This window comes from Corvus cornix, chromosome 28 (assembly GCF_000738735.6).
Source record: "Corvus cornix cornix isolate S_Up_H32 chromosome 28, ASM73873v5, whole genome shotgun sequence".
Lineage (NCBI taxonomy): Eukaryota > Metazoa > Chordata > Aves > Passeriformes > Corvidae > Corvus > Corvus cornix.
In genome coordinates this window covers 1,467,555-1,607,010 of record NC_046356.1, presented here as the reverse complement: position 1 = coordinate 1,607,010, position 139,456 = coordinate 1,467,555, and the positions used below count along the sequence as shown (strand labels likewise).

Sequence of the window (139,456 nt, the reverse complement as noted above, 5' to 3'; positions counted from 1 at the left end):
CACATTTTAATACTTGTTTTCATTTGTCCCAACTCTTTCCACATTTCCACTTTTTCTTACAGATGGAAGCACTAAGGACAAAAGTGGTGTTGAGGGAATTGGTGCCTCCTTCTTAAAGCTTGATCTTTTCCATTGTTTTGTATAAATGATTTAAATGCTCATACTTGAGATCAGAGTATTTGATAGGCAGGTGAGACGTGACTCAAGTCATGCTCAGGCACCAAAAAAAGCCTTGATGAATAAAAGTCTTATGAAAAACCTTGTGGGGCAGCACAAAGGCAGCAGAGCAGTGACATCCCCTGTACCACGTGCAGGATACTGGCCATGGCATTTCCCTGGAAGTGTCACTTGGAACAGGCCACTGGAACAAGGCCCAGGCCCAGCACATCCCACACAAGCTCGTTTGATATTGGTATTTCCCAAACATAATATGGTTCAGAATGGGATTAAGCCTTAAAATTTATTCCCACAATTCTCCCTGTTTGTAGCATGCAAAGGTAATTTTTTTTCAGGGCCTTTTGTCTGAATCCCTGGAAGTTTCCTACTGGAGGAAGCTGTTGTCTCTCCTTTTGCTAAGCCTCTCACCCATCCAAACCCCAATTAATCATCTCAATATAATTTTAACATCAGCATTTCCATTCATCTTTAAACAACAGCTGAGATCTGAAACTTCAGCATTCTAGAAAACATTCCCAATGAATCCGTGCTGGGGTGGGAGCTGGAATGGGATAAAGATCTGGCTCAGCTGGCACTCGTAGCCAGGGCTGTTCTGAGGGGAAAGGAGCAGCACATGTTGGCCTCAGTCTCCCAAATGCAGCAGAGAGAGAAGGAAATGGGAAGAATCCAGGAAAGAAAAGGCTTGAGAGGCCAAACCCCTGTATTTTTGTGGGCAGGTCTCATTGAAACTTCTCCAAGTGCATTCTTGGATTTCCTCAAGCTCTGGTGGGCTCTGCAAGAGGGCCCAAGCTTCACTCACACTCTCTTTGCCTCATTAGCAAACTGACAGCCTGATTCCAGCTTTCCTGAAGTTTGAGGTGTTCCAGAAGCACCATTCCACCTTTTTTTCCCTTTTATTTTCAAGTCCCTGTCTCCAAGGAATTGGCAGTCCAGCACCCAAGGGTCAATAAGGTTCCAAACCACCAGAGGCCCATGAAGAGAATTTCAAACAGGGAAGAAAAGTGCAGGTTCGGCTGCCTGATGTGTGGGACACCACAAGAATTCCAGTTTGGTAAAAATAACTCCCAATGCCACAATTTACTTCATGACAGTCCAAAAATTACTGTTCTTCAAAAGCAGTTTAAGCTGAAATTAGCACAGCTCGAGATTTGGAACTCAGTGAGTTGCTCCCTATGTTTGCACAGTGAGGGAATGAGACGGGGTTGATTTAGGGAAAGTTTAGCACTGGACACAGTAAATACAAGTAAACCCCAGCTTGGACTGTTCTTTTGCTTGAGAAATTTCATGGAATAACCTGAGCTGGGACTCACAAAGATCATCAGTCTCGGCCCTGCACAGACATCCCAGTTTCAACAATGGAAGTCTGAGAAAGGTCAAAAGCATAACCAAAACATGGAACATCCCAAAAGCTCCTTAAACTGCAGCTCATGTCCTTGCACAGGACAACACCGGCAAACATCAAGTCCTGCATGTTCAGAGGAGGAGAAAGACACAACCCTGTGCTGGCAATAAACCAGGCCCAGGGCCTGGGTGTATCTCAGAGAGGTTTGTTTGCTCAATGCACAGCACAGGAGATGTTCACAGTTGAACATTTCACAGAATCCTGGAATGGTTTGGGTTGGGAAAGACCTTAAAGCCCATCCAGTGCCACCCCTGCCATGGGCAGGGACACCTCCCACTGTCCCAGGCTGCTCCAAGCCCCAATGTCCAGCCTGGCCTTGGGCACTGCCAGGGATCCAGGGGCAGCCCCAGCTGCTCTGGGCACCCTGTGCCAGGGCCTGCCCACCCTCCCAGGGAACAATTCCTGCCCAATCTCCCATCCAGCCCTGCCCTCTGGCACTGGGAAGCCATTCCCTGGCTCCTGGCCCTCCATGCCTTGTCCCCAGTCCCTCTGCAGCTCTCCTGGAGCCCCTTTAGGCCCTGCAAGGGGCTCTAAGTTGTCCCCAGAGCCTTTTCTTCTCCAGGTGAACACCCCCAGCTCTCCCAGACTGGCTCCATAACCTGGAAGCCTCAGGAATCCTGACTGGTGGGGTTTATCTGCCTGGATTTAGGGTGTAAGGAACTCCCCTGTGAGTCACTGCAGCTCTTTGTGGCTGAAGAAACGAATCACACTCTTGAACTCCTGATTTCTCTTCAGCTCCAAAGTTGCCCAGGCAGGGACACATTGATGGGACAAACATCAAAACACAGCAGTACAAACCCCAAAAAGTGTCTGTTTGCTCCTCTCTCGGGTGGGGTTTTTTTGATTGATTTTAAGTACCTGTCACTTGGTGTGCCCCAATAATCCAACAGCATTTTCTACTTATTTAAACAACTCTAAAAAGCAACAACACCCCCCCAGACATGTTCAGATAATGAATATCCACAACTGTAATAACAATAAAAAGGGCAATCATACCACTCAAGTTTCGACTGTTAATTCTAAAATTTAGAGGTGCAAAAGGTTTTGAGGACACAATTCTCCCACCTGGAAAAAAGGAGAAAAGAAATAAAAAAAAGCACAGTCAGCTCCATTATTTGTTCTAGAAATAACTACTTAATAAATATAACCCAGTACAGAGCCCTAAAGAGCAGCCCTATAAACCTGCCCCTTGTATAGCACTAAAAAAAGAAATAAATCCCTTAATCCTCATTTTGGCAGCCCCAAGAAAGCCAATCTATGATTCCTGCCAGGTGACACCTCAAGGATCACTTTAAAATGAAAGATTTGAAACATTTGGGGAAAGAAAATACATTAATTCTCAGTGGCAATCTAAAGAAATTTCAATTATCTCCTTCCTCCTTGGGATCTTTTATACACAAGCCCCCAAAGCTGTTTTATTTAGAGGCCACTAATCTGCATTTCACGGGTATTTGGGGTCATTCAGCTCAAGGCAGAGCCTGAGCACACTCTGGGAAGAGAAATTAGGTTTTGTCATTGTAAAAGGGTTCTTGAACCAGCCCCACCTTCCCACTGCTCTCAAGCCACCATTAAACAAGTTTGGAAAATGAAAAAGTAAACCAGTTAAATTAAAGAAAACAGCTTAAGTTTGGGAGTTTGATGGTTTGCAGCAGAGCCCAAAAGTCACATTATTTATTTCAGCACAAAGCTGTGCCATGGGAAGCCACAGCTGCTTTGTTCACACCACACATTTTCCTGTCAGAAATTGTTATTTCTGTCATTTCTGCCACAATCAAGTGAAATTGTTATCCCAGTGGTTAAGAGCAAAGAAAAGACACCCAGGGCAATGGAAAGGCCGTGGTGGGGTTAGTGGGTGTGCAGTGAGGCTTCCCAAGGAGCATCCAGTGACAGTGTCCCTGTTTGCATGGAATTGTGGAACCATTAAGGTTGGAAAAGACCTTCAAGATCTTTAAGTCCAGCACCACCACTATGGTAACCACTAAACCCTGTCCCCAAGTGCCACATCCCCAGGTTTTTGAGCACTTGCAGGGATGGAGACTCCAGCATTTCAATACTCAGGAGTTAACACCCAGCACTGAATGGGACAACTCTGAACAGGAGAACCCAGGAAGTGAGTTCTGTATGGAATTACAGCCTGGCCTTCCAAAGCTGTGCCTCTGCAGCCAAGAATCATGGAATGGGCTGGGCTGGAAGGACCATGAAGCTCATCCCTGCCATGGGCAGGGACACCTGCCAGTATCCGAAGGTGCTCCAAGCCCATCCAGCCTAGCCTTGGACTCTGCCAGGGAAGCAGGAAGTTTGGCCTTGGCTGTTGAGTGTTTTGTGGGCTCCCAAAAGAGGGACAGATGGCCCAGCAGCTCCTCCCACCCCAACCCTGCTCCAGAGCCGTCCCAGCAGAAGGGATGCTCCAAGGAGCCAGGCAGGTCTGGGCAGCCATGAAGGTGGGAAGTGGAAATCCCAACTGTGGTGCAGACACTTGGCCCCAAGGCACAGAACAAACCTCCCAGCCCAGCTCTGCCAGCTGGAACTGAGCCCCCCTCCCACCCCAGCTCCCACAGGAATCAGGAAACCAAGGGAAAAACATTTCCAGCCGGATTTACCTTCCTTCATGTTCGCAAAGCGCTCCTTCAGCTGGTGATCCACCTCAGGCCCGAAGGCAAAGTTATTCACAAAAATAACACTGCAAAACAATGACCCAGTTAAAGATTGGGGAGCCAGGAACATCCCACAGGGACCCCCCAGCCACATCACAGCCACTTGGAGCCTTCCCAGCCACTCCAGCCATGGACAAACCTGCTGGTCCCCAACTCTACAGCTCCTGCCACCCAACACATGGAGAGCAACACTCAGCACAACAAACTTTATCCTGTTCCTTCTTGGTGGGGGACTTAAAAGATTACAGCAAAATATCAAAATATATTTCAGAACCCCACAATGGTTTGGGTTGGAAGGGACCTTAAAGCTCACCCAGCCCCACCCCTGCCATGGGCAGGGACACCTCCCACTGCCCCAGGCTGCTCCAAGCCCCAATGTCCAGCCTGGCCTTGGACACTGCCAGGGATCCAGGGGCAGTCCCAGCTGCTCTGGGCACCCTGTTTCTCTTCCAGCTCTAAATTCCCCATAATGCCAGAAGACAGTAACATCTCAGCACATTTTCCCTGTCCTAAACCCAGCACTTCAGCCCTACCCACAAAAAGAGGAATTGTATCTTTCTTTCTGGGTTAGGAAATTCAATTGAGGGAGGGGGTTGCTCCTGGGGGAAAAAAAAAAATCATATGGAAACAAGGAAATCTGCACAGAGGTAAAATCAGAGGTAGAATCCCATAAATGATAAAAGGGTTTGGGAAAGAACCAGAACATTAAAAAATAATTTAATCACAGATTTAAAAAGAAACACCCCTTTAGTTTTAAGGTCTCATCAGCCTGGTCTCATTGTCCCTGGTGCCCATTTACTACCAGGCTGCAACAAGAGTCCTCAACAGCTCTTGGAAGTGGTTGAGCTCCCTGCTGAATGAACTTGTCAGGGGAGGTTTGGGATGGAGCTCAGGGAAAGGTTCTTCCCCCAGAGGCTGCTGGGCACTGCCCAGGCTCCCCAGGGAATGGGCCCAGCCCCGAGGCTGCCAGAGCTGCAGGAGCGTTTGGACAGCGCTCTCAGGGATGCCCAGGCTGGGCTTGTTGGGGTGTCTGTGCAGGGCCAGGGGCTGCACTGATGATCCCTGAGGGTCCCTTCCAGCTCAGGCTATTCCAGGATTCTGTGAGGTGTAAAAGCCATCCTGGCCTATTGTTCCCACATGAAGAACGGATTTCTTTGCTGGAAAACTCCCTTCCCAGTGCCTCCACACATGAAACGTGTTCAACAAGGACATGGAGTTTAAGAGCAGAAGCCAAAGCTATTAAAACCCACGAACGAAAAAAAAATGTTTATACACCAAGAGAAAAAAAAAGTTTATCTTGCTACGCCTTGCTCTTGGAAATTCGGGAAACCCTGCCTGGCAAGTAAAGCTAGCAGGGGTTTCTTCCTCTTCCTTCCCATGTGCCAATAAAAAAAAGGGCCTTGCAATAGAGCCAAACATGTTAATGGAACTAGAAAACATCCAGGAGATCCAGGAGAGGAAGGGGAAAAGCCAGAGCGTGCAGATGTGTGTTTTTATAGTGTTCACTCTGGCACAGAATTCTGCGTGCACATGCAGGGCACAGGAACCCCGAATCCCCCCCCTTGGGCTCAGCCCTCGTTCCAGGAGGTTTTGCCAAGCCACAGGCACAGGGATCCCCTGGAATACACCGGGAACTATGTCCTGGTGCCAGCCTCATCCCTGGCAGTGTCTAAGGCCAGGCTGGACAGGGCTTGGAGCAACCTTGGAGCAAAAGTGGGAGGTGTCCCTGCCCATGGCAGGGGTGGTACTGGATGAGATTTAAGGTCCCTTCCAACCCAAACCATTCCAGAATTCCCTGATCCTGCACCAGAGCGAGGTGGAGCAGCACTGAGACACACAATGAGTGCCATGCCACACAAACCAAACATCTCCCAGCACTTCTGGGTGCAGTCAGAGCTCCTTAAGCCAAAAATTCCTCTAAAATTTAAATTAATTCCGAGGAAAGTTGCCCGGGCAGCGGAGGAGTGTGCACTTGGAATAACAAGCAACAAAGCCAAACCCAAGTGCGCTGCAAGGCTGGGACAAGTCTGCCCACAAATTAAAAGGCACCTCCAGAAGAAAGTGAGGGACAGAATCCTGCAGGAGTCACCAGCCTGGCAGACGCCTCCTCCAGGCTCTCAAAACCAGAGCTTTGGGAGCAATCCAGAAATTGCCACAACTCTGAAGGCTTTCAGAGCCCTCTTTGACAACTGCCTTCCATTCCCCCACATAACAGGGTGGCCCAGAAGGTCATATAAAAATAAAGAGGGTTTTTTCTACCCATAAGGCTGAAAGAATGTAAAGCTTTAAAAATACAGACGATTTTTATTGCTTTTAACAAACTTACTCTCCTTCTGCTCCCTCAGAAAGGAGCCTAACCCTCTGTGCAGTTCCTCACATAAATAAATCTTCAAGACAATTAGTTTAAATGAACTTCCAATTTAAGTTGAAAGAAACTCACTTGGGTCTCTTCCTTTTTATTAGAGGGAAAGTGAGCCTGTGTGCCCCAACAGCCAAGATAAGGAGAGTTTTGCCAGAATCCCTGACATGAACTATAGGGATATGCAAAACAAATGGGAGGTTTGTGCTCCTCTTATAACCAGAATTTATCTTGGATACACCCTTGTATGGAATATCATGGGACATGCACTCAAAGCCATTCTTCTAGTCAGAAGACAGGATCTGAAGAGGCCAGTGTAAGAGTTGGCAGATAGACTTGGGGTATTTGCTATGGAAATTCTATATAAAAAGCTGGCCAGCCTCCCAATTTCCATTATACAAACTCCCAAATATCCAGCTCAGAAAGCAGCATTCATTTGCTGTACTGTACCTTGTGTTTGCAATCCTCTCCCTCCATTCTTCTGAGAGGAAGTCACCTCTTTCCAGCTTAAAACAAGACAAAGAACACAGAAACACAGAGGAGTTAACAGGGTTCCCTCCTGCTCCCTTCAGAGGGACAAACAGGCTGGACCAGCTCCCTGACCCCACAGCAACCAGGGACAAATGAAGCCTTTTGGAAACCCAGAGGTGGAGCAGGGAGAGCTGACCCTGCTCATTCGTCAAATCCCAGAGGTTTCTCCCTCCCTGCTCCCACCCTCGGCCGCTCTCCTGCCTGGGAAGAACAGGGAAGGGTCTCTGGCTGCTCCATGGAGAAGCCAAAAGTGCTGGCATTCATCCCAAAGCTGATCAGCAGATGCCTCCTGAAGCCCCCCAAGGCTGGTGATCTCCCCTCAGCAGAGAGGGCTGAGCATGGATTGGGAAAAGCTCCTGCTGGGAGCCCTGGCTCCCAATCCAGGCTCTTGCTGCACTGCACAAACAAGCATCTGATTTTTGTGGTGCTAAATATAAACCTTGAGCACTTCTAACACTTTCAAGTTGGAAATGAAGTAACAGAAAGGTCTTATTTGAAAATAAATACAGTTCTGACTTCAGTGGCTTGAGGAGCACCTTTCCAATGACACCACATCAAGCGCCAGGTGAACACAGAGCTCTTGCACAGAGGAATGTTTTCTCAGTCGTGTTTTGAAACGAGAGAAGTCCACAGGCCACACTCTTCTGCTGTGCCACAAGTCAGGCAGCAGGAAGGTTGGGGGAGGAAGATAAGAGGAGGAGAGAAAAAATAAGGTGCAACTCTATAATTAATGCTGATGACACCCTTTGAAGATGATGGTTTGTGCCAGAACCTCGGGAACATCAAAGCAACGGCAGCGACTGCTCAGGATCCTTTGTCTGCACCGGTTTCTCTGTATGGGAAGGAGTGAGGATTTCACGTGGCAGCACTAATTCTCATTGAGTGACAACTCCAGAGTGCCAGCACTGCAGTGCAGGCACTGGAACAACTTCCATACCTCAGGGCTGGCTCAGCCTGGGAACAGCCAAAGGGAGCTCCAGGGCCTGGTACGGCTCAGGGACACTGAGGGGGTGACAAACCTGCCTGAGCCACGGGGAAGGACAAAGCCACAGGTGCCAACAGGAATGGGGCTGCTTCCAGGAGGAAAGGAAGGGGAAAACCACCAAAAATGTCCTGCTGCTACACCAGAGGGCTGAGCAAAGGGGACATTCAGGGTTCTCAGGCAAGAGATCAAGAACTTGGTCAAGAGCCTTAAGTACTAGAAACTGAACAGAGCAGGTAAGATTAGCTCAAGTTACTGAGAAATACCTGTTCCACCAGCTGGGCTGAAATCAGATTTAAACCAGAATTACTACCTGTGATCTCCCACCTTTGACATCCCTGCTGCAATAAAAACAAAGGATAAGCTGGAAGCTGAACTCAAAGATCCAACCTAAGGACATCTTGCTGGGTACTGCCAGAATCTGAACCAGAGACTCAAGATCAAAAAAGTTCCAAGAGTTTTTCTCATCTCATATATAAGGAAAGATTTTTTCTGGATGTCTATTTGTGGACACCACCTCTAGATTGATTTGAAGAGATAATTTTGTCTCAGTCTTATCTATTTTTGTAGTGAACAGCTCCATGGTTGAGTAACCAAGGCGAAGTCCAAGAAAACCACATGACAGGCAACTGTGTTTATTTTATAACAATTTTTGCAAGTCAGCTTCTCTATGGCATCCTCCACACCACCGGCTCCCAACGTCTCCTCAGGGTTTTCATACACTAACAGGGCAAGAAAAACATTGGGAAAACCAGGAAGCACAACCCTAATGCCACAGTCTGCAAGAGAACAAAGAACCAGCGTAACATGAAACGATTTTGAAACGCTAAACTTCATAGAGAGGTCTTGAAATCCAACCTAAGTGGCTGTTAGGCTTTACTTGGGTCCAGTTTCACTGTGTGTTTGCCCTGTCTGTGTGGTTAGAAGAGCACTTATAACCAAAATCTCCAGGTTTTAACCTGATATCACCCATGGTGGATGAACACTTTGCAAGCCAGAGCCATTTAACAATTCAAATGAACCACAGCCCAGCTTAAACACATCTATTTTTGTGTGGCACTGCTTCCCCAGCTCATGCTTTGCCAAGAGTCAAGGGAAAAACCTCACCAGGAAAAACACTGGAGTACAGAAATAATCAGATGAGCAACTGTGGCTGGGAGAAAATGGGTTGTTTTTTCCCCTCTGGAAGAAAGGCAGTGATTCCTGGATGCTCCCCTCTAACACGGACTGAGCTGCCTGACCCCTGTAACCACTCCTTACCCACTGTGCTGGGGCAGGGATCAATAAATGATGCCCTAAAAGAAGGAAAGGAGCTCCTTAGTCATCAACTGACACAGAGAATCCAAAAAAATCCCCCCAAAATCCCACTCGGCTTGGTGGTTTGCAGTAATTTTGAGAGTGAAACAAGAACTGGAAAGGAAAGTCCAGCTGATTGATCCCTGCCCCAGGGCAGCAGCAGCAGCTGAACCAGCAGAACGTGGTCCATGCTGGACACTCAGGGAGAAGGGGACACATCCACACGGTGACAGCCACAGGGCCACACTCAATCTCTTCCTCCACTGTCCCCTCCCTCATCCTGCTCCTCCTCTCTCTCAGAAACTTAATCTCCTTAGTGAATAATGAATGGAAGGGACCATCTGTAACACAGATATTTTCATCTGATTAGACAATGCAGGAGATGCTTTATCTAACAGGATAATTAGCTCAGCCAAATCGCCTCCAGAGCTGCTGCCTGCACTGCTTCTAAATTTAGAAGCCATAACAGGTTTTTATTCAGGTTTTTCAAACAGACACTGCAGGAATACTCTCAGCAGCATCTGATTCCTGTAACTCTTCCTGCAACTGGCTGGAAAGCAGCAGGTCCCAGCCTGGGGGGAGGCAGCCAGAGGTGCACAGAGGCTGTGAGTTCATCATGGAGCAGAGCAGGAAGCTGGGAAGGTCAGGGCCCTGTGCTGAGGAGGAGGGCTGGGTTCTCACCCCAGTGCTGGCCAGGGAGGCTCTCTGGTAACGCTGCACAGAACCATAAATTCACAGGCAGATGCCTCATTCCAGCCGCCTCCGTGCAAACACTTGGCTCCCGAAAAGCCGGCATTTCTGCCTGGAAAAGTACACAGGGCTATTTTTAGGTCCTTGTTCTTTTCAAAAATAACCGGAGGCACGAATCCAAACCTCCAAAATGTGGCATCATTTCAAAGCCACAGGGGACGTTTGGAGGGCTTTTCAAATACCAAAGCAGCAAATTTCCCGCTGAAATGGGGCAGTCAAAATGATCAGGAACAAACAGCTGGCTCATCCTTCCCTGAGTGCAGCTCCTGGCGGCAAGGAAGTTTTGAGGTACAGGTGATGTCAGCCACCATCACAAACCAGGTCCTGGGCACTGGAACTCCCACACAACCCCATGCTTCTGCTCAGAACAGGAAAAGCAGGCAGACAGGCAGGCCAGACTTAGGGAAGAGACCTGCAGGCCACAGAGCCAGGCTTGCACTGATTTATGCCCCAAACTCATCCCCAACCCCCAGGGCCGAACCAGCTCCAGCCACCAGAAGCTCCTGGGGTTTCTTGGGAGCAGACAGAGGTGTCCATCCAGCCCAAATCCCACCTTCAGGAATGCTGACCTGCTTCCTGCTCTTGGTTTGATCATCGTTGCCACCTCCTGCTAACACGAGATTTATGGAGCAGGGCAGGAATTCTGTTATAACAACCCTGAGTAAATAAACACAAAACTAATCCTGGTTCTCAGCAGAGTCCAACATGGGACTGCACCAACTCCCAACTGCTCTGAGCTCAGCCAGGGATCCTTCAATTTGTGCTTATTCTGTCTCCAACATTTGGAATTTTGGGACCTCAGGAAGAATTTTGCAGGGACAAAGTTTCCAGAAAGACAAAGATGCCGGGGTTTCCATTCCACATCTTGCTGCGTGCTCCAGCACACCATGAACAAGCCTGCTTCGTGTTTTCTTCTCTCAGGGAAAGGGAACAACAGGTCACAGGCACTGAGAACTCAACAAAAACCAAAAAACACCAAAACCTTTCTTCAAGGGGAGCCCAGGAAGAGAAGCACTTTATGCTACTGAGCAACCTCAGCCTCCTGGCCCAGATACCTGAGATGGCTCCGATTTGGAGGCCACTTGAGGATATTTACAGTCGGAAACCATGAAAACCCATCTGCCTCTTAATTGCCATGCCGGGTTTTAATTTAATGGCTGCACATATGCAGGAATTCCCCAAGAAAGGCTCTCTAATTAGCCAGGTCTAATGACCTTCCAGAACTCTCCTGCTTCCTTCAGACGGGTTTACTTGAAAAGAGTGGGGTAATGTTGGAAACTTCTCAGTTCCATGGGAAGAGAAAGGAGAAGATAAAAGGAGTTGGAACAAAGGGAGGTGTGTTGGAAGTGGGACATTCTAGTCCAAAAAGCTGAAGCAGATGATGATGATGATGAAAAGCTCTAGAGGAGGATCCTTCCCTTGGGATGCAGGAGAGAAGAGCAGCAAAGAATCTGATTTTCCCCTAAATGAGCAGGAACTGCACATTCCCAAGCAGGGCAGAGGGTGTAAATATTCATTTAACAGGATTATGAGACTCAGTGACCAACAACAGCTGGAGATCAGGAGCCTCCCAAGCCAGTGCATGAGGAGCAAATTCCTCCCACTCCTCCCATGCCCCACACGGATCTCCCCCCTCTCCAGCTGCAGGGATGATCCAGCTGTGGCTCTGCAGAGCCTTGGGCATCCAACACCCCCCAGGACACTTTGCCACCTGCAACTGGGGAAGTTTAATGCTCTTTTATCACCAAGTGACTACAGAACAACTGAGGCTGCAATTTTGTGTGGAACCATTGCTCAAGAGGGATTTTTTTTATATAATTGTGGACAAAATAGGGTGGAAATACACCCGAACAATCGGGATTTATTTAAATGCTGTCACTGGGCCTTGCTCTACAGCATTCATGTCCAAGCTCAGAACTTCCAGCAGTAACAAGAACAATCCAGTGGGGAAAACCAGGAGGTGAATTTGAAGGCTGCAGAACAATTTGGTGAGGCAACAGCGACTGCCCTTCTCTCCAAGGCTTTTCAAACACAAGTTTATTGTTTGGAGAGTTTGGGGGGTGGTCATGGGTTTTTTGTTTGTTTACATTCCTAGCAACTTTTCTTTTAATGGTAATCTGAAAAAATCCTGTTGGGAGGATTTGGGGCAAGTTACAAACATCATGAGCTTCTGAGTCTCTTGGACTGCTGCAAAAGGCAGAAAGGACAGAAAATATTTCTCAGAAAGATTGTACCAGGTGGGAAGGCTGGAGATGGTGAAAAGCCACAGAGGTAATAATTTCCCAAGGAAGAAGGAATTGTTGAGATGCACAAACCCAAACAAGCATGGAACCCTCTGCTGAAGTCAACTTCTCAGCAAATCACTTTCCATGGAGAACCCAAAATCCATTTGAACTGGAAATCTCTAACTGTCCTGGGATCCTGGCTGTTAAATTAATCTAAAAACCCAGCACGCCCCTGCAGGCCCAGCTCCAGGATTTACTGCTGCCTTATGCACCACAGTTTTCACTTTTACAACAAGACAGAACCACCCTCCACAAAGTTCAGCCAAAACTGCAGGTGGGATCTGAGATTCTTCCCACTGAACTTCTGCCAAGCTCCCTCCCCTCCTCCAGCACTTGATTCTTCTCAAAACATTGATTTTTCTTATGACTGCCTGTAACACTGGAGTGGAATTCACGAGTTGAGCTCTGCTGATGACAGATTATTTCAATTTGTGCTTATTTTGTCTCCAACATTTGGAATTTTGGGACCTCACGAAGCATTTTGCAGGGACAAAGCTGTTTTCCAGAAACACAAAGATGCCGGGCTTTCCATTCCACGTCTTCCTGTGTCCTCCAGCTGCACTGTGAGCAAGTTTGCCCTGTGTTTAACAGTCACCTATAGCAGGTGCTGCTAAGGAGCTCCTAAAGAAAATAAACTGCCTGGCAAAAGTCTGTTTGATGAATAAAAATCAAATAAAATCTGCCCTGCGTGCCTACAGTAAAAGCCCAAAATCTGTGCCCAAGCATCACTCCAAGGTGACAGGAAACCAACTTTCCTTCAGACAAGAAGTGCTGCAAGTGTTTCACTCTTCCCAAAAAAAGCCCCAGATTGCATATTCAGGGAAATTTTACTCTAAACATTGCAGAAAACAGTTATAAAAGCCAAAGAACCTGGCAAAAATAAGTAGCTTTGTTTCAATATAGCACCAGACTCTGTCACTTGGAATGCTCAATATGGAAATGCTGCCTAAGGCAAGCAATATGCTTCCAATATTTTAGTCCAAGTTCCTCTCCTATTCCTTCAATTACCCAGCTCAGAAGCAGAGTATCCTCAGGAACAATTCCCTTCATGTCATGCCAGCTGGGTGACACAATGGAAAAATGCCATATGGCCACTTCAGGAAAAGTAAAGCATTCCCAGTGCTCCCACAGCAGGAAGGAATTAGCAGCCTGGTATCAATCCTGCTGCAGACCAGCCCCCCAGCAGGCCCAGCATCCCCTGGATGGGAATCCCACTATCCAGAACAGGAATTCCAGGTGGGACCATCACCTTCCCAGCCTGCTTCCCAAAGGGAGAGCTGGAACAGCTTCACTACAAACTGAGAGTGCCAAGGATCCCAGCAGACAAAAAATTGGGAAATAAAGGCTGGGCAGCTCCAACTTGCCATGGATCCCACACTGCTGGGATGCTGAAGCCACGTGGATCACTCCATCCCAGGAACATGGCAAGGAGGGCTCTGCACAGAAGGGAAGGAACAGTTCCCCAACCCTTGCTCACAGCTGGATGCAGGACACGTGTCCAGCTGCAACCTCTGAGCAGTGGCCCAGCTACCCTGGGATATTAGGGAATATCCCTGATCCACGCAGCCTCTTCCCTGACCATAGGAAAGTGGCAGAAGCATAAATAGATGTGTTTTCAAAACTCCCAGTGGGTTCCTATTGTACATCCATTTCCTGGCTGGAAAGTGATTAACCAGGGAGCAGATTTTCTTAATGACAATTACTAAGGGGAAGAAAGGGAAAAGGGAAGGAATGACACTGGACAGTGCATGGATTTGCACATGCCTCACACCATCCCTGGAGTGCAAAACATCCTCAAAGATAAAGAAACATCAGGCGGAAGATAAAGAAATCCCAACACAACCCTTGCCACAGGCAGGAAGATCCCCCACGGTGACCCATTTACCCCCCCTGCTCCAGCTCAACCCTCAGAGCATCCAATTCCAAACCTTTCCAAATCAGAACTAACCACCCACCACCCTCCCCTGAGAGCCATCCAGCTGTTAACTGCTCCTGGAGCATCCTGCTCCAATCTCCATCCATCCAGAACCTCCACCCCTGCCACCCCATCCCCTCCAGAACCACTCCCAGGTGGCCACACCTTCCCCTGCCTGCAGAACCAAAGCTTCAGCTTTTATTTCCAGCAGGAGAGGTCAGAACCCCAAGGAGGAGCTGCCACACCTGGCAAAAACCCCAATCCATGGCGAGAGGGAGGGACAAAGGAAAAGGGGATTTAACACAAACAGAAGACTCATGGCAGCCCCAGTCAGAACAACACTTTAGAAGAATAAATCTTCCAGGAGTTTCTGGAAAGACCTGGAAGTGCTCCCAATAACACCATGCCCCATGTCAGGCAGAGAGAGGGGTCTGGGAGGATATATTGGCAACACCATCCCCAGGAGCAAGATCAGAGCCAGGAATCAGCCGCGGCTCAGCTGCTGGTGGCTGAGGAAGGGCTGGAAGGGACTTCACAAACTCTGCACTGAGTGTGGATCCCGATCTGCAGCTGAGTGTCACTCACTGTGTATTCTGCATGTTTCTTCCCATACCATTTCATCCATTTTCTGAACTCTCTGTCCATCGTCTGCAAGAGGGAGGAAAATCAAAACCAGCTATTAGGACAGCTCATATTTCCAGTTCCATCAAAGCAATGGAGACACGGCTCTGAAACACTCACTGACCCCCAAGAATCCTGTCTGGTTGGAGGCTTTTTGCCATTAACATTCCAAGGCCAGGCAGACACAGAGCTCCTGCTGTTCAGTTTCCTTAAAAAAACCAAACCCCCACTTCCTTAGGGCTGAGGCATCTTCACCCCCCTTTCCATGGAAGTTCCATGTTCTAAGAAAAGCCCTTACAATGCCCAGCACTAAAAATGGCCCAGCCTTAAGTCGTGGTGCATCCTCCCAGAGGGAGGAGGAAGGGGCAGCCCAGCCTAAGCCCAGGGAGCAAAGGGACAACCAGGACAAAGCCAGGTCTGCTGGGGTCACTGAGGAGGCAGAAAGGAGCAGGCAAAGTATCCCAGCAGCAAACAGAGAGAGAATCCTGCTTCCCACAGCAACTGGGAATGCTTCAAACTGCACCCAAATACACGAGGGTGCAGAGGAGGGAGACCTGCTGCTGTTTTCTGTAGTCCAAAGAGGGGAGAAAGGAACAAAATCCAATATCCAGACAGCTCAGTGCCTCCTCACACATCCCCATCACCACATTTCCAGCAGCCTGGTCCCACCTGATCTTTAGGATTTGGCCCAAATTTGGAGGTGAGTCTCCCTCTCTGGGGACATTCCAAACCCACCTGGACACATTCCTGCTCCAGGTGACCCTGCCTTGTACTGGATGATCTCCAGAGGTCCCTTCCAACACCAACTATTCTGTGATTCTGTGAGAGAAGCCCAGCAGCAATTCTGATCCCACTGACAATCCAGAGATGGTAGAAACCTCCATCAGCAGCTCAGCAAAACTCTGTGTGTTGATGGGCATGTTTTAAACCTCTTTATGCTCAAAAGCACTCCAAAGCTGAGCAGGGTAACTCAAAAATCCCCAGCAGTTTCGTGCATGAACTTACATTTTAATTTATTAAGGTAATTACACTAAAGCAAATCCATAACATTCTTCCTCTTCAGGTGAAGCTTTTCAAAATCTATTATCCATCAATTATCTGGGAACTATTATCATGGTACCCAGGGATGTGGTGCCACAGCCAATCTTAACTGGAAACTCAATCCAACTTCTTCCACAAATATTTGAAGGAAAACCCTAACACAGGCACGAGGCAGCTGCACACACACTGACACTGCAGCAGTTCGTTGGCTGGTAAATCTGACAGGATTTAACCAGGGACATAATGCAGAATATTTTGTTCACCCAGTAATCTCATGGAAGACTTGTGAAACTGAAGGTAGCCCAGCAGTGACTACTCCTAGTATTCAATTTGTGGGTCATTCTTTTGTTTGCTGTTTTCACTAAAGCCTTGTGTTTGCACAGTGACAGGAAGGGGGAATAATGAAAGCGAGAATGTCACTTTTCCTTATAATGCTGATCTTTAATGATAAACACAGAGGGGATTCCTGGCCTTGTAAAAGCTCCAAAGTGAAACCAAGATGTTCACACAGAGAGACTGCAGAGCCCTCCTGGTAAAAACTTCCACTGAGTCCTGGCAGGGGAAACAAAGTGGATTTTTAGGTCCTTGTCTGATCCTCCTCACCACTGTGTTTATGCATTTTTGCCCACATCACTGAAAAGCAGGATCAAGGACTTTTATTTATTCCCTCCCTCCATGAGGGATAATTTTCCAGCCTGACCAGGCTGAATCAGTGTGTTTTGACAATTCAGAGGGATCAGTTCCTGTTCAGGCAAACTTCTTGTGGTAAGACATAACTGACCTTCCCTGGGTGCTTGTGGCCTCCCAGGTTTGCCTTGAACTCATCATCTCTGTGTGTCCCGTTGGCACAGGATTAGAAGTGTAAAGAAACCTGACTAAAGCAGCCTGACTAAACATTATCACACAATCATTGAATGGTTTGGGTTGGAAGGGACCTAAAATATCATTTAGTTCCACCCTCTGCCATGAGATACCTTCCACTGTCCCAGGCTGCTCCAAGACCTGTCCAACCTGGCCTTGGACACTTCCAGGGATCCAGGGGCAGCCACAGCTGCTCTGGGCACCCTGTGCCACCCTCACAGCCAAGAATTCCTTCCTAATCTCTGATCCAAATCTCACCTCCTTCAGCTTCAGGCCATTTTATGGTTTTCTTCACTAAGGTGCCTCCTAAGCAGTCACACACCAGACACCCAGCACAGGCCTCAGAGGAGCCTCTGGTGGTTTAATAACTGAAAAAGGGGCATCACCACCACAGGCAGACACATGGCCTTTAAAATATTTAAGAAGTAATAGTTTGGTGAATTTATTCCTGGATTTGCTGCCTGCTGTGGCCTCTGGGAGCTGCATTAGAGCATTGCAGACACAGAATGACTGCAGGTATTTGGGTGAAGCTTGTACTGCACTCCCTTTTGAACAGGCCCTGTCATTATTGTTAAAAGAACTTTCAAGGCCTGAAATCACTCTAGAAAGATGCCAGTGCTCCTTCTGAGCACTCCAGACTGGACACAGCTCTTTCCTCAAGCACATCCTTGCATTGCAGGCTGACATTTCACTGCTCCAGGACTGGCTGATCTGAGAAGCAAAAACCCAGCGGGGCTGAAGTTCTGCTTTTCCTGCACCGCTGAGTTACTGCACCAACACCCTGCACACCCCAGGCTCACCCCAGGCTCACTCACCTCGGCGTATTTGGCTGGAATATCAGCTTTCTCCACTCCGTAGTGATGTTTGCAGTTTGTGGCTGCAGCCACTTGAAGCACCACCTGCCCCACACCTGCAGGGAACAAAAACCCCAGAGCTGAGAGGGCTTCCAGGGAAACCACTGCAAAGGGAGAGAAGCTCTTAGAGCAAAGTGCACGCGAAAAAAGCAGCTGAACTGTGGGACTGGGCTGAGGGCAGTTTCAGCTGCCAGGTGTCTGACATTCCCAGCTGGAAAGCACACTGCAGGCACTGGGCATTCCCAAAGCCATTCCCACTTCCCTGGTGCTGCTCAGCCCCAAGATTAGAGCAAGAAACACCTGATTTATTTCTGGGGGTAGCAGATTCAAGTATCTGCCATGGGCCTGTGACCCAACCAGCAGCACTCCAGGGCCCCAGATAAGATCTTCTTTAACCTTCTTGGACAAACAATTGTGAGAATCTATGGAGATTTTTTTTTCCTCCAGATGGAAAAGAGTTTCTCAGCTCTGATGTCTTTCTAAAGGTCTCATCTGAATATCAGTCCCTGACAGGAAATTTCAGACAGTCCCACTGAGAGAGGAAGAGGAGTAAGAAAATCACTGAAGAGCCTGACTGGAGATGTTTTAAGGTTTGGGGGGATAGTAATCCTACTGTATTTGAATTTAAAATATATTCTAAATATATTTTATATGCTATTTTAATATAATAATTACTTAATATTATTTAATGCAATATTTAATTCTCCTACAATCTACTATTTTATTATGCGTAACATCTATAAATATTAAATATTTATTTATAACTGTTTTATATTTAAAATATAGAGTTTTTTAAAATACATTTTTGCCCAGAAGTCCTGTATCACACCAACAACTAAACCCACGCATACTTGTTTGGGTTTAAATGTGCTAAAACATCAGAACACATCAAGCAAGAGGGGAAATTTTTATTACTCCTTTCCTGTTCTGAACCAGATTATACCAAGAAAAAGAACATCTCCTTACTCAGTATCTCTCTTGCACATGTGCTTGAGTCATACCTGGTTTCCTCACCAACTAGACACATCTATTTCCTTTTAAAACTTGACTTTGTTGCAGCTGTGGGTTAGATTTTGTGGGGTTTCACAACTGTTCAAGCGAACTATTAAAGCTTTTTTGACACACTGACAAGTCAGAGGCAAAACAACCTTCATTTTCAGATTCCACACCAAGTGTTTCACGTGGGAAGGGTCAAGAACTCCCATGTTCAGATACAAAGGGCATAAAGCAAATCCAGTGAAAACAGATGAATCCTTTGGAATGCAACTTTATGGGTCAAACATCATTTTTAACATTGCTTCCCCTTCACAAGTGTATCCAACAATACCAACAGAAACCAAGGGCTTTGTAACAAGGGTTTATTGCACTGCAGGCTGATATTTCACTGCCACCAGAAAAGAGGTCTGGGCTGTTTGTTTGGTCCATTTAATCATTGCATGAAAAGCAGGAGCATCTTTGGGGATTATCTAGAAAAGATGCTTATCCGGCAAGACAATCCCTAGTCCTGGTTTGCTTCCCAAATATGGGGATTTTTAAAGTATAAACAGCAAAGAAAAAGAGAAAAAAGGAGTTATTTGGTCACTTACCACTGCCCAAGTCAACGAACAAATCATCCTCTGTCATTTTAATCTCATCGATCATTTGGGCCACCAAGTCAAAGGAAGTTTCTCCGTAGACCTCAGGGGAGAAGGGCTCGTAGTTGTTGAGTTTCTCAGGGTCTGTGACCGAGTGGTTGTAGACCTGCTGCAGGATGTGCCTCAGGAGCCCGTTGGAGGGACGTGTGTTCAGCTTCATGGGCTGCGTCGTCCCCTTCCACTGCAGGGGGACAGCGGGGACAGGGGTGAACCCACCATGGAGACAAGGAAACAGCACCAAACCCAGCTGAGAAACGAGGGACACTCCCCTCCCAGCCCCTCTCCCCCAGCTTGGGCTGCAGGTGCTCCTTAAAGATAAAAACAGTGACCGGAACTGGAGCCAGGCTGGGAGAGCTGCGGGTGCTGACCTGGAGAGGAGAAGGCTCCAGGGAGAGCTCCGAGCCCCTTGCAGGGCCTAAAGGGGCTCCAGGAGAGCTGCAGAGGGACTGGGGACAAGGGCTGGAGGGCCAGGAGCCAGGGAATGGCTTCCCAGTGCCAGAGGGCAGGGCTGGATGGGATCTTGGGCAGGAATTGTTCCCTGGGAGGGTGGTGAGGCCCTGGCCCAGGGTGCCCAGAGCAGCTGGGGCTGCCCCTGGATCCCTGGCAGTGGCCAAGGCCAGGCTGGACATTGGGGCTTGGAGCAGCCTGGGACAGTGGGAGGTGTCCCTGCCCATGGCAGGGGTGGAATGGGATGGGCTTTAAGGTCCCTCCCAACCCAAACCCTTCTGTGACACTGCAGAAGCTGCACACCAGCAGCTGCCCTGCACTTTGTCACACCTCAGCCAACAGAGAATTTCACAGGCGATAAAGGGGAATTTAAAGAGATGCAAAAACCAGCAGGCAATGTAAAGCTCAACGCTGAATAGAGTTGGGGTGGGTGTAAAGGTTTGTTCACTCCTTTTTTCTTTACTATCCCCACTGAACTGATGCTGGCTGTCACCACAAGAACAGGTTAATTTTGCTTCAGGAGCTGTCCCATGGGAGGGATCAGATGCACTCAAACAGGGAGTGGCAGGAAAGAGATGGAAATCAAGCTTCCTTTCTTCCTCAGAAAAAAACCCCTATCCTAAGCAGAAAAGTTCTTAAAGTTTTAAAAATGTCTACCTCTCCCTTTGATAAAAACAAACCAAAAACGGGCAATTCCAGGACCCCTCCTAAACAATTCCTGTGAGATTCAGATGGGAAGGAAAAAATTAAACCCATCAGGTTTGTCAGTTCAGACAGCAATGGCAAATGCTGAAGAGCTGCTATAATTTAGCTATTAACCAACATACACACGAAGGTGCCGGAATCCAAAAAAAGCACAAGTTTTTAAGGCCCAAAAAATTAAGAAAATCCCAGCAAAAAAGGCTTGTTGCCATAACTGCACACTTCAAATAATTCCATAAGCGCAGCAGAGAAAAAAAATCCACCTATGCTTTGAAATTCAGCAGAATAGTAACATTATTCACTGTTCATGTTCTGCCTCCTCCAGTTCCACCTTTTATGGGGGGTAAGAGAACCAAAAAGCTCATTAAATTGGCCTGAAAAGAGATTACATTCTGCTTTAGCCAGTGATCCCACAGGCCAGAGCAGCTGAACTGTGGCAAGGAAATTCCTAAGCCATGGATCACTTCCACAACACACAGGAGAGTTCATATGGATTATTTAAGTACCCATAAGTCACAGATTTCCCTGTGCAAAAGTTAATCTATATGAGAAATTCCTGGGTTAAACGCAGACAAACCTTTCCTTCTCTGCTGTTTCCAAGTGCTAAAATAACAGTGCCAGAAGTGCAGAAGGAAGAGCAACAGCTCTGAATTTGAGAACAAAAAGTGGTTGATTTCCTTTCTTTCTGTAAGAATATCCCTCCAATACTAACTCCTTGACTGCCCAGGTGTGATCAAGAAAATAAGTTTATTACCAAGCTCAAGCCCCCCCAAAACATGGAAGTGCTGGGTATTGCTGATGCTACAGGAGCAGCAGGTATAACGCAGCACAGAGTCAGTCACCCCTTTCTGCTGCTCTTCACCACCTGAATTCAAACCTGGCACACAAAAATGATGGCAGGGCCCCAGTTCAATACTTACCAACTGGTGGATGCTGTCGATGGCTCGGTTGTACTTGTCACACAGTCTCTGCATGCTCTCAAAGCTGGAGGGAGAACACAGGGGCAGCTCAAAACAGGCAGGTTTGAAGGTAAAACCTTGGGATTTTCCATCCTCTTGCTTAGTAGGTATTTAGGGTTTGTTTCTCTCAGGATATGGAATTACATACACAGATTTAAGACTTTGTTTCCTTTAAATAAAATCCCCAGTAGACCAGGAGTACATGACAAGTAATATTAGTTCCTTTATTGTAAATCATACTGATAAAGTTCTGTATTCTCAGAACCTCTTCTCCATAATTTCAGCTGCACAGAAATTTAAGAGATCTGTACATTTTTCTCCTTTTTGCTGTCATCTCTCCCAATAATCAGCCCTGAGACAAGCAGATGCTTTTCCAGAAACTCACTCTGGGACTGAAAATGCAGCCAGGGCCAGGACACAGCCCAAACTATCACCCACCAGGAAAGCCTGGGGATTGCTCCATGGGCTGGCTGGGATTATGGTCAGCCCAGGCAGATACCTTAATGACACAAACTGAAAGGATTAAATCAATTCATCTCAGGCCAGGAAATAAAGGATATTCCTGGGAACATCAATTGTTACGTAATCAGACCCACAAAGCAGCAGCAAAAACAATACAAGGAGTTACAGGACTGACATCATAAACCATGGGCATTCCCAAAGCTGGGATGGGATGGGGGGACCAGGGGACATCAGAAGGGACACTTCAGTCTCTTGTGATCCTCAAGGTCACTACACTGACCAGGACACCTCTCCCATGAGTTCTGCCCATTCCATTCCAAGCTTCCACCTGCCTGTGCCTGTTTGCACGCTGGGAAAAGCAAGAGGCTGCAGCAGGGTTTGTCTGCGTTTCCATAACCTGCTGCTCTCTCCTTCACATCCTTGGCTCAGCCCATCTGCTGCCAGTGAGTTTTTTGACAATTTTTTTCAAAGGAAGATAAAAGACTGAAAAAAACCCAAAATTCCAGTTCATTACTTCCTTGAAAAGCTGCAGGAAGGTGGTAGGGAGTGACTTTGGGGAACAGAGGGGTTTCACTTTTATTCAGCATTTCTGCCAACCACACCAATGGTCCCCAGTGAAACAAACCCAGTGAGGGTGCCAGAACCACAAAATTACAGCACTGTGAGTAATCCACAAATCCAAACTAATGGATTTTAATGACAAGGGATGCTTGACCCTGATTGCTCCTTTTGAATTTTCCAGGAGAAAGAGAGGGACTAACAAGTCTTGCAATTAAACAACTGAAAATTGAGAGAAGAGGAAGCAATACCTTAAGCAGATCCTGACAGAAGTATCCGGTGCTTGGGAGGTTTAGGTTGGATATTGAGAAGAAGTTCCTGCCCCCAAGGCTGCTGGGCACTGCCCAGGCTCCCCAGGGAATGGGCCCGGCCCCGAGGCTGCCAGAGCTGCAGGAGCGTTTGGACAGCGCTCTCAGGGATGCCCAGGCTGGGCTTGTTGGGGTGTCTGTGCAGGGCCAGGGGCTGCACTGATGATCCCTGTGGGATTCAGCTCAGGATATTCTGTGATTCTACTCAGAGCAATGCAGCTTCATCTGTAAACTTTGTTCTAACAGTTCAATCATTCTGTGGACTTGGATAAATTCAGTATTTCCCATGAAGGCAACTAAGGAGGTTTCTGTAAACTGCAGCTTGAGCATTACCTCTTTTCCCAGTCTCAGTAGAGCCAAGTCCATGCACAGAACCTCAAACCTTCCACAGACACACCACAGGTCAGGATCTGCCTCTCCCAGCCCGGAGGGGAATGTCCCATAACAGACATTCATTTAGAACAGCTCGTGGCTATGAATTCCCATGTAACTGAGGCACCTCAGAACCCCTGTACTGCCCACAACACCCCTGGGAATTTCACCTTTTAATTCAGCCCCCACCCAGCAGGAAGGGGAGGGAGGGGAAGGTGCACTTCCCACTGACAGAGCTCTGTGGTGCCCTGTTGTGAACAGGAGTTCCTGGTTACTACAGGAGCAGAAACCTCTCTGCCATTGAGATTCCCACCCTGGCCGCACTCCAAGGGCGCAGATACCGATCATTGTTTCACAGTGAGTAATTCAACGTACAGCAGAGCTGCACTTGAGCTGTGTGGAGTTTCCAATTATGTCCTTAATCCAACTGCCTTTGCCAATGTTGCTGTTACACATTTCCTACCAAAATAACTCCGGCAGAGCCTGAAGCCAGTTCTGAGAGAAAACTTCGGCTGGTAGTGTCTAAGAATAACCAGTTACACACGGGTTCACTACACCCCGTGCTGGCCTGAACTCCTGCTGGGAACAAAAACATTCCTCTCACCTTTTTGTATCATAGTCAATTAAAACATAGTTTTCCATGGCAAGCTTGAGATCTGGGATTTCTTCACAGACCCACCTGGAAGGAGAGAAGAAATAATGATGAGAGGTATTGCCAATTAAGAGTAATAAGGTCATTTGTCTCAATTCTGGGCTACTTTACATGAAGAGAGGATACTGCAGCAGCCCTGGGAGCTCACAATACTGCCAGGAATAAGGCAGACATCATGGAAAACTGCAACAGTTCACATTTGTACTGAATAAACAGCAAGATGCCTGTAGACACTGGCAGGAGCATAAAGCTTCAAAATGAGGTGATAAATGTATTCCACGTGTCTAAAATACTCAAAGTCATGGCTGATGTTAATCTAACATAAAATGCAGAAGTGCAGCATTTCCAAAGAATTCTGAGGCTGCAGGAAGCTTTGACAAAGCGAAATGTGGAGAAGACATTTCCCACAGCAGCCCAAAAACCCCGTCACCAGCCACTCAGTGCCAGGATATTCTCCTCTGGGGAGTGCCTAAACTGCTCTTAAACCTTACACACCCAACCAAACCCGATTTTTCGAAGTTCTTTTGATAAAAGACCCCTTTGATACTCTGAATGAACACAGCCCTGTATGTTGAGAAAGGGAAAGCATGTGCCCACTTGCAGTGCATCCAACAATGGCAGCTCACAGGAGAGAGCTTCACTTGTGGAATGGAGGAAGATTGATTCCCTTCAAAGGCAATTTAAAAGCCACAGAAGCTCTGCACACACTTTCCTCCACAAATATCAAATTGGAGAGCACTGTCAGCATCAAAAAGCCCCACATCACAGGACGAATTCCAAGAGGAATCGCAGAATTTCTTCCTCATGAACCTTGCTCCATTCTTCACTATTAAAATGGTGGGGAAAAAAATAATAATAATGACTAAAGAGCCAACAGTTCTGTTCCTTCTGGCTGATTCACACATGGTAAATAACGACACTGGCCAGTGAAAACCAGAACTTGGACATGTATGGCTGACTCTCCTTTGGTATCTCTCATCTCCCCTAAAAGCATCAGGGCTCTCCCTGCAAACTTTGTACTCTTAAATCACAGCAACAGGCAGTCAACAGCTGCCTACCAGCAGCTTGATCCCTGTGTCCCTTCCAGCCTGGGATATTCCATGATTCCACTGCCTGATGAGATAAAGGCTTCTTTGCATTCTCTCACCCACCACTTTCACAAGATCACTTTGCACAAGGCAAAGGCAGCACGAGAGCTTCTGACACTGAGTTCACTCCAGTCTTGCCTAAAACACAGTTGTGAAACATTATTTGACCCAACTGCTTCCTAAGACAGTTTCGCTTTGCCTCCAGCACAGAAAGCACCAACAGCTCCAGCCACCCCCTCCAGCCCAAGCTCCCTCTGAACCCCTTGGAAAGGGCCTTCTCCATCCCCACTGACAAATGATGCCACAGGATCCCAGGGCACAGGATCTTATCCCCACCAGTCCAGGCAAGCTGGCAGCAGTGTTTTGTGGCAGGGTTCTGTAGATAGGAAAGAAACTCCTTTAGGAGAAAGATTTTCAGCTCCAGCCCCATTCCACATCCTCAGCCACCCCTGACCATGGGAAATGCCCTGACTTTGTGCATGTGAGTGATGCTATCAAGCACTTGGCTCTCTCACACTCACACTGGGAGCACACAAGGCTCACTGCTACCTTTTCCTTTGCCATATGTGACCAAATTGTGAGCTCAGGGGGTTCTGCAGGTAAAACACCTCGTACCTCACCTGTATCTGCACCAGCCAAGCATTAAAACATGCTGCAGATACAGCCCTGAGCTGAGCCAAGGGCAGCCTGTAAGGATCTAAAGCAGTTAACAAGAACAGCTTTGTAATGGGGATAACTCATCCCTCAGGTGTTTGGGGAATTCGTGTAGCATTTATTAAAAGTTGTTCTTTGGCAAGTCCCCCCCTAATCCTGCTGAAATAACAGCAAGTCACGTCCTGACAGCCCGTGTTGGGAAATCCTCTGACTTCCTGCTCCTCACAGTTGTCTTTCACCTTTATCCTCCCATTTTCCCCACGCTGTTTCAACTCCATCAGCAGGATTAAGAGGAATGCTACAGGGAGATCATTGCCAAACAACCCAAATGCTGCAAGATCACAGCAACAGGGGAAACAGAGAGGGTGGGCAGAGGCAAGATCAGGATGTAACACATCAAGCCAAGGATGTTTCCTTAACCTTGTTTGTCCACAGCTCAAATACGAACTGCCACAAGTGTTAAAGCTGAACACTAGCACTCATTTTTAACTCTGCTCAAAACAGAATGGAACAGGCAAGATAAAACAAAATCTATTTGGCAGGGAGCTCTGTATTGCAACAAATTCAGCTTAGAAAATAACTCAGAGCTGCTAAATGTTAACTGCTGCCCTCCTGCGTGTCCTGGCTCCAGACACCCCTTCCCAGAGCTGCAGTGAGGCACAGGAAGGGTCCCAGCCAGGCTGCACCAGCACTTACCGAATTGTCTCAATAATTTCATGAGCAGCATCGTGGTGTTTGTCCTGAAATAAAATTTTAAAAAAAGACACATCAGGTGCTGTTTGTCAGGAGTGTACAGGAATCACAGTATTTTTAAGGATACAGGTGCCAAGCATACTGGGAAAGGAGTCTTTGAATTCCACCCATTAAAGCCATCAAAATGAGCCCTCTAAGAAAAAACAAGGCTTAAGGAAATAATTTTTTCAAGTGTTTCTGGTTGACATGAAGGAACTGTCGTTCTCCTTATTTCTTTGTCATTCCCTGCAGTCAGGGACTGCGTGGCTGGGGATGATGTGAGCGAAGCCTTTGGGGATTGTTGGGATGCAGCAGGTACTCGACTGCAAGCTCCCAATGAACAGCTGATTCCCTTGGCCCAGCAGCTGGCACAGGCTCCCAGCTCCAGATGGGCAGAGAGATTCTAGCACAGGGAATGGCTTTCTGAAATAAAGCATCCAATAAACAGTGGGAGCGGATGTCAGAGCAGGAAAAACACCCTCAGAGCACACAGAGAAAGGCCAGGATATGCAGCCCTGCTCATGAACAGAAACCCAAAACACACCAAACCTTGAGCATCACACATCCACACCAGGGTGAGACACACAGGTTTGCTGATTCCATTTGGGAGTTTAACTCAGGAGCAACAGAAGCACAAGTGGGTTTAGCAAGTTATTACAAATTCATCCTTAAAAAAGCCCTTGGAGCTGCATTTATATGCACCATTCTACCAAAAAAATTCTATTTTAGGGAAGCCACAGGAGTTCCTTACACACATGGCTGTATCCAGCTTGTGAAGCCTTAGTTACCAGAGTCCATCTGCACAAAGCTGGGGTTATATTTTGACATTTGCTTCTGGAAGTGGCTTTGACCTTTTAATTAGGATTCTCATTTCTAGGGCCTGTCCAGAGTTACAAGTGCAAAGGCTCCCTCAAATCATTTCCCTTGCCTTGTGCTGCAGAAATGTCATTTCTGTAGAGCTATCAGGGGAAATTCTGTAGCAAAGGGCAGGGCCAGGTAACAAAGCAGAGCACTGGGGGCAGGGGAAGGAAGCGAAGAAGGAAACCACTGATGGTTGATGACAGAAAGTGGCTGGATTATCTCATTTTCAAGACATGGAAAGACATGATCTGAGTCAAATGGCAGCATTTTCCATCAGTATCTCAGCTTTCCTATTTTCAGGAGGAAACACATTTTCCCCTTGTATAACCAGTTCATGCACTTGGGATCAGCCAGGCCTGCAAACGTTCTCATTCCAAGAAATTTGTACACAGCCCTTTGGATACCTGGTTAAATATCTCAGGACAGACAGACAGGCAAGAATTTCTGAGGTCTGTCATCCTTCCATTGCCTTAAAGGGGCTTATAAACAGGAGGGAGAAGAAATTTTAATAGGTGGAGTCAGTGACAGGACATGGGAGAATGGCTTCCCAGTGCCAGAAGGCAGGGATGGATGGGATTTTGGGACGGAATTGTTCCCTGGGAGGGTGGGCAGGCCCTGGCACAGGGTGCCCAGAGCAGCTGGGGCTGCCCCTGGATCCCTGGCAGTGCCCAAGGCCAGGCTGGACATTGGGGCTTGGAGCAACCTGGGACGGTGGGAGATGGAACTAAGCAATATTTAAGGTCCTTTCCAACCCAAACCAGTCCAGGATCCTGCACTACAGCTATGAGACACATTATTTTACAAGAAAAAGCTCTTCTTTTCAGATGACAAAAAGTTAACCCCAAATCTAGAAGTCACACGGAAGACTAAGCCAAGAAAACCAAATTATTCCAGTTACAGCATGGAGAAGGAAAACCAGCCAACAACAGTAGCCAGGACACTTGGGATGGAACACACAGAGCCTGGAAACTGAGCATTGCCTTGGCCACATTTAACAACTCGCTGCTGCCACACGAGCACCCCAAACATCACAGAACAGATCTGGGGCTGTTTCCTCCAGTCTCCTGGGCTGGGACAGCCCAAACCCTACAGAAAACAGCAGCATCCATAAACAGTCTCCCAGGAATGTCAGGTAATTTTTCTGCTAAATCTTGGCCTAGAAACCAGGGAAGCAACCAAACTAAAACCTGCTCCTGCCTCTCAGTGCACAAATAAAAGAGAGTGTGTTCTCTCCTCTCTTCTCTGTGCACTGAAAGGAGGGCACAAGCAGGGAGGAAAACTTCTCTTTCTTCTCATTTCTTATCTGCCAAGTGTAAGAATAACCCCGGACAGCAGCTCATCCATAAACATCCCCCAGAAATGTTCACGTTTCACTCCATGCAGAATTATCCCAGCAGAGCTCCCCTGGGCTGATCCAGCTCTCCCAATAAACTGTGTTCCTGCGGAGTCAGAATTTGCTTTATCAACATAAGCACATTATACTGGAAAACTGAATTCAGGCTTATTCTGCCATAACCATTTCCTGGGAGGAAGTTCCATTCCCCACTGCTGGGGCTGGGCACTGGCACTGTGAGCAGAGCACATGAGAGACTCCTTGTCCTACAGGCCTTCGTGGAAACACCCCCATAAGTGACAAAAATTGCCTAATTAACAGATTCTTTTGTCATGGGTTAAAAAGTAAAAAAGTAAATTTAAAAAATAATAATAATAAATCACAATTGACATCTACAACTACAGATCAGCTGATTTAAGTGACTTTGCACAACCTCACGTGGAAACTCCAGGCAGAAGGGGCCTTTGAGCTTAGTTTGTGACATTGACTAGGAATAATGAAATCCAAACCAGTTCCACATCTACTGCTGCTGAACTTCCCATGCTAAAACACTTCCCAAGCTCACTTTGCTCTCTAACAGACTTTGGCTGAGCAGAGAAGCTCCCAAGGTCTCAGTCAAGTCTTGCAAACAAAATCCAGTAAGATCTCATGCATTTCTTCAAAGCAGAGCTGGCTGTGGAAGATTGAGGGAAGCAGGGAAACAGATCTGAAGGGAATACAGAGCAGCTTCCCTTTTCTTAGAGAAACTTCCGGCCCCATTTCATCATTAGGGTTGTATGATTTAATCAGAAAAGACACTGAGCAGCAGCAGGCATCACATCTGTGTTCAGGTTACAGCCCTGATGGGGAGTCTGAGGCAACCAAAAGGCAAATGGAATAGAAATCCCCCAAATCCTCACCCAGCTCCAGCCTCTGCCATGGGCCTTCTAAACCCCCCAGATTCCTGATCCTGCTCCAGCCAACCTCTGCCATCAGCCTTCCAAACTTCCCAGTTTCCTGGCCCTGCTCCAGCCTCTGCCACCAGCATCCCAAGCAGATGCAGTGGTTCAGGTGAGCCACACAGCAGAGCTCGGAGCAGCAGCTTTAACCCGGATCCCTCACAGCCCAGGGGATGAACACTGAATCCAGCAGCTTGGGAGGATGGATGGTGATTCCTGATGGCTCTGCTGCAGCACCAGCAGCCTGACCAACCTCACCCTGCTCAACCAACAGCCAACCCTGCACCCCCAAAGGTGCCCTGAAGCTTCTCCAATTCAGCCATGGCTTTGAGTTTGGGTTTTTTGGCTCAGTTCAGGTGTTTTATATTATTTTTCCCAGCAGCAGTGCCCATGACTCAGGTTGCAGGCAGGCTGTGCTCGTGTGTCGTGCTGGACTGTGACACCCACAGGGCTTTGGCAGTGGCACCTCCTGGGGAAGAGCCTCCCACAGACTCCATCAATCCTGGAATCCCACGTGCAGAAGCCTTTTGGCCGAGGCTCAAGCAGCCTCTGTGTTCTGTTCCCAGTCACAAGATGATGGCACCACGGTGCTCTCTGTCACAAAGAGCAGCTCCATTCACCCTCCTCGTGCTCCAGGCTGCTCTCCCTCCCTCCTCCCTGCGCTGGAGGGGATGGAGCACACTACGTGCTGCTCCTGGCCTGGATGTACTTTCCAATGTTCCTGTATTTATGTCATCTGAGAGGCCCTTGGAATCTTCTGAGCCACATAAATGGAAGCTTTTCACAATCACCCTTATCTCTTTAATGTGGAAAGTATTTAAAGTAAAGAGTTACAGTCTGCAGTAATTTTTGAGACTGCCCAAAGCTCTTCTCAACAAGTTTTAAACAAACCCAACCTAAACACACATTGAGTTGTTGCAGCCAACCCTCTCCAGCTGAACTTTCAGAGTTCTGGTCTTCAACCTAAACGCTGAATTTTAAATTGAAACGTGAGTTCTCAGAGAAAGTTCAATCGTTTTTGCCAAGATATTTCATTGGAAAAAGTAACAGAAAGAAAGCAGACACTTTCTCAAAAGTCACTTCAAAGAGAATCCAACATTCTATGGAAAACAGTGGAGCACAGTTCCAGCCAGCAGGACTCAACAGCTTCATAGTTCTGATTCTTACAACAGGTTTCTTCATCCACATGTTCCTACACCTCTGAGCACAGGAGTTTGGAGCCAGCAACACCCCCACTGCTGTAACTCTGAGCACACCAGTGGCCCCAGCACACACAGCTCCTGTCCCACAAACACAGGGCTGCGTCCTCCTACAGACACCAACTCCTGTCACCCTTCAGGCCATGGAGGTTGGACCACAGAGCAAATTTTAAGAGTTCAATCTTTTCCTTCACCTCCTCATAAAAAAGACCTTCTGTATCTTGCAGATACGAGAAGCCCTAATATGTGATTTAAAAGCCAAATAAGACACTGCCCAAAAGCTCCTTCCAAATATCTATGTTGAAGCAATCATTATCCTTTTCTATAATCACACTCTTTTGTTTGTTAACTCAAATTTAAAAATCACCAATATGAGCAGAATTCAGGTGCTGGGCACTGCCCAGGCTCCCCAGGGAATGGGCCCGGCCCCGAGGCTGCCAGAGCTGCAGGAGCGTTTGGACAGCGCTCTCAGGGATGCCCAGGCTGGGGTTGTTGGGGTGTCTGTGCAGGGCCAGGGGCTGCACTGATAATCCTGGTGGTTCCCTTCCACCTGAGGTTATTCCAGGACTCAGCAGCGCTCACAGCTCTTACTCTGCCACCGGGGTGAGAAAACTAAAGCAGCCCCAATAGCACACATTATAAATACAGAGACCACGGTGTGTATGACAGGATCAGCAGCAGCCGCAGCTCAGTTATCTGTGCACAACTTTGTTCTACAAAGCACCAAATTCCTAATAAAAGCAGCTAAATCAGCCATTTCTACAGAACAGTCTACAAGAGCAAGGTCAGGTATAAATTAGTTTGCAACATTTTTGCCACAAGCTGGCTGTTGGAAAGGTTTGTAATTCCCCCTGAACACAAAGCCCTACACTCCTCCTCCAGGTGTGGCTGCTTTGGTTGCATCAATTTTTCAAGTTAACATCCCTTAACATACTTAAATGGCAAGATTTTGATTAATTCTGTGTTCCAGTACCATATCCCAGACTCCTGGGTGTGTTTGTACAGGACAGTTATCCCTCAGTGCAACAATCCATAGTCTAAAGTGAATCTATAACCTAAAGGAACAGTTTTAAATGTTCTGATTTCCATCCTCAAACGCAAAGAACTTGTTCAGTTAAACTGGGCAGCCAGCACTGCCTGGAGCAAGAAACACCACCCCAGAGCCCTTCCAAATTTGCATCTTTTTTTTATTTGGGTTCTTCTTATGAAACTGTGCTTAGCCTTGAGGTAAGCCTAAGTTGGAGCTTGGGGGTGAACACCGTATTTTTCTAAACTTCATCTCACCACATGTCAAGTTAGGCCTCATCCAGACTGGACAGGGCTTGGAGCAACCTGGGATGGTGGAAGGTGTCCCTGCCCATGGCAGGGGGTGCAACTGGATGAATTTATGGTCCCTTCCAACCCATATCTGGGATTTCATGATCCTATGAAAGTGGGATCTTTGTGAGATCTGATCGTCTACACAGTAAAAAGGTAGCCCAAAAAGCCTGCAGACCTGAGCAGCAAACAAATGGTTTTAAAACCTGGATAAGTTCTTGCAAGAAAAAAAGGAACTACAGCTCAGGCCCCCTCAATCTTTCACTCTCCCAGCACCACACACAAACCTTTACAACCCCTTACCTCCTGTTCATAGGAACATTTCTGGGCATAGCCCAGACTAAACTGTCCCCCACCAAAGCAACCCCTGCCCTTTCAGAGACAGTTCTGACACACCAGGACCACGCTTCCTCCCCCAAAAACAGGCCAGGTGACCAAAGCAGCTCTTCAGAAGTGTGAAAAGCAGCTGTGGTCACGCAGGGGCAGAGCAGGAGGGACAGATCTCCTACAGCTTTCCCCAGTCCAGCAGATGTGTGAAAACCAAAGCTGAAACAAGCCGGTTACAAATAAATCAATGGCAACACTTGTGTACCTTTTAATGACCCTGTCTAGATACATTTCCAGCTCTCCAATGTAACACCAGCTCCTCCCAAGTCCTGAACACGGACACCACTCATGGATTAACAGAAGTCATTTGGATTTGCCAAATTCTGATCTCCATACGACCCGTTTAACTCGCAAAACAAAAGAGGTCAGTCCCACTAGCCCCTGGGTTTAAACAACAGCTTGGTTGCCTGCAGTGGCAGCTCTCTCTCCCCAGGCAGCAGTCCATAAATCCAAAGGAGAGGATGTTACAGCTGCAGACAAGATGGTTAGCAGAGATCAAAAAGATGGATTAGGAAAAGCCAATCAATCTTGCAGAAGGCTGGTGGGACAAGTGCCTCTTTCAAGCCCCTCGCTTCCCTCCATCTGGGAAGGATGATAAGGGTTTCTCTGGACACCAGGAAAGGCAACGTGAGCCACTGCAGCTGCAGCTTCCCTGGCAGCCAGGAAAGAACCAGCATTCTGCGTGGCACACAGATGCCCTCACAAACCAGGGACTTTAGCCTCTCAGAAGCTTGTGCTCCTCCTCCCACAGGGTTAATTTCACTTAGCCCACCTAGAGAGACCCACCAGCACAGTCCCCCTGTCCAGAGCACATCCACAGCCAACACACCTGAACACAGGAGTCACAGGAGTCAGTGAAAAGCCAAAGCCAAAGCACTTCCAGCTGCTGCAGCAGCCAGGAGCTGCTCAATAAAGGGAGGATCTCGGGCTCCATGTCCTGCCAGCTCTGCCTTCCATCACTTTGCATTTTAAGGAGTTTTCCTTGTGTTCAAATGCCAGTTAAACCTTGAGTAAGGGAAAGGGAAAGCCTGCTCCATGCAGTATTCCATACTGGATAGCAAGACTCAGTTTAATATTACCAGATTTTATCCCAAATCAAGACTGTGCCATTTTAGCTTCCATAGCAACAACCAAAGCACAAGTTTTCTTACCAAGAGAGACAAGGACCAAAAGTCTCCTCTGAACCACCCAATTACTGTCATTCCCTTAATCAAGAAAGCACAAGGACATTCACAAGAATACATTTATATTAGAATGTATAAAAAGAGATGTCCTGCAGAGAACACCTTGTGTCCATACTTTTCCTCCCAGTTTCAGAGAAGTAAAGACAAAGGAAGGAAGAGCTCCCAAGACTGCATTTGGAAGTCCATCTCCCACACAGCAGGAGGCAGCTTCAGTAGTTTCTAAGTTACTGCCACACAAAACCAAATGGAAACCATGGTGGTCACTATGGCCTCCTTAACGGCTTCATAAGGACATTTAAACAAAAGAAAAGGTTGGCCCAAGATCCAAAATAAACTAACAAAGGAAATAAGCATTGGAAAAGAAGATCCAAACTGCTCTGGATAATCATTTAGCAACAGGGATTGCACTTCCACTGCCGCTACTTCAGCCACAGTAAGACGGGTTTGCCTTTCCACACAGCAATTCCAACTGTTGCTACGGACACTGCACAGATGCAGGAGGGAATGGTTCCCCTGGTACGTGCGAAGGGGCTGTGTAAATCCATTAACATGCAGTCTGCCTGCAGGAGTGTTACAGGCACACAGGACAGTCACGGCAGGATGAGCTTCCCCAGCTAAGCCAGACAAAAGAAGTAATTCTACTATGCAAAAAAACGCCAGTTAAAAATAATGTTGATGTTTGAATATATCGGGGAATGCAACTACTTTGGTAAAACAGCAATTCACTGGTGTGTCCTTCTGCCCTCCCAGGCGAGTTTTAGGCAGTGACACACCCTGCCCACACCAGGGCAGCTGGAGGCAGTGGGCAGGTGCTGCGGTGATCCCATGCGCACGTGCACAAGAACCCAGGACTGCTTCTTGTGGGACAGAGGGAACTGCTGGGCTTTCACTCCCTGGAGCAGAGGAAGCCAGCCCTGCCACCATTTCACAGACAGTTTAACCCCATCCAGCCACCTGCCCTGTCACCACTTCCCCAAAAGTCACCTCTTGCTTGCACACAGCAAAGGGAGGGGAGGCCTCAGCTAAAACTAAACCCTTGTGGAGTTTTGGCTCAGTTCCCTTCCAACCAGACCAGTTCACAAACACTGTTCCAAGGGTGAGGGCAGCTCAGGCACAAGCGGGCAGAGATGACAAGAGTCATTTCTACCTGCAGATGTTCCAGCTGCAAACCTGCACCTCCCCAGGGACCACGGCCTGTGCTAGCAGGGGAACACCCCACCCGTGCAGGTACAAGGGAGCACAAGACACCTCTGATCACCCACACTGCCAGAAACAAACCTTCACATGGAACCCAAGGGAAGAAATGAACACAGAGTCCCAAAATCCCTGGTGCTGGAAGCAGCCACCGTGTCCTTCTCGAGCCCAGGGTCTTCCCACACCCTCGGTGGGTGCTGGAAGGAAGCTCATGGCACAACCTGAGCCCTGTCTCCTGCAGGGAAAACTGGTGAGACAACAACAGCTTAAAGAACCGCTTTATATTCTGTAAAGACAACTCAGTCTTGGACAGCTCAGAAATTCTGCTCCCATTAAAGACGCATAAATATTCCACATAACAGAAGTCAGCAATAAAACCTTGTACTTGTTCTGAAGCCCACTGGGCTCCTAAAGAAAGGTGCTTTCTTAGGTACAAAAAAACCCCAATAGATATGGGTTTTCCTTCAGAAGCTTCAACTTGTGGAGCAGAGCAGTTGTTCAGTGGAGGTTCTGAACAGCAGACATCAACTTCCAGGCACCAACCATTTCCACGAGCTTTTAAAGACTTTTAAATGACCCTACAATATTACAATGTATTCTTCACAGAATACAGAATTACAAATGACTGTTTGCTGTTGTGAGCAGGGATAGAAGCCAAGGTAAGATCCACAAAGACTCCAAGCCCAACTCCAGAGGGTCAAGAGGCCACCCTGAGCCAGTACCTGATCTCCCAGGTCTTGTTGCCAACAGATACGGGAACCAGAGGGAACCACCTGCAACCCAGTGGGAATCCAGCTGAGGAATGGAAGAGAAGCCTCAAAAGCTCACAGTTGTTAAAATTTTACAAGTGTCAAAATTAATAATATTGCTGAGCTCCAAGAAGTAAATGACACATTAATGCCAAAACCTCAGGAAACTGCCCTTTACAGTACACAGAAAATAACAAAGAAACAGTATTAAAACCCATCAAATTTTTACTAAGAAACTTATTCAGAACTTTCTGTAATGTTTGGTTTGGCTAAGTTTTCCAATGTTTCATTTATCTTAGATTTTTCATCCAACACTACAAAGTTCTTTCAGCAAATTTTTAGAAAACTCTCATTCACTCATGAAATGAAACAAACCAAAATACTCTGAACAGGAACTTTTTCGTTACTCACAGATCTGCTCTGATCTACGAAACCATCATTTCCTGCTGTAAAATATACTCACCCTCTTCCTATGCTCTAAAAATAGTCCCTACTTTATTTGATAGCTATAGCAGCATGTGGCCAACTTTCCTATTCAGTTTTATTTCTTGTTCCTCTTCAGAGTTAGTTTTGTCTTTAATAATTACCATGAAAGTAAATATGTTCACAATTCCTAACATTAAACTTTCCTCCTTCTGTGGATCCTTCTGTTAGGAAGGAGAAAATAATTAAAGTAAAAATATGTTGAGACACTTTATGATTATCAATCTGTGACAAAAGACACTATAAGGGACAAAAGAAATTCACCCCACCTCTGGTCCTTGTGTTGATCATTATAGTGCAGAACTTTAATCAAACAGTTAAAGGTTAACTCAAAGCAGGAAGAAAAAAAGCAAGTCAATGTGAAAGGGGGAAAAGAAAGAAGGAAGAGTACAAAAGTAGACATATGGATGTCTGGGGAGAAGGGTGATTAAATCCCCCATAAATCTCACATACCAAGAGTTAAGATATTTTGCCTAAATTCCCAGAGGCAACACAATTCAGTCCCGTATCTGAGACTTGAAAGGATAATCATCTCCATATATAATAAGGCTGCCACGAAGGACAAGAGCTGAAGCTGCATGTGGGGGCATGGATTTCCCCTAGCACACTGAAAGCTTTCAGTGCTGTGTCCAACTGGAGCTGATGGGTGAATGTTTAGGTAGATAAATTTGAATTGCCTGAGACGGAACTTTGGCTGGGACAGGAACATTAATCCTCACTCATCTGCTGATGAATGAAAGGGGGAAAACGAGCAATCTTGGACAGCTACTCTGTCTTTCAACAGTTCCCTTTCAGATAAATCAGTTACATTTAAAAAAATAAATACTAGTGGGGTCTTAAGATGCAAGACAAGAGACCAACTTTCACTTTTCTTACAGAAATACTGGGGAAAAAATGTCTGTTAACTGAACTCATGATTTATCTTGTATCCAACGGGTCAGAGCTTGGAACAAAAGGAGTCTGAGAACTGAACAAGCACCGATTGTCACTCAGGGCAAGTTCTACTTCAAAGGGTAAAGCCCAGAAGGAAACTGCTCTTCTGTGCTGCCCACGTGCTGCACAATTAACGCCGTAGGGCTCACCTGCCCCCCAAGAGCACATCCCTGAGTCCCCCTGGCACTGGGGAAAAGGACAGAAAAAAATGATCTAACTGCGCCAACTCTGTGATCTGCTGGGCAGTAGAGAAACCCAAGTGCTTTTGAAATGACGGAGTCAGTATTTCCCAGTTTTACGCTGCTCTCTCTCCCCACTCCAGGTGGTTTTACAACCGGGGAGGGCAGGCAGAGAGAGAGGTGCTGAGAAATCGGAACTGTGCTGAGTTTTCAAACCTTTCCCTCACCAGAGAAGCTTCTCTAAGTGATTAGTCATCCTCACAAGCATTTCCCAACAAGCTGCATCAACACCAGCGGGGGGGAAAACCCCCCGAACTCAGCCTCGGCTACCGAATTTCTGGGCGATTACTCAGGGGGTGAGGAGGTTTTTGCCTGGCAAAGGCAGAGCAACAGTTTCCTCCTCTGCCTCCTTTGTAGGGCCGCCTGCCCCGGGCAGGCCCTGACTCACATTTCACAGAGCGGGGCGGGGGGGCCGCCTCTGAAAACACTGCAACGTTTTTTTCCAGCCCAGATATTTCCAGCGATCCCGTTCCCAGAGCCGCCCCACACACAGCTCCACAGGCAGCAAGGCTCCCACCCGCGCAGGGAGGATCAGGGGGGCTTCACCTTCCCCCTCCAGCACGGCCTGATCCTAGGGAAAAGCCGGGAGCACGTGCAAAACGTGTTTTCCATCAGCTCATCCCACAGGAGAGCAGTGGGGTATGGAATAAGGACGGGATGGATCTGTGGCCGAGGGCAGGATGCACAGGACCACCCTCAGCAGCAGGGCAGCTCCAGCCCCAAGCGAACAATTTAGCTCCTATTTAGGGCCTTCTCAAATTCATCTACGGCACCGTTCTATGGCACCCAATGCTCCCACACCTGCCTCGCTGCCTGGGAAGTCAAAGCCAGGCATCGCAGAAGCTCTTCCCGGGAAAGCTGAGTGACACTCATAAAAAAAAGAGGATTAAACTCTCAGACAAGGTTTGTTATTCATCTCCACCGTTGATCTTTAATTCCAAAGGTGACAATCCCCACGGGGCTGTGATTTTCATTAACACTCCCTGCCCTTGAGGTCTCCCTGCACAGCACATTCCTTTGGTGACAGAATGGTATCAGCTCGATCACGACAGTAGAGAGAGAGAAAAAAAACCAAAACCCACACTCTGCACCCTCCCACCTGAACAAAATCCAGTAGTAAGAAGCTTGTATCCCATTACTCCCAGTAGCAGTCACACACACCTCCAGGTGCAGGGTGATGCTCTGACAACACTCAATTAGAAAATGAGAATTTTCTTGCCATCACAGCTGAGTGGAAAGTCAGCAGCAACGAGGAGGAACACAGACAAATAAATTAATTTTTCAAGCCAGACTTCTCATCACAGGTGCTTATTTGGAGGTTTAAGCTCCAGCAGCTCAGGGCAGAGGCACCTCACCCTGTAAAGATGTGCACAGCGGCACAACCAGGACTGTCCCCTCCTGGGACAGAGTCAAAGTCTGGAAGAAGAGAATAAAATTGGTAGATGACAAAAAATGGTGTTACCATGTGGTAACTAGGGCAGAAGAAAAATTCTTGGCTGTGAAGGTGGGGAGGCCCTGGCACAAGGTGCCCAGAGCAGCTGCGGCTTCCCCATCCCTGGAAGTGTCCAAGGCCAGGTTGGATGGGGCTTGGAGCAGCCTGAGATAGTGGAAGGGGGTGGGACTGGATGGGCTTTAAGGTCCCTTCCAAGCCAAACCATTCCATGATTCCGTGATCCTATACCCGGAGCACAACCCTACTGGAATGCCCAGGGGCTGCAGGAGGAGTTCCCAGGTGCTGTCACAACTCAAGCCCCTGGCCCGTACAAGTCAAAGGGGGAGAGGGGAACACAACCCACAACAACCTGACACACATGGATGCTTGCAGCCACCTTCCATGGGAATGCCACCCAGCAGGGGACAGAGCAACACAGGCAGATGTCGAATTCTGAAAGTGGAAAGGACTGGCACCCTATTGAACGTGACAGGCAGCAAGTCCTCACAGGCAGTGGGGTGAAGGACACGGTGGCACAACAGCCCTGCACAAGCAGGCCCTCCCTCAGCACCTGGCTGTGCCTCCTGTCCCCGCTCAGCCCTGACACCGTGATCACTCTGCCAACCCCAGCAGTGCAAGCCTTGAGGAGAGGAGATGAAAGAAGCAGTGTCCCGTCTTTGACAGACTGCAAACAGGCTTTTCCACATTCAACAACTCTTACGCTGCAATAGGGTGCAGTCCAGCAAACATCGATTTTGGGGACAGTTATTGGCCTCAGCAGCTCTGAACTTCCTGTTGCTTCAGCTCCCTGCGCAAGCAATCCCTCTCTGGTGCCACAGATACATCAGCAGAACCCTGCCAGACCAGACTGTAGGGCTGATCCACCCCACAACACTCCCACCCCTTTCTCCCTCCTGCACACACAACAGCCTGCGACTCTTAAGCAGGAATTTGTCAGGAGTTCAAAGTACAACCTGAGACACCTCACAGATCAGGCAGAGCTTATTGTGGTAAAATGAAAAACCTCCGCATTTAAACCTAATCCATATTCAAATTTAACTATAGTAAAAGAGACAAGAGAATGAATCATTTTAAGAAAAATTCTAGGGGAAGAAAACCTAAATACCTGCAAGTCTTAAAACTACACAAGGGGACTTCAACCCTTGTACCCTTCAGATCTAAGTAATGAGTACCAAGTTATGCTCAGCAATACTTGAAGTATGACTGAAAATGCCATCCTCCACCAGCAGTAGCCTGTTTAAGACCAGTTAGATCCATTAACTCCAGTCTCTCACCCAAATACTTCCTTTATCCAGGCCTGTATCTTTCCTAGTATCAAAATTAAAATTTTAACACCGTATCCCTGGTCTCTTGACTACCTGGCACGGGCAAAAAGTGGGGCAGGTACGTGGGAGCCGACGAGTTAACCAGCACACAAAAGAGCACACTCACTTCAGCTCTGATTAAGCGGGGCAGTCACAAAAACAGAGGTCAACATCAGAAAATATTTTGTGAGTCATGAGGAGAGATTACTCACCATGCACTATTCAACTTACTCATCACAGTGTGGCACGGCCAGCACGGCTCACCACGGCTTCATTAGGGCACCGTGGCCTTTCCTTTGAGGCGGCGGAAGGCGGGGGAAGGAGCCGCACTTTCAGTTTTGTGTGGAAGCCAGTGGGAGGCTGGAGCTGCACCACCGCCGCCGCTCTCTCTCCTCCCACGGCCCTAATTAGACTCGGAGGGAAATACATGTTTCACATCAGCCTCCCCGGCTCTTTTAGCATCCCAACAAGCATCGGGTTGTCAGCCGGGCTATTATCCGGACTCAGCAGTCTGGAGAGACCCCACTTTTCCTATTATACACGAAATAAGCAGCAGCGCAGCAAAAAAGAGCCACGGTGTTAATTCAGGCGTCCATTAATAGGAGAGACCAGCCTTCTACGCAGCAACACCGACGCCGCTAATTTAAGATGTAGTAAGAGCATAAAAATAGCCAGGTTACTCAAGGCAGGGTTACATCACACCACGGAGCCCGGGCACGCAGCAGGTTCACACTACAGAGCCTCGGATGTTGGGAAAGATGACTCCCTGGCACTGCTGCTGATCTCACCAAAAATAACCAGCCAGGACCGTGAGCTTCCCTTCCCCTTTCCCTCCAGCTCTCCTCGGAAAACACATCTCACAGCGTACAACAGGAAGCAACCAGAACGCCGCTAAATAAAACTCCTTGAAGCGTGGTGTGCTTTTTTTTTTCCCCTGCCCTCAGCTATCCCACCTTGCTTCCTCGGAACCACGAGCGGTGAAACTAAGAAATGTTCTGCTTACGTCAAGGCGAGCCGAGCTCTCCCGGCAGCTCGGGGCCGCGCCAGCGCGGGGAAAGCGCGGCTGCAGTTCAGCAGAGCACGATGTCAGCAGGCCAAGCGCTGCCACGGACACAGGGATTTGTTTGCAGAGCCCCAAGGTTCAGCCGGAGCCGCGGCCAGCGCCGGGGCGTGCGTGTGTGCGGGCACGCCGTGGCCGCTGCCGCGCTCCGCTGCCCGGAGCTGCGGGGCGCGATGCTGCTCGGCCCCAGGTGAAACGTCCACTCGGGAATGACTGTGGAGAAGCTGGCAATGCCAAGCGGACCGTTTAATGGCAGGATGTTTGGGGTTTGTGGTATTTCTCAGCACACGGGGATCACACCCCCACCACCATCCGCAGCATTTCTGATTAACTGAGAAGAAATTCTATTTATTCTGCCATTTTCAAAAACAGCTGCTCAAGTTTTCCCAAAGCAACTAAATCCCTACTTCCCATGCTGCAAAACACACGTTTCACCCCTAAAATAAAGGGCGGGGGGTTCGGTTTTTCGGTTTTTAAGCCTGTAGGAATCTTTGTGAACAGACATAAAACCATCCCTCCATCCCAGATTAATCCCTATCCCGCGTAATCTTTAACCTCCGCTTCACACAACCCGCTCGGGGAGCGGGGTGGAGGCGGGGGGGAACACGAGTTAATATTTGGCGAGGAAAAACGAACCCGGTCATCGCTTGTACTTTCAGTTTCTGACAATTTGAGCAGAGCGCGCGCCCGCCAACACTGACAGAGCTGCCCAAACAGGAAAGGCTGCGTTTAACCAGTGTGTGCTGGGAGACACGCCGGGAGCCGCACGCCAGCCTGCATGGAGGATGTTTTGGAAAGGCACGGCTAGAGCAGCAGCCCCAAAAGGCAGGCGGCAGATAGGAGCAGGCAGCAGTCTCCCCCTGCCACGAGCGATATATTCCTAATCGCTCACACACAAGCGATTGCCAAAGCGAGCAACAACATCAGCAGTATCAGCTGCCCCAGCCTGTTCGTCCCAGCGTGTTCTCGCCGGGAAGCGGCTCACGTACAACAGCACAGCCTGGAACGCAGGAATAATCAACAGTGCCTGCGCCAAGTAAACATATAGAGAGAGGTTTTGCCTTTGCAAACTGTGCTCCGAGGGGCTACGCGCAGTTAGGGAGAGAAATTGCTCAAGGGTTGATAGGAAGCCTACACACATCCAAAAATACCCTTCCCGGAGCCTTTCGCCTCTCGTGGGATTGTCACTAATTTGAACATGGACATTGTTATCAAGGTCACACATCGCTCGCCCGGGCTCGGGAGAAAGTCAGGCAAGTTAAGGAAAAACGCCGCTCGGTAGCTAAGCAAGGACAAGTGACATTTTATTTGGAAGCACGAGGATTGCGGCTGGCTTGAATTCTGCTCGGGATAAATAAAAGGGGAGCTCCAAGGGCACGGCTGGAGGGGAACTGGCAGCAGCCCCACGACACCAGCGCTGCCTCCAGACCCACAACTGCCGCTGGCCACCGTTTATTCCCACTCTGCGGCTGGTCCTGGGGGTCCCCACGACCACCCGAGGCCATCCATAATTTAAGAGCTATTCCCCCATCCAGAATCCCTGGATTCCACCCCGCTCGCAGCAGCAGCACCGGTTATTAACCGGTTACACGAGCCCAGCGCGAGGAAAACACGAAAACTTTTCATTAACCAGTCCTCCTCCTCCCCGCCCTTCGGTTTAGTCAACCAATTATAAAATGAAATAGGGGATTTGACTTCCAAGCGAGCAGCAGCGGCACCCGGGGCCGGGGCTCTGGGGGGGTTCCCGCACGGGGGGCGATCATCCCGATGGATCCCGGGAAGGGCCGGCGCTGAGGGATCGCCCGGCGGGTGCCAGGGCCAGGGCAGGGCCGGGGGCGCTGACAGGGCGCGGGGCAGGTGCGGGGCCGGGCCATACTCACGTAGACGGGCAGCGGCCAGGGGTACACGGCGGGCTCGGCTCCCACGGGCGACTTCAGCCGCAGCTCCAGCCTCTCGCCCATGTCGGCAGCTGGAGGACGAGGCGGCGGCGGCCCCGCACCATGCTAGAGGGGCCGGCCGGGGCGGGGTGCGGCGGCCGGGCCGGGCCGGGGGCGTGGGCGCGGTGCGGCGGGCGGGGGGCGGCGGGAGCGGCGGGGAGGGGCGGCCGGTGCCGGGGGGCGGCGGGTCCCGTCCCTCCCTCTATTGTCGTTGGCGGCTCGCGGGGCTCTCGGGCGCCGCCGCCATCTTGGGCCGGCGTGAGGCGAAGCACAATGAGGCGCCGGGGCCGGGCCGAGCCGGGCCCGAGCGACGCGACAGACGCGGGGAGGGGGCGGGCGGGGAGAGGGGCGGGCGCGGCCCCGCGGTCCCTCCCCCCTTCCCTTCCCTCCCCTCCCTCCCCCCTGTCCTCAGCTGCCCCCGCACCGCGCGCGCGCTCCCGCGGCCCCCTCGCGCGCGCGCGCCCGCAACCCCCTTCCCCCGGCGGCGCGCGCGGGATGCGGGCGGGGGTCGCGCGCGGAGGGGAGCGAGCGGCGCGCGCGGGGCGGGGGCGCGCGGGGACGGGGACCCCGGGACACGGGGCGGGGTGACACGGGGGTGCCACGGGGGTGACACATGGCACAGGACATGGCACAGGATGGGCTGCGGTGGCACAGGCTGTGACAGGGATGAGGGTGGCACATGGGAGAAGGACAGACTGCGGTGTGACACGTGTGTGACAAGGGCGAGGGTGGCACATGGACGCAAGAGCAGGACAGGCTGCGGTGTGACACATGCGTGTGACAAGGGCAAGGGTGGCACATGGGCACAAGAGCAGGACAGGCTGCGGTGTGACACATGCGTGTGACAAGGGCGAGGGTGGCACATGGGCACAAGAGCAGGACAGGCTGCGGTGTGACACGTGTGTGACAAGGGCGAGGGTGGCACATGGCATATGGGAGCAGTGTCACATGCATTTGATGGGGCGAAGGTGGCACATGGACACAGGAAGGGACCGGCCACATTGTCACACATGCGTGACAAGGCGAGGGTGACACATGGTGCATGGGGGCAGGAAGGGCTGTGGCGTGACATGTGTGACAGGGCAAGGGTGGCACATGGGAGCAGAGCAGGTTGTGGCATGACGTGTGACAAGGCTGAAGTTGGTACACGGGCACAGGAGTGGGGTGGGCCACGTTGTCACACGTGTGACAGGGCAAGGGTGGGACCCTCTATGTGACAGCACCAGGCTGACATGGGACATTCATGTGGCCTTTCAGGGCTGGGACACTCGCATGATGGTGCAAGGCTGGCACACACGTGTGGCGGCATGGGGCTGTCACACTCGCGATGGCACAGAGCTGGCACACTCGTGTGATGTCACAGGGCTATCACGCACGTGATGGTGCAGGGCTGGCACATCGGTGTGGTGGCACAGGGCTGGCACACACATGAGAGGACACAGGGCTGGCACACTCGCGATGGCGCAGGGCTGGCACACCCCTGTGATGTCACAGGGCTGGCACACTCGTGTGAGGCCAGGGTGTGCTCACGGGTCACTGGCCCAAGCCCCCAAGCTCACGTGGCTCGTGGTGCAAAGTCTGCACAGAAGTGACGTGTGAGCTTTGCCCGGCGCCACGCGGTGACAGTCACGGTCCCTGGGGTGTGTGGCACGTGGGGGACACAGACGGGGCACCCCCTTGTACATGGCTGAGTGTGCCAGGCTGTGCAAGGGGCTCCACACAGCTCCAAGGAGGAGCTTCACTGGCGTGGGGGAGCAGAGCTGAGCCCCGTGTGCAGCAGTGTCCAGGGGGACAAGGGGACTGGGGGAACACGGGGACGGGATCCCTCAGCCACCGACACCAAGCCCTGGGTGCCGAGAGCAGCACCGGGAGCTGCCGTGCTGGCAGCTACAGCTTTACAACACGCTGTAACCTGGGAGTAGGACTGAGTGCAGCCCAGCCGGGCGGGGACAGGACCGGGGAGTGTCCTGGGTGGGGGCTGGGAGCGGTGACACCGTCCTGCATCTCTATAGTGTCCGGTGATGGCTCAGTGACAGCATTTTGCATGTCTATAGGTGCCCGCAGGGCAGAGCGACACCGTTTGCATGTCTATAGGTGCCCAGCTGGGCGATAAAATCAGACCGGAGCTTCTTCCTTCACAGCCTTTTGGGTGATAATTTCCCTCTTCTGGGGACGTGCGCATGCCCTGGGGTGCAGGGACATCTGGGGGCCCTGCCACCCTGTCCTGGGCATGGGGATATCTGAGTGCTCTGTGATCCTGCCCTGCCACCCTGCCCTGGCTTACACAGACATTTTGGGGGCCCTGCCACCCTGTCCTGGGGCATGGGGGTATCAGTGTGCCCTGCCCTGGGTTTTGGGGATATCTGGGGACCCTGCCACCTAGCCCTGCACTCCGAGGGAAGAGCACCCAGCACCACAACAGCATCCACACCGTCCCCGTCACATCCACTCACACCCTACTGCCGGATGGGGCCAGGGGACAGTCACACTGTGCCGGGTGCCAGGTTCCATTTGAGGCTGGAAGAGCAGCTGGGAGCCGGTGTCTGCTGGGGACGAGCATCCCAAGGAGGTGTCCATAGCCCAGCTGGGCATGGGTGAGCCCAGGCTCTGACCTGCAGCCAGGTCCAGCAGAGCCAGATGGCACCTGGAAGGAAATCCCGTCCTTCCCCATCAAACTGGGGGTGGAAGTTGTGCTGGGAGCTGCTGCCCTGTGATGCCAGTGTGGGGCTGGGAACTTTTCCCCCTGTGGTTCCTCACTTTCTCAGCCGAAGACAAGTAAACATGGCTCGGGGCAGGATGTGTTTGCCATCTGGCTCTCCTGGCTGTTGTCCCCAGTTTATTAATCCCATCATTCTTTTATTCTGCTGGAGAGGATATGGGTCATCTGTGCTGGGGAGGTTGGGGGCCATGGAGCTGAGCTTTGGTGCCCCTGTGTTGGTTCCAGTGTATCCGCTCTGCTCCTGCACTGGGATGTGGCTCCAGGGCCAGGCAAAGCCTCCTGCATTCAGTGAACCTCTGCAAATCCTTTGGGATGGAGACGTGGCGTGGAGACATCCAGTGTTTGGGCTGGAAACTGGCATCGTGGTTGGGGTCATTGCCTGTGGCTCTGTGCTCTGTGGGAAGGCAGGGAATGCACCGTGCCTGAAATGCATTCAGAACCAGCGAGTGCCAGAGCAGGATAGTCCCTGCAGAGGGATTTTGTACATTATTTAACACCTGTATTTCCTGACAGGTCTCTGCCTTCAGCAGAGACAGGAGCTGTTTATTGGGGGCAGCTGCACAGCTCTGTGATGGGGGCTGGGATGTGCCCTGCTCCTGTCCCCATGGCTGCTCCCTTATCCAGAAACCACTCCAAGGCTAGCTCCAAACTCATCCACTTTCCTCTTTGTATCCTTTTTCTCCCCCTTAAACATCCGTACGTGCAGAAAGCTCCATAGCTAGGAACACTTTTCTAAGGAAAACACTAAAATCATCAAGTCAGCAGTGCTTAAACTGCTCTGACTGCCTCTTAAATAATCAATTCATTTTTAATTAGCTTACCACAAAAATTCCATTAAATTTAAATAAATAGACATGGCAGGAGTTCTCCAAGGCACAGCAGGCTCCATTTAAAGAATTCTCTTTGAGTTCGTTAGGTTGGTCTTTAATCAGTTTGTCGTCCAAGTCCTTGTGTGGCCCAAGCAGGCTCCTGGGCTGCTAATAAAGAGTAATGGGAGCTTCCAGGACATCCCAGATGAATCTCAACCATCTGGACACCATGCAGGGGTTCAGTGCTCCTGGCACGTAGTGGGGAGTGGGTCATTTTTGAAGCACCTGCCCGAATCAGGACATTTTTTCACTGATTTGTCTGAGTTTTCCATCTGGAAGAAAAGAGGGAAGCAAGGAAGGGCAATGCCCTGTTTTCTGCTGGTTCAGTGAGCTGAACTGGTCCCTGAGAGATGTGAAAACCTTCAAGAGCTGGGAGCTACTCTGTCCCTTTGGACAGCTCTGGAATTTTGCTTTTTTGGGTGTCTTGGGGGATTATCAGAAGTCTGGGGAGGGACTTCTGACCAGACCATGTAGTGACAGGACCCAGGGAATGGCTTCCCAGTGCCAGAGGGCAGGGCTGGATGGGATCTTGGGAAGGAATTGTTCCCTGGGAGGGTGGGCAGGCCCTGGCCCAGGGTGCCCAGAGCAGCTGGGGCTGCCCCTGGATCCCTGGCAGTGCCCAAGGCCAGGCTGGACATTGGGGCTTGGAGCAACCTGGGATAGTGGGAGGTGTCCCTGCCCATGGCAGGGGTGGCACTGGATGGGCTTTAAGGTCCTTCCAGCCCAGCCCAAACCATTCCCTGATTCTCTGCCTACTCACCCTGTGCTCTCCTGCAGCTCCTCTCTGTGCTGCACCAGGACACGCCAGGTGCTGTCAGGGTTCCAGAGGCCGATGATTTTCCAGGGACACCAGGCCTGCAGTGACCTGCAGCATTGGCCCTTTCAGAGCACCAAGAATCCACTTCCAAATCGGCAGCAGTTGGATTTTGCTGGTGTGGAGGTTTGCGGGGGGAGAGGCTCCCATCTCCTCCCAGGTGTGCTGGTCCTGCTCCATTCCCCCAGCTGCAGCTCCTGGCTCCAGCCTGGCACAATTCAGAGCTGAATTTTTTGCCACCACCAGAAGAACCAGTTTGGATAGGGAGGAATGGGGAAGCTCTGCACATCTCTGTGCACACAACTCCACTCCTGTAGCACTGGAAAAGAGATTTTTCCCTGGCAGGAGTGTACAGTGTGCAGCTGGTGCCCACAGGCAGCTGGCACAGCCCCTCCTGCCCTTCTGCTCCCGCATCCCACCTCTGCTCCCACACAGCCCCGGTCAGGGGTCCCCCAGAATGGGGGTCCTGACGGCTGCATGTGTGGGGGTCACAGGGAGGGCGTTAATGCACCACGGGCAGTTTGCACACTCTGTGCACAAGCCACATGCAAAGGCACCTCTGGAGCCCATCCCACACTGGTGCTACTCCCCTCAGGCTGTGGGGTCGGCTTCTATCGTGTTCATGGGTCCATTGACCCTCGGGCAGGGCTAGGGCTTGGCACAGGGGCTTGAGGTGCACATCAGCTCCTCTGATGTACAACCTGCCTTCCAGCAACAGCTCATCTTCAGTATTGACCCAGTTTAGCTGACAAGAACAAGCTGGATCACGAGGCAGGTTAATGCAGGCAAGTTTGTTCCCATCAGATTAAATATCCCAACCAGAGCCTCCATAATGGCACGTCTGGGTGCTGTTGGTCCACAGCCCCAGGGATGGAGTCAGCTCCCTGCTCCAACACCCTGCTCTGATGGCTGTGCACAACTTCCCTTTTCCTCATGCAAAACACCCCACGTGCAATTTTCAAAGCCCCACTTCAATTTCTTCGGACCAGTCCTGCATGGCACCAGGGAGATCCTTTCCACATGATGGAGCAACATCTGTCCTTTCCATCTGTCCTGCCAACTCCCCGGGCCAAACCTCTCCAGGGATGCTCCGGCTGCAGTTGCCACAACAACAAAGTGATGCAACAGTTTCCTCTTCTTTGCAGGAGCTGTGTTGATGTCGAGGACCTGGGGTGAGGCATCAAAGGCTCAGTGCTGATGCCGGTGGAGGTCCAGGCAGGATAAAGCCACTCGTGGTTGTCAGTGTCCCCCTTTTGGTCCTGGAACTGGTCTGTTTGAGCCCAATTTGGGGGGTTTTCTCCCTAGGGAGATTTGACTGCTGCTGCTGGAGCTGCCCTCACCCAGTGATGGGAGCACTGTACATGAGGAGCCAGAGCCCCAAATTCAGCAAGGAACAAGATGGGCAAATCCAGGGACACCTCCTATACCAGGCACAGCCGATGGCAGCCGATTCACCAGCTCAGCCCCCAGGGCAGCCCCAAAACCGAGGGAAGTTACCGGGAATGTTTTCACTGGAACACAGTGGCTCCCTCCCACCCAGCCCTTGGAGGTTGCATCAGGTCCGCTTTGCCAGGGGAAAACAACCCCAATTTGGTCCTTTTAGGCTCTGCCGGAGCTTGAACCGCCCCATGCTGCAGCCCCGGCTATGTCTGCAACCCCACACTGCCGGAGAGCTTCTGGAGAGCTTCTGGTGCTGCCCAGGGACCCTCTGCCCCGTCCCAGTCCCTGGCAGAGGGGAAAGAGAGGCCGAACCAGGTCCCATGGGTGGGCTGGGGTGTCTGCTGCTGGCTCCCACCTCTCTCGCCCTTTTTTGTCCCCGGTGTTTGGGGGCAGCCGGGGCTGGGGTCATCCTGGCTCCATTTCACAGGCAGAGGGAGCGCAGTGCGCAGCTTTCCGCAGGCTTCGGGCTCTGCCCAGCCTCTGCAGGGTTCTTCCCAGCCTCCACCATGCCGGGCCGGCCCGCTCCAATGTGGCATCGTTTGGGACCAATTCCGAGCATTTTATTAGATGTGGAATTTGTGAGCACGAGGAGGGTGTTTAATCCTCAGGCTCCATCCCCGCCGCGTCCAACCCTGCGCCCCTATTTCAGCAGGGAATGTGGGAGGACAAAGGCTCTGGGTGGGTGGGTGGGGGCGCGGGGACCGTGCCAGCTGCACGAGCAGCGGTGCCAGACCCGAGTCACCCGCCCGGGACCCGCAGCGCCCCAAGGCAGCCGCAGCACACGGAGCCTCCTGAATGGGTCCCTTGTCCCCGCAGCGCCGGCTGGCTACGTGTCCCGCCCCGTGCCTGGCCCGCGGGGACACCGGCTGCCCCCGCGCCCCACCCCACAGCTCACCCGTCACCCACGCCCTAATGCGGGGGTGGGACCATATTTGAGTCACCCATTGTCCAAATGTGAGCACCCATCACCTCCACCCAAATGTGGGGGCACCCATCACTCCCAACCAGACACCACTGACACATCGCCCAAAGCCAGGGTGTTGGAAAACATACCAGTTTAAAAAAATTTTATATATGACTTTAGCCAGGTTTGTTCATCTTTGCCCCAAGGGAAGGGAACTGAAGCTTCTTTCCAGGGCATTGTTTCTCTAGGTGAGGCCTGAGATGGGCTTAGCATTTGAACAGACTGGGAGTAGCCCCAAAGAGATGCAGGCCATCGACGGAACATCAACAGAACATCAGCGGCCATCTATGAACATCTACCCCAGACTCTGCCTCTGGCAGAGTTGGAGACATCTCCGGAAAAGACTGGTAAGAAAATCAAGGAATGAAGATCTAATTAACATCAGAAGTGAAGAAATCCGGATCCAATCGGAGACCAAATACTAAGGACTACAAAACTTGAGACCAATGAACACTGACCCAATTCGTTTCTACGAGTTTTGACTGTATAAAATATCTGAAAAATCTAGTAAAGGTCATGTGTCATGGAAAGATTCTCTCTGCACTCCCGGGCTATGTATGGATGAGATGATTTCTGTGGTACATCCTGGCCAGAACAACATCCTGGCCAGAGAATAAAGCAATGCCTTGACTCTAACATTTAAAATGTTGTTGGAGGGTTTTTTGGTTTTCCCGCAGTTTCAGTGACAAAGGCACCCATCACCCCCATCCAGCCGCAGCTCACCCATCACCCAAACCCAGGGCACCCATCACCCAAACACGGGGTACCCATTGTCCCAACATTACCCATTACCCTCACCCAAATGTGGGGCACTCCTCACCCCCAACCAGGCGCCACTGACGCATCCCCCCAGCACCACACATGGGGCACCCGTCACCCAAACCGGGCGCCCAATCTGGAACCCATCCCCCCCATCCAGCCACAGTTCACCCCTCACCCACACACGGGGCATCCCTCGCCCCCCACCCAAATGCGGGCGCTCCCTGTCCCCGACACGGGCCCCTACGCGTGTCCCCGCCCCGGCAGGTCCCGCCGTGTCCCCCCGGTTCTCCCGGGCCGCAGGCGCCACCTCGCGGGGACCTCGCGGGGACGAGCAGGGACAGGCGGAGCGGGGGCTGTGCCGGGGCAACGCGGACACCCCGGCACCGGCACCCCAGGACAGGGCACCCGGACATAGGGGACCCTAATAGGAGCATCCCAAAACGGGCACCCCGGCATGGGGCACGTGGATGTGGGCACCCCGATAGGGGCACCCCACCACGGGCATCCCGGTAAAGACATTGCAACACAGGCACCCCAGTATGAGCATCCCAATATGGATACTGGGGCATGGGACACACCAGCATGATGCACCCCAAAATGAGCATCCTGTCACGGACACCTCGGCATGGGGACTGCAATATGGAGCACCCCAATATGGGCACTCCACTATTGTCACCAGGGGGCAGGGCACCCTGGCACAGTCACCCCATCCTGAGCATCGAGGACAACCCAACATGGGACACCCCAAAAAGGGCATTCTGACACGGGCATCCCAGCAAAGACACTCCAACACAGTGTTGGGTGCCCGATATGGGCAGCCGGGCATGCGGCATGCGGCATGCGGCACCCCATTGTAAGCTCCCCAAAATGGGCACCCAAAAATGGGCATCCTGTCACAGACACCGCAGCATGGGGACTGCAACATGGGGCACCCCAATATGGGCACCCCAAAACGGGTACCCCAGCATTGTCACCTGGGGACAGGGCACCCTGGCATAGTCACCCCATCCTGAGTGTCCCATAAAGGACACCCCAACATGGGACACCCCAAAAAGGGCATCCTGGCACGGGATTCCTGGCAAGGACACTCCAACACAGGCACCCCAATGTGGGTACCCAGGCATGGGGCACCCCAGCATGGGCACCCCAAAACGAGCATTCCAAAATGGACATCCTGTCATGGGAACCTTGGCTGGACCCTTGGAGGCCGAACAGCCCCAATTTCACGTTTCTTCCCTTCACATCAATTTACACAAAAATCACAATTAACGTAACCAAGTGCAACCTCGTTGTTGGGATGTGAAACCCATGGAGTGCTCCGAGTGCCAGGAATGGGGAGAAAGCTCTTGGAAGCACTGCCATGGGGGAAAACCAAAAAAACAGCTCAGACCCAGCTCCACCAGGAATGTGATCGCCGGGATTGTGTTCTCCCACTGACACCGGGACTCAGCAGCTCATCACAGAGCTCTCCCAAGGCACAGCATTCCTTAGGGATGCTTGCTGGAGTGGGAAAATTCCTTCCCTGGGAATGCTGCCTGTGTAAGTGCAACAGGGAAAACAGGAGGTGGCGTAATTTATTAAAAAAACCCCAATAAAATCTGAGCTGCAAAAGCCAGAGAAGAAAAAAGCTGGGAATTTTAAGCTTTAGGTATCACCCATGGTAGCAATCAGATTTAGAGCAATGCTCTTAATTAAAGGTGATCACAAGGGAATTCCAAACCTTTCAGCATTTGCAGGAAGTAGAGTGAAAAAGTCAATCCTGTCCCAAATTCAATGTTTAAGGCTGAACCAAGTCAGGCTGCCCCAGGAGGAGAAATCCTTGGAAACTCGGTCGGGAGGGATCAAGTCTTGGGTCCAAATCTATCTGTAGGAGATGTTCCCCACACCTCAGGGTGCTGCATCTCCCAGCTTGGGCTTCCCTGCCCGGCCCTGTCCTGGGGGTGTGAGGGTGTGACAGTGTGACAGTGGGTGGGCCTGGGCTCCACTGCAAAGGTCTGGGTTAAAACAAGGGATTTTCACAAGGTTTTTGGGGATCCCCTCAGAGGCAGAGGCAGGGGGACAGTGACAGCACAGGTGGGCACAGCCAGTCCTTCCCAACCCATGGCCTCATCCTGGTACCTGGATGTTCTCCATACCATGAGGACTCCAGCAAACTTAACTCTTCCCTTTGACTTTTTCCCTTAAAAAGGGAAACCTCTTGCATAGGGGCTGATGCGTGCAGCTATTTCTGAGTAAAACCAGCACAACCCCCAGGGCTCCTCTCTCTGCCTGAGGCCAACACAAACAGGCTGCAAAGCCCAGGCTGAAGGCAGAGAACAAAGGGAAAAACACTGGAAGCAACAGAAATCCTTTTCCTTCCCCTGTCGTGCAGTGGCTCAGAATCCCAGGCGGATCTTGGCAAGGTCATGTCTCCTTTTTGTTTGCAAGCTCCTTTCTCTTTATTTCCCTCCTTTCCCAGATGCTGGAATCCTGCTCTGGGTGCAAAGGTGGGGTGCAAAAGCAGCTCCTGTACCGTTTGCTTTCCCTCTCCTGTTCCCTGTCACCACCCACCCGCACTGGGAACGTGGCACCCACAGGTAGGGGCTTGTCCAGCACGTGGGTAGAGGACAAGCTGTGGTCACAGGGAAGCTGAACCACTGCCCACTCTGTGCCCACACGTGTGGGGACACCCACAAGGCTCCATGTCTGCCTGGCCATGATCACCCATCACGTCACCTGTCACAGCTCTCCCACACTGACACTGGTCACCTGGGGCAGTGGGTGACAGTGTTTAATGGGTGCCCAGGTGTGGCAGCCTGCGGAGTTGCATCCCCAATAAAGACATGGCCCAAAATTTGGCTTTATCAGCTGTGCAGCCATTGCTGACACCCATGGGCAGAGGGGAGAGGTGGAGCTCTGCCAGCCCCACCCTGTGGGACCCCCAGCCCCATGGAAGGACCTGCAGCCCTATGGAGGGATCCACAGCCCCATGGGGGGGATCCGCATCCCTATGGAAGGACCCCCAGCCCCACAGAAGACCTACATCCCCATGGAGGGATCCCCGTCCCTATGGAGGGACTCCCGACCCCACAGGGGGACTCTCAGCCCCAGAATGGACCTGCAGACCCATGGAGGGGGCTCCATCCCTATGGAGGGTTCCCCGGCCTCATGGAAGGACCCCTAGTCCCATGGACGAACTCGCAGCCTCAGAAAGGACCAGCAGCCCCACAGAGGGACACCCATCCCCAAGGACGGCTCCCCATCCCCACGGAGGGATCCCGTCCCCACGGAAGGACCCCCATTCCCACGGACGGACCCGCATTCCCACGGGAGGACCGCTGTTCCCACGCGTGTCCCCGCTGCGCGCGCCCGCTCTGCCACGTGGGACCCGCGGGAGCGCCGGGGGTGGGCGTGGCCAGGATGGGGGCGTGGCTGGAGGCGTGGCTCGGAGCGGGGGCGTGGCTCGGGGACGTGGCTCGGGGTGGTGGGCGTGGCTCGGAGCGGGGGCGTGGCTCCGGGGGCGTGGCCGCTGCTGGGACAGTGACAACAGGGGCAGCGGTGACGCGGCTGTCGCGGGACGGGGGGGGCTGAATTCCAGAATGCCTGAATAGTTCAGGTTTCAGGGACCACACAGGGTCATCAGCTCCTACCTTCCCGCTCCGGCAGGGCCATCCCAGAGCACAGGGCACAGGATTGTGTCCAGATGGTTCTGGAATATCCCCAGTGAGGGAGACCCCACACCTCCCCTGGGTAGCCTCTTCAGTGCTTGGTCACCTGCACAGCAAAGACTGCCTCATGTCCAGGTGGAAGTTTCTGGGCATCAGTTCCTGCCCGTGGCTCTGGTGCCATTGCTGGGCCCCACGGAACAGAGCCCGGGCCCTGCTCGGAGCCCTCCCTGCACACAGGGACACGCAGGGCTGAGGGCCCCTCTCAGCTGCGGCTCCTCTCGAGGCTGAGCAGCCCCAGCTCCCTCAGCCTGTCCTGGGCAGAGAGATGCTCCAGGCCCTTCATCATCTCCACAGCCCCCACTGGCCCCGCTCCAGGAGCTCCATGTCTCGCTGATCCCGAGGAGCCCAGAGCTGGACACAGCACCCCAGCTGAGCCTCACCAGGGCTGAGGAAGGGGCAGGATCAGCTCCCATGTCCTACCACCGATGCTCCTCCTAACACAGCCCGGGATCCCACCGGCCTCTTCGCCCCCAATTCAGATCCACCGGCTCATTAAATACTCAGCGTTTGCTCCAAGCGCTTCCAGGGTTGGGGTTTTCTTTCATGCGTTTGCAGGTCGGTGTTCGTTGCTGTTTCCATCCCACGGGATGAGAGGGGCAGGATCCCCTCCCGGGCCTGCACCCTCCTGAGGGGCCGAGGGGGCGGGGCTTTGATGAGTGAGTGGGCGTGGCCTTATCGAGGGGGTGGGGCGGGGTGGGCTCGGGGCGTGACCGGACTACACGGGGCGTGGGCGGGGCGGGGTGGGCGGGGCTGAGAGGGGCGATAATGAGGGGGCGGGTCAGAGGCGCGGCCAGAGGGGGAGGGGGCGTGCCTGGAGTGCAGTGAGGCGGACAGACGGGGCGGGATCAGGAGGCGTGTCCAGACCGTTCGGGGCCGTGTCCAGGGTGACAGGGGCGAGGCTGGAGAGCGGCGAGGCGGGCGGGAGTGCCGGGGACCGTTCCGGGGGCGTGGCCAGACGGAGGCGCGGTCTGGGCGGAGTGGGCGGGGCTGGAGAGCAGCACAGCGGACGGTGTCAGGCCCGGGGGCGTGGCCGGTCGGTGGGGGGCGTGGTCATGGTGGGGGCGTGGCCGAGCCCTCAGCTGACCGGCCGCCATTTTGTCGGTGCCGGATCCTCAGCGCTGCCCGGAGCTGTGCCTGTGGCCGGGGTCGCCCGTGCCTGCCCGCCCGCCCGCCAGGGCAGCTCTGCCCGTGCTCTCCCGCTCCCCTCGGCATGTGAGCGCCCCGGCACCGCTGCTCTCACCCGGCTCGAGCGGCAGCAGCACCGCGGCGGCCCCCCCGGCCGGGCCCAGCCCCTCAGCCCGGCGCAGGCCCCGCTGCCGCCGCCGCCATGGCGCTGAAGATGGTGAAGGGCAGCATCGACCGCATGTTTGACAAGAACCTGCAGGACCTGGTGCGCGGCATCCGTAACCACAAGGAGGATGAGGTGAGGCGACCCTTCCCCGCGCTCCGGCCCGGGGATGTCACTGCTGTCCGCTGGGGCCGTGTCTGGGAAGGGGGTGTTGGTTTGGGAAGAGGGAAGCGGGAGTCAGAACGAGGAAGGTGACGCTGGGGTGTGGGGCCGGAGGGACAGGCTGGAGTGGAGCACGAGAGTTAATAAGGGAGGGTCGTGCTTGGTACTCACCTTCCCACTCAGTGTGTTGTGGTGTTGAGATCCCTGATATAGGTACAGATATATATATATATATATATATATATATATATGTATGTGCACGCACATGTATACATGAGTATTATAGAGGAATAATACAGAGGAATTCCTTCCTCTCGAGCCCTACAGTCACGTGCTGTAGTTAACTATGTATTCTTCACCCTAAAGCTGTTATACTAAGCTCCTAATTCAGCTTTCAGATTATTTATGCTGTGCATTTCCTGACTAAAATGTCCTTCTCTCAGAGCTTTTCTAGGCAGCAATCAGTTCTCTGTGTTGGCCTGTTATCCACTTTTGTGTGAGAAGCACGTGATCAGGAAATTAGTATAGGTGAAATAATTAGTCATCAAGAACGTGTTATGTGAGACTCCACAGTGAAGCGTCACATGGTAATTGAGAAGTAACGGGCACCAAGGATGTCATTTATGTTCATCTTCAAGTAACTCATGAAGCCTGAGAAGCTTTCTTATGTATGGCCTAGCAGCTGGGCTTTGCTGGTGTGTTGAGGAGTTGCTGTGGAATCAGTATCAGCTATCAAAAGCATCTGGAAAAGCTGTAAACATGTAACTAAGTGAAGAACTTTACTAGGAAAACTGGTCTTCATTGCTGGTGTTATAGGACTGAAACGCAAAATACAACTTCCAAAATCTCTTTGTCCTGTGCATAGGACAAGGGGTTGTTTGGTAGTGAGGATACCTGGGAGACTTCTGTTTATCACAGAATGACGAATATGCTGAGTTCCAGGGATCCATCAGGTCATCGAATCCAATTTATTTCAGCATATGTTAAATTTATGGGATTGGTGTGGTGGCAGAGGAAGGCAGGGCTGCTGTGCAGTGCCTTGCAAAATGTGGGAAACACCATGAATTTGCAACAGCAGATTCGTATGGAATTTATGGGTCTAATGTTTTGTGCCAGAGCTGGACCTGGTGAGCAATATTCTTGTGGAGCACTCCCCCCAGTGTGTAGTGCTGCTTTTAGTACATCTGTTTTATTCCTTTGTCCATAGGACAGAAAGTGTTTCATCACCTGTCAAACCCCTGAGGATCCTCCTGGTGAAGGTCCAGGCCTTTGTGGCACCAGTTCTTTGAGAAGATTTGGATGTGTTTTCTAAAATAATTTTGTCACAAACAACTTCATAAAGAGAATTGTGAGCCACACCAACCAAGCTTGTTCTCAGTCTGTGACAAGAAATGATTAAAATGTATTGGCTTTGGTGCCCTTTGAGTTAGGAAAAAACACTCATTGGACAATTTTTTAGGGCTCTGTGTGTTTGTAGGAAGCTGTTACTCGAGTATGTGCGCACTCTGGGATTCAGTGAGGTCAAAGCAATATGTTGTCTCTTACAACAGTGGGGCTGCAGCATGATGGGATTTTAAACTCTTTAGTTTGGAGTACAAATGGTGAGATTTTAAAATAGAGAACTATAGAGATAATGCCTTTTTATATCCTCACGAGCACAGCAAAAATTAAAACCCAAACCAGGATGCGTTCAGCTGATTAAGACATTGCACTGATAAAATGTGTGTGTTTGGGAATCCTTCAAACATTCCAGAGAGTGGCTGCAAACAACTCAGGACTGGTCCTTTTCCTGGCTCAGCTGGAGAGAGCTGTAAACCTGCTGTTGAGCTTTTGGATGTGGATTCAGTGCTTCCTAGGCAGTGGCCAGGGACATTGGCTAATTTTCAGGTGATGTTACAAAATCAGAATGCTATTTTAGAGGAAGTAGCTGCAAAAATTCTTGCTCTTTCCTCTACAGTGCTTCCATTGTTCATTGCACTGTTAAATGTTGCTCCAGTACTGTAGTTCAACCAACATTTTTGTGTTTCAAGATAAGTGTCTAAGCCTAAGAGAGACACTCTGTCCTATTCAGAAAAGCAACTTTGCTTTAGTGGGGAGGATATTGGCTGTTGGTCTTGGCTCAACAGGAGTTGCTCCAGGAAGAGTTGTCTCTGGAAAGGAGCTACTGTGATTGTTAAATAGCAATGACATGAAAAGAAAGGCAAGATTGTTGCTTTGACTTCTGATTTACTTGTGCTTTTTGCAGAAGGTTAGTTTATTTATATGTCTTGGGTTTTGGTTTTTGGAATTTAATCACATGGAAAAATCTGCCATCACTTACTCCCTCATATTTCTGGGCAGTCTCTTCTGGTAGATCTGAGATGGAAAGGTTTATTCCTTTCCGCTTCTTACGCAGGTACCACATGACCATATCTGGTATTTTACAGCCCGTTGAGGTCGAGGCTGTGTTTGCAGTCCAGGATGTACCAAGTGCTTGGTACCCCAGTTCTCAGTGCAGCTCTTTGACAGTGCAGCTCTTTGACAGCGCCACTGTGATCTTGCTTGATGGGTTTGTATTCTTCCTGTGTTGCTGCGACCCTAAATCTCACACTTTGAAGTCAGAGGAGGCCCACGTCTCTTTATTGATAAGTTTTGTGTGCTCCTCAGGTCGTATGAGGAGCTGAGAGTGCTGGAGGCTGCTTGGCCCTCGAGCTTACAGCCTCTCTGCAGCGTGTTAATTCCCTGTCAGAGACATTTCCGTTGTTCTTCCTGCTCTGTATCCAAAGCTGACCCATTTATTTTGAGTTTAAAACACTGAAATTGAAGAGATGGACTTCCCTAAGGTTGTGGGGTAAGAGACAGGAGGAGGTTAACACAGTTACTGCTCTGCGCAGACTTACTCTGTCCATTTCCCAGTGTTCTAGGGAATACTGGAGCTGCATCGTCCTTCTGCAGAGTAAGCGCTGTGTGCAAGGAATGAGGTGGCAGAACAGCATTAGCTCCTTCCCGGGTTTGACACGTTGCGTTTATTTTCCAACAGATGCTTTAGTCCCTGTGGTGTTTCCCAGTGCCAGTTCAAAGCTCAAACCTGCTAGAACGACTTGATCTTACTGCTTTTTCCTGACTTTTTACTTCCAGTACCTCATTCTCTCCCTTTCATTTGGAAAAGGAATGCTTTTGCTAAGGAAAGTGATGTTTTTCAGCAGTTATTAGGTGGTTTTGTATGCCGTGGAGTAACTTCTCCCACTTCGTGCCTACTGCTTCTGTATCTGCTCCACAGCATGCTCAGGAGAGGAATGGCTTGTACCATAGGCTGTTAAAAGTATACTGGATTTTTGCCAAGATAGTCCAAACTGATAAATGATACCTGTTCTCCTAAATGTGTAATAAGGGACAGGATAATTCTTTGATGCTGTTTGCTCCTTGCACAGGGTTTTTCATTCACAGTTAAAAGTTTGTTTTTCCCAACAAGGAAGCTCCTGTGATGTGAGATGTTCCTTTATTAAACTGAAATTATAAAGTAACAGAAACAGATGTTAATGAGTGTGCTTAGTCTCATTCAGACAGTAGCCCTCTGTTTAAGGTGTCTTTGATTTACTACAGGACACATAAGGAGAGAGAAGGGATTAAAAAAAGTTCTGTACGAAATACCTGTGTACTTCTCTTACAACATGAGAAAATTGTCCCCCTCTTTTCTCAGACACTCTGCTGTGCGTGCCAGGGTTAGCCCTTTGTGCTTTTTGGTAATTGATACTTTTAGGAAAAAGCATATTGAAAAATTCACATTTTCCTGTCTGTGGTGTTTGGTGATAAGTAACTCATTGCTGGTTTACACCTAAATTGTTTTGGAAGAGTGAAAGGAGCAATCAGTGCTGCTGGTTGGAAGGTTGGAAAAAAAAATTAACTTCAGTTACTAATATAATGCTAAATGGGAGGAGCGTTGTGTGTCACGCTGTGAAATGTGTGTTTTACTGTCAGCCTGGGCTTTCCAACCTGGCAGTGGCTTCTTGCTGCTTAGTGAGCGTTACCTGAGGACAGGGGACTTGTATTGTTAAAAAACCTTTTTTCCCCTAAATAAAGGGCCACTCTGCTCCACTGCTGACTTCCAGCTTCTTCTCTGACATGTTCAGATGAAACGATGATGTGGGGAGTTTTGAGGCATCTTTTCACATCACAAAACTCTTCTGGGCTCAGCCTGTCCTCAGCAAGGGTGAAGACCTTCTAATGCTGTGGCTTCTGACAGCTTGGCCTCAGCCACTGGTGCAGTATTAGTATTTCATGGTAAAGGATGTGGGATGGAACATAATCAGGGAGTTTTGAGGAATGCTAAACAGCTTGTTGGTGCCTGAAAGAACAGACCAGTTGCTGGGCAGTGCAGTTCATTGATGACAGACAGCTCTTTCAGGCACTGCTGCTCGATCAGTTGCTGTGTGTCATATATGTGTTGATATCTTTGAAGGCAGCTCATTATTCCACCCACTTCCAAGTGGATCTAGAGTTGCTATTGTTAATTCTTTGCGTGTGTGAATCACTGGAAAAGACAAAGTCGGAAATAGGAACAATACACAAAGAGGGTTGGATAAGGACCTCACACCACTTGGTGAAGAACCAGTCTGGGGCTGGCCTGCAAGGCCCAGTGTGACAGTGTCCTGCCTTACCTGCTGTGTCACGGAGACAAAGGGCCTGGAGCGTGGAACACGAGCCAAGATATGGGCTTGTTCTCCTATGATTACAGGCAGGAACAGCTGAGGCTTTGCATTAGTGCTGCCTTTCATCTTGCTTTCTCCTGTATTAAATATTACTTAATTGACTGTGGCATAAGTGGGGATAATAGCTTTGTTCCCAGTCCTGATCATTTTATGGCCATCTCTGCTGAGGGTTTGAAACACTCCAGACAGATCCGCACTGGCACACGTGGAAGTGAATATTGTGCCTAAGCAGGTCCAGGGGAGAGGAAGAGCTGTCTGGTACCTAAGAAATGGAGTGACCATACACTGTACCTTTAGTGAGGCCAGGGGAAAACCAGCCAGAAAAATCAAAGTAAAATATAGACACAAATTACATTTCTGCACTGTGATCAACTGCAGAGAGTTGTTTATTTGATGCTTTTTGATGCACATCTTTGTCCTGGTGCTGAGTGCAGAAAACGGGGCTTTTTGTGATTTCTTGCCAACAGTGTCCGTGAAAGTGACTGAAAACCTCTTCCTCCATAGTGTGGATTAGTGAATACATTTATGAACAGACAGCACCTTTAGGTTTTTCACTTCGAAGTGTTCTTGGGAGTATGTCCTGTTCCTGGTGCCCTGTGAAGGGCAGCATTACATGACAGGCATCAGAAAGAACCGAGTCATGGGACCAGTTACAAGGAAGCATTTGTGTTCATTAGGTTATTAAAAACTGCTGATCATTCACGCTGAGAAATTGAAATGCTTCATCATCTAAGGGGGAGTCTGCTAAAATCTGGGTGTCAGGATATTTGAGTGGGGTAAAAGCTGCAGAAAATAACATGGTTATTGGTAGTGTTAGTAGCTTAGAAAGGTGGTTGAGTGTTTGGGGTTTTTTTTTAAATAAGAAGCAAATGTTCAAAGCAACTGAAATAAGTGAATCCTGAGTGTCCCTGGGTATTAGGAATGTTTGGTTCCCACCCGCTTCCCCTCAGTCACTGCCCAGCAGGCTGAGCAGTCAGTTTATAAACCCTGTTAGCTGTTTTTTATTGTTATTTCCATGATGACCTAGATGTTCAAACCTGACAGCTTCTGCTGAGAAATTCCCGTGTTGAAAGGTATATAAATGGAGGTAGGTGTCAATGTGGGAATGTTGAAACTTTCTTCTGGTTGGCTCAATCTTTGTGGCAAAGCTGTATAAAATATATTGCCCCAAGTGTATCAGTGTGTTAGTCAGCTTCAGCCTTGGGAGTGGATGTTTGTTTAGTGTGAGTGGTGTGATTGTACAGCAGGGAGGAGGTGAACAAACTTACTTTAATTACCCAAATATTTGTGCTGAATTTAAAAAGTCAGGAATGGCCACGAACCATCTTTCTCTTCATTGTCCTCCTTACCTTTCCATAACTGCAAAGTACTCACAGCTGTGCATGAATCAGTGTTAGAGCTTTGTAGTAGTTTCAGTGTTACATTTCTATATGGTATTAATATATCATTAAGCATCTTTTTTTGGTTTCCCTCTGAACTACTTCTATCATCTGAGCCTCAGCAACAATAGCTACTTCATTTCCTTAGGAGGAGGTGACTGTTTCCTGTGCATCCAACAAAGCATGTGCTTTACTGAAGCCTGCCTTTATCAGAGCCCGAAACTGCACAGAGATGTCTGGAACAAGCAAGTTGAAAAATCTGCTGTAAAAACACTCGCATAGCTTTTTGCATAGTAATGTAGAAATAAAACTTTGGCTACATCTTGTATTTGCAAGGATGAGCACTTCTATCTGATGCATCTCTCCAGGCTTAAAAGTTGCCTGCTTGGATATGGTTTAGACAGCACAGACCCCTGAGGATTGTCTAATTGCTGTGCAATTAAATTAACAAATACTGTGATCAGACTGGAGATGTGCTTATATTAAGGGACTGATCAGACTGGAGATAATTAAGGGACATCTCTAGACCCTTGCTGCTGGTGCCTGCTTACTGATTTACCAGTGTTTGGGGCCTGCTGATTGCCACTTTCCTGATTCCCAAGGTGCCAGCAGTGATCTTGGCCTTGCCCACCTGGGAGGGGCCAGGACGGCTCATGTAGCTCCAGCTTTCTGCATCAGTGCCTTTCTGAGTGAAATCCTGAATTGCCTTTGGGTAAACCTCCAAAGAGAAGCTGTCCATGGGAGACTGCTAGAACACCCCAGTGCTTGGAGGGATGCTGCAGGTGCTTGGAGTCACTTTTGGACAAGCAGCTGCAACTCTACAGCTGTTTCTTTCCTGAAATCCAGTATTTGTGTTACAAACCTGTTCAGAAGATCCTCTGTGGTGCCTTAAGGGGCTGTAGTGGGTGGTGTGGCGTTGGGTATCTGCCCTGAAATCAGTGCACACTACTTGCATAGCATGTCTCTGAATTTTTAGAATAAGCTTCAAAGGTTTTAATTGGTTTATAAGTCACTTTCGGATGGATGCGTGCATGCATCATGCCAGATTTCAGTTGGTGTGTATAACTTCAGCAAACATTAACAAAAGAAAAAAATGGAAACCGACTTTTTGCATTCCTTCCTTGGTGTTGTTTGGCCAAGGAGTCTCATGATCTCGCTGTGCTTGTACCAGACAAGGGTGCAGTGGGTAATGCATCATGTTTCTAATAAATGATATAGAAGTCTGCTGCAAATGAGCCAGCAGAACCTCATGCCTCTGGTGTTGTCACTCAGAACAGTACATTGGGCTGGGATCTTAAGCATACCTCAGGATGAGAAAGTAAATCCCTGGAAAGCTGGGTAAACTACGGGCGTTTAAGGCATGTTAAAACATGTACAGCAATGCTGTTTATCAGCAGCTGAGTGGAAGATAAGCTTGGCTTTATGAAAATGCCTTTCAGTTTCCTGAGCCCTTTCTTCCAGCTGAGTGCCCTCTGCACTGCTGGACTTGGGCTGCTGCAAACCCATCAAGATGAACACTGTGCAGCTTCCCAGTTACTGCTGATCCTCTGTTCTGTGCTCAGCTGCTTTGCCTGGTGTATGGTTTTGGTGAAGTTACTTGTGGGGAAGCACGTGCCTTGGAATTCTTTCTATCCAGCGGTGGAGTATCCTTAACAAAAGATGCTGTTATTTATCTCAAATAGCTTTTTCTACAATAGTTAAATAATACAGTATTTTTATGGAAGTTAACATGCAATATGTTGATCTCTAATGCTGTGTTCAAGTCAGGAGAAAGCAGAACATTTTGCTTTTTAATGTCCTTGTCTGTTACTTCAGTTGATTTATTCTGTACTGTTGCGGTACAACATGTCCAGGTACTGCAAACACTAGAGGTGTCTATGTTCTCTCTGACCGGTTCAGGGGTGTTTGGCATGAAGTGCTGCTTTTGGGGGTTTGAGAGAAGCCTGGCAAGTGATACGTATTTCTTCCCAGCCTTCTTCCCGAGTCAGGAGCTGGCAGCTGATCTGTGCCGTGCTGGGAATGGGATCTGCTGCCTGAAGCACAAACAGATCTGAAAGTTCCTTCACCTCCACAAGGTGTCTGTGGTGTGACCGCCTTCGGTGTTGAGCATTGTGGTCATGTTACGAAGTTCTAACAGTGGGCATCTTCTCGTGTGAGACCGTCATGTGCTTGTGCTCAGCGTGATCTCACAGAGTTCGTCTCAAAGTCTACCAAAAACTGATAAATCCTATAGTGCCTAAAACAGAAGAAATGTTACATTTTGTGCTTATTTATTTTTATGATCTAATTATTCCAAACTTTTCTGTTTTACTGTGGTGTAGTTACACATTTATATCAGAAAATATCTTGTTCCTTGTGGCAATCAGTGTTAATAATTCTTTCCTTAAAACACTGTATTTAACCCTGGAAGCACAAGAGAAATAGGAACTAATGTTTGTTGCAGTGGGGGTCCCAACAAATGTTCACTGACGTTTTGCTCTTTCATCTGGGTGGAAGCACTTGGATGTTGCAGTGACAGGTTTGAATCTGAAATCAAGTGCATTTGGTTTGCTGGACTGTAACTCAAAGTAGTAGGAATGTGAGTTTGCCTTCTCTTGGGTTTGGAAGGTGGTTTATGGCTGACATGAGAATACAACTTCTTAAAGACTACTGGAAATGAGTAGTTTACATGATTAAATTTAATGTACAGGTTCTGCAGTGATCTCTGTTCCAATCATTAGTGTGTTCCTGTCAGCTAATGAAAGAAAGTACAGCATGGAGTACATTTCTTAGAAATATAATTGTTGTACAGATTAATGACTTTTTTTTTAACTTCACATATTGCTTGAGAAAGATAATAATCTTTTGTGAACATCTCTGAAATTGTCAGCAAGCCCCAAGTTCTGTCGTGGCTTGGAATAAACTTCTTGTATTTTTCAGAGTTAAGTCAAAAAACACTGATGGGAAATGAAAAATCCTGTAAAATTACGTTTTTGTCTTCTTACCATGACCCACTCTCCCCTCCCTCCTTTCATTTCAAAGGGACTGTGGCTTTGATTCATGATGCCTTCTTTCTTATTTTAGCCACTTGCATTCATTTAAATGCACATATTTTCTAGGTGAGATCTTGGAATTCTTGAGGAATTTGGGCTTGTTTTAAAAAAACAGCTTGTGTATCTCGTATAAAATGTTCCAGCATGTCTTTGGTGACATACATTGAGAAATGCAGTTGTGACTGTGCTGTTCTCACAGCTTTGTCGAGTACTCGCTGCTCACATCTGCAGGCTCCACTTGGGCTTTAGCTGGGCTGCTCCGGGCGTGTTCCTGTAATCCTCCTTCGGAGACAGAACAATTACCAGAGTGGTTGCTATAGCATTTCATTAAGGAGCCTTTTCCACCGAGGCAGGGAAGGCTCCTTTCCCACTTGGCAGCCTAGCAGGAATAAAAGCGAGCCTCTCAGCTCCTTGCCTGCTGCTCTCAGAGCCTTCAGCTCTGTTGCTGGCGGGCAGTTCTGCCCCCTCCCATCCTTCTTCCTGAGAGGGTTCCTGTGCCTCGTGGCTCTGCCTGTCCTCACCACACTCTGTGTGAGGGGCTGCCTGAGCATTGCCTGGCTCGCTCAGAGCCATCTGGCTGGGCATGTCCACAGGTCTGTAAATGTTGGGGCTTAGAAATGCTCCTCAGTCAACTGGCCAGAATGTGTGAGCCATCAACACAAAAGTGCAAATTCTTCTGTCACAGAACTAGTAAGGAATCAATAGCTAAGAAATATATTGATATTGTAATGAATGCTGTGAGCATAAATGAACTCTCAGCACTGCTGAGGCCCCATCTTGAATCCTGGGGTCTGTTTTGCGCTCCTCATGATAAAAAAGACATTGAGGGACTGGAGCCTGTCCAGAGCAGGGACTGGAGCACAAGTGTGATGAGCAGCTGAGGGAGCTGGGAAAGGGGCTCAGCCTGGAGCAAAGGAGGCTCAGGGGCGACCTTGTGGCTCTGCACAAGTCCCTGACAGGAGGGGGCAGCCGGGGGGGGTCGGGCTCTGCTCCCAGGGAACAGGGACAGGACAAGAGGAAACAGCTTTCAGTTGTGCCAGGGAAGATTTAGATTGGATATTGGGAAAAATTTCTTCATAGGAAGGGTGGCCAGGCATTGGAAGGGGCTGACTAGGGCAGTGTTGGAGTCACCATTCCTCAAAAAAACATGTGGATGTGGCATTGGGGGGGCATGTTTTAGTGATGAACATGGCAGTGCTGGATTAACAGCTGTTGAACTTGTTGATCCTAGAGGGCTTTTCCAACCTTAATGGTTCTGTGACTCATGGGACCTCAAAAGCATTTAAGGAAAAACTGAGCTAGTTGTATCCTGGGAAATACTGATTTTTTTATTACCACACTAGGAAATTCCTGTATTAGAAGGATTTATGAAAAAACAGAAGCGCTGCTGGGCAAGATAGCGAGACTTTTTGCTGCGTCAATATGTAAATGTGGGGGTTTTTTTTTCTTCCAAATACTTAGGCCTTGCTGAGTGGCTACAATTTTTATCATTTCATCAAGTGGTTGTTCTCCCTTTTGCTGTCTCATCTGACCCCACTGGGCAGCTCGTGGGCTGCGGTGGGGGCTGTGGTTATCGGGCAGTGGGAAGTGCTTTGGTGCAGGTCCTGTCCAGCGCTGTGCCGAGGTCAGCTCTTCCAAGGAGCCAGAGCCTCACTGAGGATCCGCTCCCGCCTACGTGTTCCCTCCCAGTTCTGTGGGTGTTAAATGTGGCAGCGAATCCAGCTGGGTGTGGTGCTTGGCTTTCAGATTTTAGTGGGAGACTGAATAGATCGGTTTTCCTCATATTGCTCATTCATGGCAGTGCTGCTCCACAGGATTAGCAAAAAGTTAATACCTGCTGATCCTGTAAAGCTTTCTATATATAGCACCTGTCATTCCTTGGAGTGTTTTGGGATTTGAAGTACAGCTGTTTTGGAAGGACTTCTTTCTGCTCTCTCTAATCCCTTTTTTCGGTTTCAGATCTGATTGTGGGTTCTGTAATATGCTTTTCCAGAAGTTGGACTGACTGGTAGGCAGGGATTTGCGTGTGGGATGTTGTGGATGGTGACTCTGGAGCCTGTGCTCAGCTGTGCCCGGCTGGACACTACTGAACTTGTCTGTACTCTATTTTTTCCCCCCTCCTGCTCACACTGTGAGTTTTCTTCAACTCTGAAGAGGTTGCCAGAAAACTTAAGCTAATGTTTGAATAGTTTGGGGATAGATGCAGTGGGAAATAAGTGAGGCTTTTGGTTATGGATGTAAAGACTGAGAACCTGCATGTCAGTGTTCTGCCTCGAGAACCAGCGCTGGCCTCACTGCCCAGGATGTGGCAACAAGATACACACGTGAAGGATTCTGTGACACTGCTCCAGCGTGCTCTTCTGTGGACATAAAATATTCAAGGCCAAGTACAATATATTTGTGGATCAGTTGCATGTTGTGTAAGTCACTCTTTCAGCATCTTTGATGAAGTATTTATTTTCTACTCTCAGAAGGTTTTTTTTTTTAGTTTATACTCAAGAGTTTAAACTTCGTGCATGAGTTGTCTGGACCTGACTCACTCTCAGGTGAAGGGCTTAGAATCCCAAATCTGCTTCTGGGTAAAGTCACCTGGGCACTATGTTGTTAAGTGTTTGGGGGTGACGCCATCTCCAGTTTTGGCAGATGTGATCCACTCACCTGTATCGAGGAGGACAGAAGGGATCTGTATTGAGGAGAGGGTTGTTTGGTATTTACAGTCCCCTCCCTTAACATGAAAATTCCCACTGTAAGGATAGTATTTTTATCCCAAACACAGACATTTAGGAATATCTTAAATTCCTTCAAGTTCATTCATTTGCCTGCTAAACACCCCCAGCTCTCCCAGCCTGGCTCCAGAGCAGAGGGGCTCCAGCCCTGCAGCAGCTCCGTGGCCTCCTCTGGAGTGGCTCCAGCAGCTCCCCGTGCTCCTGATGTTGTTCCCCAGGGCTGGGGCAGCTCTGCAGGTGGGGTCTCAGCTGAGCGGGGCAGAGGGGCAGAATCCCCCCTCCCCTGCTGCCCACGCTGGGGCTCAGCCCAGCACAGGGGGGGTTTCTGGGGTCAGTGCCCATGGCCGGGGCAGGTTGAGCCTCTCACCCACCAACACCCCCAGGTCCTTCTCCCCAGGGCTGCTCTCCATCCATTCTCCATCCACCGTTTCTAGCAGGAAACTTTTGTGACTTGAATAATGAGTCCAGGACATTTGTAAGACTAAAAATTGGTTGCATTAATACACAAAAATTAGTGTAAAGGAGAAAAAATATTAATTAAAGTCAGGCCAGTATGATGATTTCTATGCTGAAAATATCTTTTTGGTGGAAGGTGGTGGTATTCAGGCAGGGATTAGGTAATCAGGTTCTAACCTGGTTCCTCTGGCAGGAATGTGAAATACCCTGGTTGCGTGCATGGCTTTGAAAAGAGAAATTATTTCTTTGCACTTAAATTTTCGTGATTCCTGTAGCAGCTGCCTTCAGTACTTAAATAATAATTAATTGTGAACTGGAAGAATCTTTGGCTGAGCTAACTCTGCTTATAAAGTAAAATCTGTACAGATATTTTTAAATCACATGTTTGCCACATCCTTCCCACAAGCACAGATGTGATTGCTTGGAAAGATGTGAAGCACCAATATTTAAATATAAACATTGTGACATTTGGCTCTTTGAATTGCTGAGAAATTCATACAAATAACTGTTATTTATCAAAATGTGTAAATGGCAAAGGGCTCATGTAAGTTGAGAAGCAGAGAGGGGGTTCATGACTTTCCGTGGGACTTTCCATGACTGGGGGGGATCCAGGAAGCACCTGTGTCCCATCCAAGCCTTGTGCCGTGTCCCTTCGTGCCCAGGGTCTGCTGTGGGTGCACACCCACAGTGTCATCATTGGCAGCATGTCCAAAAGTGGGGTAGCTCAGCATGTTTTCATCAGTCACCTTTCATTTGTGGGCTGTTAACAGTGTTTGACAGTTTCTTCTTGTCATGTAATGAACGGGTGTTCTCTGACATCCTCTGGGGGAAGTGAGCCTTCTTGCAGTGGTGAACTCTGGTTTTGTTCAGACCTCTGCCTACTCAGTCTTCATTGAACAACTTCATTTTTGCAGATTTTTGAATCTAGAGCTCTGAAGCAAGTGGTGTAATTGTGAGGGAGAGGCAGAAAGGCCAACCACCAAAGAAACATCTCATACTTTTGGTTTTGTAACAGAATTGTGGTGGTTCTTTTTAATAAGGAATTTTGTCAGAGTTAAGTGCTTACTAAACAGTGTGTGTGTGAGATTTGGTGCCTGCAGATACTGAGTTCTGCTGCTTCTCCCCACCAACATGATGGAAATCTTGAGAAACTGGTAAAGGAGCTCAAATTTTTGTTTGTCTGTTTTCCTCAGGCAAAATACATCTCACAGTGCATCGATGAGATCAAGCAGGAGCTGAAGCAGGACAACATCGCAGTGAAGGCAAACGCAGTCTGCAAACTGACCTATGTAAGTGCCTTGCTGGTATCCCATGGAATTGCCGCTGGATTTTGTTCTTTCCTGCTGATTTGGAGCCAGCCTTGGGTCTGGGTGCCTGCTCTCCTTAGACTGCTCTAAGTGCAGGCTGTGAGGACACCACTCACCCAGCTCTGACGTCAGAGGCTGCACGTTCCTGCTCTGTTCGGTACAATTGGATTTTATTGTGATGGATCAGGAAGTGAATCTCGTTTAAAACAATTTAAAAGAAGTTGTTTTCAACGGGATTGGTTCGTACGACATAGTGACATGAGCACTTGAAACTGGGTTTGTTTCTCTTTGCTCAGTCCTTTGTTGATAAGGAGAAGACAGAAATACTGGTAAAGAATTCTTTTTGTGGTTCTGTTATGGTTTTTATTAAAAAAAAACAAAACAGGAAGAAAACCCTTCACATCAATGCTTATAGAACTGCATATCACAGAATCACAGAATGATTTGGATTTGAAGGGATCTTAAGGCTCTGCCATGGGCAGGGACACCTTCCATTGTCCCAGATTGCTCCAAGCCCCATCCAGCCTGGCCTTCCAGGGATCCAGGGGCAGCTACAGCTGCTCTGGGCAATCTGGAACTAATGCAAACTGCTTAAATCTTGTGATGTCTTTCACTTACTGAGTGGTGTATCTCATAAACCTTATAGTCTTATAGTAGTATTTTCAGACTCCTGTTGCATCTTCAATTTTGAGAGGTATCTTGACCTATTTTCTTGAGTCTCTTATTTCAGAAGTTTATCTTGGCTTTTCTACTCACAGTTACAGATGCTGGGCTATGACATCAGTTGGGCTGCTTTCAACATTATTGAAGTCATGAGTGCTTCCAAGTTTACATTCAAGGTGAGTTCTCTGTAAACGCAGGTGTCCTGGCCAAGCTGTCAGATATCTTTTGTGAAAAGCCAGGGTACTTTTATGTGAAGACCATCTGAGATTCATAGTACCAGGTATTTTTTATTTTTTAATAGCTTTATAATTTTTCTTGAAAGATTTGTTTCATGTTCTGTTGCAGACCTTTTTCACCAAACAGGGTGGAATGTTACTTCCTAACGAATGGTTTCCAAATGGGGCTTTGCACCTGAAACTCAGGGGTCAACACAGAAAAAATAAATGTAGTAGACAATCCTACATTATTTCTGCAGCTTTGTGGTCACTGAACTGTGTTGTAACAAAATAGGGAAGGGTGCAGGTGGTTTTATTATCCAGAAGACAGATAAATTATCAGAACATTACTTGTCTGAAATTTCTCTTTCCTGGTATAAACCCCCTTTTCTAGAGAACCCTGTCACGCCTCTTCTGTTACACAAACCTAATTGTTCATCTTTTTAATATTGCTTATAAAGCCACCGGTTGTTTTCCATCTGAACATTGTCTAAATTGACTTTAAAAACAAAACTGGTTTTCCTCCTTGCCTTTTCCCAGCGCATTGGTTACCTGGCTGCCTCCCAGTGCTTTCATGAAGGAACTGATGTCATTATGTTGACAACTAATCAGATCCGAAAGGTAAATGTTCGGTTCTTTATTTTTTCTTGCACTCTCTCCCCACTTGCACTTTCACATCTGTACCGAGTATTTCCCTTTTAGGAATACAGAGATGCTTAAGTAGAATTCTTGATTTTCAGTCTCCTGTCATTCCACAAACTGAGGGATTAATGAAAACACTCAGGAGCTGTGCACAGCCCTCCGTGGTGCTGTCTCATACCAGCTCTGTGTTTGTTCAGCAGAGAATGGTGACAGAAATAACTTTGCTGGTCTCTAGGCAGTGCTTATAAGAATGTAACAGGCAGAAAAAATGTCCCCATTCCTGAAGTAAAATGAGCAGTCACATGGCTCCACAACATTTCTACTTGTGAGGGCTCTTTTTGTCTGTAATTCCAGATCAGACTTTGACTTCCCTGGTAGAATTGGGTGTTAAAATCGTGAAGAGTGTATGGAAAGTTATGTTCTGTATTCATGTACCCAAGTGTGTTGTATTCATTTTCACAGAGCTCATCACTTAGGGTTACTGGGTTGCAGCATAGTTTTCCCATTCTTGAAGTTACAGATATTTTTTTAAAGCTCTTAACTTTCATTTTTTAAGTATCACTGCTTTAAAACTTGACTGATCCAGTACAAGACGTGCCTACATTTTTACCATCTGAGGAACCAAAATGTCTTTTACTTGCTTAAAAAAGATCAGTGGGATGTTATCCAGTATCTTCCCTAAAGAACTAGTGCTTTTCCCTTTATCTTTTGAACTATTCTGTGCTGAATATGAATATCTATTGTCTTTATTATGGACACTTTATTTTACTGAATTTCAGTCACTTACTGGCTACTTCTGCTTTGTGCCCAAGTTTTTACTTAAAAGCATCTTTTTTATGCCTTTTCATGTCTCATTGATCCAACATCTTGAGATTTTAAGGATTTATCTGTTCTCAAAATACATTAAAGCCAGGATGAATTGCAGTTTTTTTGCTCTTTAAGAAGTGGATTTCATTATTCTTAAAGTAGACTCAAATTTCCCCCCACCTGCAGCAGGTTTTTAAATGAGATGCAAATGGCACAGGACCCCTAAGGCCTGACTGACTATGTTTAGCTCTCCTGAAGCAGCTTCAGTGTCCGCGTGAATCTGGAGTCTTAATTCAGCAGTCCATGTGGGAATGCTCTGTGCAGCTTCTTCATATTTTGTTTCCTGATAACTACAATTTATAGTCTATACTTGAACATACTCAGAGATTAATTGTACTGTGGTTAAGTGTCTGAAGCTTAGAAAGACCTGAAAGACTATGGAGGGTTGGGTAGGATCCTGACTACAAATAGATCCAAGGAAACTTGACCAGTAAATGTGTTCCACACACATAACTTGTGTCCTGTTTTGTGGACTGGAAGTTGTGGTGCTGCCAGGAGCTCAGAGGAAAAATAATCTCATTTCTCTACTAGATTAAGGTGGGACACCACTCACCAAGAGTGCTTGTTCCCAGTGAAATTGATGGCACTTGGAATTGGACTTAGCAGGGTTAGTGTTTAATACCAGTTTTTTAGGACTTTAAATATGTTTGTGATCCTGTAATGAGTGTTTAGAAACTATTTCCATTCCCAAAACACCACCAAGGTGCGACCTCTCTGATTGCTTTTATGTTGCAGTCATCCATCTCTTGTTTAATTATGATTGCTTGTGCCCATTATTAAACCCCAGGCTGGCTGTATTTTAGCAGGTGTTAGTAGTTGATAGATAAATATTCCCATGAAGCAGAAGCTCTGCTTCATTTATGTCGAATGAATAAAATTAGTCTGAGGAAGTTGTTTCTTGATATCCTGTGTGATCTTAAATTTTTGAGCCTGTTTCTCTTTTTTTAGGATCTGAGTAGCCCTAACCAGTATGATACTGGAGTTGCACTGACTGGCTTGTCCTGTTTTGTTACTCCAGATCTTGCCAGGGACTTGGCAAATGACATCATGACATTGGTGAGTTGATAAGATGGAAATAACTTTACCCTGTAATTATATTAAGTTATTCAAATCTGGTAAATATCTTAAATTTAGAGCTGATGCATGTTGGGATTCTGGGGAGCTTTTACAGACCTAAGTTAGATCAAGAGGATCACTTTGAAATATATTCATTAGTTTTGATGATAAACAACAATATTTTGCTCTTGCCTCAAAGCTGAGTTTTCAAAAATCAGCTGAGTCTCCCTGGAAGAGCTTTGAAGAGACAGGAGTGTGAGCATAGGAGCTCTGGAAACAGATCTGCTCAGAGCCTGACTGCACTTGTTTCGTTAACAGATGTCTCACACAAAGCCTTACATCAGGAAGAAGGCAGTGTTAATCATGTACAAAGTTTTTTTGAAGTACCCAGAGTCCCTCCGTCCTGCATTTCCTCGCCTTAAAGAGAAACTTGAAGATCCAGATCCCGGTGAGTGGATTTGAGTGAATTCCTTCTGCTCACATATATGGAGGTCCATGTGCTTGTAGAGCTTGTGAGGAGAAGAAGCCATGAAAAATGCTGTAATCATCTTTTGGGCACTGACTCACCTGTTTCAGGGTAGTTGAGCATAGGAGAGTTTTGACAGGTGTTGCCATATTAAAAATATATTCTTTAAATATCCATTTCTTCAAACCCAAAGTTACTGAAAATATATCAGTGCTTAAAACTTAATGGAGAAAGCAGCTTAAAGTTTCCTGACTTGTTGCTTACTAAACTTGGCTATTGAAAATATTTGAGTTGATTTCAGGGTTTGGAGTTCCGTTTTTGTTATTTCCTGTGCTTTTTTAGCAAGCTGCAGCTATTGACTTGCAGTGGACACATTTAAAATTATTTAACATCCTTTAGTGTATTCTTTATTTATTTGAGTCCAGACTGCTCTTTGGGCCCCTCAGTACTGTGTCAGTGCAGGTCAGCAGCAGCACAGGAAATTAGCAATTGCTCTGTATCGTATTCACATTTTTACTCATTCTTCAGGAGGTGCTGGTGTTCTCTCACTGCACAAACACTTGGTTTAGGAGTTCTGTGTGTGCTGTGTGTCTGTGATTTCCACTTGATTTGTATCTGCATTTACAGGGGGAAATTTAATTGCATTTCCTGCACTATTTGATTGTGGGCATGGAATATTCATCTTCCAGGGACAGTGTTACTAAAGAAAGCAAAATACACACAACCGTCACCTGCAGAGAGAGGAAGAAAATCCCTGTTATGCTTTATGGAGAGAAGGATTGCTCTCTCCTAGGACACCCAGCCTGTCTAGACTAAAACATTCCAAACTGACACCAATCCATGTAGAGACTGAGCAATGAGAAGGGAGTGAACTTGTCCAGTCAGATTGTTTAAAGAATTATTTGTGTTTTGTATTTAAACATGTTTAAATAATACATATTAGAGAAGTCAAGAGTGATTGGGAATTCTCTGGTGGATGATTATTGATTGTGTTGTCTGTGTCCCACAGCCAGCTCTCCACAGTCCAGGGCAGGGATGTGGCAGTGTCCTGGTTTTTTCTCATGCTGGACCCAAAGCAGATACCTGGCTTGCAGCTATATTAGAAAATAGTCAGAATTAAATAAAACCCTTTCTCAGTTTGCTTTTGCATCCTTGTATTTACTTCACTGCCTCAGGGTTGGGAATGAGGCCAAACCATTGGACACACAGGTCTGAAGCTTCAGCTGCTTTTGCTATGGGGGTTCTGCACCAGAAACTTCAATTACAGTGAAGGCATTGATGGGATTTGTGCTTTTCCCATTTGTTTTCCCCAGGTGTGCAGTCTGCTGCAGTAAATGTTATTTGTGAGCTGGCTCGACGCAATCCCAAAAATTACCTTTCCCTTGCTCCGCTCTTCTTCAAGTTGATGACGTCATCAACCAATAATTGGGTTCTCATTAAAATTATAAAACTGGCAAGTATTCTGCTTTTTGTTTAGAGAATTAGGGTTCTCATTAAATTACCTTGGTTGTGAGAATGGATTTCTTGCTGGAAGGCACAGTTACCATTCAATCTGAATAAAAAGAAACCGGGAATATCTTCTAATGTTTGTGAATGTAACCAAAGAGAAAAATATGTTAATATAGCTTGGTTTAAGTACAGTGAGCTGTAATTTACATAATGTTTTGAAGGTGTTGAAAAGCAGTTATTAACTCACTTTTCTTCTCTTTGAGTAGTTTGGTGCTCTTACTCCATTAGAACCAAGACTGGGAAAGAAACTGATTGAGCCCCTGACCAACCTCATCCACAGGTACGTGTGACAGACCCTGCCTTGTTCAGTCAGGACTGGGGAAGGACCTGGTGGGTGGATCAATAGCTGGGGGGGATGCATTTTTTAACAACTTCTTGACTTTCAGTATATTGGCTTCAAGTATCAAAAAATAATCTCGCATCAGGATTGTTTCTGAAAAACCTGAGGTAAAATACCTTAAAGGAAAGTCTCTGGGTGTCTGACTGTCAGCATGAATTCCTCCAAAGAGTGCATGAAAATTGGGGCAACTTGCTTTCCTTTCACTGCATTTCAAGCCAGAGATGACTGTGGAGGACGTATAAAAACTCTGGCTTACAAAAGGCTCAGCTGTGTATTTGCCTCTCCTGTTCACCTCACACATTTGATTCCTGACTTTTGGGAGTGCCTTACCCACCAAAGCAGTGTGACAAGGAATATATTAAAGTCCTTTCTCATACATTTGGCAGCTCAGATGTGTTTTGAAAGAGGTTCTTGTAATATATATGTTCTAAATGTAGATTAAATAAAGTAGAAGATATTTCCTTGTCCCTTGTTAATGCTAGTTTGTGGTGGTGTAGTGGTTCTAATTCTGAACTGAAATCAGGAAATAGATGCCTTGGAGGGAATACTTGTATTCTCCCAGTTCTGAAGAGGAAGTGTGATCTTATACAGGAGTTGTTGAGTGAAAAAGTTTTTCTTTTCATATGACAGAGCAAGGTTTTAAGCAGATTTCTCTGTAGCCTTGAGAGCAGCTTTAGCCAAGTGATTTCTGTCCATCCTCGTATTCCTTTAAGGCAGACCAGCTCAGAGCAGACCAGCATCCAGATGACAACCTGCAGGGAGTTGTCAGCAGTAACAAATAGATACAACCCACCAGAAAAAGCAGGAAGATGGACAATCCTACCTCCTGTCCCCAGCTCCCACTTTGGTAATTCTTAGCTGTGAGGTCTGGATCCTCTTTGGCTTGGTCTCCATTCAGTCATTTTGGATCTCATAATGAGTCACAGCACCCTGAGCTGTCCCAGCAAGTGCCCAGGGAGCAGAAGTGTTGGTCTTGGTTCTCAGCATCCCATAGTGCCCTTCAGGGCATTGCTCTGCTGCTGCCTCTGGAGCTGTGCTCCTTCCCTGTGTAACCTGCACTTGGAGCCTGTTCCTTTGGGGCTTGGGAGGTTCCCTGTTTCCCTCTTGTATAGATCAGGCTTTGTGAGGATCTCTGCAGTCCTCAGAACTGCACTGTCTTGTGTGTTCAGCTGGCAAAAGCAGCCTTGAATTTGAGATTTGGGGGAAATCAGACATTGGAAATGGGTTGCTGACTTCCAGGGATGGGAAGTGTGTTCCTGCCTCCCAAGGCTCTGCTGCTGGGGCGTGACTCATTCGCTTGGAGAGAGACTCGAGCTTCTCCATCTGCCTTGTCATGAATTTTTGACCTTGGGCAGAGGATTTAATTTGATTCTTGGACAAGATTGCTTCAGTATTCTGTGACTGGTGCTGGAGTTTGAGTAACCACTTCCTTCCTCATTCCTTGTGTCACAGTGCTCTTGCTTGCTGCTTTTCCAGGAAGATTTTTGGGGTTTTAGACATTTGTTTAAAAATTCCTTCCCCCAAGAGTTTTTGAGTGAGAATAATTTCATCTGTTTGAAGGGATATGGAGCAGAATATTGACAATTTCTTGTGACGTTCAAGGTGCTAACTAGCTCTGAAATACTGCTGACAACTCTTCAAAATGTGCTGGTTTATTCCTTATTTAATATACTTGATTTCTGTTTCAGCACCTCAGCCATGTCTCTCTTATATGAATGTGTGAACACAGTAATAGCAGGTGAGAACTGCAACTTGGAACCTAGAAAAAAAACGTGATGAACTTTGTCATCAACTAACACCATCTGTAAACCTTTTTTCTTTAACTTAATGGATTTTTTAATAGAATAAGTCTCCTGGCAAACTTTGTGTCACTGTGGGGCTGAAATCCTTTGTTGTCAGTGAGTGAGGCACAGTCCCTCCAGCTGTGTTGTTTGCTGAAGGCTGAAACCAAGCACAGACAATGAGATTATTTATGTGCAAGCTCCTAAATGTTGCTACAACTACAAAATTTACCAGCAGCAATAGAATTAAAACAAGAGTGATGTCTCTTTGCCAAGTTTTCTTATGTGATGATGGATCAGATTTTTTTTTTTTTTTTTTAAATTTTGCAACTTTGCAGCTTAAAAGTGGGGTGTAATTCCTTAGAGGAGGCAGTTGGAATTACTGATTTGCAGTTTCAGTTTCTGGGGAGGGGATATGAACTCCGTAACTGGGAGGGTGAGAGAAAACAAAGGCAAAAAGGGATAACACAGTATTGCAGCTCAGGCTCGGCACTTTTCCTATCAGAGTGTGGAGCAGAGGGTTATTGACATTCACAGATTGTCTGTCTGTCTCCTGAGGGTACTTTGGATAATGGTGCAGAACTTGCTGTGCTGGGTCAGTTCAGAGAGGGAAGAGAGATCTGTCACTCACTATGTATTCCTTCATTCCCTCAGGGAAATGAGGTGTCATGGTGGGAGGGAAAATAACACGGAGGGTAATTCCATTGTGGATGAGAGAGGCCTTCACTGAGATCCAGTGGGGTCATCCCGTGGGTAGAGGCGTAATTCACCCACCCAGGACACCTCAGGGCTGGTGATGTCAGACTCAGAGCCAGCAAATGAGCCCTGAAACACCAGAGGAGCACCTGGCACCTGCCAGCTCTGGAGGTGACAGTGTCCAGCACAGCTTCCCTGCAGGGACAGAGGGCAGCACGTGGCACCTGCTCAGGCACAGCTGGGCTTGGCTTGGCTGTGCTGTGCCAGCAGCAGTTACCAAGGTGAGCCCACCTTTTCTGCAGTGGGGCTGTGTGCTGCCAGAGCTTTCAAATGTCCCATATAATCAACAGTGGCTGGCTTGATTAAAGCTCCAGTCTAATCACATTGAACTCTGGGATCTGTTGCTGCATCCCATTGCATTAGGAAAGTGCACAATTAAAAATTCAGCTGTACAGTAGCTGCTGATGTATTTACAGCCCTGACTGCTACCTGATGTCAGTGAAATAAACCTTAGTGAGAGCAAAGAAGAGCAGCTTTGACCTGGCTGTTCCAGCTGTTTCCACCCTTACACTCATTTTTCCGGCCCTCTTATTATTACTGTTACGGTATATGAAACTATAAGTTCATGTCACAACCTTCTCTCCTCCCTTCAGACCCCCAAAAATCCAAGCAAACAGACAAACAATAATCTGGCACCTTTCCCTGAGAGCTGAGCTAGGTGTGGACTGTCAGGTGGTGTTGCAGTCACTCACAGCACAGAAATACTGACTGGAATTTGTGCTTCTGTGTTTCAGTTCTGATCTCTCTGTCCTCGGGGATGCCCAACCACAGCGCCAGCATCCAGGTGCGACCCTGGGCTTGGGGGTTGCTTGTTCTGCTCTGCTGTGGGATCCCAAGGGCCAGGGAAAATGGGATTGTGTTCCTCTGCCAGAAGTTACAGCTACTGAAGTGCTCTTCTTGTGCAATCCTGCAGACTGAAGCATTTCCTATAGAAATTCTCCTACTTATTTCACTCCAAAATGTAGAGTTTGAGAGTTTTCCCAACTTTTATTCATTTCCTGCTATCAATACAGTCACACAGAAGTTCCTTTTGTTTGGAAATCTGTTAATGCAACAAAACCCTCTCACCTGGAGACCTCAAGTCTTGGTCAGATACTTCCTTGTGTATTGAGTAAACTTCATGAGGACTTACTTTAATTAAGACCTGTAATAAACATGGTGTGGTCTTTTTTTCCAGCTTTGTGTTCAGAAGTTGAGGATATTGATAGAAGATTCTGACCAGAACTGTAAGTATGGTACTTGTCTTCATGAAGCTGTTGGCTCCCGAGCACTGAGGAGATGCTGCAGCAGCCTCAGAGGGATTGCAGTGTCTGGTGTGCTGTAAACAATTGCTGGGGGGTTAATATGGAAATAATTTTTGATGGCAAGCACTTCTTTATAATAATATTTTTTAAAACAAATGACAGCAATTATTACTGCTGTTTGTGGTCTTGTAAATCTAAAACAGTTCTTTCCATGCTCTGGGATTTCCCTTTTTATAGACTGGCTGCTTGGAAAGCAGTGATAGCTATTTTCAGCAGCGTGAGCATAATAGTAAAATGCAAGAGTGTTGACTTACTTTAGTCACTACAAAGAATACTGGGAAATTTTTCTTTTGTGCAGCTCTTTTTTCCTTCCTTCTCAATTTTTCCCCTTGAGAACAGGACTGTTACACACCAATCTTCAGTGCTTTTAAAGCTGTGTTTACCTCAGGATGCCTGTTCTCAGATCCCAGCGTTTCTATTTATCAAATACATATTTTTGAATCAATGATAAAGCTTGAGGTGCAGGAAGAGCCTGATGAGGGTTATATATGTAATTACTTGTCTTTCTATGGGATTATGAAATTAAAGACCGTAGTCTGTGATGCATCCTTCTCAAAAATGCTTTTCTTCATCACAGATTTTTATTCAAGTGTTTCAATACCAAGTGCTTCTACTGAAACCAGCTTTAAGATTTCATGCTCAGCACAAAGCAGTCGTTCTATATTTGGAAAGAAGTTTTATTTTGTCTTTCACAGTGAAGTACCTGGGACTGCTGGCTATGTCCAAAATCCTGAAAACACACCCTAAGTCAGTTCAGTCTCACAAGGATCTCATTCTCCAATGTTTGGATGACAAAGATGAGTCCATCCGACTCAGAGCTTTAGATCTCCTCTATGGCATGGTATGTTCCTACATTTATTTCCTCTCCAGCTCCCCTGACCCTTTAGGTAGGTGATGTTTAAGGAAAACGTGCAACTTTCTCTGCCAGAAAGCAGAGCAGAGATTTTTGATAACAACTCCACAGCAGACTTTTGATAACAATTCCCATATCTTTTCTGGCACTTAGGACAAGTAAAATATGTGGCTCAGCATGAGTGCTTTAAAAAATCTGATTCAGACTGGGAGGAGTTTCTCAGTTCAGGCCCTGTTGGAAATCACCCATTTTGAAATCCATTCCACTGGATGTTAATGACTCCTAAATTGTTTCCTTTATAAGCAGAAATGTTTTGAACTCTTAAACTTTCTAATCTGGCAGTAGAAAATTCACTTTCTCTTGGATTTTTGTACTGCTGATAGTAATACTGATCCTCAGCTCTCCCACAGCCGAGGTCTTCACAGAATCAACTGGCTTGGAAAAAACCTTTGAGGTGATCAAATCCCAGCCTATGACCTAACACCACTTGTCAGCCAGGCCATGGCACTAAGTGCCATATCCAGTCTTTTCTTAAGCACCTTGTATACTTGTGCTGGCTCTTTAGCAAGAACATTGAATAGTATTAAACAGGTTCATTTTTGGATTGGGGCCTACAGGGGTGGTTCTGGTTTCTTGTTAACATGATATGGGTCCAGCAAAGAGCCAGCAGCTGCTTGACTGGAACTGTATAGGAAAGTGGCTGGACCCTTCACCACCTCTTTAACAGGTCTCCAAGAAGAACTTGATGGAGATTGTGAAGAAACTGATGATTCACGTGGATAAAGCCGAAGGGACGACGTACCGAGATGAGCTGCTGACCAAAATCATAGACATCTGCAGCCAGTCCAACTATCAGTACATCACAAACTTTGAATGGTCAGTGCTTTCAGCTGCCAGCTTGGAGCTCATCACAGAGGCAATGCAGGATTGTCCTCTGATACCCATCCATCCCTTTCTGTAGGTACATAAGCATCCTGGTGGAGCTGACCCGGCTGGAGGGCACGAGGCACGGGCACCTGATCGCAGCCCAGATGTTGGATGTGGCCATCAGAGTGAAAGCCATCCGGAAGTTCGCGGTGTCCCAGATGGCCATGCTGCTGGACAACGCCCACCTCATCGCCAGCAACACCCAGAGGAACGGCATCTGTGAGGTGCTCTATGCTGCTGCCTGGATCTGTGGGGAGTTCTCCGAGTAAGTAAGAGCCTGGTGTGCTGTGAGCGGCAGCTTTTGGGCAGAGACTTTGGTCACTGAAGTGTGTTTTTGAGAGAAGGGTGGTTAATGCCACCAAAATGATTGTTTTTCTCTTGCTCCCTCACACCATCAACTCATCAGCTCTTTCTAGCCAAGACATTTTTAACTCTCTGGTCATTTTTGCTGTCTCACCAGCCTTGCCCACTCATGCAGGAAGCCATAGTAGTGAATCATAGAATCCCAGAATATTCTGAGTCAGAAGGGACCCTCAGGGATCATCGAGTTTTAACTCCTGGCCCTGCACAGACACTCCAACAATCCTGCCCTGTCCCTGAGAGCGCTGTCCAAACGCTCCTGCAGCTCTGGCAGCCTCGGGCCGGGCCCATTCCCTGGGGAGCCTGGGCAGTGCCCAGCAGCCCCGGGGGGAAGAACCTTTCCCTGAGCTCCATGCCCAGCCCTGACCCAGCTCCAGCCGTTCCCTGGGCTCCTGTCCCTGTCCCAGAGCAGAGCTCAGCCCCTGCCCCTCCGCCTCCCCTCGGGAGGAGCTGCAGCCCCCAGGAGCCTCCCCTCAGTCTCCTCTGCTGCAGCTGAACGAGCCAAGTGCCCTCAGCCGCTCCTCAGACCTTCCCCAGCTCCGTGTCCCTCCTTTGGACACTCTCCAACAGCTTTGGATCCTTCTGATCTTGTAGGTATAAGCTATTAGATCTTAAGATGTTGAAGGAACTCCTTAATCACTAAGGTCCACCCCCATTTATATTATCGGGAACATGTTCAATCACCATGTTTGAATTAGTTCTTTCTCTTCTCCCTGTTTTGCCCTTGTTAAAAGGTTTTTGCAGACCCCCATCTTCCTGGAATTAAAAGTTGTCATCTTTTTGCTGAAAATTTTTTGGTACCCACAGTAGCACAGTTTTTAATGTTCTTGTACCAACACAGTTTTTTAGCTTCGACAGATGTTTCTGTGTCTTTGTGCCGATACAGCTGTTCCCCAGCTTTTATTCTGGTAGATTGGACAGGTGTGGTACTGTAGTTTCCTCTTACTCCAGCTGGTTTGGTGTCCCCTTATAACTGCCACTCTGAACACTGGCTCCAGTTTAAAGTCACACTCTAGGTGTGATATTGAGGGAATGCTGGTACAGCTCAGACCTTCATTTTCTTTAAAAAGTTGTACAAAGAAAGCTGCAGATGAAGAAGTAAGAGAATATGCTCCTCTTTTCCGGCGTGATCACATTTTTACTTAGAAACAACTTTAGCTTTTAGTTTAGTTCAGTAACTTTTTTGTGCATCTTCCATTTAGTTGTGAGCAGACAATTTTGAGTAAGAACATGAGATTTGTTAAAACAAAGTGCTGTGATCTGTATTCCTTTGTGTATTAAGCATTGCCTGCTGGATTTTATTTTTGCTGCCTTTCATCTGTGCACTCTGTCCTTACAGACACCTCGAGGAAGCAAACCAAACCCTAGAAGCAATGTTGAGGCCTAAAGTTACAACCCTGCCAGGCCACATCCAGGCTGTTTACGTGCAGAACATGGTGAAGCTCTACGCATCCATCCTGCAGCAGAAGGAGCAGGCTGGGGAAAAGGAAGCAGCTCAGGAAATTACACAGCTGATGATTGAGCGCCTGCCTCAGTTTGTGCAGAGTGCAGATCTGGAGGTTCAGGAGAGGGTAAGAGAACAAAATGACTTTGGGATTTATCATGGGAAGTCTTGGAGCAGGTCTGTGGTTCTGTGTGGTCATGCATGTTTTCTATAAGCTGTTATCAGTGACAAGGCCCAGATCTTACTGCAGTTTGATGCCATCTCTGAAGGCTGCCAGCAAGATCTTCACTCAAAACAATTTAATTTAAAAATCATTCAGGCACATAAGGGCACAAAAATGACCCAGCTGAAAGAGAGGCTTAATATGGACTTCTTACATTTGCTCCAAATCTGCAGTTTATGCTGCTTCTCTTAATTCCCTTAATGGAGTAAAACACTTACCTTCTGCTGACTTCAGTTGATTTGTTTGGTTCAGCTTGTTAAATATTACTCTGAAACTACTTCTGCATTTGTTTTTAGGCTTCTTGCATCTTGCAGCTAATAAAATACATTCAGAAGCTACAAGTAAAAGAAGTTCCTGTAGCTGAGGAAGTGATAGCCCTGTTTGCTGGTGAGCTGAACCCTGTGGCTCCTAAAGCACAGAAGAAAGTCCCTGTTCCTGAGGGGTAAAGTTCCTTCTCTCTCCCAAACCCTTATTTAAACTTTAAATAATAAAGCAAAGTATATGATGAGACCCTGAAATTCTCAGGGGTACTGAGTCAAGCTGTTTGTTTGCTGCAATTCTTCCCAGCCTGGACCTCGATGCCTGGATCAATGAACCTCCATCAGACAGTGAGTCTGAAGATGAAAAGCCCAAAACAATATTTCATGAGGAGGAACAAAGGCATTCCAGACACAGACAGCCAGAAATAGATGAGGAAGAACTGGCCAGAGTGAGTGAATGCTAAAATGTTTTTCCCTACATAATTCAGTAGTAATCTAAGTGGTGCTGAAGCAGTGGGGGCTGTTGTGGATTCTTCACGTAGCCAGGGAGCCCTTCTGCTCTCCATAGCTCAGGGAAGCTGATCATTGATGTGAGCTGATGCTCGTGGACTTCAGCAGCTCCTGTGAATGGCTGTAACATGACTGTTCTCAGCAGTGATCCCATCTTTCCTGCCTCTGACTTCTTTGGTTTCACAGAGAGAACTTGGTGTTACACAAATCTTCACTTCTTCCTCTCCCTGCAGAAATGAAAACAGAAGTGTTCCAATTGCCATCAAAGTGATCTCTGGGAAGTTATTATCTCCAGTCTGTAATTAAAAAGCAAAGAAAGTGTTCTAAGGAATATTATAGTATCCCATACAATAGCTTGGGTTGGAAGGGACCTTAAAGCTCATCTCATTCCACCCCCTGCCATGGGCAGGGACACCTTCCACTGTCCCAGGCTGCTCCAAGCCCCATCCAACCTGGCCTTGGACACTTCAGGGCTGGGAATTACTAATGGTACTTGCAGTTCTCTCCTAGTATGTCTGGTAACTCAGAACTGCTTTGTCACACACAAGCTGCTCTGCTCTAGTCTTTTCACAGTAGTTATGTATTGTTCCAAAAATGCAGGGAGATTTTGTTTTGCACTTTGGTGTCTTTTATCTCTTTGCTTGCAAACAAACATTGTAACTGCAAATCCTGTTTTGCTTTTAGCGTCGAGAAGCCCGGAAACAAGAACAGGCAAACAACCCATTTTATATTAAAAGCTCTCCTTCCCCTCAGAAGGTGAGTCTGAATTGCAGTATCTCACTGGCCTCTGCTGTCACTGTGTGAAGGCTCCCTGAGTGTCAGAGCTTCAGCCTCCTCTGGGCCATTCTGGTATTTCCCCTGCAGTTCTGGCTACTTTATAATGTGTGTGGACTGGAGTGGCTGCCTACAACTGTTCTTATAACTCCTGTTTGTGTTGAGAATCTCCTGAGTGACCTGATACCCCCAGAGCAGCCTGTGAGTCTGTGCAGTTTGTCCCTGCCCTGGGTGATGGCAACATTCGCATCCCCAGGCACTTTGCTCAGAGCCCTGCAGAGGTGGGTGACTCTGGAACACACACTGTGTTTTGTGGATCAAAAAGTTGCTGTGGTTTCTGAACACCTTTTTCAGGGAAAGCACTTCCTTTGTTCCCTCTGTATCCGAAGGACTGCCCCATGTTCCTCACCTCCAATCTCCAACTTTATCTTCTGAAGTGGCAAGTTATTAGCAATAAAACACAAACCAAAAATTCTTCAGAGAGCTGCAGTAATTCTTCAGGGTAGTAGTGGGGTTAAAAAACTGTAGCTAAGAGTAGGGCCCTTTATAATCAACTGGCTTTAAAACACACACTGCTACCTCACAGGATTAGTAACAAGCTGTTCCATTCCTGTCCTGTAAAATGTTCACTTAAGGTATTGAACTGCTTGATGGTTTGTAATGTGTCTATTTACAGACATTTGTGCTGGTGGTGCTCAGAACATAACAAATCTTTCTTTTCCCAGCGATACCAAGACACTCCAGGGGTGGAACATATTCCTGTGGTCCAGATCGACCTTTCTGTCCCATTAAAAGTTCCAGGTAAACACAGCTAATCTTCAAAAATAATTAAAGAAATTCAGTTAAGCAAAAGCCATAATTCCTTCTTAGGAATTCCACCTGAGGTTTTGAAGGGCAAGGAACACGCTTTCATTAGAGTCTTAAATATATCTCCTTAATTAACGTTTGAAAATACTACTTTGCACTCTGAGTTCCTTTCAAGATAATATTAGAAATAATTCTGTGATTAGGAATATCGTGCAGCTAGGTCTGTAATGTGTAGAGTAACCACTGTTCTGTGTGGCAACAGTCACCTTCAAAATATCTTGGAGGTCTGATGGAGGTGATCAGTAGACATTAAATAGAATCTAATGGTAGAGATACTATTTGAGTATCTTGTTTCAATTATCAAAAGGTAGTTGTGTATCTAAGGTGTGGTTGGATACAGCACTGAGAAGCTGTTGATAAAGTGCCTTACATTGCAAGGGGTGAGTTCTAAGGGCACATATTTAAGGTTTTTTCCTAAAGTTGTCGGTACAGCAGCAATGTCACCAATTCTCCTTAAAATTTCATTGTTTGGATGCTCCTTGTAATGCAGTTAATGCAGCCAAGAATCAGGGAGCAGGATTGAGCTCTGTCCTGTTTCTGGAGAGATGGAGTGGACAGCAAAGCTGTTGCTTGAGGGGCTGTGTGAGAGGTGATGTGGAAGCACAGGGAGCTGTGGATCTGGCTGGCTTGGGAAGCTGAAAGCAGGGCTCCTTCCTGACATGGTGTTTCAGTGCTCAGTCCAAGTGCCCTGTACCTGAAAGCAGCTTGGCTTTCCCCACAGGAATGCCCATGTCAGACCAGTACGTGAAACTGGAAGAAGAGCGAAGGCATAAACAGAAACTGGAGAAAGACAAGAAAAAGAAAAAACAGAAAAAGGAGAAGAGAGGGAAGCACCATCGCCACAACTCTCTGCACACAGAGAGTGAGGAGGACATTGCTCCAGCTCACCACGTCGACATCATCACGGAGGAGATGCCAGAGGTCAGTTCCTGTGCTTGGGGTCTGGGATTTATGTGTGCAGCTCTTGAGAGATTTTTGCCCCCACAACTGCAGCCAGTCCGCAGTGTGGCAGTTCCAGAGCTGTGGTGTCTTGCAGAGCTGTTTCACAAGTGACTCAGATGATCCCAGGCTGTTCTTTGCAGGGAAAGAAATTACTGTCTTTTTTTCCCACAAAAAGACAAAAATTGCCACTGAAGCTATTAAAAAAAATCAAAACCAATGAAACAATGTTCATCTCTGCTGTAAAAGTAACACTGTCCAAATAGCATTTATTATGCTCTGCTGCTTCACTTTGACAGTAACTTGCTGTCTAGTCAGCAGCTTTGCAGCTGATGATAATTAATTGCAGATGCTAATGATGTCATCTGCATTTGTTTCTAAAATTTCCTTTAATCAAAACTGAACAGCAGCAATTCAAATCCTGCAGTTTATGAAGAAGGGGTTTCTGTTCTAAATTAATCTTGTAACTGGATGCTGCATTGAAGTGCATTGTTCCTGTAACTTACTGTGCCTGACTGCAGCTGGCCTGGTCCAGGCCTCACAGGCTCAAAAAAATTTAATTTGGGTGGTGTTAAGCTTGAGTTTGAAAATTGCCAGTGGTTTGCTTCCTCAGTGGATGTCTCTTTATCTGTCCTGCAGAATGCTTTGCCCAGTGATGAAGATGATAAAGATCCCAATGATCCCTATAAGGCGCTTGACATAGATCTGGATAAGTAAGTGGCAGTTCTGTGTGCGAGTTCACTGGGGTGGTAGCGGGAATGCCTGAGGGCAGGGCTGGGACTGAGCAGGCAAAGGCACTACAGGCCATAGGGGAAAAGGCTGAAGTCTCTCCCCATGGCTTGGCTGAAACCTCAGGTGCTCATCCAGCTTGGGCTCCCTCTGCAGCTTGGATGATGAAATCTCAACCCCTGAGTATGGGAGAGGTTTGGGAAGGGCAGGGGAGTCATTAGATGTGGTGTGACTGAGGGAGTCTGGAAGCACAGGCAGTGTCCCTGGTCAGGTGTGGGTTACTCTGAGGTTTGGGTGTCCCACTGTGTCTGCCATGACCTGTGTTGGCACTGAGTGTGACCTGTGTCCATCTGTCCCCCTCAGAACCTCTGTGTTCATGGCAAGCCTGTGCTGTGATCACCGACCAGTAACACCCAGGCTGTCCCACCCCATTGCCCTGTGGCCCTTCAGTGTGGTCCCACTGTTCTAAAGTGTTGTTCTGACATGACTGAGTGAGCTGCACGTCCCACCTGTGACCAGGCTGGTCCCCACCCAGCTGCTGGGGCTGTTCCAGTGCCAGCACCTCGAGCCCCTGCATCCACATGACCATGAGCACTGGGCTGTTCAGTATTGCACATGGAGATTGGTTTGGATTTTTTTTTAGTTGCTGTTTTACGAAATCACCATGCTAAAGAATAATTGCTGATTTATGGTCCAGGGATGCCTCCTGTAAAGTTTGGAAAACTCTGCAGGCCCATGTGGCTGTGTGTAGGATCTCTGCCTTCCTCTGCTACTTGAGAGTTTGTGCCTTTCTTTGTAGTTCCAAATTTATAGGGCTTTGGCCCCTCAGTACCTTGTGAAAAAGTGTTATAGCACTTTTAAAAAGTGAATAAAACAATTTTTCTGAAAAACTTCCTTTTTTCATGAGCCAGTCAAAGTCTGCAGGGACAAATATGTAAAAGGAAATTAATTTCTGACTGTAGCCCCTGGATTTGCTTGGTGATCCTCACCAGCATTGGGCACACCCAGCAGAGCAGGTCCTAGGTGCTCCAGGAGGCATCCAGGACTGTTGGATTGTTCCATCCATTCCCTCCCCTGTGCCATGAGTGCTGTGCTCTCCTGTCATGGTTTCTCATGTCTGTGTCCTCTCTCTTTCCTTCTGTGCTTGCACTGCTCTGTCTGTCACGCTCACACGCAGTCTGGTTTCAGGGAAGCCTTCCAGGTAAGAATATCTCCTCAGTGTTGACCTTTGTCAGGTTGGATGATTTTGGACAGTGTAAGTCCTTGAAGGGTGGTGGAACTGTTGACGTCAGTGACCCTTGTGTTTGTGTGAGTCTGTTTTGTCACTGGCTTTCAGCACCAATGCTGTTCCTGTACAGGTGTATCTGAAATAGTAAAAGATGAGGCCTGTTTGCTGTTCAATCTTCCATTAGTGTGTCTGAAAGTGAAAAATTAATTGGTTCTGGTTCTTAATGCGATATAAGCAAAAACACTGAGGCAGTTGAGGCCATTAGAAATCTTCCTGAACTGGTGTTTCAGGTGCAAACGTGAAAATTAACATTAAATAAAAGCTAAGAAATAGAAAAAGATGCAGTTGGTGAAATTCTTGCTGATTTTTGAAAATGTTTGACAAGAATGAGAGAAATTTTTGTGGTGTTTTTTTTTCTCCAAGTAGTAGATTTAGGATACAGTGTAAATATGAACTGCTATTGGTGCTTTCTGGAAACGGGTGTCTGAAGTTACATTTAACTTCTAAAATGTGATAGTAGAGTAGAAATTCATAGTGCAAACTTCCAAAATAAAAATTACTTAGAATAATTCCCAGTTGGAGCGACCTGTTCATCAAGAGCAACAAACCCCACACCCTTCAAGGGCCGTTGAAGCCATGCTGGCATTCCACTGCTCGAATTTCCACTCTGTTGAAAATGCTGTTCCACATCCTTGCTTTTCCTTGGAGAGGGATTCCATGGAAACGCAGCATAACCCTACATGGAGCTGTTCTTCTGGGGGTGTTGCTCAGCCTGCAAGCCTCTAGCTGGCACCTCTAAGGGTTAAACAGCAAGACCTTGGCTCTCAGTCACCTTCCAGTTGTTTCCTCTGACTCCTGACCCACAAGGGCAATATCTGCAGTTGCATAAATAAACTCCAGGTACAGAGCTGATTTCAGGTTTGGGGGCCCAGCTCCCTAAAAACAAAGCACACCTTGTCTTGGACAGATCATCTGGCTGAGGGAGGCTGGTTGCAGGGAGTAATGGGCTCCTTCTTTTCAAGACCCTTAGCAGACAGCGAGAAGCTGCCAGTGCAGAGACACAGGAATGTTGAGACCCTGAAGTCACCAGACTCAGAAGTTCCCCTAGTAGAGAAGAAGAGCAAGAAACCCAAAAAGAAGGAAAAGAAACATAAAGAAAAAGAGAGAGATAAAGGAAAGAAGAAAGAGAAAGAGAAAAAGGTGGTACAGGAGGAGGAAGAAGAAGGAAAAAAGGTAATTCTCCCAGACTTGTGTTATTTTAGCTACTGCTGTTATTTATTGCTGAGTTCAGTTTGTTGCTAAGGAACAGTCACATTTGACAGTTCAAACAGCTGAATGCATTCAACCTTTACTCCCTTAAATTTTTACAACTGTAGCAGCAGGTATTTAAAGATTTCTGTTAATAAAAATAACATTTACTTACCCTCATAAGTTAGCAGAATTCAGCTTACTGCAGCCTACACAGCAGATCTGCCAGAGCTCACATGGAAGCTGAGTTCGCTGATATTTTGTCTGTTCTCCAAGTGGGGAACTCCTTAGCAAAATATCTGGAACTCATGTTGTGAGTGTCATTTGTTGTGCATCCTGTCTCCCATGTACTTGAGAACCTTTCAGTTATAAACCCTGCCAGTAGCTGTCAGTTACTCTCAGGATTTGAAGTGTCCTCCTGTTAACCCCCCTGCAGAGCTGCACCTTCCCTCTGCACTGCACCCCTTGGAATGCCCGGGGTACCCTGGTGTGGGGGTGCTGGGCAGCTGCTGGCAGCTGGGCCCGGCTTTGGAAGTGCTCAAAGACCAAAGTGAAGCTTCTTGGTGTGTTTGCTCCTAAATGTGTCACAGCATCTGTGCATGAGGAGCATTCTGGAGTGCTGCATTGCCATGGGAACTTAAGGTTTTGATTTAATTGTTGTAGAGTCACAGAATCCCAGAATGGTTTGGCTTGAAAGGGACCTCAAAGCCCATCCAGTGCCACCCCTGCCATGGCAGGAACACCTTCCACTGTCCCAGGCTGCTCCAAGCCCCAATGTCCAGCCTGGCCTTGGGCACTGCCAGGGATCCAGGGGCAGCCCCAGCTGCTCTGGGCACCCTGTGCCAGGGCCTGCCCACCCTCCCAGGGAACAATTCCTTCCCAATCTCCCATCCAGCCCTGCCCTCTGGCACTGGGAAGCCATTCCCTGGCTCCTGGCCCTCCATGCCTTGTCCCCAGTCCCTCTGCAGCTCTCCTGGAGCCCCTTTAGGCCCTGCAAGGGGCTCGGAGCTCTCCCTGGAGCCTTCTCCTCTCCAGGTGAGCACCCCCAGCTCTCTCAGTCTTTCCTCATAGGACAGATGTTCCAGCCCTGGGGTCTTTATGTTTTGGTTTTCTTTTGTTGTTGTTGTTGGGAGGGGTTGGGGTTTTTATTTGATTTTTAAGAAAGATATGAAGCCAATGATAATGGTGGTTTTTTTCTCCTAAAATTCAGGGAGAAGACTTGGATTTCTGGCTCTCCACTGCTCCACCAGCTGCTCCCACTCCCCAGCCACAGGTAGGAAACTTCTCTGGGTATTTATTGCCTGCAGGCTGTGCAGGAGCGCTGTGTCATGCTGCAGCACAGAGGGGGAACATCAGCTTCATCTCTTCAACTTCCTGCTGGGGAGAAGGAATATTGTGTCTGCCCAGTTCATAGAAACCGTAGTGGAAGAACTTGAGGCTCATTCTGTGCAGATCAAGGAATAGAAATAGAGATACAGATGCAGCTCCAGGCTTGGTTGATTTTGTTATTGATGGGTATAATGTAACACAGTTGTATGGTTTTATTTCCCAGTATGAGATAGACTCTAGCAGCATTAATAGACATGAGAGACAGACTGTGAAAGAAAAATTCTCATGAATTTTGATGGGAAATTCAAGAGGAAGAGACAAGGAATATAAGGGGATGGATTCCTTGGAGGAAATTTTTTGAATCGTGTCCTCAGGTGATTGTATTTGCTGGGTTTCGGAGGCATAAAATGAAAGCCTTGATACCATGTTAGCCTGGTATTGTTTCTGGAATAACAGTTGTGAGGAGTTGTCACTGTCGAGTTTCTTTTGCTGTGGGATTGGGTTGTTCCAGCTGCTTTCCATCAGTATCATAATCATCCTGCTCATCTCCTCAGAGTGAGCCTGGAATGGGCACTGCTGTGGTGGCTGAACCTCAAGAGGTAAAAACAGAAGAAAGGGAAGAGCAAGATGAGGAGGAGGAAGATGAAGGAAAGGTAAGTGGGTTAAATTAAGAGGAAATTGCCTCAAGTTGCACCAGGAGAGGTTTAGATGAAAAGACTGGAAAAGATTGTCAGGCTTTGGAACAGGCTGCCCAGGGCAGTGGTGAAGTCACTGTCTCTGGAAGTGTTAAAAAAACCTGTGGATGTGGCACTTGAGGACATGGTTTTGAGGTGGATGTGGTGGTGCTGGGCTGATGGTTGGACCTGATGATCTTAAAGATCTTTTCCAACCTTCACAATTCTCTGGTTCTATGAAGTTGCTGTCACCCTTCAGCCCTATGCTCCTGCTGCCTCAAATTCCTTAAAAAGCAGCACACAGCAATTACCAGCAGCATCTGTTCAGTGCAGTGACCACCTGCAAATGTTGCATCCTTGAGGAGCTATAAACACCTCGTGGTGAGAGGTTGGGTTGTTCCTGAGCCAAGGACAGGTCCCAGTTAAAGCTGAGCTTCCAAACAGCTGAAGAGATTCAGCCTTGTGCTGTTCCCAGGCTGCTTTGGGATAAGGTATTGGCAGCTGGTGCAGAGCAGGGTTTACTGGGACTCCACACGCAATTACTTTTGGGATTTAAGGAATGGTAGTTCTGGTTTGGGTTCTGCAGTAAAGGGAAACTTTGCTCAGCCCAGGAAGTGCAGAGAGCGAGAGTCTGGAGTTGGAAGTGTGGTAAAGGGATCGTGGCTAGAAATCGAGGGTTTCTTTAAGGGTTTGTTGTAGTTTCTTGTTCTTCTTGGTAGAAATCCTCCAAGCATAAGAAGAAAAAGCACAAGAAAGAGAAAGAAGAGAAATCAAAGGATAAAAAGAAATCCAAAAAGAAGAGCCATCATGGCGAGGAGGAGCCCCCAGAGTCAGTGCAGAATGGGACCCTAGAGGATGAGCCACTACCGGTGAGTAGCTGTGCCCAGGCCTGGGGATAAGGCAGAGCTCAACTGGTTGGGAGGGAGGACAGTGATGGCCTTTTTCAGAGCCATCAGTTGTAGTGTGACTGGGATTTCTCGCTTGTTTTTCAGCCCATGTCCAGTTATCGCCTCCTTGCTGAAAACCCGTACATTAAAATGGTGAGTTTGGGGTGTTCTGTTCCAAATGTTGTCTCTCTGTGTTCCCTAAGAGAGGGGGTACCCTGGGGATGGTGTAGTGACTTTATGTAGCCATCACATAACTGAGGAACTGTTTAAATCCCAGGGGGTAGAACTGTAACCAAGCTCCATTTCCTTTCCTTTGGGTGTCCCACTTTAATTTCTAAGTTGATATTTTCCCAGTCCTTAGCTGATCATCAGTGTGTTTTCATAATCCTCTAGCTACACCAAATTACCTCCCTTTTGAACCTGGTTTTATCCCCATGCTGTGTTCTGTTCCTTGAAGTTTCTGACTCTTTCCTGTGACATTTTTCCCTTCATTTGCAGACCTATGATATTCAAGGAAACCTCCAGAATGACAGCCAAGTTACTGTGTCTGTTATCTTTGAGAACAAAAGCACTAGCTTCCTTAAGAGCATGGAACTGAATGTCCTGGACTCTCTCAACACTAAAATGCTCCGACCGGAAGGATCATCAGTACACGATGGGATACCTGTGCCCTTCCAGCTCCCCCCTGGTATGCACAGCTTTGCACAGGGCTCTCGGAGTGTGGCTGGCCCTGCACTGCCCTCCTGTGGGAAGAGCTGCTTGAACTTCTTGCTGTTTTCCAGAAAAACATCTCTGGGTGTTCCTGGGCTTTCCCACAGTTCCTTGGAGAAGATAAGCCTTCTCCCAGTATTGCTGTAATGCAGGTGGTTCTGCACAGCAAGAGCAAAGCTTTAATCTAGGGCTGGGAGTCCAAATGTCTGAGTTCCTTTTCCAGGTGCCTGCAGGCTGGCACACCTTTGACTACAGGAATCCAAAATTCATTATATGTTTGCTGTGAGATTTAAAATGAAACAAGGTGATAGGTTTGTGAAGAGTTAGAATCCACTCTGGATTTATTCTGGAGCTCTTGTCCCACCGTTTGAGCGGCAGAGGCCTTATGCAGTGAAGGTTTGTGATAAGGATGTGTAAGGAGGGGAGCTGAGCCCTCCAGAAGTATTAAGCACAGAAATGAAGGACAATGGTTTTGTACAGAGCACAGTAGTACAGCCGGATCAGTGAACTTCCCTGAATTTCACTTCACCAAGGAGTTAATTTGAATCCTGAAACAGCTCACAGAGGGCTGCAGTGGCCTCAGGGTGCATTTCAATCCCCCATGAAGAGCAGTGGAGTATTTGATTTGGTTTTAAATCTGTATAAGGCAGTTCTTAACAGTCTTGTAGATTAAAAGGAAAACATAGAAACATTAGAATTCAAATTAGCTCTGAAAGCTACTCTGAAATGTTTATAATATAATTTCCAGTTATCCAAATAGTTAAATATGTGACACTGTGAGACTTTGCCCAGGCACTTGCTCAATAACCTCCACCAAATGCCAGCTCCCGTTGCTGCTTCTGAGAGACCCAAGTGCTGTAACACTGTTGACTCACCACAGCAATTGTGTGTAGAACTCTCTTCCAACTCAAAGAACTTGGTTCAAAAATAGTCTGCACATACGTCAGTTTATTCTAACCATTACTTAGATCTGAAAACCATGTTGTGACCTGACTTTTCCCTCTCCTCTCTTCACACTAGGAATCTCTAATGAAGCCCAGTTTGTGTTTACACTTCAGAGTATTGTTATGGCTCAGAAGTTAAAAGGAACACTGTCCTTTATAGTCAAAGTAAGTGCAGCTCTCAACTGCCTCTGCTTCCCTTGGAACTGCGTCAGGGAGCTGGACTCGGGTGGGAAGCTCTGCTCTCGAGCTTTTTTTAGGCATCATTTCATCCCTGCTGCACCAGCCCATTCTGTGAGGAACATTTTCACATGACATCTTGTGCAAAGAGTGCCCTCAGTCCTGCGTAAGCAAATCCTAGATTGTCATTCCTGGCAGTGTGTGAGCAAGGCAGCCTGAACATGTGCCACATTGTCAGCTAGAAAATCACACTGAGCTGCTGGGGAGGGGAGGGATGGAACCAGGCTCTGCTCCTTCCGATCTCAGTTTTCCAGGGACTGGTTGGACACTGCAGCCTGGTACAAGGCTGGAAAACAAAAATAAGAATTGGATGCAGTTATTAAGAGTGCAAACCCGGACCAAGAGCGAGGTCAGTGGAAGGCATTGTTTAGCAAGTATTGAGCTGGATAAGACTGTGTGGGTTTCTGATGTTGTTTCAGTACAGTTATTGATGAAAGAGCTGCGTGAACAGCTCGAAGGAAATGAATGGAGACAGTTGTGGCTATTCCTGAGTCAGCCATTATCTCTATTTTAAGGGTTTCTTAAAAATAGCTTGCTAGTCCTATTTTTGTACCTAAGAATCTTGGAACTATTAATTTATTATTTTGCTCAGGAAATAACAAGCTGTAAAACCACATCTCCAAGTGTTAATTTAAACTCAGTCTGCTCAGTTGATTTCAGTAGAGTGCTGGCAGAGCTGCAGCCCATTGTGTCCCTTACCTGTTCGAGGTGTACGTATCAACCCAGCTGCCCAAATCTTTGAGTGGGCAGATGTTGTGGTGGGATTGTTCTCAGACTGATCCTTCAGGCCTCGCTAGGCTGTTTCAGATGGAACTGAGCCCCAAGCTCCTCGTTGGTGCCTGTGTGGTGGGTGGGGGTGGCTCCTCCTCTTGCTGCCCCAGGGCTCCCACTCACCTCCTCTCCTTTGCCCCGTTGCAGAATGATGAAGGTTCAACCCATGAAAAACTAGATTTCAAATTGCACTTCAGTTGCGCTTCATACTTGATCACGACACCTTGCTACAGGTGAGTGCCTGTGCTGTCCCTGGCAGGCTGAGCTCTGCCTGCTCCTGAGGGCTTGGGCAGTGTCTCTGTGAGGGGTAAATGTTCGAATATGTCCAGTGACCTATTTCAAGTGGTGCTGCAGAAGGAGCTCTGTGCCCTGTGGGCTGGCAGAGGCAGCGCTGGTTGAGGGCACAAGCTGCTGCAGTGGACTCTGGAGTGTGGTTTCCGTATTTGCTGTAAGCCCATTTTCCTAGAGCTTGGTAGCACTTAAGCCTCTGTACCCTGACGTGCTTCGTAGGGCTGATGGGACAGATTTCACTTGCATTTCTAATAAAACATTTGCTTTCCTTCCTGTTCTGCAGTGATGCTTTTGCCAAGCTCCTAGAGTCTGGAGATCTGCACATGAGTTCTATTAAAGTAGATGGAATTAGCATTTCTTTTCAACATCTACTGGCAAAGATCTGTTTTCATCATCATTTTTCAGGTGAGTCTTCCTTGATGCAGAACCTTCTGCAGAATTCCATATTCTAAAATCTCTGCTGTGCTTGGTGAGCACAACACTCCATGGGCTCAGCAATCACAGGAGCAGCCGATAGCCAGATTAAATACATTTGGGAGAGTTTTCTCCAGTTTTGCAACACTCAAAGCATGCAGTGTTCTTCAAAATGAATTCTCCTTGTGTCCCTGTGGAATTCCTGCAGCCCAGTGAGGCATGTGACAGGTATCGTGGGAGCAGCTGGTGGGGAGTTCAGGCTGTAACTGTTCTCTGGAGGGGTGGGTTTGATCTGCAGGGCTTCAGCCTCCTTCCCCAGTGCTTCATTTCAGTGAGGGAGAGCCCCAGCTATTCAGGTTTGGGTTTATTAATTAAAACACAAGCACTGGCTGAAGCAAAACAACCGGCTGTTTCATCATGCTCTGGTGTTTGCATTAGACATTGCCTCACTGGAAGTATTTCTGGGGAAGAAATCTACATTCTGAGCAGTGTTTTTGCCACAGAACGTTTGTGGCTTAGGAGACAAATGACTCACCTCATTATTGTGAAATGTCCCAGAGAGAAGCCAGGAGGAGCCAGGCACATCTTAACCCTGACTTCCTCCTCCCCTCTGTAGAAGCCTCTGTTCCTCGAGGCCAGGCAGAGCAGTGGCTGCTCTCGGGAAGCAAGGCTTGAATTAGAATTGAATTGAATTAAATGAAGTTCCTGTTTCTCTGCAGTTGTGGAACGCGTTGATTCGTGTGCATCCATGTACAGCCGTTCTATCCAAGGCCATCACGTCTGCCTACTGGTAAAAAAGGTGAGAGCATTGTAACCCCTGAGAGAAACTAAACCTGGAGCCTTCCCTGCCTTCCTCTACTTCTTTCCAGTCCCTGACCAGGAACAACTTTATCCCCACTTGGAAGAGGAGCTAATGGATTTTTCTCTTCTTTTTTTTTTTTTTTTTTTTTTTTTCCTTTCCAAGGGAGAGAACTCTGTATCCATAGATGGGAAATGTAATGATTCTACCCTGCTTAGCAACTTGTTGGATGAGATGAAAGAGACATTGTCCAAGTGCTGAATATTCCTTATAAAATACTCCAACGACAAGAACCACACCCAACGTGTAAAGACGAGCAGACCCAAGTGTTAAGTTTCTCCCTCGTACGCATGTACTACCCTGGGGCACGTGCTTTCAGTTAACTCCACCATTGGTTGCAGTTTAGACATTTTAAGGCTGTATGTTACCTTTTTGTTTTCAGAACTTTTTACAAACTGTGGTGTTAACCCTTTCTAGCCCAAAGAGATCCTGGTGACATGACTGGAGGAGGGAGGGGAGGAGGGAGGGAGGGAGGGGCGGGCACTATTTATTCAGCAGCTCATGATGATCCCATGACCTTCATCTGCGTGGGATGGGGACTGAGCAGGACTTTATCAACAGTAGCACAGTTTGTTGCTTGTGCTTATGCCAGGGAAGGTTGATTTAATCCTTAGCCATGAAATATGTCTTCAGGGCTGCTGTAGTTGATGTATATTTCTAGCAGAGGCTGGTGCTGGACCAGAAGGCCTCTTTTTTTGATTTTTTTTTATATATATATGATTTATTATTATTATTATCTCAAGATCTATTGTGATCAGCATATAAACATCCTCCATCTCCTTGAGCTAATCCAAAGGAGCCCTGCGAGAACTGGGATGTTTGAGTTTCTGTTTATAGTAGTTGCCTTGAGCCTTAACCTTCTTTTAGTGACAGCTGGAAGAGTCAAGTGTGGAAGCATGAAACGGGCTGAAAGTGTTACTGTTTGGGTCTGTGCTCCCCTCGACTGCCCCACACATGGAGTCTGTCAGGCCTCTCCCCTTTGAGCTGTCTCTGCTGATGTGTTTTATGAGTCCACTTCAATTTCACATTCCTGAACAGTTAAGCTGTAGCAAGAAACTGGAAATCCAAAGGGGTCTGTTCCTGCTTTTTTATCCTTCCGCTCACCAGCTGAGGTTGACCATTACCAGGTTAGAGAAACAGTAATGGGTGCAGCCCCTTGTGTGCAGCTACATGCCCTCCCTCTGTGCTCTGAAACCAGCAGGGTCATTCTGCCTCAGTGTCCCCTCAGTGTCCCTCGGCCCTGCCCTTGCAGTGAGAGCAGATTTGGCAGCACAAGTGCCCCTGGGTCCCTGTGGCAGAGCCCTCCCTGCCGGGGTGCAGGAGAGAGGGATAGACTGGGAGCCCCTCTCCCTGCCAGGGTACAGGAGGGGAAGTGGGTGAGGAGCCCCTGTCCCAGATGCAGGAAGGAGGAGGGATGAGGATCCCCTCTCCCTGCCAGGGTGCAGGAGAGAGGGGTCGCAAGGAGCTGCTCTCCCTGCCCCGGGGTGTAGGATGGGGAGGGGGCTGAGGAGCTGCAGATTTGGGACTGTAGCAGTTGCTTTAGAGGGAAGAAGGGAGGGTCTGGGAAGTGAAGCCCATTCTGCACTGTTGGAATCTTGTGGAGTCACCAACGGGACAGGGATGTCCCAGTGTCCTGCAGAGATGCTCAGTGGATGTCCCTCTCCAACATCCCCTGTTTTCAACTTATTTTTTATTCCCCCCACTCCATTTCTTTCCTGGCCGTTCCACACCCAGCAAGCAAAACTCCATGGAACGGTTTTGCTTTGAGGCACAAGTCAGGAGCAGTTGGCTGCTCCAAAAAAGTGCGCAGGGAGGAGCTGGCTGGGTCTGCACGTCTCCAGCACCACCACCACTCCTAAAACACTGACCCCCTACGCAGGGAGCAGGATGAAGCGTTGATCTTATCCCTTGGGTGATGTCCTGTACTTTACGCGTGTCTTGTGCTCTTTACACTCTTCCCACAGGAGGTATTTTGGCAAAGGCTCTGCTCTGGTGCTCTGGGTTCCTTGCCAGGCCCAGCTCCGTGTCCGACCGCGCTGCCAGGACGTGGAGGGTTTGGTTTTGGTCAGCCTCCCTTGGTTAGCCAGTTGTGTATTAGAAACTGAACATATTAAAATTGTCTTAAAGGATAATGTTCCTCAATTAGTGTTTGGGTTTTTTAATTCATGGATGAAAACTGTCACTTTAGCATGTAGAGTCTCTTACAGAATCCTGTGCAGTGATTCTAGAATTTTGAAACTGTATGATGTGTTACATTCACAAATTTATTTGCTATCAACATTCCCTGAGAAAAAAAAAAAAAAGAAAAAACAACATACCACAAGCTGCTGTAATGATTTTGTGTCAAGATGATCCAATAAACTTTCAAAACAAAGTTAAATTTTTGGCTTTGTAAATGGTCCTTTCATAAGACCCTTCCAGTGTGGCTGGACCCAAAACCAAGGTATGGATTTATCATGCCTGAACAATGTATCTTCAGTGGACCTAAGAGGAATCTCCTTCCAAAAGGAGGTAGGGAATTCCTAACACCACCCCTTTGAAAGGCAGCTCTGCAGCAGCAGCTGTCCCTACCACTGAAATTACAGGAAAAAATAATTCAGACTATCTCAGTTAAATCTCTTTATTTTTTGGATCACAGTTGCAGCTAAAATCCAACACTTAGAAAAATGGGAGCTCAGGTCTGAATGAGGCTGGAATCACCCCCTGCTGTTGCTTCCTCTTGGCCTCCGGTGAAATTCATGACAAACTTGGTGGCATTGAGATGAGGGCAGGAAAGAGGCCTTGGCTTTGCTGATGCTCCAGTGGTTTCCAGTCACACCAGACCCTATGAGAATCATCTTGGGACAGAAAATCCCTGGGGCTGAGTCAGGAGCCACCAGTACTGGGAAGAGCTCAGGAAGTTGCTGGCCCCATCGCTGGCAGACACTGCACAGGAAGGATCCAGATCCTCTTGTTTCAATACTGCAATCCCACACGGACCTGCTGTGGGGTGGTACTGCACAGATCTGATGGAAGGGGATGAAAACGACAGCAAACCCCAACCCAGGAAGTGCCTGGAGCAAAGCTCAAGTGTTAAATGAGCCCCAGGAGCTGAACTCGGGGCCAGGTGGGATCCTGGGCTGTGCCAGGAGGAGCACTGGCAGGGGGACCCGGGAGCTGATCCTGATCCTGCCCCTCCCACAGCCCTGGAGTGCTGTGTCCAGTTCTGGGCTCCTCTGGAGCAGAGGTGGAGCTCCTGGAGTGGGGAGCTGTGCAGGGCTGTGAGGATGATGAGGAGATGGAGCATCTCCTGTGAGGAAATGCTGCAGGAGCTGGGGCTGTAGCAGGGGGAAGAGCAGAGATGGATATAGATAACATTATATATATATGGATATATACTCTATAAAGTGCCTGAAGGGAGGTATTAGAGGCTGGGGCCAAGTGACAGGACCAGAGGTAACAGGAAGAAACTGGAACACAGGAAATTCCACCTGAGCAGGGGAAGAACTTTGCCCTGCAGGTGCCGGAGCACTGGCACAGGCTGCCCAGAGAGGTGGAGTTACCTTCCCTGGAGATCCTTAAAAGCCATCTGTACACAATCCTAATGTGCGGTGTGGGGTATGCCCAGCCCCTGCCCTGGAGGGATCTCTGCTGAGATAAGAGATTTCACAATCGCCCAGCAGGACTCCCTGGAAAGGCAAACACTTTGGTCACGGCGAGGAAAAACAGACCCACAGTCCTTTAGGAGACCCTATGCAGCATCCCAGATCCTCTGTAACCCATTGGCCTTTACTGATCCCCTGTATCCCTATAAAAGCAAGCTCTCTGGGCCCCTACGGAGAGAGGGTTCTTGTCCCTGGCTCTCCCCTTTGCCGGAGGGAACCCACAATAAAGCTCCTTCCGTGCAGAACCCAGCCACACGAGCCTCTCGTCTCTCTCTCTGGTCTGGCTTGGCCTGGAGGCTGCCCTGCAGAGCTGAGCTGGAATCACGAGCTGATATCACTAAAGAGCTGACAGTCTCTGCAAGGGCCCTCCTGCCAGCAGCTGAGGGAAGACACCGGGCCTCGGGAAGGCGATTCCTTTTGGGACCGTCTCCCCGGACCGGTCACCTCTTCCCGGGTCAGAGCCGCTGACCCCCCCAACCAGCTGCAATAGTGCTCAGGGGCCCCTGCTGAGCCAGGTGAGCTCCAGTGGTGCCTCCCAACCTCAATTCCGTGATTCTGTGACTGGGAGCTGCCCGTGAACCTGGCACACAGGCTCCTGCCCTTGGGCAGAGCATCATCTGCTCCGTGGAGGAATCCAGCCAGGGAGGCCCCAGGGCTGCTGGAGCAGGGCCCCGGCTCTTCCCGGGAGCCAGGAGCGGGAGCAGCTGCTCTGCAGCAGCATCCAAGCTGCTGGGATGAGCCTGCGCCAGCCCGAGCTGCGGGAGATTCCCCTGAGGAGCTGAAGCTTCAGCCCAGGCTCTTCATCTGTGAAATGGGGGGGAAATTGGGGTCTGGGGTGGGGGCTGTGAACACCTGGAGGGACTGAACTGGGGTCTGGAAAGGTTGCGGAGCACCTGGGCTGGAGAACTCCAGGCCCCAGCCAGGAGTGCTGGACAACGCCCGGTGGGGCAGGACCCTGGGCCGAGGGGAGGGAGCTCTGCAGGGTCCGGTTCCAGCTCGGCTTCGGGCACCCTTTGTTTTTGGGCTTCCCAGGGATTTCCCACCGGGGTTTGACTTTCCCCATCCTGACGTTTGTGAGAAGTTCCCTTTGAAGCAGCGGCTGCTTCCAGCCGCTTCTCCTTTTTGTGGCCTTCAAGCTCAGGTCTGGGCAAGTCCCTTCAGCTGCCCCAGTTCCCTGGACCGTGCTGGACCTGGCCGGGGCAGAGCGGGGGCTGCTGCAGCCCCTCGGAGCCCCCGGAGCATCCCTGGGCTCTCCCTGTTCCTGAAAAACACAAACACTGAATAAAGGGAAATAAAAGGAAACAAACAGAACAGAATAAAATGGGAAAATAAGTTTAAAAGAGGAAAATAAATAGAATAGAAGAAAGTAAATAAAATAGAAGAGAGGGAAATAAATAACTGGAATGGAATAAAAGGAAAAAATAAATACAGTTAAAAATAAATAAATAGAATTAAAGAAAATAAATGATAAAATAAAATGGAAGAAAACAGGTAAAATAAAAGAGAATGGAAAACAAACAGGAGCGAATAGAAAATTAAAATAGAATAAAAATAAAATAGAAAATAAAAATAAGATTAAATAGAAAATAAAAATAAGATGAAGATAAAATAGAAAATAAAATAACGACAAAATAGAAAACAAAATAAAGTAGAAAATTAAAATAGAAAATGAAAGAAAATAGAACAAAAGAAAATAGAATAAAAGGAATTCAGATAAGTAGAATAAAAGAAAATTTAGAAGTAGAATAAAAGAACATAGAGTAAAATAAGCTAGAACAAAATTTTAAAAACACGATAAAACACGAACTGTCTCCCCACCACCATCCGCTGTGCCTTTCCCCACCCCGGCCCGACCCCGCCCGATCCCTCCCGTGGGCGGAGCCGGCGCAGGCGGGGGCGGCCCCTTTAAGAGGAAGTAGCGCCGGCCGGGAGCGGCGCGCGGGAGGGCGCGGGAGCGGCGGGAGCGCGGCGGCCGCGCGGGGCGTGCTGCGGCCCGGGGTGAGGGAGTGCTGCGGCCCGGGGAGCTGTGCGCGTCCGCCGGCGAGGGAGCGCGGCCCGGCAGGTGCGGGGACACGGGGGCTGTGAGGGACGCGGGGCGGTGTAAGGGGCCACGGGAGGCTGTGCGAGGGAGGAGGGCCCTGCGGGACGGCCTCGGAGGGGCCTCTAGGGAGGCCTCTAGGGAAAGGGGGCCTGGAGGGGGCCGCGTTTCCCCAGCCCTGCCCACGTGTTCCCCCGGCCCCGGTGGCCGCGTTCCCCCGGCGGGGCCGGGCCGGGCCCTCCCCGGCCTTGGCGGGACGGGACCGGACCTGTTGAGCCGCGGCCACCGCATCGCCGCTCTGGGCGTTAATTGTTTGTGTTTGCCTGGGCGGGGGGCGATGGCGGCCGCGGCCCGGCCTGAGCCCCCTCAGGAGGGCTCGGAGCCCCCGGGGCGGGCAGGGCGGGGATCGGATGGATCGGGGCATGGATGTGCCTGTGCTGGCCCGGCCCCTTGGAGCCCTGGCTTGTGCGCACAGCCCCCTCCCTTCAGAGGGGTCGGGAAGGGGACGGACCTGCTGCAGGATTCGTAAGCAACCCAGAACTTCATAGTGGGGAAAAAAACATCGCAGAGAGCAAGGGGGTTGGTGGCACAACTGTGAAGTTACAGTCTGCAACTTCCCTATTTTATCCCACCTCTTCCCCCAGACTTTATCCAGCCCAGCTGGAGCACGTTTCTGCTCTAGGTAAAGGCACAGCCCTGAAGTTCAAACCCTTCAGTCTCTAAACTGGTCGGGGAATGGGGAATTTTCCATTTTTTCTTCAGGTCATGCTGAGCCATGGCTCAGCTGTCATGAGGGAGGACTTGTCAGGAGAACTTGAAAGCAAACTCTTGCTCTGCTTCTGTCTCTTGCTGCGGGCTCAGGAATCCTGATCCTGCAGAGCTGCCTCTGCTCTGATCTGCAGCACAGTGAGCTCAGCTCCTTCAGAGAAAGCTGAGTGAGAAGGACAAGCAAAAGGAAAGGGCAGGAAGTCCTCTGGAGGGAAAGGACAGGGGAACTGGAGTTGTCCAGTGTCCAGCACAGATGTTTGGGGAAAGCATTTCTGTCAGTGCCAGTGAAAGGCAGGATTCCCTCCTCCTAGAGTTTGGAACTGCAGAGTGGCCACACTCTCTGGGTTTCCATTCCTTTGTTAAAAGCCCCTTTCCGGTCTGGAAATCTTCTGCCAAGTTGCAGGGCAGGGAGGGATTTTTGCTGGGAGATGTGAAACTTCCCCAGCCACCTGTTTATCACAGTCCCCAGGGCTTTGTCCTTGCACTCTGCTTGCTTTCCCAACTGTAGGCTCACATCCAGCTCCCTGTTTGTCTATTGCTGTTCTCTGGACTGTGTATCCCATGTTTCACATTCACTTTCTGTCTTAGTCACTTCCTGTGAGGTGAACCTGGGATGAGCTTGTGACTCTTCAAAATCCCCAGAAAGAGGGAGAGGAGCATTGGGAATTCTTGCCAGTGGTGGCAAAACCTGGAGCTGTTGGTTTATACCGAGGAGCTGTGTGGGTGCTGAGCAGGGAGCTGGTTCCCTGTGCCTGGCTCACCTTGCAGCTCCTGGGATGCTCTGTTGGACACGTGGGGTTGCACTGTCACCTGTGCCATCATCAGATGTGGAAATGGGCTCTCCCATGTGCTTGCCCAGGGCTTGAGGAGCTTGGAGTGGACTCAGCATCCCCACCAGAGTTGTCCTGCATCACTTCAGCTGCCCCTGGAGCTGTTTGCCAGCTGCTTCCCTGGCCACATCTAACGTGGCCCTTCTACTGATGGGGTGAGAAGTACCTCCTGCACCAGAATGGGGTGATTTAGTCCCATTTCGGAGGTCAGACTGTCCAGATCTGTGCTGTGCTTGCTCACTCGTGCTCCTCTGTGGGCTCCCAGGGATCTCCATGGCCAGACTAATGAAAGGGAGAATGTCCCTTGTGAGTAGTGAAAGTATCTGGGGTCAGTGCACAGAGATTGCAAAACCTTCCCAGTCCTGCCCACAGGTCTGGGAAGGGAATTGCTTTCAACTTCTGAGTTTTCATTTCTAGTAAGACAGGGAAGTATTTTCTAGTTCTTGAGCCATAAATGCTGCTGTAAGTGGATCCAGAACCAGCTTTGCTGGAGGTTTATCAGCTTATCTTTAGGAATATGTAATACCCAGCTAATGCTGTCGATAAGGAGTGCACCTTAGGCTGCACCTTTATCCTGCTTTTTCCAGATGCCCCTGGGAAGCAGGATTACCCCTGAGGCCTGGTTTGGTCAGCTGCCTGCTTCCCTCTGGAGCTGGTGGTGTGGTAGAAGGGCTGCTCTGCTCCTGGTGAGATTGGGTGGGTTGTTGCTCTGGGTACGTGAGGCAAAAGGGAGGGCAAAGGAAGGGATGGAGGCAGCGAAGGCCAGAAAAAACCCCAACAAAACAACAACTTCTGCAAGTGGGCAAAGCCAGAGCAAAACAATCCATCACACTGTGACAGCTTTGACTTCCTCCAGAAAACCTGGCTGAGGTTCCAAGGGGCTGGTGCTGCTGTTGGGTCAGTGTGAGTGGGACGAGGCCGCCAGACACTCCCATGTGTGACCCTGTGCTGATTCCAGGGAACTCGTGGGACAGATGAGCTGGAGCCACCCAGACCATGGCTGAGGTGGAAGCAGGAGATGAGCTGGCCTCCAGCTGAGTGCCTGCACTGAAAGGCCCTGTATTTTCTGCAGGCCTCTCTTGGGGCTGTTCTTTGGCTGCCTTTGCTTCCTTCTCTCTTCTTGCTGTCTTGTGATGTGGTTGGTGTTGAGGTGGTCTCCATCTCCACATCCCTGGGTTCATTCTGTGCCTGGAGCTGTGCTAAGGGATTGAGTTACTCCCATATCTCCTGCCAGGGCAGGAGAGGCCTCGTGGGCCTCTGCTATCAGCAAGAAACAATCCTGCCGTTCATCCCAACGCGTGACATTAACGTGGGGAAAAGGAATGTTTGTCCCTGAGATTATCCATGCTCTGGGAAAGGCTGGCCGTGTGGCCAGCTTGTGCTCTGGCTCAGCCCTGGGGTGTGATCCCACACTTCCTGGGATCCCAGCCTGCTGCTAGAATGGTGCCATAGTAATTTTATCATCCTAATGCAAATTTCGTGCTCCACACTGATGTTAGCTTTGACTTGAGTAGGGGCAGATCCCAGAGTTAGAGGAAATGGAACTGCTGTGGGCTCAGAAATATCCGTGTCCAGTGAGGACAGTACGGAGCCTGCACAAGCAGGGAGAGACGAGCAGCTCAGCTGGGACTTGATAAACACCACCTTGCCCTTCCAGCCCTGGGCTGGGGACAGCAAGAGGCCTTCCCGAAGGACCAAGCTGTTCTGGGACCTGGAAAAGAGGGAGCTGCTCCCACCATGCCGTCATTGGCCATGCTCTACCTTGGAAATACTCATGTGTGCAGTTAACCTGTGTGCTGGAGTCGTGACCCAGCTCGTCAGCTTAGCGCAGCGCTGCAGAGCCTGCAGCGGATTAGCTCTGCCTCCACACGCAGCCCCATCTCGGCCAGATCCATGGAAGCCTTCCAGCAGCGGGATCTGACATTGCAATGGATGCAGATGTCACGTAAGAGGCAGCAGGGCTGGCCCCGAGTCAGTAACACCCGGGGCTCCATGGGGCTCCCTGCAGTCACTGCTGTTCCACAGGAACAGTTGGACACTGCAGCATCTGCTGCCTGACCTTCCCCTGTGGGGAGGGAAGCAGGAGGGGACCTTTTACAGAACTTGCTTTCTCGTGTGGCTTTTCTCCCTCTGTGGCTGTGGGGAGGAAGGTCAGGGGGACAAACCACGCTGGAAATTTGGGCTTCTTGCCTTCCCTCTCCCTTGCCAGACTGGGTTTTCCAGCCTCCCCAGCACTTGCTCCCTCAGCTGCCCTCCCTCAGCATCCCTGTGCAGTGTGAGCAGTGTCATCTGTAATGTCCCTCCTGTCACTGCCCATGGTCTGGATGTAAATCCTGAGCTTGCAGCCGAGCAGTAAAGTCCCTGTTCATCTGTCTGTCTCACTGCTGGCTGACCTGGGCTCTCTGCTCCAAGCAGCAGCATTCCCACCTGCAGCTCTGGGGTGGGCTCTGCCAGAGCTCCCCTCACCTCTTCTGCTATCCCAGCTATGGCTTAATTTAACAGGGCTTTTCCCTTTATTCCATAAACTAACCTGACTTTAGGATTGTCTGGAATGCTAGGCCTTGTAGGGGCAAAGGAGATGCCAGTTAAAGCCCGGGACAACTATTTTTGGCCTTTTCTTATGCTTTTTCCTTTTCTCATGCATATGGCCTTGCAGATGAGCTCTGCCTCTCCATGGCTTGGAGATGTGTAAAGAGCCTGTCCTGCTCCTAAACCTACCTCTTCTCTTCTCCTAAGCCACCCTCATTCCGGGAAGGGCTGGGAGAAGTGGGAAGTCCCAGGAGATGTGAGAAGTCCCAGTAGAACTGGTGTCTGTACAGTTTCTTACTTGAGAATTTCCAAATTGTGCAGCAGATTGGAATAGCGGGGCCTGGGGGCGGCTGGCGACAGGCAGGACCTTCTTAAAGCTGACTCTGTGAAAGACAAAAGGCTCTTTGTTTGCCCAAACCTTGGGAATTCAGCATTTCCAGTGTGCCCCCGTTTGGATTTGGTTGCGAAGGCTGCTGCAGAAGCACTTTCCAGAAGAAAAATGTGGATGTTGTCCTGCAGAGCAGCAGAATGAAGTGGGGCTGGTGTGTGCCCGGGCTGGGCCTGGAGGTGCAGCTGGGCCGGGTCGAGCTGCTCCTTCTCTGGAAACTTCCGAGCAGCTTCTGCTGCCGGGGCTGAGCGCGGGGGACGGGTGGGGAAGGCAGTGCCGTGGCTCAGCTCTCCTGCAGCAACATGGAACAATCCTGCGGGAGGAAAGGCAGCGCTTGCAGAGGGGAAGGATTGGCTTTTGGGAAAACATTGGCAGCTCCCTGGGCCGGGAGGCTGGAGTCAGTGCCAGACAGGAAGCGGCTGACGTGGAAGTGCCGGCTGGCCGGGATTATGAATGGCCAGGGTGCCTTCCAGCCACACTGAGCCCTCCTCGCCCTGCCCTGCCCTGCCCGAGGTAAGCACGGGGCAGACCTTCGCTCCTTATATCACAAATCCATTCAAAAGAGCAGCTGGGAGTCTTGTCCCGGGAAGACAAGCCCTCGTTTGTTGCCAGACTGGCTCTGGAGGCGCAGAAACTGGCTGCCATTAGTGCCATGCGGCTGCCAGGATTGTTCTGGTCCCTGCTCTCTGTAGTAAAATCTCTCCTTTGATCGGAGAAAACCAGGATCATCCTGTCCCTAGACGCTGAGCTAGTGCAGAGTGGCCATGGGAAGGGATTTGTGAAAGGAGGGGGGTGGAATTATGGAAAAAATGTGCGTGTGCATCTGTCTCGGCTGTTTCATGCAAGTTGCCTGTTTGAAGCTGCTTTTCTTCTCACTCTGTAAATTCAAGTTTTTACTTGAAATTCTCAGTGCATCCAAAATACCTTTATCAGGGCTGCTTTATCGGTCGGGGGGGTTTTGTGTCCTATATAGGGAACTCTGGCCTGGCATTAAGGGCCCTGGGAATGGCTCAGGGGGAAGCAGGATCATGGCTCCCCTCTCCTGCGGAGCTCGGGGGACACGGTGGCTATCACAGGCTCCCCACCCAAGGGTTACAAGCAGCTGGACTCGGTGGGATTCCAAGACAGCAGCCTGGCTTCCCGGAAAGGAAACTGGACAAATCCCTGATTTCAGGAGCTGCGTTGCTCCCTGGGCTGTGCTGAAGGGCTGTTTTAGCAGAGGCAGCAGGATGTGGCTGCCCCGGCTGGGGTCACGGGGGAGGGAGGTGGCCTCGTGTCTGACCCCTCCCCAGCTGCGGAGCCTCCGGGTGGTGGCCGCCCATGAAACGAACGGGGAGGTTTTTTCCCCTCTTTTGAAAAAGGAAGCTCGGCCTCGGCGCCTGCCAGCGCTGACAGAGGGTGCAGAGCAAGGCTGAGCCTCTGCAGGAGTGACCTGCTGAGGCCAGGAACACAGGTAGGGGCTTGCTGACTGCTGCCTTGCTGGTTTTTCCCTGCCTTGCTGTTTTTTCCCTGCCTTGCTGGTTTTCCTGGCTGTTGTTAAAGCCCTGTGCAGTGTTGGCAGCAGAGGAGAGCACGGAGTGCTGCTGGGGCTGGCAGTGATGGAACAGTCATGGGACTTCTGAAGTCCTTTTTGGGCTCATTCTGCCTCTGTGGGGAGGGCAGGATCTGTCGGGAACTCTGCTGGCTCCTGGAAAGCCTCGGGATGGCTGCAGCAGGGCGCAAGGGGAGGCAGCTTCCCAGTGTTTTGGAGGAGGTAACTCTTCCCTTTTCCAGACTCTGAGCTGCCTTTAAAAGTGACCAAGAGTTGGGAAGCAGCCACCTGGGCTTCCTCTGCCCGGAGCCTGGTGTTAGACCAAGGCACCTCCACATGATCCACTGTTCCTGATGAGGGAAGAGGAATGGCAGGACAATGCCAACAGCCCTGGCAGCAAAACCAGCACAGGACTGGAGCTGCACAAGCAGGGAGTCAGAGGAAAGGAGCTTTTGGCATGGGAGGGGAAGGGAGGGCCAGGCCTTGAGACCCCTGGACAGGCAAGTCCAGCATAGTAGGGAGCTGCTCCTCCCATGTCCTTGGGATAAGCTGGAGGTGTGTTTGTGCTCCGGACAGCCCAGGGGGGTCATGGGCTCTGTGATCCTGAGCGATGGCCAAGGTCCTCTTGGAGCACCGGTGACGTCTGCTGTGATCTTGGCTGGCTGAAAGGAGGAGGCGACAAAATGTACTGAGGTTTGTTTGGGGGGGAGTGGTTTTTCCCTTCACCTTTCAAGCTTGCAGATACCATCCAGGTGCTTTGCATGTCCCATTTCCCAATTGTCCCTAACCTTTCCTTTCCCTTGTGTTCGGGGGCGGTGTCAGCTGTGACTCCTGCCTGTGGAGGTAGGTGTTGTATGGATGATATCATCTCGGAGCAATGTCAGGGATGCTTTGGTCTCTGTGCCTCTTTATTTTTATTTTTTTTTCCTAGAGCTAAATGTTTCTTTTAGCTCATTGCAGTCAGAGACCGTAATTAAATAGGCTGCATCTGCTTGATGTCTCAGCTACTCATTTTGCTAATGCTTCATACAGATGCTGAATCGTCTGAGAGACAATTGCTGCTGTGTTGAGCTCCCCAGTTCTCAGGGATGATGTCTCCACAGGATCAGGAATTTGTTTGTAGGACTGCCTCGATACCAAGTAAACTCTGCTCTGCACAGAGACCCTGACAAATGTGAGGGCTGGGAAATCTCCAACCCTGTGAGATGGGACAAGGGCAAGTGCTGGATCTGCCCTGGGATGGGGCAGCCCTGGATGCAGGGACAGACTGGGAATCAGAGGCTGGAGAGCAGCGCCGTGGGAAGGGACCTGGGGGTCCTGGTTGGTCCAAGTTGGATCTGAGTCCCCGGTGTGTCCTGGCAGCCCAAGGGCCACCGTGTCCTGGGGGGCACCAGGCCAGGGAGGGATTGTCCCGCTCTGCTCTGCACTGGGGCAGCCTCACCTCCAGTGCTGGGGGCACTCTGGGCACCACAAGATCAGAAGGGTCCAAAGCTGTTGGAGAGTGTCCAAAGGAGGGACACGGAGCTGGGGAAGGCTCTGAGGAGCGGCTGAGGGCACTTGGCTCGTTCAGCTGCAGCAGAGGAGACTGAGGGGAGGCTCCTGGGGGCTGCAGCTCCTCCCGAGGGGAGGCGGAGGGGCAGGGGCTGAGCTCTGCTCTGGGACAGGGACAGGAGCCCAGGGAACGGCTGGAGCTGGGTCAGGGCTGGGCATGGAGCTCAGGGAAAGGTTCTTCCCCCCGAGGCTGCTGGGCACTGCCCAGGCTCCCCAGGGAATGGGCCCGGCCCCGAGGCTGCCAGAGCTGCAGGAGCGTTTGGACAGCGCTCTCAGGGATGCCCAGGCTGGGGTTGTTGGAGTGTCTGTGCAGGGCCAGGAGTTAAAACTCGATGATCCCTGAGGGTCCCTTCCAACTCAGGATATTCTGGGATTCTATGAAAAGTCTCTCCATCCCGCTCAAATGAGAAAAATGGTTGGTGTTTGTTTCTTGATGTGTGTGGCCAAAGCCCGGGGATGTTTGATTTTACCCTTAGGGTTTTACCCCATCCTCATCCATGCCAGGCCTTGCAGTGCAGATCCTCCAGACGAGAAGCAGGGATGGAGTCACACTGCACCAAGGATGCTGTGGGTGCTCCAGGGAGGCGCGTGGAGGGTGGTGCTGCTGCTGCTTTGTGGTTTCCTGTGTGAGAGGATGTGTTTTTCTCCATCTCCAGTGCAGGGAGCTCATCGCGTGCAAATGCTTCCCTGGACTTTCTGCTGGAAGCAGCAGCAGCCTCAGCACCTGCTGCCCACATTGCTGGTTCTGTGGGGGCCGGGCCTCCTCCATTCTGGGGCCGGTACAGTCCCTGGAGCTTCCGGCTCTGCCACAGGATGTGGCCAGGCTGTGACACAGCTCCTGGTAACCAGAAGGCTGAGCTGTCTCTCCACACCCTTCACTTCTTCCTCTGCTATGTCTGGGGCGGGATCACGCTCCAAAGGACACGTCTGCCAGGGGTTTGTGCTGGGTTTGCCTCCCCTGACGTGGCTCACAGGGTCACAGCAGCTGTTTTGGCAGCAGGAAGGCCAGGCTGGATGGGGCTTGGAGCAACCTGGTCTAGTGGAAGGGGCAGGGGGTGAAACTGGATGGTCTTTAAGGTTCCTTCCAACCCAGACCTTTCCATGATGACATGTCTGCTGTGGATTCACCTCTCAGCCCATGCTGGATCTCACTGAACCACATTAAAATGCTTTTAGGGTTTCTCCCAACGCATTGTAGCCCATGTTGGAGTTTGGATCTCTCAGCTCCTGCACGGAAGAGGTTACTGAGCTCATTCCCGCAGGAAATGTTGAGCCTGTTCTTAGTGGGGTGAACTGCAGTGGTTTGGGGTTTATTCCTCACTGTAATTAAATAAGGAAACAAGAGGCCTTGGCTTTAAAGCTTTTTAATCTTTCTCCAGAGAAGAACTGCTGATTAGCACTGCAGTGTCTGTTAGAGACGGGCTCAATTGCAGCCGTGGTAGTCATGACCTTGAGTCTGGGATGTGCTTGCCAGCATTTGAGGACACTATTTACCTATTGGAACAACACTATGGCCTCATGTAAATCCAAGTAGATTCTGCTTGGGGAAAGGGGTTCTTTTTGCTTGCTTGCTTATGAATTTATGGAAGCTTATTTATGCTATTTAAGGCATCAGCTTAATTTCTGTTACTTTATTCATTTCTCTGTCCAGCACATGTAAAATAATATTTTTGGTACACAAAGCTTTCTGCCTTAAAGCTTCCATCAAAGAGCAGCCTGACACAAATTCTGCAAGGGGCTGGATGTGGGAACAAAGGAGGTATAATTAGCTACAGATAAACAGAGCTGTGTTTCTCGTCAGCAGCCCTTCAGATCTCAACTTGTGTCTCACCCTTGGAGCTGATTCTTTTCTAGAGGCTGGACGAGGAAGATGAGCTTTCCCTCATCTTCCAGTTTTCAACTTGTAAACAGAGCTAAACTGAAATGGGAAATATGTTTATGGTCTGTGTGCACCTGCAGAAGAGGCTGTGGCTGCTCTCAGGGCTGGTGTTATTTCAGGATATTTGCTTTCCGGGTGCCTGAGCTGTGACTTCTTCTTGTTCCCCTCTACCCCTTCTTCCTGTCTCTCACTTTCGGTGGCTGGCGGAGTGGGGGCTGTCTGGCAGCAGCTCTGAACGGTGTTGAGGGCTGGCATGACCTGGCCTTGTTCCCAAAGGGGGGATGCATAGGTGAAAATGGGATCTGGGTGAAACCCAGCTGGTTTTACCCTTCTTTGTCAGTGCGTTGGAGCCAAGCAGGTGGTGGCATTTCTGCAGGGTTGGGGTCTCACGGTGTGGCAGTGTTGGGGTGAGTGGCAGCCCGTTCCCATGGCTGTGGGGCCTGTTCCCTCATTCCCACATGGAACAGGTCAGGAGGTGACTCTGTTCAGCCCAGGTCAGCCCTCGAGCCGAGCCTGCCCTCTGCTCCAGCCGGGGAAGGGAAGGGGGAGAAAGGAAACTGCTGTGGGCTCCCCCCCTTCTCAGATGTGGGGCGAGGGCCCAGATGGCATCCCAGATCTCTTCCTATGGGATTTAGACAAGGTTTCCTGTTGAGAGAGCTGCTCCTAATCGCTGCCCTTCTGTGCTGTATTGCGTGTTGCAGATCAGGACCAGATGAGCAGAGGGAGGTTTCTGTGAAGATCAGAGTCGCCCCAGCCCTGCCCCAGGAAGTGGCCGCACCTCCAGCTGTCACTGCTGTGGGCCTGGAAGAGACACGAGAGAAGGAAAATGTCCCACGCTTTAAAGCAAGTGTTCAATAAAGACAAAACCTTCCGGCCCAAGCGCAAATTCGAGCCGGGGACTCAGCGGTTTGAGCTGCACAAGAAGGCCCAGGCCTCACTCAACGCCGGCCTGGACTTGAAGGTGGCCGTGCAGCTGCCGCCGGGCGAGGAGCAGAACGACTGGGTGGCCGTGCACGTCGTGGACTTCTTCAACCGCATCAACCTCATCTACGGCACCATCAGTGACTATTGCACGGAGCAGTCCTGCCCCGTCATGTCGGGGGGCCCCAAGTACGAGTACCGGTGGCAGGACGAGCACAAGTACCGCAAACCCACGGCCCTGTCCGCGCCCCAGTACATGAACCTGCTCATGGACTGGATCGAGGTGCAGATCAACAACGAGGACATCTTCCCCACCAATGTCGGTGAGTTTGGGTCCCAGCTGGGGCTGGAGGGAGGGAGGTGGGTGTGAAGCCTTCTCATGGAGCCCCTGTCGCTGTTCCAGGAGATGCTGCGGCGCAGCTGATCCCTGTAGCAGAGCTGTTTCCCTCTCTGCTTCTCAGGTGGGCAGTGCAGTGAGCCCTTCCCAGCTCTTCTGCAGTGCTAAAATACCCAGAGCTGTACCAGGCCCCACTGGGAGTCATGGATACCTTGAGGCAGTGAAACAGGAGGCTGCCCTTAGAGCAGTCAGTCTCTGAGGTGGCTCTGGAGTGGCTCATGCTGGATGCAGGATGGCTCCCTGGGAGCTGATGGCCAGCCCAGGGCTGAGGCACAGCTCTGTGTCACCTGGTGATGGTGCCACGTGCCATAATCACCCCCTCTGTTATTAGAGACCACGCTGGCTGCCGCTGCCCCTCCTGAGGGGTGGGATGCTGGCACAGGCCTGGAGGGAAGGGCTGTGTTTCATCTACTGCCAGGGCCATGGAAGCAGGAGTTTGGCCTAAGACACCTCAATCTCCATATCCAAATGCAGCTTTGGAACAGGGATTGATGGGTTTTATTTTGTGATGAAGATGGAAGAATTTAGTCCCTAAATTATCGGGTAAATACAACTGAGCCTATACAGAGCTTCCAGCTCCTGGGATGGAGAAGACAAGGTGCAGCAGAGCTCCCTCCCTCCTGCCCCGGTGTTCTTCCCTTTGGAGCTCTGATGGGATGAAGCTGGGCCCTATTTGGGGCACATCTGCCACTTGAGCATCCACAGGGATCCTCCACTGTGCCAAAATGCTGCTTAAACCTGGTGTGGAGCAGGCAGAGAGGGGAGGGGGGCCAAGAACAGCCAGTTTTGAGACAGCTGAAGCGCCAAACCCTCCCCAGCCATTCCTTCTCGTGCTGCACAGGCTCTGCTGCAGCTCCCCGGGGACCACACTGGGGGTGTTGGTTCTGTTCTGGGCTGCAGGATGAGCTTCCGACAGCACGAGGGCTGTGGTTTGGGGTTTTTTTAGTTGTTATTGTCTTCAGCTCAGCTTTTACCAGATCCTTTAACACTAACTGAAGTGCTGCAGCTGTGGCAGAGCAAGGAAAGGGTTTAACTTCTCCTTGTTCCTCCAGAAACGGTGTGAACTTTATACCCTGATATCCCACAGAAGTGGCTGCATGGCCAGGCTGCTCTGCTGCAGGGGCCCAGCCAAACACAGACCTGGAGCTTTCAAAAGAGGACCTTAACAGCTTTAATTTTTAACCAAAGAGCTAAAGATGTACCAAAACAAGGGATAACTGTGGGGAGTAAACAGCACCAGCCCTTTCCTTTGAGAAGTTATTTGGTTGTATCTGGTGTTTTGCACTGTTTATATAAAGACATCAAACAGGAGTGGAAGAAAACTCTTGTCTGGCTGAAACAACTGCTGGGAATGTGGGCTCTGCTCTCAGTCACAGCAGTGCATCACTCTGTCACTTAAAAAATCTGTGCTTTGAAAAATGTCATCCCAGGGAAAGGAAAAAGGAGAGGGGAGTGGGAAATTACCAGGGACAGAAGCACTTTTGCCTCAATCTGTCCATTTTACCAATTTATTTTAGTCCCAAGCAACCAGTTTTAACTTGACCGAAGGTTTTTCATGGCCTCTCTTACCTCCCAGGTACTCCGTTCCCCAAGAACTTCCTCCCGGTGGTGAAGAAGATTCTCTCCAGGCTCTTCCGGGTGTTTGTCCACGTCTACATCCACCACTTTGACAGGATCACCCAGATGGGCTCGGAGGCCCACGTGAACACCTGCTACAAGCACTTTTACTACTTTGTGAAAGAGTTCAATCTCATAGATACCAAGGAGCTGGAGCCCCTGGTGAGTGTCTGGCTGGGCTCAGGTACCGGTGGGGCTCTCAGGGTCTGTGGCCAGCACAGGGCTGGGGGAGCCACAGAGGGCTCTGTAGCCTTCTCAGAAGGCCCCACCTCAAATCCTGGGGTCAGTTTTGGGTCCCTCACTCCAACAAAGACATTGAGGGGCTGGAATATGTCCAGAGATGGGAAAGGGGCTGGAGCACCAGGAGCAGCTGAGGGAGCTGGGAAAGGGGCTCAGCCTGGAGCAAAGGAGGCTCAGGGGGGACCTTGTGGCTCTGCACAAGTCCCTGACAGGAGGGGGCAGCCGGGGGGGCTCAGTGTTGTCCCGGGTGACGAGTGACAGGACAAGAGGAAACGGCCTCAAGCTGTGCCAGTGGAGGTTTAGATTGGATAGAAGGGAAAATTTCTTCACTGAAAGGGTGAAACAGGCATTGGAAGGGGCTGCCCAGGGCAGTGTTGGAGTCACCATTCCTGAAGTGCTCAAAAAACATGTGGAGGTGACACCTGGGGACACGGTTTAGTGGTGACACAGCAGTGATGGGGTAATGGTTGGACTCAATGATCTTGGGAGTCTTTCCCAACCTTAAGGATTCCATGATTCTCTTCTAAGGCTGGTTGCCCAAATTCAGGGCCAGTTGGCCTTGCAGTGTGACTGTCAGGGACTTGGGAGTCAGGATATGACTGGGATGTCCTGGGAACAGGAATGGTGGGGGGAACATGGCCCTGCCCAAACTGGAGCTGTGGGCAGCAGTGTCACCCCATGCCTAGGAATGGTATTGACAGCTAAACACGGGGTTTTTTCATCCACACCCTCACCTGGGAGCCTGGATCCTCCTTCACAGTCCCTTGTCTTCTCTGTCCCTTTGGCAGAAGGAAATGACCTCCCGGATGTGCCACTGAGCTCAGACCTTCCTGCTCCCACCTCGGCACCTCTTCCGAGGACTCCGAGCCCCAATCCCATATTGGAGACGTGATTCAAGGGGAGAACAGAGATGTTTCGTTTAAGAAATTATATATTTTTAATGAGTTTCAATGTAAAACTGTGATACTGCAGGAATATTTTTTTAAAGATGCTCTAGATTAACTAGTTTTTTATAGTAATTTCTATAAAAAAGAAAATATTTTGTGGGCCACTTGATGGGAATGATGGCTCTCGGAGTGGGGAAGAGCTGCCTGAGCTGACTCCTCCGTGTGCCCTGAGTGAGCTGAGCCAGACACTTCAGTGTTGTGGAGCTGGTGCTGCCATGGAAGCGGTACTTCCCTTGGGATACGCATTCCCCTCCCCTGAAGGCAGGGTGCAGGACTGGGGAGGAATTGCTGGTGTACACGGATCCCCCAGGGGTGGATCCCCCAGCACCTCTCCCACTGGCTGTGAGCCCAGGTTTGGGGCAGAGCTGCTCTGTGCCCACCTGTCCTCATGGCCTGGCTCTCATGCATTCCCTCTGAGCGAGCTGGGACTGGGCTTTATCCCACGGCTGCTGCTGTTGGAACCGGTGCTGTTGGAGTGGAAATCTGCCCTCATGTGTCAGCCCAGCCCTGAGCTGAGTTCTGCATGCACAGCCCAGCCGTGGCTCAGCACTGTCCCCACGGGGACACAGATCCATGCTGGCAGCTCCTCATGGGAGCCAGCAGAGGGAAGGCACTGGGACAGCACCAGGATTCTCCTCTATCCCCTCCCTCCCTGTCCCTCATGGTACGCTGACCCTGCCGGGACCACATCCCGCTTCCCACTGGGGTACGGAGCCTTCTCCCTGTTCCCCAGCACCACCACCCCACCCAGCTGCGCACATCTGGGACCAAAATCTCTGGTGTGCAGCCAGAGACCCCCAGCCTCACCCACTGCTTGCATGAGGAGAGCTTGGCAGTGCCCCAGGTAGGTAGTGGGTCTACCTAGGATTTGGGGAGCAGTAAGTGACCAAACTGCACCACTAACCACTTCTTCCTTACAAAGCATTCCTGTGCCCTGGAATCTCTGTACATACATGACTCTGTCATTTCTCGTCCTGCCGTTAGGACACTCGTACAAATACCACTCGTGCTCTGAAATGGAACCAATAAATTATGTTGTATTTACACAGCACACGCCGCTGCCGAGCGTCTCGTGACTGCACGTTCGTCAGAGCCTTCCCCTCAGCAAAACAAACACGGGGTGTTTGGGCTCCTTGGGGACTGTGCTGGAGAGCTGGGAGCTCGTGGGTGTGTGCTCCTAGTGTGGGGTTCCTGGCAGGTTGGTTGGGTTCCTCCTGCTCTCCAGGTGCCAGGTCTGGGCTGCCCTGAACCCTGCACTGGGTCCCGAGGCCGTGGGGCCTGACAGCAGCCCTGGGTTGTCCTGACTTGTGGCTGCAGTGTCCCTGTTCCCAAGGGTTGAGCTGTTCTCCCAGCTCTGAAACTTGGGTGGAAGTGGGCAGGGGAGGGAAATTCCAGCTCACCAACTTGCCAAGAGGCTCCTCTGCCATGGGGAGGAGCCAGGGGTGCAGTCATTGAGGCTGGTGGACTAAATTGGGAAAAACTCTGCATTTGGGGGATGCATGTTGTTTTTGTGGCCAGGAGGGGAGTGAGGGGTTCCCCAACTGTAGCTCCTCCTGTTCCCTGCCTGCAGCACTGGCTCTTGCCTGTTCCCCTGCACAGTGGAGGTGCTGGGACCACCCTCCAGCCTCTCTCCCAGTGTTTTGTGGGTGCAGCTCAGCTGGAGAACGTGCTGTTCCTTGGTGTGGAATATTGCTTTGGCCAGCCTGGGTCAACTGTCCCAGCCCTGCTCCCCCCAGTTCTTGTGCCCCTCCTTGCTGGCAGAGCACGGGACACACAAAGTCCTTGGCTTAGGGTAAGCACTGCTCAGCAACACCAAAACATCGGTGTGTTATCAGCATTATTCTCATCCCAAATCCCACACGCGGCCCTGTACTGGCTCCTGGGGAGAGAACTGGCTCTATCCCAGCTGAAACCAGGACACCTGCAAGGCCCCGAGTGCAGAGCTGTGGTGGGGCTGCAGGTGGGTGCTGAGCGGTGCTGCGTCAGCTCTCGGAGCCAGGGCAGCTCCTGCTGCTGTTCCTCAGCTTCCCTCTCATCCCCACCTGGAATGCTGTGGGTGCTGAGTCCGGGGGTGTGTGGCACCCAACCAGCTGTGACCCACGGGGCTGCAGGGACCTGCCTTCCTCGGCCCCCCTTCCTTTTAGGGGGAAAGATCCTCCTGTGCGAGACCAACTCAGCCAAGGGAGGAGGAGGAACAGCACCTTCTCTGTGGGAGAAGATGTGGCAGGGCTGGAGGTGGCTGAGCCCGGCCCCCAGGCCCGGCAGTGCAGGATGTTGCCCAGACAGGTCTGTGGAGCCACAGCTCGGCCTCGCTCTGCCTCTGCCCCGGCAGCCCCAGCCCCGCTTTCATCTCCCTGTGCTTTCATCTCGTGTTTACTCGCTCCTGAGCTGCAGCTGTGAGTGCTGCAGGGAGCAGGCAGCTGTGAGCCCCTGGGGCTGAGCCCCCTGAGCTGAGTCCCCAGGGCTGAGCCTTCCAGGCTGAGCACCCCAAGCTGAGCCCCCTGAGCTGATCCCAGCCTGGCGAGGGGGTTTAGCCTTGACCAGGACATCTCCGTACTTTCATTGCTCGTCTCCCCAGGCACTGGTTGGGTGCAGAGCCCTCACAAAGGCTTTGCTGAGAATCCAGAGAACAGCTTTGCAGATCTGCACTGCAGGGCCTGGGCCGAGCAGGTACTATGCCCAGGGCTCCAGCAGCCTCCCCTCTGCGGGGCTGATCCCTTCCCAAAAAGCACAGATGGCATCTGCCCTGGAGCTGGAGCGGGCGCGGGCTGGTGGCACGGAGGGGGCTGCGGCTGCCGTATGTTCCGAGGGAAGTGCTCCTTTCCTGTGGTTCAGAGCAGGGGCTCCTGCTGCTCCCAGGAAGCCGTGGCTCGCCCTGAGCCTTCCCTGCTGGGCTTCTCCATCCTCTGAACCCTGAGGAGCTCAGGAGCTTCAGGGCCTCAGTTCTGCCATGAATCCGGATTTAGGATCCTGCCAATGACATCAATTTGTCGCAGATGAGTGATTTAGGGTCACTCAAAGAACCACCATCAATGCTGTAAAAGTTATTTTAATATGAATCTATGAAAGTGTGATTTAACAGAGTTCAATGGTGAGGTTCCCTCTGGTACTTCCTGCATGGATGTAAAAGACTAAGGAAAATCAAGTTGGAATTGGGCTGGAATGATTTGCACTGAGACTGAAGATCTGAAAGGGTAAGAGAGACCTTTCTGTTGAGTACAAGGATCAGACAAGACCCGCCTGCTTCCTAAACTCCTGATGGACCTTAGGTACAGCCAGGTCCAGTCTTAGTCCCAGATTTGGACAATGGTTTACATCTGAAGGAGTTAACTACATGGATTTCATTGGTGTTAGTTGAGGGTGGTGTCAGGAACTCACCGAGGAGCTGTTCCAAGTAAGGGTCGCTCCAGCTCGGGTGGGGAAGGATCTCTCAGTCTCATCCCAAACCTTGAGATGTGTCCCACCTCCAGAGGAGATCACAGATGTGCAGTCCAGCTGCAGATCAGGGGGAACTCAAATTGGACTCATCCAAAGATCTGTGGTTGGGGGAAAGGTCGGTCTCTGTTCCTTGAGGCACCAGCTCAGGAGCAGGTGTCCCTGCTCCAGGACAGTCACAGGGCCAGGCAGGGAGAGCTCGAGGCACCCACTGGGACTGGCAGGGTGATGGGATGAAGCAGTTGGCTCACAGGGAAAAGTGCAGGGGGCTTCTTGTACCCATGACTTTCATTGTTCCTTGATAAATAAGTCCGATTCTGAGCTCACAAGCATCAATGCTCCCTGGGTCGCTCTGCTCCTTCAGGGGTTGCCTGTACTTCTTGGCCTGGCTCTGGCCTTCTCCTCCTCTGGATCCCAGACCAGACCATCACTGGTTTGGTGGAAGGGTCGAGTGCATCTGTCACGAGTCCCATTAGGGTTTGCTTAAAGTAGGAAGCTGGGAAGTGGGGCAGCCTCTGCTTGGACCCTTGGAAAGCAGCCAGGGGGGAACAGACCCCACAGGTGCCAGAGCCATGTCCCACTGGGTGAGGACAAGGATGTCCCCACCTGCCACCACCTCCCTGTCCAGCAGATCCTGCTCAGAGCGTTGCTGGGGCTGGGCTGTGACACAAGAATGTCCTTAAGCTGCCCTGTCCTGCCCCTCCAGCCCTGGGCACTGTCCCAGAGACAGCGGGGGGACCCCCTGAGGGGCCGTGGGGACCATGGGCCCATGGACTGTGTTCCCATCCCCAGGAGGTACTGCCTCATTCCATGCACCTTTTGAGTCGGGGAAACGGCAGCACAGGTGGCACAGGACATGTCCCTGCACAGCTCTGCTGTCGCACTCAGCCCCAGACCTTGGGAGTGCCTCCGTCCCTCATCCCTCCACGGGCACTGGACACTTTCCAAGCTCTGTAATGTGCTTCTTGTTTGTTCTGTGTTCCCTGGACAGCTGATGCCTCTGGGGCCAGATTCCCCAGGGTCCCTGGCAGCCCCCCAGCTGATCCATACAGAACAGGGCGCTGGGTTTGCTCCACTCTGGTTTTGGACTCCATGGAGGAGGTGACAGCCATTCCTGGGACAAAGAACAGCCACCAGCATGGCACGTGCTCCCTCTCCCTTGTATGGCGCAGGCCAGGCCAGGGGCCAGCAGCTCCAGGAACATGGGCAGGACCTGGAATGCTTCTGGGAAATTGCTGGAGCAGGGAGGACATGTCCCATCCCCTGACACTGATACCGAGAGCACCTGCTGCTCGGGCCCCACAGGGACAGCAGGTCCCTCCTCACCCGCTGCTTTACCAGGAGAAGGGGCCCCAAGATCATTTTTGGTCCTGGTGAACAAATCCCTGCCAACCCCAGAGGCTGCCGGGACACGGCCAGTGGCACCCACGTCCTCCCGCACGGGGTGTACAGGCCCTGCTGTGGTTTCAGTGCCCTTTCCAAGGGAGCAGGGGGAATTTTTTGGTGGTTTGGGAGTTTTTCTCCTCCTTCTAAGAAAATGTGCGACGTGCCAGCCTGCACCTCTTCCTGCCACATCCCTGCGCTGCCGGGGCTGTCCCAGAGTGACCCAGCTGCAGTGGGTCAGGGCTGCCCCTGCAGATTTCCCCCCTTCCCAGGGAATTGGGAGGATGGAGGAGGATGAAAAGAGCCTGGGGGGTTTAAAATCATCCTGGAAATGCTTTTCCCATCCGCTGCTATCAACTAAGACAGGACTCCCACTGTGGCACAGCATGAGCCCCCTCCCTGCCCTTCTCCCCAGACACCCCAAACCCACAGTTCCTGCAGCTCCTGGTCCTTGCTTTGGGGGCTGCAGGAATTTCCCTCCTGGAGTAACTTGATCCATCTTTCCAGTAGATCCCTGGGCCAAGCCCTGTCCCAGTCCCACCATCTCCGTGTCCTTGTCCCCTGGGATTTGGCTAGTGTAGGGTGTCAAGGCCAGGACTGCTGGGTGATGGGGGATGGAGGATGCTCCCCATTGAACTGGCCCCTCCCCTGAAGGGCTTTTTTGGGGTGAAACCACCCCAGGTGTGTTTGTACCCTCCCTCAGGACACACTTGCCTTCAGCTTCCATGCTGGGTTCCAGCTGCTCCCTCACCTTATGGCACCTCTTCCAGCTGGGGAAACTGAGGCACGACACCACCATCCCCCTCATCACCCTGCCTGTCCCCCAGCTGTCCCTGAGACACACTGGGCAGCTCTGCTGGGGGTGTCCTGGGCAAGGGGGGCAGCCCCAAATTGTGGGGGTAAAGCAGGAGCTGGGAAAGCCAAGCAGGGTTCGCCCCGGCCCCTTCCTGCAGCAGATGGGGAGGGACCAGGGCCGTGTCCCTGGGAGAACCCCACGGTGGCAGGGTGGGGACTTGGGGTGCACTGGAGGCCTGGCAGGAGCTGCCAAAACTCCCCCAGTGGCTTCAAGGCGAGGAGGAAGATCGAGGATCCACCGGCACAGGAACCAGCAGAGCCGTGAGCTGGTGTGTGCCTTGGGCGTGGGGTGGGGTGTGTCCCCTCTGTCCCTCGTGTCCCCCGTCCCTCCCACCCCTCCTGTCCCACCCCAGCACCAGGAGTGTCAAACCTCCGGGTTTCTGCCCAGCAGGAAATTCCAGGTTTCTTGCAGGATTTTTTCATTTGACACAGAGCCAGGGCTCCAAATCCTCCTGCTTCCAGGGCCGGGAAGCTGGGCCCTCCTTGGGCCGGGGAAGTAACACACAGAAAAAGGAGGTTTGTTTATTTTCCCTTCCAAAGCAGAGAAGCAGGGTGGGAGGGGAAGCCCCGGACAGCCCTGAGCCTGCCCACGTTGGGGCACATCCAGGGGGAGTGGGCAGCCACGAGTAGCTCAGGGCACGGAGGGGTGACAGGGTGGCCACGATGCCTCTGGCCCCTCACGCTCCCTCTGCTCCCTGGCCAACAATAGCCGCCTTCCGGCACAGCCCCACTCGCTTTCCTGTTTTCCCTTGGCCAGTCTTGGAGTGTGGGGCTCCAACAGCTCGTGGAGACCCCACAAGGTTGTGGGTCCTGGTGGCACGCAGAGGTGTGGGGACAGGTGGCACCTTAGGGACGCAGCAGGGGGCTCACCATTAGTGGATCCTGGTGAGGACTGGGACATGGGGGATTTGCTGCTGCCGGCCCCATGTTTGCACCCCTGGGACGCTGGATGTGATCAGGAGCAGGGAGGGGGCTGGGGGGCTCAAATGCATCTAAATCTGTGTTTCCCTGTAAAAACATTAGGAAGCCCTGTGCTGAGGCCTGTGAGCTGCCAGCGCTCCCTGGGGCCAGCGGGGCCCTTTCCACTGTCCATGGGCACCTGTGTCCCCACAGCAGGAGCCACCAGTGCGGGGACCTGCTGCGGCCCAGGCCTGGGGACCAGGCTGGGCCCGAAGGAGGGATTTTGGCTGGACCCTGCACCCATCAGGTGAGGGGGAGAGGGAGAGCCCTGGTCCTGTGGGGGAAACACGGGTGGCACACTGGGATAAGCACGTGTGCAGGCAAAAAACAACCCGTGATCATGTGTCCGTGTGAGTGTTGGTGCAAACACCCCCCGGCCGACACTGCCCTTGCACACACGTGTGCGGTTTTGTGCATGTTCCCTGGCAGCCAATTCCACAGGGACGAGCACTGGGAAGGGAAGCAGGAGGATTTGGAGGCTGTCCCAGTGTCCCTGCACCCGGCAGCTGAGACCCGATGCTGTTGCCACACCCGGCTGGAAATGTCCCCTTGAGTGTGCAGGGAGCGTGGTGTGAGTGTGCACTGAGTGTGCACACAGGCAAACACGCTCCCTGCATGCCAAGGATCCCAAGGTCCCTCCAGGGCCACACGGGGAGCACGGGGTGGGCAGTGAGCACATGCTGGGTGTGCAGAGAGGGCACAGTGACATGTGGGGAGCACGCAGAGAACACGCGGGTGACGGGACACGCAGCCAGCACACGGAGAGCACACACTGCACGCTCATCGCACACGCAGTGACCACACTGCCACTGCCCCAGATTCCCACACCGTGACAGGACCCCCGTGGGCTGGGCGAGCCCCCAGCCAGCCCTGGGTGGCCCCACCACGCCAGGCATCCCTGGGTGGCCCCGGGGCTGTGGGTGCCGGCTCTGCTGCCCTGTCATTCCTGGCTCCGTGACCTACATGGTGCCGGGCACAATTTAGGAGTGCGTGGCTCCTCAGGAGACCCAGGAGGGGAAGGGACCATCCCTGTCCCCCTGCAGACCCCCCAGTAGTGGGGGCACCACCACTCATCCCCCCAGCCCGGACTAGCTGGGGAGCCCTCATTAGCAGCGCCAACAAACAAAGGCCCGGGATGCCCGGTTTGCCTGGCACGGGATGCAGAAGACGCCATCAGGGCCTGGAAAAACAGGAATTTCGACAGATTTTGGGAGGGGGGTGGCCAGGACCCCGCCGGGGTGACCCCACACCAGGCTGGCACTGGGCTTGGGGGCGATGCAAATCCCCTCCAGGCAGCAGCGGGGGAGCAGAGGGCGGGGGGCAGAGCAGGGCCGGGGCCGCGGCGCTGGTGAGGGGGACAGGGGAGGCGCCGATGGCGGTGAGGGGGGTCTGGGGGTGCCGATGGAGATGGGGAAGGGTCCAGGGGTGTTGATAGCAGTGAGGGGGGTCTGGGAACAGCGGTGGCAGTGAGGGGTGGCCGGGGGTGCCGATATCGGTGAGGAGGGGGAGCCGGAGGTGCCTCTGGCAGTGAGGGGGGTCCGGGGGTGCCGATGATGGTGGGAACAGCGGTCCGGAGTGCCGATAGCAGTAATGGGGGGTTCCAGGGGTGGCGATCGAGGCGCCGGGGGGGTCCGGGGGTGCCGATAGTGGGGGTGGGGGGATCCAGGGCTGCCGGTGGCTGTGACAGGGGGGTCCGGGGCTGCCGGTGGCTGTGACGGGGGGGTCCGGGGCTGCCGGTGGCTGTGACGGGGGGGTCCGGGGGTGCCGGTGGCTGTGACGGGGGGGTCCGGGGCTGCCGGTGGCTGTGACAGGGGGGTCCGGGGGTGCCGGTGGCTGTGACGGGGGGGTCCGGGGCTGCCGGTGGCTGTGACGGGGGGGTCCGGGGCTGCCGTGGCGGCGGCGGGCGCAGCCAATGCGCGGGGCGGGCGGTGAAGTCACCGCGGTGCCGCAGCCATCGGCCCCGGCGCAGCCGCTTCGCGCAACGAGCGCGTCTGTTCTCAGCCCCGCTGGCGTCACACGGGGCGGGGGGGGGGGGACAGTCGCACACACGCGTGGTGAGGGGCTCCCACGGGGTCACCGGGAGGGGTCCTGCTCCCGACCCTGCTCCCCACGGCCAATGGTGGCCCGCGGGGACAGAGGGACGTGACCGCCCTGCTCCGCTCCCCCCCCCTCGCTGCAGGCCGGGCTGAGCTCTGCCCCACTCGTGACCCGGGTGGGCTGGGGAGCTCAGGGGGCCCCCACCCCCCTGCCATGAGCGCCCCGAACACGGAGCCGGAGTGTCCTTGTCCCGGTGCAGGGGTCCCCAAGGGGTGTCCCTGTCCTCGGGTGCGCGGTGGGGTGTCCAGGGCTGCCCCCATCCCTGTGCCCAAGTGTGCCTGAAGGGGGGAGGGGGGAATTGGGGTGCCTGGGGGGTGCCATTGTTCCCTAAAATAGTGCAGGGGGGTCTGAGGGATGCGGGGGGTGCCCGTGTTCGTGGGCGCATTGGGGGGGGGGAATGGGGGTGCCCCTGTCCATGGGTGCAGTGGAGGGGGGTGGCAGGGGGGTCCCTGTCACTGGGTGCATCACGGGGGGTGGCAAAGGGGTGTCCCTTGTGCACCCTTTGTGGGTGCAGCACAGGAGCGTGCCGGGTGTGGGGGTGCAGGGACCCCTCCGGGGGGTGTCCCCAGCCTCCCCCCCACCACAGGAGGGTGCCGGGGGGGTCCCGGTTCCCGGAGCAGCACAGAGGGTGCCCCGGTGCAGCGACGGGGGTGCCCGAGGGGGGTGAGGCGTCTCCAGAGGGTATCCGGGGGGATGGGGTCCCGGGTGGGTGCCTGGGGAGGGGGTGTGTGTGTCCCCTTAGGGGGGCTGTGTCCCCAGTGAGTACCCGCGGGGGTCTTTGTGTCTCCAGAAGGAATTGGGGTGTCCGGGGGGGCTTTTTGCGTGTCCGGGGGGGTGTTTGTGTCCCCGGTGTGTGCCCGGGGCTCTGGAGTGTCCCGGGCGGGGGGGGTGTTTGCGTGCCCGGGGACGGGGCTCTGTGTCCTCGATGGGTGCCCCCGGGGGGGGGGGGGGGGTCTGTGTCCCGGTGGGTACCCGGAGGGTCGTTCGCGTCCCCAGTGGGTGTCCGGGGGGGGTGTTTGTGACCCTCGCGGAGGGGGGTTTGTATGCCCGGGGTGGCCGCCTGTGTCCCCGGCGGGGTGTCCCCGTCCCGGGGCGCGGCGGGGGGGGTGTCCGCGGAGCGGGGGGCGGGGCGGGGCGGGGCAGGGCCGTGCCTATAAAGGCGGCGGGGGCGGGGGCGGCGCGTCCCCCCCGGCGGCGGCGGAGCGGCGCGGAGCGGAGCGGGCGGCGGTGCGGGCTGCGGTAACACCAGCAGCGGCGGCTCTGCGGGGCCGCGCCGGTGAGCGCCGGGCCGGGGGGCTCGGGGGGCCAACCGGGCACGACCTGGGGGGGCCGCAACCGGCTGACCCCCCCCCCCCCCCCCCCTCCCGCCCCCCTCCTCTCCCCGCAGGTCTCGGCCACCCCCCGGACTCCCCTCCGGCTCTGCCCGTCCCTCCGCCTCCCTCCCCCCCACCCCCCTTTTTTTTATTTTGCCGCCCCCCCCCCATTTCTCCCAGCAACGCCGCCCCCCGCCCCCCCCCGCAGCAAGATGGTGCAGAAGAAGTCAGAGATCCCGGGATTCCACCGCTCCTTCAAGGTAAGGGGCTGCTCCCCGCCCCCACGGGGATGCTCGGGGGCGGCTCTGGGGGGCTCCGGGGCCGGGGTGCGGGCAGGGCCGGGGTGCGCCCGCATCGCTGCATCCCCTGCCCGGGAACGGAGGGGGCCCGGGTGCTTCCCACCCCCGACACCCCCCAAACTGAGGAGCTCCGGGGGCGCTGCCACCGGAACCGAGCAGCGGGACCCCCCTGTCCCCCCGTCCCGGAGGTCGCGGTGCTCCCGGGGGTTGGGTCAGTGTCGTCCCCACTGTCCCCCGGGTGGGCGCTGGGATGCTGCCGCTCCCACGGGGATCCTCCGTGGGTGTGGGGGCTGCACTTTCCCCCCGCCCGCTTGCACGCCTTCGTCCTGGTCCGGCAGCCGTGTGGGGGTGGTCTCGGGGCTCCCCAGGCCCTGCCCGCTGGGACCGTGCGAGGGTCGATCCCGCAGCGCCGCCCACCCCGGGATGCCCTGGGCACCCCCAGCCCGGGCCCGTCACCCCCCCCGCACCCCCCCGCCGCTGTCACGTCGGGGTGTGCGGGGGGTCCCCGTGGTCCCGCTCCTTTCGGTTCCCCCCTCCCGAGCCGCTTCCTAGCTGCGGGCTGGGGGGTCCTTTGTTCAGTTTCGCTCCAGCTCAGGGGTGCGGGGGGTCCCCCGAACCCGCCCCCTCGTTGCGGTGACCCCCCCCTCCTGCTCGTGTGGCCTCTGGCCGGGGTTCGTGTCCCCCGCGGGGGCCGGGGATGGAGGCGGGGCGGACACCTCGGCTGTGCTGATGGAGCCGGTGCGCAGCCTCCCATCCCCCAGACCTTTGTGTGGCAGTGCTGCGGCAGCTGGCAGGGCCCCCTGCCCCCTGTTACCCCCCCAGTGCCCCCCTGTACGCCCCCTGCCCACCCCCCGTACACCCCGGACCTCTCCCGGAGGCCTTGTCCCCCCCCCATCCTGCCGGGGCTTGTCCCGGGGGGCAGCAGCTGCGGGGCGATGCTGCACCCCCCAAATCCAGGATTTGAGGGGGAGGAAAGCTGGCAATATGCAGCACAGGAGAATTTTGGCCCCGGAGATCCAAAGTGGTGCTTGGTGGGGGGGTGCTCCTGGTGTGAAGCTCCCCCCCCGTTCCGCCTGGGGACCCCCGGCCCCCCAGAGCCGCAGTAAACAGGCGCGTTCTGGGTGTTTCTGGCGGTGGCCAGGGTTGGCCGTGCTGGGGCTGGCAGCCGGCCCGGGCACCGGGCGGGTTTGGGAACGCCGCTGGAGCTGCCACCTCCACCCAAACAGATTTCATAATCCTGGGGAGGACGGGGCCCTTTCTCCCCCAGCGCTGCCCCGTCCCATGGGTGGCTCAGGGGAGCAGGAAGCAGAGGGTCCCCATGTCCCCTCGGGTGCTGCTGGGGTTCAGCGTGAGGGAAGGAGCAGGTCCCATGCCCTCCGTGGAGCCTGGGGTGCAGGAGGGTTTGGAATGAGGCCTGATCCTGCTGGGTCGGGGGTGTCCCACAGCCTGGGGACATGATGTCCACTGGAGCAGGGCAGAGCAGGCTCCAGCCACCGTGACCTTGCAGGGAGCTGGGAGGACATGGAGGGGTGGCTCTGGAGCCTGTTCTGCCCTGTGGCTTCTCTTCCTCCCCCTCCTACCTCACTGTGGTTCAGGTTTGGGTGGAGATTTGGGGTTGGGTTGGTGTGGGCGGCCGCGGTCCCTCTCATCATCCCCTGTGTGCTGGCCTGGGGCTGGCTGGAGGAGCGATCCTGCAGCGCTGTCCCCATCAGGAGATGTGGTCAAAGCCTTCCTCCTCGTCCCCTGGCTCTCTCTGGAGCTCTGCTGTGTCCCTCCATGAGCTGGTGTCCTGCACCCCAGGGAGTGAGCAGAGTGTGTCCCAGGAGCCAGAGTGTGCTGGGCTCTGTGTCCATGCTGGACTCGGGGTAGCAACTGGTGGTGGCTGATCCAGCGGCTGCCACCTCAGTGCTGCTCTTGACTCCCACAGGGGCAAAACCCTTTTGACCTGGAGTTTGACCAGTCCAACCACCTGGAGCCTGTCTTCAACTTCGAGTGCCCGTCCCGTCCCGGTGAGTCACGGGTGTCTCCTCATGGGGCTCCTCCCATCCTGCCCCCTGGGATTTTGGCCCTGAAGGCTTTGGGGGGCTGCCGAGCGGTGCTGGGGGAGCTGTGGGGGGACAGGGATGGCTGACACCGCTGGCTTTGCTCTGGCACAGACATGCCTTCAAGTCAACCCATCGACATCCCTGACGCCAAGAAAAGGAACAAGAAGAAGAAGCGCTGCAGAGCCACCGACAGCTTCTCTGGCAGGTTCGAAGGTGAGTGGGGCTGCTCGGGAACCTCAGGGGTCCCCCTGGCCTGGGGCAGGGCTGGGCCCTCCTGGTGTCCCCAGGCTCTGTGCGGTGGGGCCAGCAGCTCAGGTGACCTCTCCCTTGCCAGATGTTTACCAGCTGCAGGAGGAGGTGCTGGGAGAAGGGGCCCATGCCAGAGTCCAGTCCTGCGTGAACCTCATCACCAACAAGGAGTACGCGGTGAAGGTAAAGCTCCCCCACTGGAGCTGCAGAACCACCCCCCTCTCACCTCCTTCCTCAGTTTCCCTTTCGGCCCTCCCAGCTGGCCCAGGACCATCAGTGGTGGCCCAGGACTGTGGCTTTGTGGACTGGAGGGGAAGGAGAGGGGCAGGAGTGCGGCAGGGCTGGGCTGTGATGGTGGCACACCAGCCTCTGCCACCACCTAGCTCGGGGTCCCTGGTGACCCTCCCCCCTGAGCCATGCTGCTCTCCCTGTCAATGAGGGCACACGGGAGACTAAATTAGCCCTCGGGATGTGTCTGGGGACTTGGGGCAGGCAGGGGCATGTGGTGCTGGCAGGGTGGTCACCTCCTGTTTGCCCCAGGGAGGTCTCTCCCATCCAGGTGCTGGAGGGGATTGGGGTGAGCCAGCTGCTTTTGGGGTCAGGGATGGTGGTCCCGTGGCCCTGCACCCCACAGACTCTGAGCCATGGCACGGGGGGGCTGGGATGGGCCCTGTGTGAAAATGCAGCCAAATGCCAGGGGAACTTGGCCTCCCCCATCGCTCCACAGGGGCCTTTGGGTGCCCCAGTGGGGAAGCTGAGGCAGCAGGGAGGGGCCGTGTGTGGTGGTGGGGTGCTCAGTGTGCCCCAAAGGGCAATGAGAGCACCCAGCTGCCCTCCCCTGCGTGGGGTGTCCCCCTGTCCACGCTTGGCATGGCCACCGAGCCCCGCTGTGCCAGCGCCCAGTGGGGCATAGGGCCCTTTGCTGCGCCGGTGCTCCAGCGTCACGTGGAGCTCTGTTGGCCCCGGCCCGGAGGGAGCGGCTTGGCACGGCCGCTGCCGCTTGGCACCAGCGCCGGGAACAGCCTGTTCTGCTGCCTTAACCCCGCCCGGCCCCGCGGGTCCCCGCGCTGGTGAGGCAGGGGGACCCCGGCCCCTCCCTGGCAGCGCTGCCTCTCCCTGAGCCTCCCCCTCTTTGCCTTCCAGATCATAGAGAAGCGCCTGGGACACATCCGGAGCAGGGTTTTCCGGGAGGTGGAGATGCTCTATCAGTGCCAGGGACACAGGTATGGCGGGGCAGCCGCTGCATCCCCCACGGTGGGCACGGGGAGTGGGCTGAGACCGGGCTGATGCTCGTGACCCCCGTGGGCCACAGCCAGGCCGCCCTCTGCCCCACGCTCCTGGCCCTTGGCCCCAGTGGCCGCGGTGGAGCATTCAGAGGGGACGTTCAGAGTTTGCCATGACGACGAGGGCCTTGGTGGCCAAGTTGGAGCCGAGCCGAGGGCTGAGCCGAGCCCCTGCTGCTGAGCGGGGCTGTGTGTGGGGCGGGTGAGCGAGCCAGGAGGGGCTGTGAGCAATTAGGGAGGAGCGGAGCCGGGCGCTGCAAGCCCCTCTCCCTGCTGGAATGCGGCCAGGGGGGCCCTGGCCGTGTGGTTTCAATCACTGCAAACCCAGTTTTCCCATCCCACATCCCTCCCGGGGTCCTGTGCTGGTTGGGGGTGTGGGGGGGACCCCAGGAGGTGTTTTGGGGGATGCTGGGCTGATGCCGTGGTCCCTGCAGAAATGTCCTGGAGCTGATTGAGTTCTTCGAGGAGGAGGAGAGGTTTTACCTGGTGTTTGAGAAGATGAGGGGAGGTGAGTGCGGTGCCGGGGTGGGCGGAGCTGGGGCAGCAGGACCCCCCCCAAACCCCAGCTCTGCTCTTACCCATCCACAGGCTCCATCCTGACCCACATCCACCGGAGACGTCACTTCAACGAGCTGGAGGCCAGCGTGGTGGTGCAGGATATCGCCAGCGCCCTGCACTTTCTGCACAACAAAGGTGAGCTGGGATGTCCCAGGTGCCGCTGAGGACACCCTGGGGTGTGCTGGCCCCCCCGGGGGTGTCACTGCCTCCCCCCATCCTCCTGCCCAGGGGACAGTGCCCGTCCCAGCGTGCAGGGTCAGGCCCAGCTGCATCACAAGGCTTTTTGTGGTGCAGATCCTGTTCTTCCGGTTCAGTTGGGATTTGGGGCCAGCAGCAAATTTTGCTCTTTGGCAGGGTGCAGGCAGTGATTTGGGGTGGGGAGGAAGGGGTCCCCGTGCCACCCCCAGACTTTACACTGTGGCGGTCTTGTAGGGGGGGATTTTTACCCTCATTGGCTCTTTTGCCCCTAGGGATTGCACACAGGGATCTGAAACCAGAAAATATCCTGTGTGAGAGCCCGGACCAGGTGAGCGGGGAGCAGCCGGGGTTGGGTGCAGGGTGTGCTGCCTGGGGGGGTGGGCACAGTGGGGTGAGTCCTGGGCTAGGGGGTGCAGGAGGGTCCTGCCTGGGGACACACACACCAGGTCCTGTCAGGGACACACACAGCCCCCATATGCCACAGCACGGCGTGGTGTGAAGCATGACATGACCTGGCATTGAGCAGCTGTGGCCTGAAAGCGCCGTGGTCCCCGGGGGCTGCCGGCTGTGGTTCCTGGCGGATGCCGGGGGGTCACCGGCCACTCCTTCCCCCCCCCCTCCCCAGGTCTCCCCAGTGAAGATCTGCGACTTTGACCTGGGAAGTGGCATCAAACTGAACGGCGACTGCTCCCCGATCTCCACCCCGGAGCTGCTCACCCCGGTAAGTGCACGAGACCCCCGCATTGTGGGGGAGGTCTGTCCCCGGGGACCCCCCCAGCTGCCCCGCAGGCTCTGAGAGCAGGGCTATGCATGGCCACCCCCCTGCTCGTCGCTGCTGTCGCTGATGCTGCGTGTCCCCCGCCGTCCCCCCCGCTGTGGCAGGCGAGATGTGGTTACATAACGCGGGGGGGGCCGGGGGCTGGCGCAGCGCCCGGGCTGCCGTGAGCCTTAGCAACAGCCCGAGCAGCCGCGGCGGCTGCGCCGAGCCTGCCGGGGAGAACTGGGTCAGCACCGGGCCGGGGCCGCCGTGGTTCCCCGGCTCGTGGGCGAGGGAGAGGGGACTGAGCCTGCTGCGGGTGCAGGGTGGACACCCCGAGAGTGTCCCCGTGTCGCGCAGATCCGCATCTCCTGCAGAAACCCCCCCTCCTTATCGCCAGCCGCAGGTGCGCCCCGTGCGGGGTATCGCGCTGCACCCCGGCTTTTTTGGGGTGCGAACGTGCCGGGGAGGGCGGAGCCCAGCAGAGGCGGGTGCCAGAACACCGCAGCCCCCTCCTTCCTCCACGCCTGCCCTCCTCCCGGGGCGGGCTCTGAGTTCCTGGGGTGTCCCGAGTTTCCCCGTTGTCAGCCCGTGGGGGGCGGAGCGGGACGGCCGCTGCATTCCCACCGGGATCGGGGCTGGGTTGTTTTCCTGCGGTGGCATCAGCTGCTGGGGCTGGAGAGGCCCCTCGTCAGGAGGCCTCTCTCGTTACGGGGCGATTATCTGCTGGCTGCAGCTCTTTTCTGCCCTGGTCACGGGGCCTGTGTGGGCTGCGGGTCATGTGCTGGAAAGCCCCAGAGTCCCTGGAGCGATAGGGGAATGGGGCCGCTGGCTCTGCCTCTCCCTGCTCCACGGTTAACTCCTCCCGCACCGGATCCCGCGCGGCAGCTCCGCCTGTGCCGGGCCGGGGATCAGGCACGGCGAGGGGAGAGGGGCAGGCACGGTCAGGAGAGAGGAGAAGGCACGGTCAGGAGAGGAACAGGCACAACAGGCTCGTCCCACCGTGTCCCGTGGCCACTCCCAGGCGTTGGGGCTGCCCTGCTGAGCCGGTTGGGTGGTGGCAATGCTGTGGGTCCAGCTGTCCTGAACCGTGGGGGTTGCACCCTTTAGGCTTTACTTTTTTTTTTTTTCCTTCGGGGTGGCAGCTGCCCAGAGAGGTGGGTCTGTGATGGGAAACCCAGCAGGGTGATGTGGTGGGAGCAGCTATGTCCGCACCTTCCCTTCAGAGGTGCAGCCCCGTAGATCTGGCAGGACCCTCCCGGTTCCCCCTGCCCCATCGGTCCCCACCCTTCGGGGCTCACCCCCCCTGTCCCCGCAGTGCGGCTCAGCTGAGTACATGGCCCCAGAGGTGGTGGAAGCCTTCAACGAGGAGGCCTCCATCTACGACAAGCGCTGTGACCTGTGGAGCCTGGGTGTCATCCTGTACATCATGCTGAGCGGGTACCCCCCCTTTGTGGGCCACTGCGGCTCCGACTGCGGCTGGGGCCGGGGCGAGGCCTGCCACACCTGCCAGGTGCGTGGGGACCCCGGCAGCGCCCAACCCACCCTCCGTTTGGCTGTAGCACTCCTGGCTGAGCCCATGTTATTTCTCTCCCTGCTCAGAACATGCTCTTTGAGAGTATCCAGGAGGGGAAGTATGAGTTTCCCGACAAGGACTGGGCACACATCTCCTTTGGAGCCAAAGACCTCATTTCCAAGCTGCTGGTGAGAGATGCCAAGAAGCGGCTCAGCGCAGCCCAGGTCCTGGAGCACCCCTGGGTGCAGGGGGTGAGTGTTGATGTCCCCTCCCTGCTCTCTGCTCCCAAAAGCCAGGGTGGGAACACCCCTCTGCACAACTCCTGGCTCTGACTGGCTGCATTTTGTTGCAGTGTGCCCCGGATAACACCCTGCCAACCCCCATCATCCTGCAGAGGTGAGTGTGGGTGGCCCTGGGACACCCTCAGCCCCCTGAATCCTGACTCCACTCCTCAGCACTACTGTCCATTCCTTCTGCCTTTTGGGGGCTCTGGCATGACTCTCTGTCTGGGCAGCCCTGCCACTTCGGGTTTGGGCCATATTTTTGGTGTCTGACCAGTCTGGCATGGCCAGCATGTGAGGAGGGACACCCGGATATTTGACCCCGACCTCCCTCCAGCCCTCCACACCCACCCTGAGCCCGTGCCTCCCCTGCAGGAACAGCAGTGCCAAAGAGCTCACCTCCTTTGCTGCCGAGGCCATCGCTGTCAACCGCCAGCTCACGCGGCACGACGAGGACGAGGAGGAAGAGGCGGAGGAGGAAGCACGACCCATCATCATCAAAGCTACCTCACGGGCCATGCAGCTCTCCCCCCCCTCTGAGTCCAAGCTGGCCAAGCGGCGGCAGAAGAGCAGCCTGGCCAAGGCAGTGGCCTCTGGGCAGCACCTGGTGGCCCCGCTGGTCCTGGTGGCCGACCAAGCCTGAGCGGTGCCCCTCGCACCTGCTGTACCCCTTGTCCCCCCTTCTCCTCCTTTCTTTCTTCCCCTTTCCGCCCCAACCCCACTGTTTCTGGCTAGTGACAAGATCAGGACTCGTCCCTGTGGCTGGTTTCCAAGGTTTTGCTGATCTTGTAGGTCTGGGGGTGGGAGGGTTTGTTTAAGATCTTTTTTTTTTAAGGTATTAAATCAAGCGTGAGGTTGCTTCACCCAGGGCACACTCAAGGACATCTGACAGACACATGGACTTTTGTTTCCCGACTCTTGGTTTCTCCTCTGACATTTTCCCCCCTCCCTGACACCAAAGGACTCTTTGTATCCGCGGCTGCTTTGACGATTTCAGCTCATTTCATACTGTGAACAAAAGACCCTCGGTCGCGTTTTCAACAACGGGAGTTGCGTTTTAACCTCGTCCCTCCCCTCGGAGCTGCAGGTTTCTCTCTGATGTTGGGGTAGATCCCACAAAAACCCCTTCCTGGGGGTCTGGGAAGCACCTCCCAGGTGTGGGGGATGTGGGGAGCCCCTCTGTCCTGTACTCGGGGGTGTCCCCAGCTCTGCTCCATGGGGACACGGTGGGCGTTGTGCAGGGAACCACTCGGGCTGGGGAGAGACGGTGCCAGCGAGGGAGTAGTGCCCAACTCACCCTCTCTGCTCAGCATCCTGCTTCCAGAATAAGCTATTCACCCCTTTTTCTTTTCTTTTGACCCTTTCTTTTTTTTCTTTTTGTTCTTTTTTTTTTTTTTTTTTAAATTATTGTTGCTTTTAAACTGCCGGCTGTGCTTCTCTACAGGGCACGGAGAAATGTCTTCCTTTCCTCCCACGCTCCGGCTGGTGGCTCCCCGGGGGATGCGTGGGCATCCAGGGCTGTGCTCTTGTGCCAGGTCAGGTTTTCACCCCGGTTCTTGGAAGGGCTGGTGGCTGTGCCCTTGTGAAGGTGCAAGGGGGAATGAGGTGTTCAGGGTGGCCAGAGCAGCCAGAAACACCCTCTGGGAGTTGTGTGCTCTGTGGAAAGCAAGGACCCCCTTAAAGAGTGTCAGGACCTGCTGCAGGACAGTGAGACCTGCTGTGGCTTCGGGCTGGCCCCGAGGCTGCTGTGGCAGGAGGGTCGGGCTGCACAGAGGGTGCCCAATGCCCCAGGGATGCCAGTGGGTGAGCAGCTGGGCTGGTGGCAGCACCCAAGGGCCACGGCACGGGGGAGCAGCCTGGGGACAGGTCGGGATGTGGGGCTGGAAGGTTTGGGGTCAGGGCAGCAGGGTGTTCAGTGGCTGGGGAGCGCTGGTGTGCATGGTCATGCATGTGCATCCCTGCTCGTGTGTTCAGGTGTGCTTGGCACTGTCCTTTCCTCTTGCTTTGGGGTGGGGAGGACTCGGGATGCTGAGTCAGGACGAGGCCCTTGGCTGGTTTCTGGGTCTGTCCAGGCGAGCAGTGCCCACGCCTGGGGCCAGATTGGCCTCCAGATCCCCCTGACACCCCCTGCTCCCTGCCATAGGCACTGCCCAAGCTGTGCCCGCTGCCAGCCCCCATCTCGCTGGGAGGGCAGTGCCCCCTTCATAGCCACCTCCTGTCCCTTCCGACTCAGTGCTTTGAGCTTTATATTTTGCAAAAGCAGCCTCAGCCCATCGTGTGCACAGGTGAGGGTTTGGGAGCTCTGAGCTGGGGAACAGACTTCCCTGGGTCTTCAGCTGAAGACAGTCGCTGTCTCTGGAAAAAAAAAAGAAGTTCTCCTTTTTATTTTAAGACTGCTGACAGCAATACTATGCAATATATGTTGTTTTTTGTTTCAGGGAGGTGTGCATGAGTTATCTTGGGAGATGGTGATCTTGGGTGTTGATGGAGTTTAGTGCAGGGGCCATCTTCTCTCACCCTTCCCAGCCTTTCTGCTGACCCAGGGGGGTCAGGGAGGGTGACTCCATCCCCATCCCACTCCCAAAACTGCCTCGCACTTGCGATCTCTCTCTCCCCCATGTGCCCCCTGGTCCCACTGCGCCGGGTGGGGAGGAGCAAGGCAGTGGTGAGAGGAGACCCCTCCCCACAGGCACTGGGACACCCTGGAGAGGCCTCCCTTAACAGAAAGAAAAAAAAAAAAAATCCATCTTGATTGTACATTGTTACTTTTTATAGCTTATTTTGTTTTATCAGTTGTAGATAATTCCTTGTTGTCTTATATTAAGAAATACTTGAATGATGTACAGTACGCGATGCCTTGAGCTGGTATTGTGAAGCTATCGTTGATGCTGCACGCCGCAGCCTTTTTTTAAAAAACAAAAAAATCACGGGAAGGGGATGGCAGGGGGATGTCTCCAAAATTTATCTGTCCCCCGTGCTGCTTTTGTTGGCAAACTTGAGTTTCCCCTTTTTCCCCAGGTGTAAGAGCGATCTCTTTTTTATCTATATAAACATAAATACACCACACACTCTGGGGAAGGCCTGGGTGACCCTGACCGTGCCCCGTGGGTGTCCTCGGCCGGGGATGTGCAGCTGGAAGATGCTGTGGGAGTTTGTGGGAGTTGGAGGATGCGCCGGGAGCATCCGAGCCTGGCCTGGGTTCGGCTTCGCATTTTGGGTGGGGGTTTGGTTTGGACCCGGCGCTCCTGGCGTGGCACTCGGGGGTGACCCGTGGCCAGGTCTGTGCATTGGTGGAGAATCTTTAAATGCCTCTAGAGCCGGGGATCAACTCTGGAAAACCTCCAGCCTGGCTCGTGGCAGTGCTGGGCACCCACAGGTGCCTGGGCTGGGATGGCTGGGGACACCCTTGTGCCAGGGCCCTCCCCTCCCCGCTGCCAGCGCCCCTCCCAGGGCGGTTTCCAGACAGATGCTCCCGTGGTCCAGCACCAGCGACCCCCTCTCACCAACACCCTTCTTCCTCCTCTTCCTCTTTCCAAGCTTTCCCCCCATAGAGCATCTATCTTGGAAACCAACTTCAAAAAAATTTTTTTTTTAAGCTGGAAATGTTAAGTGTTTTCACTTCCTCTCCTTCCCCCCCCTGCCCTTCCTCCAGCCAACTAACTCGACTTAGAACTGGTTAGAAACGTTTACTGTGAAGCTAACTCTTTTTTATCAAACCAGGAGAAGCTTTCTCCACTTTACAATTGATGAAGACTGCCAAAGCTGGTTCGACAAGAGTCACGTTAACGCACTGTTGGTTTGTGCAACAGCAGCCTCTGCTCGGGGGCTGGCTGGGAAATAAAAATGAAAATACTAAAAAAAAAAAAAAAAAAAGACAAAAAAAACAAAAACAAAAAAGGAAAAAAAAACCACACAAAAAGAAGCACTTTACTGTATGTACCAGGTGACCTGATACAGCTGAATTGAAGTTTTCCTTTATAACAATTGTTGATGCCAGAATTTTGTATTCTGTTTTGTAAGAATTTAATAAAAATGCATTGAGACCTATGTGGTGGGCAGGTGGCTGTGGCAGGTGGGGCAAGTTGCAGGGGGGATTGGGCAAGTTGGGGGGTATGGGTGGCTCCCACCATAATCCTTCCCCATTTTCACTTGCTCCTTCCCAGCCTGCTGCTGGCCCATGGGGGCTGGGAGTGTGGCTGGGATGGGATGCCAGGAATAGGGGCTGGCAGTGGCTCAGGCCCTGACTCACGTTTCCCAGTGGGATGGTGTGATCTGCTGAATCCCAATGGGAGCTGGAGGTCATGGGGCAGGGCTGTGCTCCCTGCCAGCTGCACCCAGTGGCCTTGGGACTGCCCTGCCACCCCCAGGGACAGTCCTGGCACATCCTCCCCCCCACCTCCATGGGTCAGGGGGCAGAGGGGGACACTGAGGCAAGGGGAAAGTGTGGTGGGATAGGGAAGACAGTGGGGACTGGAGGCTAGGGATCAGGGTGTGGGAAAAGGCTGTAGAGGCCCTGCTGAGCTTTCTTACTTAGGTAAGGCAAGACCCTGTGCAATTAAAAAAAAAAAGAAGAAAACTAAAAGATCCTGACTTGTCCGGCCCTGCTGCTGTGCTGGGGCATGAAGCTGGATCTCTCTGGAGGCTATTGCCATGGTGCTGCTGCCCTGGCAGAGCTCCATCCGTGGCAGCCCTGGGCTGGGGAATGGGCTGTGGGCTCTGCCATGGACCATCTGCTGCTCCCAGCTCTGAGCTAAGAGAGCCCCACTGCTGAGAATCCAGCTCACTGCTTGCTAAACGGTGCAGCTGCTTCTTGCAGCATCTGGATCCGGACAGGATGGCTCCAGAAGTCTCCCTTCCCTGGCTGTTCCAGGATGGGATGTGGTGAGAACAGAGCTGGGGCTCCCTGCATGCAGAGGATAAGGAGCATGTCCCATCCCATGGTGCTGTTCCTGCCTCTGTTGAACAAAGCCATTGCTCCCTCCTGGGCCTGGGGCCACCAGCTGGTGACTCTGGACATTTTAGGAGCATCCAGCTCTCAGCTCTTCTTCCTCTCTTGCATGTTGTTTCACCATCATTGGGCCCTCAGCTATGTGCTCCAGGAATCTTTCCTCTCCTGCCTTCCTCCTTCCAGGATTCCAGGTGGATCCCAGACAGGTGTGTCAGAGGCAGCTTTGCTGCAGATGCTGGTTTAAATTTTAATCTCTGAAATTCCTTCGCAATGGTCCCTCTTCTCCCCCTTCCCCAGTTTCCCCAACCCCAGAAAGCGCCTGCTAGTTGGAAACCATTCCTGAGCACGTGCGGAGAAGGGCAGCTCCGAAAATAACCCAGCGCTGGGTTAAAATAACCTGTGCTGCTCTGGTGCCTGAGCATCAGCCCAAAATAGGCTCTGCCGGGATAAGGGCGCTATAAATACCCCGGCGTGGATTTGCATTGGAGAAAAGCCCCGCAGCAGGAGCAGCGCCGATGCCACCCACGCTGGCCCAGGGCGAAGGGGCCACTGCAGAGCACTGGGGTGGCCTGGCTGAAGCAGGGGCTCAGCCACGCTTTGGGTGACGCGGTGGCTTGTGCCAGTCCGCCTGTTTCCAGGATTTAACGGAGCCATCAGGTCATGATCGGATCTGAGTGGCTGCAGTGCTGGGGTGGCCAGTGGGGTCACATCTGGCTTCAGCCCAGGGCACCGAGGCAGCTGGGCAGGAGCAAACATGAAGTGTCCTCAGTATTTTGGGTCTGAGCCTGGCTCTGCTGGTAACAGATGATGATCTGGGTGATTAGCCAACATTTTGATTCAATATCTGCCCAAAAAACAATCCTGGAGTGAGGAACATGCCGGAGACCAGACTGCTCTCCTGAACCATCAGTGAACCCCGAACCCACACTGGGAAATGCAGAGTGGAAGGTGTGAAGTGTGTTTTGATGCAAAACAGCTGTTTTGGATCAAAGAAAGTTTTAATTTTCCTTTTTGTTCTTTTAAAATGTTTTCTGGGATGGGGCAGAGAAAGAAAGAACTCCTGTGCATTTTGCAGAGAATCCTGTCTCCTATCCAGGGAACCCAAACAAACCAATCTGGGGTGGTTTTTTGGTAGAATGGCTTTTTGACTGGTGTGTGCCAGTTCTCCCTCTGAAGTCATCTCAGGGAGTGTGTGATGCACATCCCAGCAGAGCCCAGCACACGGGTCTGCCCCTGCCTGTGTTTCCTGTGGCTGGTCCCTCTGCACCAGGAGCCTTGGTGGCACTGGCACAGCATGGCATGTCTGTTTCCTCCACTGTCTGGACAAGCCCTTGGTAACCTTGTTTGTGTTTTTGGATGGTAAAGTGTGGATTTTGGAGAGCCACGGGGTGCAGCTTTGGTTTTCCCGCAGGATTCCAGCTCTGGGTGGAATTGCACGGGCACTGGGAGCTGTGGTTGGTTGGTGGGAGCAGAGCAGGGTCAGGTTTTCCCAAACCCATGAGAGCTGTGCCCATGGCTGGAGTGGGTCCTGGGCCTCGTGAGTCACCTTCTCACCTGGCTGGAGGTTTAGATCAAGGCTTGGTGCTAAGGCACAGGGCTTGGCACTTTGCCCTCCTCTGGCTCACACCGGGATGTCTCTGTCTTTGCCACGCAGTCTTCCTCAGAGCTTCCTTACATCCCAAAATGCCTCTGTTGGCTGCTCAGCCAGGGGAGGGCTGCATCTGCCTGACTTTTGCTTGGA

At 51.3% G+C, this 139,456-nt stretch overlaps 4 protein-coding genes across 11 annotated transcripts in view; 3 read left to right on the top strand and 1 right to left on the bottom strand.

Moving 5' to 3' along the window:
• Positions 1-42,976, bottom strand: part of DOT1L (DOT1 like histone lysine methyltransferase) — a 62,726-nt gene extending 19,750 nt beyond the window's left edge. For 3 of the 4 annotated variants that reach the window (XM_039566189.1, XM_039566192.1, XM_039566193.1), the window contains exons 1-10: positions 42,811-42,976; positions 26,261-26,304; positions 23,775-23,849; positions 21,432-21,495; positions 19,315-19,543; positions 17,690-17,784; positions 14,937-14,999; positions 7,043-7,098; positions 4,180-4,259; positions 2,576-2,644 (exon numbers count right to left, since the gene is read on the bottom strand). In XM_039566189.1, coding sequence (XP_039422123.1) covers positions 2,576-2,644; positions 4,180-4,259; positions 7,043-7,098; positions 14,937-14,999; positions 17,690-17,784; positions 19,315-19,543; positions 21,432-21,495; positions 23,775-23,849; positions 26,261-26,304; positions 42,811-42,891 — 856 coding nt within the window. In that variant the 5' untranslated portion in view covers positions 42,892-42,976. Of the gene's footprint in view, positions 1-2,575; positions 2,645-4,179; positions 4,260-7,042; positions 7,099-14,936; positions 15,000-17,689; positions 17,785-19,314; positions 19,544-21,431; positions 21,496-23,774; positions 23,850-26,260; positions 26,305-40,082; positions 40,192-42,810 lie in introns of those variants that run through there. The other variant, XM_039566191.1, reaches the window with a different exon arrangement.
• A 12,250-nt stretch (positions 42,977-55,226) lies between these two features.
• On the top strand, positions 55,227-98,638 carry AP3D1 (adaptor related protein complex 3 subunit delta 1). 2 transcript variants are annotated; one of them, XM_039566151.1, is made up of 33 exons: positions 55,227-55,565; positions 69,067-69,162; positions 69,939-70,019; positions 70,599-70,679; positions 72,516-72,623; positions 72,942-73,071; positions 74,403-74,542; positions 74,805-74,878; positions 76,627-76,676; positions 78,210-78,259; positions 78,653-78,701; positions 79,475-79,620; positions 80,360-80,508; positions 80,594-80,824; positions 82,259-82,490; positions 82,883-83,028; positions 83,154-83,295; positions 84,041-84,112; positions 84,856-84,931; positions 85,719-85,918; positions 86,576-86,649; positions 87,843-87,866; positions 88,916-89,126; positions 90,352-90,414; positions 91,025-91,123; positions 91,864-92,013; positions 92,137-92,184; positions 92,530-92,719; positions 93,763-93,851; positions 94,842-94,927; positions 95,269-95,390; positions 96,119-96,198; positions 96,364-98,638. In XM_039566151.1, exons 1-33 carry the CDS (start codon positions 55,470-55,472, stop codon positions 96,457-96,459), a joined length of 3,681 nt encoding a protein of 1,226 aa, XP_039422085.1. In that variant the 5' UTR covers positions 55,227-55,469; the 3' UTR covers positions 96,460-98,638. The 2 variants fall into 2 exon arrangements, with proteins under 2 accessions (XP_039422085.1, XP_039422086.1); XM_039566152.1 differs by lacking the exon at positions 87,843-87,866.
• Positions 98,639-101,862: 3,224 nt separating this feature from the next.
• Positions 101,863-115,596, top strand: MOB3A (MOB kinase activator 3A). Of its 4 annotated transcripts, none has more exons than XM_039566329.1 (4): positions 101,863-101,964; positions 112,118-112,660; positions 114,311-114,513; positions 115,380-115,596. In XM_039566329.1, exons 2-4 carry the CDS (start codon positions 112,243-112,245, stop codon positions 115,407-115,409), a joined length of 651 nt encoding a protein of 216 aa, XP_039422263.1. In that variant the 5' UTR covers positions 101,863-101,964; positions 112,118-112,242; the 3' UTR covers positions 115,410-115,596. The 4 variants fall into 4 exon arrangements, with proteins under 4 accessions (XP_039422263.1, XP_039422264.1, XP_019148673.1 ...); XM_039566330.1 differs by lacking the exon at positions 101,863-101,964 and adding an exon at positions 106,878-106,968; XM_019293128.1 differs by lacking the exon at positions 101,863-101,964 and adding an exon at positions 107,811-107,908.
• Positions 115,597-125,735: 10,139 nt separating this feature from the next.
• Positions 125,736-136,814, top strand: MKNK2 (MAPK interacting serine/threonine kinase 2). The gene is made up of 13 exons (XM_039566222.1): positions 125,736-125,841; positions 127,808-127,889; positions 128,037-128,138; positions 128,260-128,357; positions 129,318-129,397; positions 129,892-129,965; positions 130,046-130,150; positions 130,486-130,541; positions 130,839-130,934; positions 132,289-132,483; positions 132,573-132,737; positions 132,839-132,882; positions 133,143-136,814. Exons 1-13 carry the CDS (start codon positions 125,794-125,796, stop codon positions 133,408-133,410), a joined length of 1,413 nt encoding a protein of 470 aa, XP_039422156.1. The 5' UTR covers positions 125,736-125,793; the 3' UTR covers positions 133,411-136,814.
• The last annotated feature ends 2,642 nt before the right edge of the window (positions 136,815-139,456 follow it).

Coding starts and splice junctions, on each gene's coding strand:
- AP3D1 (XM_039566151.1), top strand. CDS start 55,470: ATGGCGCTGAAGATGGTGAAGGGCAGCATCGACCGCATGTTTGACAAG. Junction 89,127..90,351: donor AGGAAGAAGAAGGAAAAAAG/GTAATTCTCCCA, acceptor CCTAAAATTCAG/GGAGAAGACTTGGATTTCTG. Junction 94,928..95,268: donor ATCACGACACCTTGCTACAG/GTGAGTGCCTGT, acceptor CCTGTTCTGCAG/TGATGCTTTTGCCAAGCTCC.
- MOB3A (XM_039566329.1), top strand. CDS start 112,243: ATGTCCCACGCTTTAAAGCAAGTGTTCAATAAAGACAAAACCTTCCGG. Junction 112,661..114,310: donor CATCTTCCCCACCAATGTCG/GTGAGTTTGGGT, acceptor CTTACCTCCCAG/GTACTCCGTTCCCCAAGAAC. Junction 114,514..115,379: donor CCAAGGAGCTGGAGCCCCTG/GTGAGTGTCTGG, acceptor TCCCTTTGGCAG/AAGGAAATGACCTCCCGGAT.
- MKNK2 (XM_039566222.1), top strand. CDS start 125,794: ATGGTGCAGAAGAAGTCAGAGATCCCGGGATTCCACCGCTCCTTCAAG. Junction 128,139..128,259: donor CTTCTCTGGCAGGTTCGAAG/GTGAGTGGGGCT, acceptor CTCCCTTGCCAG/ATGTTTACCAGCTGCAGGAG. Junction 128,358..129,317: donor ACAAGGAGTACGCGGTGAAG/GTAAAGCTCCCC, acceptor TTTGCCTTCCAG/ATCATAGAGAAGCGCCTGGG.